At 39.6% G+C, this 129,524-nt stretch overlaps 4 protein-coding genes across 4 annotated transcripts; all 4 read right to left on the bottom strand.

Annotated features, from left to right (window-relative positions):
- Nucleotides 1–7,961: 7,961 nt before the first annotated feature.
- On the bottom strand, nucleotides 7,962–31,445 carry LOC118787782 (sodium-dependent noradrenaline transporter-like). The gene is made up of 15 exons (XM_036543461.1): nucleotides 31,356–31,445; nucleotides 30,208–30,716; nucleotides 28,905–29,036; nucleotides 28,097–28,334; nucleotides 18,209–18,347; nucleotides 17,459–17,593; nucleotides 16,926–17,029; nucleotides 15,140–15,264; nucleotides 14,494–14,606; nucleotides 13,852–13,980; nucleotides 12,638–12,737; nucleotides 11,312–11,412; nucleotides 9,060–9,227; nucleotides 8,247–8,318; nucleotides 7,962–8,032 (listed from the first exon to the last, which is right to left on the bottom strand). The coding sequence occupies exons 2-15, from the start codon at nucleotides 30,506–30,508 to the stop codon at nucleotides 8,009–8,011; spliced, it is 1,881 nt and encodes a 626-aa protein (XP_036399354.1). The 5' UTR covers nucleotides 30,509–30,716; nucleotides 31,356–31,445; the 3' UTR covers nucleotides 7,962–8,008.
- A 10,489-nt stretch (nucleotides 31,446–41,934) lies between these two features.
- lpcat2 (lysophosphatidylcholine acyltransferase 2) lies at nucleotides 41,935–52,770 on the bottom strand. The gene is made up of 14 exons (XM_036544051.1): nucleotides 52,560–52,770; nucleotides 51,995–52,137; nucleotides 50,401–50,618; nucleotides 49,930–50,042; nucleotides 48,059–48,119; nucleotides 47,296–47,354; nucleotides 46,939–46,973; nucleotides 46,128–46,182; nucleotides 45,656–45,738; nucleotides 45,345–45,470; nucleotides 44,344–44,497; nucleotides 43,911–44,009; nucleotides 43,482–43,623; nucleotides 41,935–43,139 (listed from the first exon to the last, which is right to left on the bottom strand). The coding sequence occupies exons 1-14, from the start codon at nucleotides 52,665–52,667 to the stop codon at nucleotides 42,961–42,963; spliced, it is 1,575 nt and encodes a 524-aa protein (XP_036399944.1). The 5' UTR covers nucleotides 52,668–52,770; the 3' UTR covers nucleotides 41,935–42,960.
- A 4,336-nt stretch (nucleotides 52,771–57,106) lies between these two features.
- Nucleotides 57,107–73,597, bottom strand: mmp2 (matrix metallopeptidase 2). The gene is made up of 13 exons (XM_036543736.1): nucleotides 73,237–73,597; nucleotides 71,737–71,963; nucleotides 70,693–70,841; nucleotides 69,776–69,904; nucleotides 68,557–68,730; nucleotides 65,199–65,372; nucleotides 63,640–63,813; nucleotides 63,159–63,314; nucleotides 62,926–63,052; nucleotides 60,248–60,384; nucleotides 59,444–59,603; nucleotides 57,887–57,996; nucleotides 57,107–57,219 (listed from the first exon to the last, which is right to left on the bottom strand). The coding sequence occupies exons 1-13, from the start codon at nucleotides 73,387–73,389 to the stop codon at nucleotides 57,116–57,118; spliced, it is 1,974 nt and encodes a 657-aa protein (XP_036399629.1). The 5' UTR covers nucleotides 73,390–73,597; the 3' UTR covers nucleotides 57,107–57,115.
- Nucleotides 73,598–121,444: 47,847 nt separating this feature from the next.
- irx6a (iroquois homeobox 6a) lies at nucleotides 121,445–125,552 on the bottom strand. Its single transcript, XM_036544583.1, has 6 exons — nucleotides 125,487–125,552; nucleotides 124,298–124,558; nucleotides 123,612–123,721; nucleotides 122,985–123,280; nucleotides 121,982–122,629; nucleotides 121,445–121,605 (listed from the first exon to the last, which is right to left on the bottom strand). The coding sequence occupies exons 1-6, from the start codon at nucleotides 125,550–125,552 to the stop codon at nucleotides 121,496–121,498; spliced, it is 1,491 nt and encodes a 496-aa protein (XP_036400476.1). The 3' UTR covers nucleotides 121,445–121,495.
- Between the last annotated feature and the right edge of the window lie 3,972 nt (nucleotides 125,553–129,524).

The following is a 129,524-nucleotide window of genomic DNA, read 5'->3' as shown; positions in this document are numbered from 1 at the left end:
GCCTCATTCATAAGCCTGAACTGGACCCAGAGAATGTTAATCATAATAATCATGAACATTCACTTTTCCTAAAATATATGACAGAATGACCTATACTTAGAACTGTATTTATGAAATATTTACTATATACAATATATCATGCCCTTGAATGCCTTATTGCCTTCATAAAATGGTTACTTCATTTTCAAAAAAATTGTAAGAACAAATTTTCATTTTTAAAAAGCTGTTTTAATAATTGCATTTGTTAGATGACCATGAGCAAAACAAAAATGAAATGGGAAATGGTTGCTATTCAGCAGAAAATACTACATGGTGGAGCTAAGCGGCTAGTGGTGGCTGTGTCCCAGGTGATCTACAGTAATTTTACTCCAACCCCATAAAACTAGCTAATAGCTATGCTTTTTATTTATATCTATTTGGACATTTCAAAATGTGTATTCAGTGTATTCAGACATTCAAAAGTGTACAAGAATTTCCATTTGGCTCACCTCTGTGCCGGTGGTGATATCGTATGTAACTAACTAGCTAACAAGCCATTTAGCTAATGGATTATGTACCTGGATTTGTTACATTAGCTTCTTTCTTAGCTTTTTCTTTGTTTACTTTGCAGATTCATTTAAAGCTGTGGCCCTGCTAAGCTGAATTTTTGCTATTGCTATCAGTTAGGGATGTGTTTTCTTTATGCTTTGCTTATGGGCATGATGATATTATGTGCATTAAGGTAAGAAGGTTTTAACCATGGCATACCATGATTATACCCATGGCTGGAACACTGAATTGATCAATCAGACATAAGGCCGAGAACTATCTGTTTTATATCGTTTTTGTAATATATGCAACTGATTACAGGTTGGCTAAACTCCAAATGTTCCAATGTTCCAAACATATGAAGCAGAACACTTTGTACGGAGTATATGGCACTGATAGACTTAATGAATGTGAACTTTAAACTACCAAATTCAAAGTGCTACTTTAAGTATGACAACACAGCATGTCCTTGTGGAGAATTACAAGTCTTATTAATGTTGTAATTACTGAGGATTTTGCACATTTTTCCCTCTAGCCAACAAATCCACAAAGACTTTTTTTTGTTATTGGTAGTGATCAAACTGCCTCAGCAATGAAATCAATCAGTTTTCCCATGCCTTATATTTTACCCTTGAGCTATTGCAACACATTTTCTTGATGAACGTTTTCTTGATGCACTTCCTTTTTGTTAGCGAGTAACCACCGCGTCTCCTGTGTTCATTAAACTATGTAACATCCAAAAACAATAAAGCTGCAGCAAGAAGGGTGTCAGCAGTTAGTCATTTGCATCTTTGATATAAGTGTGCTTGTAAATAAAGCAAATGTTTTTGCCTCAGAATGCTCTGACCGAAGACCAAAAGTGCATTAATAATTTCAGTCTGTTCTGAATTGTCCATTGTTGTTCTTATACTTGTTATTTTTCTCTGCACTTATCTCATTTAATTTCAGTTATCTGAAGTTTAAGTTACGTGTTGTGCAAGCAGTGCATTGTCCTCTGGTGTGATGACATAACTCATTTCCCTATTCTGGGCTGTTATTCTTGTTGTGAAAGATGGAAGGAACCTGTTCTCCCATGACTGATTTCCTTAGGTTTTACTTCAGTCAGTTTAACTGGGGGCAAAGTGTCTCCAGTGTGAGCTAGGCCTAAGAGACAAAACACAGCAAAGAAGCAGCTCCATTTTAAGTGGCCTGAGGAGGTATTGCTTAGTATCTCAGAGCCTGTACAGCAGGGGGCAGTGAAGAGTTTAAATATTAAATTATTATCTTCAGCTATGACTCACAAAGAGGATGTCTCAGGAGATTTGTGGAAAGATAATGTTACCTGCCACTACCATTGTGTTTCACTTCAAAAATGTTACTGTGACTGAAAAAATGAAGGTGAAGGGTTTGAATAAAAATGCACTACACTTTTGGATACGTCTCTGTGAATCAGTAAATGTCTGTATGAATACAGAAAGTGAAATGCAGAAATTAGTGCAAAAAATGTTTTTGCAAAACTATGTGGGTTGCAAAAATTATTACAAGTGCCATCAAACAGCAGACACCAAAACAGTTTTTTTTCTGCACTGGCTGATGTCTGCATATTAGAGCCTGCAATCAGTCCTTTTTATGGATGTGAACTGGATGGATGGGTTTACAGATGGCAACTGCAAACTGGCTGATGCTTACAATCAGAGTCCCTTTCTGTGTCTGTCATGGCCAGTTTCAGGACTGCACTACTCCTCTCTCGATCGCCTAACATCTACAAATTACAATCCAACAAATTCAAGTCTAGTATTCGAAAGGTAGTCCCTAACATAATTTTTGGTGTAGCATGGAGTTTTTGTAAAATACATGTGGCATATTTACTGACACAAAATGTAATATTCTTCTACCTTTGAGAGAAAAAGGCAAACACATGAACACAATGTTCTCTGCACAGAAACTCCCATTAATCTTATTCAGTAATGAATGTTTTTACTCTTTTCTTACAACAGTAAGGCTTTGATATTTTTCACTAGGGACACAAATTAACCACACACCCACCAACAATTACCTTAATTTATCTAAACCTTTAAAAAACCTTTAATCTGTCATGATATTTCATTTGAGTAAACCAATTCGATTGTTATCTATTTGAACAGCAATCACAGGAAATTCATATGGACACATATTTGACACAAATTCCAGCTAATTTTAAAATGAAAATATAGTTACTTTTTTTTTGGAGCTAGGTTTAGGTGTTTAGTGGAATAAACCATGTATTGATAGATGTATAGTGAAGTGCTTTTTTAGAACATTTTTTCCAAATGTATTCTCATTCTCATTCATTTAGAACCTGTCTGTGACCCCTTTAAAACCCATTTAATTTTGTGAGAGTCATAATCTTATAATTAATTAATGAATTGTTCTGAGGGCGTATGATTGTGAAGATACAATCTCCACTATGGATGTTTGTGTTCCCTCCTGTTTTTATTCAGATATGTGTGTCTGAATGTGCATTTGTGTTTGCGTCCTGTGTTTATATAAATACAAAACCTTGCAATAGAGAAGCTTTTTGTGGACCATTTCACCTCAAACAGTTAAAAGCATGAGAATGTGTGTGTAAGTCGTAGGCAATAGGCTAATTGATAAATTGCTTAATTGGATCGCTACACCCACCAGCTGATAAAAGGTGGGTTGTGAGGGGAAAAAGAAGGGTATATCTGGGGAGGGTTTGGGATTTCTGGGCTTTAGGTTTATTTATTTTATGTTCATTTATGTTTAAAATGTTAATCCTTGTTTTAACCAGTCTACGTTTTGCAATTATCTGTTTTACCAGGTCTCTTCACTTGCAATCAATGTTTATTTATTATAAACTTTTATTATCCTGTTTTTAAGCAATTTTTTAATGAAGGATGTATCTGCCAGCTTTCTCACAATGATGCTCTGATGTCAGATATGAAGATACAAAATGCCTGCATAATACTTTAAACCACCCACACTCATGTAGACAAAACAGACAGAACTGTTTATAGGAATAACAATGTAAGGCCCTATAGTTCAGCAGTGTTGTGTTAAACCTGATTTCACCACTGCGGTAGTAATGCAGCCTGACACTTTCTCATGAGATCAGGTTGAATGTTGCTGGTCTGACTTGTGGAGGCACCATTTGTCCATGATTACATACTGTGCTTTCTGCATGTGTAGGGTCCCCTCATTCCCAAGATTTATTTTCATTGTTAAGGGATAATATTTTATATAAAACCTATCCTCCTGATATTGTACCTCTTCTCTACTCTGTGGTGATGCCAAAATGCCTTTATTTTTCTTATTGACAGATTATGATAGTTTCCCTAAATTTGAAGCCTATGACCCCTTCCTGTGTGATATCTTGGGGGTTAAGACAACATCCAGATCTCCTTCTGGGAATTTACATAGGTTCCCCCAACACTGCCCACTCTTTGATCATTATTAACATGATCTTGTACCATATCATTCAATACGGAAATAATTTGTTCAACGTGCTGTACATATTTGGGAAACGCATCACATTGTGTATAATTTTTTTTTAATATATTTATGCTGTAATTAGAATGTTTATGAATCCAGCCAATTATATTTTTAACCGTAATTGGTGAAGTGTAGTGTTTGCTTTTAAATTCTAGGCACATATAATACAAAGTCAGAATTCATAATGTTCTTTTCAATAATGTTAGTGTAATATTGTCCATGAATAATCGCAAAGATGAAATTTTAAAAGGAAAACCGAGAAACTCAACTCTTGTGACATTCACATATTTCATCGAAAGACATATATATTATACACAGGACGATTATTATGCACCAAAAACTATGGCAGATTTTTTTTTTACTCTTGCGGAATAAGAATACTGTAGGGTAACAGCCATTATTAGCAGGGCAGTGAAGTGACACAGTAAGCACTGTTCAAATGCAGAATATGGAGGGAGACGCAGGAAACTCGTGCTGACTATAAACAACAACAGTACAAAAAGCTGCCATAAAGAGACTTTGGGGCATGGAGTGAGGAGAGATTAATCTAAATAAAGACTGAGAGACAGCAGAAAGCCAGGGGAATGAGAAGCCCTCACTCAGCAAAAAGACAAGAATAAAAATTAAAGGGGTGGTGTAGGATGGGGAACTGATTGATGAAATAAAGAAAACAACTTCTATGGCAACACAGAAATAATACAAGTGGGAGTTGTTGCCAGGACCTGTTCATGTCATACAGTGTGCCTTATCACACACAGCACATGCTCTAACAAAGCTGAGAAAGGCTTTAACAGACTATAGGAAAGTTGTTTTTCCAGTTGACTCATTGCCTGATTAAGCTAACCGACTCTAAGGCAAATCAATCTGTCTCACTCACTGTTTTTATTTATTTGTTCAGCAGATGCTCTTATACAGGGCAATTTAAACTGCTTACATTATAATGTTAACCATATATACAGCTGGATAATTACTGTAGCCACACTTGACTAGTCAAGGGTGTAACCTCTTGATTAAAAGTCTCTATCCTAAACCCTCATGTCACACTCACATCCCACATTAAAAATATACTTTCACCAGCTGGAATAAGGTTTTTTAATTGCCTGAATGGGTATGTGTTGGAAATAATTGTTTGATCTTTATAGGTCAAAGCCAGAGAATTAATGTCAAAGGCATTGTTAAAGCCAAATGAAACACAAACAAATGGAATCCCAAAAGCGCAAGCTAAACAAAGGCCCTGGAGATAAAAGCATGGAACTTACAGAGTAGCAAGCAAGAAAAGAGGGTGTTGGATTTTCCTTTCACAGAACAATAAAACTGCTTCCTCAACCACAGGACAGAGGTGATGTCTAACTTCTTAAAGTAGCTGTGTGTGTAAAAGCATGGGCTTTTTGAAGGCAGCAAAACGGATGCTGTCTGCAAGGAAAGCTGGAGCCATTCCTACAGATGTAAATTCTTCTTGCAACCAAACTGTCTTCTCTCTTAACATCTTGCTTTGCTCCTGCTGCCCTTTCTAAGGAGAAAAAGGGCAAGGATTTTCCATGAAGGAAACGGCAAAAATAAATCATTGTCTATATTCTCTGGTGTGTACAGGAAACTCTTTATTGTGATAATGTGCATATTTTGATTTCTTTATAGATAACTTTCACTCACGTTCAACAGGACTTTGTTTTGGACACAATATTATGTAAACATAGTTCAGTAATGCTGGGGTTATTTGTCTACATTCAGGTGGCCCCAGTTGCCCCAGATTACAATGAAGATACATTTTAAATATTTTGTCTTACCTACAAGAAACACCATGATATAACAGTTGACAGTTACATTTAAAATACTTTACATTCACGTTTTTGTCATAAACATTTTGATGAATATGAAGATTATATATAACAAAAGAATCTTATAACACACATGTATTTTCATATCTAGTATGTGTGGCTTTCTTCCTACCTGTTTTAAAAATAATAATAAATTAAAGTGACAAAAAGGAATTACATCTGTAAATGGGAACATATTTGGCACTTTTTCAGAAGATCTGCTTGGGTAAAGTTCTAAATAGCAAATGACAATCGTATAAAATACTTGTCTGATAAATATTAAATATACAAACACCATTATATTTTCAAATAATGTAACAGTCATTTTTGACTAAGGTGGTTTCACATCTTTTATATATAGTATGTGTGTGTATATATTTATATATTCACATGTACATACACACTTCTAGACCAATGACAACTGTCAGCAACATCACACATCCACACATATACACACTCATCATCTGGCTTTGGAAGCAAAGCGGGATTTTAAAACATAGAACACAGAAAAGGACAGTGTGTGGTACCACAGGAGTCAAATCTGCTTGTGTGTGATTCATAGTCTTTAAGTATTTTCATAGTTTTTGACAATGTGTTCATTTCTGGAATCTGCTGGATTTAAACCAAGCCATGCATTTATTTTACTGTGACTTCATGTGTCAAAGAAACTGAATCAAAAAAATAATTTTGCTCATACGAAACATTTCTTCATCAGAAAAGATTTATGAAGTAGTCCACTTTAGATTCTTCTAGTCAAACCAACATTTATAAATGTGTAATAACCAAGTTTATAAAAAATAACAATTGTTCATAAATTGGCATGCATTTTATGACCAGTAGATGTTGGCAAGAATAACTGTCAAAGAGAATACACACTTTGCATCCCACTGAGTTCTGTAAAGAAAACTTGACTCCTCTTGGTAAAAGCACAAATTACAAAGCTTTTGAAAACTATGTCAATACATTATTATCAATGTTTCCCTTTTCTTAAGTATGGGAGATCACTACTTTCAGTTTGAGTGTTTCATTTGAGGATACGAATGATATTTTTCTGCACCTCTAACCTTTAACTTCAAGCAATTAAGTCATACACTAAAGAAGCCAACATCAATTAAGATCACTTCAAAAGAGATTCTGAACCAGAGGTATTGCAATAACTGCAAAAAACATTGAATGGCCTGATGAAACATATATAGAGAGAGTGAACTAGATTTTTAGTGTCTCAGTTGATAAGGCACTGACACAGCTGAAGTGTTCTTCAAAATGGAGACCTACAAGAGACAATCGAAGAGGGGCTTTATATAGGGACTAACCATCGACCAGGGAAATGAAGAAGCTTCACACACATGCACTGATGCTTGGAATCCCTTTAAATGGGAAGTTTTTCTACTGCACAGAATGTACACCCAGGAAGTAACTTAATAGCCTACTGGGATATGCAAATCTACAGAAAATGGCTGCAGAGGCTTTGGTCCATGTTGGATTGTCCTAACCCAGATGCAAAGTGAACTGGAAATTTTTGCAATGTGAAGGGTCCCTCTCAGCCAGTCACTATATAAGCACAGCAAAGTATTGATACCAATGACATGATACTCCCTGCCAATCTCCCCCACCCATCTCCTGAGATCCTGTTCAACTAAATATTGGCTTGTTCCTAACAAATAAATAATAAATAAATGGGTTTAAGCACTGAGTAAAATAAATACCTCTTGAGAAATTTGTTATCCAAATGTTCTTTACATCAGTGATCACATTGAGACAAATCACAACACAACAAAAGGAAAAAAAGCTTAGATGTCTGCATTGAGGTCCTATCCACTGTCCAAGGCCTACAGTTATGATTTGGCATGCTTTACTTTTTTCCCCAAGCCAATTTACAAACAAAAACATGTCACAGTTAAAATTGCAAAAAAAGTAAAGACAGAATTGCAAAATAAAAAACGGCAGATTTCATTGTAGAGTGCCTCTGTGTGTAGTATTACGAGTTTCAAAAACAAAGAAAACATTTTAACGAATTCCACAAAAAAGCACCAATAAAGTTTAACTATTAAACACCAATGGAACAGCCCATCAGGCACATCTTTCAGAACATAGAATATTCCATTTTGCCCAGTCAAGCTTCTCCACGAAGAATCACCTTTCACTGGGAGCAATTTCTTCAATGTCCTGGCATGTCAGGTTGCAATAGGGCGGTGTCAAATGGCAAGCCAGTGCTTTAACTGAAATAAAACAGTTCATTCTCAAAGGTCTGTGACACTTAAAATTACAATCATTCTGTCTGTTACAACTACAATTCACTTTTTTCTGTTGACTGATATTCTGCATTATTGTCTTTGTTTTCCATCAAAATATGAACATTATTGATGAACTGATACAGATTGCTACTATAAAATGCACATTTCCACATATATCAATGAGCATAGTATGACCTACCTTGAACTGCCTGATATTTCCTTCAGCCACAAGGTGATGTTCATGTTCAGGTGTGATGCAGTAAGCTATCCTCTGAAATGTAATGCATTAGTATATACATTATACATCATTATATACATTTACTTTTTCCACAACAGTATGTAATTTCCCCAAGTTGTTTGTATGGTTTACCCCAATGAGTAACTAAGCACAACAGTAAAATCTGAATTCTAAATGTAAGTCTACTGTTGAATTGAAATTGGCTGCATATGAGTCTGTTCACTTAAGAGGAGCTAAAATGTGGCAAAACACTAAACTCTTTCTGAGCTGTCAGTCACCCACTGTGGTATCCGTAGTTAATTCAAACATGACTCGCCAGAGTCTGAATTCATTAACGTCCTCCATCCATAAATTTTTGCCGGCATGATCAGTTTTAATTACAACACAAGGAAAATAATGGCAATGGAAAACTTGAGCAAGTCTGAGCAAAGTGATTAGTATTAAATCTCACTGAGCACTAGGAAATAGAATATCATATTCTTTACAGCTAAAATAACTGCCAGATGTTTGATGATTGTAATCACCTGTATTTGAAAACCTCTGATGCAATGAAACCTCAAACTATGGCCTATTTATTGCAGCATCTCCTCAGAGGTTTGGATGACAAAATTCCAGCTCAAATTGCTCTCATATTAAGATTACTTCAGGGAACTGTCACACTAAAATGGATGTTTTCCCTTTAATACCCAAATCACTCTCCTTAAAAAAAAAAAACCTGCCAGTTATACGTTACATGCATATCCTTGTGAAAAATACAGTGTTCTCCCAACTGACCTCTTTGAATGTTCCCTTTACAGTAAGGAACTTGTAGATGGCATAGGCAGGAACAAAGAGCATTGATGACATTGCTATTCCCCAACCAACCACACTGGACCACTGAGGAAAGATGTAGCCATCGTACTTCAGACCAGAAGAGGTGACAATACTGGCGATCACCACAAACTGAAAAAAGAAAGATTTTTCATCAATATAAATTAGTCATATACTTCCACAATAAACAAATCAAGTCTAAATTAGACATACACTTCCAGAAATAAACAAATCAATCAGCTATAGTATAGTCTTACTCTGGGTAACTTTAGTAGTGACCTTTTTTTCAGAATGTTCATCCATGAGGCTACCTTTGTGAATATTTAATCTGACCTCTCAGATGATCTCCAGCCTGACCTCAGTGAAAAATCAACGGCTCTGGGACTCTATTTAAAGGTGCTAAAAGCTGGTGCTGTTACTGAATACAGGATGCAACACACAATATTGTTATTTTGGGATGGCATAAATGGAGAAAAGTGACAGTCATGTCAAAATTGTTATGGTCCACCTTGCTTTTCTTAGTGTTTGAGCTGAATGAGTGTGACAAGAGTGTGATCACTAGTTCTAGAGTGTGAGATGGCACAAAAGATCAGTGCAGAGGTATTTAAGTCAGTTATGTTACAGTTATGTACTTTTTACACAAACAGATTGCAAAGTATAACCAACAGGTAATACCAGAACAACACCAGGGGGAAATTATGAGATATATTAAATTATGAGATATATAAATAAATATTTATCAAATATACAGACAAGGCTTTGTGTTTAATGTTTCAGTTAATTTGCAGTTATGGAGATAACACATAATGGTAAACACACAATTTCAAATAGAGAACACCAACAACACAGAAAACTTAGGAATTAAACTTATGTTGTGTCAATTGTTTGATCTACAGTTTAGTTAGTCAATCACATCAATGTAGCCCTGCAACTGTGATACTCAAATAGCTAAGCCTGATGTGACATAGTGTGAGGTAGACCTGAAAATCCTCGGAGACATGACCATAAGTGACCCAAGGTGTGCTGGAATGAACCAGTAGCATAGAGGGAAAGGGCGTCTGTCACCTTCACAGCAAAAGCTAATGAACGAGCCATGGCGAATGGGTTTGGAGATCTGCCACAAGCAAGTGACAAATGTCCGCAACCATCTGTCACAGGAGATAGAGCTTTTTCACTGCATTCAGTCTCTGCCATGTTCTGATATGATGAACTCAGCTCATAAATTCTGTCTCTACGGTGCCACCTGTGGTCTGCTACATACCTTATGGCTGAGCATGTTAAGAGTTCATACCACAGTGGAACTGTACGCTGCTGAAAATTTGTCTGAAAATTCACTGTCACTGGGTTGATATTGCAACATAGTAATGGTCCTCTGGCACTCTGTATTGATCAGCTTACACATACTTTCCCTGTGCTACATACAGTAAATATAATTGTTTGATTGATTATTCAGGAATGGGGAATTGATGTGCTGTATTTGAAACCATATGGTTACAAAAATAAGTGCTTATTCATAATTGCTAAATAAATTATTATTACATTATTTTATTATATCAAACACAAAGCCAAACAGATACATTATTTATTTTCTGAGAACAGATGTATATATAATACTGTTACTATGATGATATATTGTGTGTAGAAGCCTCCCATAAACATTCAATAAGTCTTTATTATACACTGATGAGGCAGCAAGACTGGTTTCATTTCCATGGAAGATTTTGACCATCTCCTTAGAATTACTTTGCATGTCCTTATCACATATATTGTAAGCTATACTAAAACCATAGCAAAACACATTTTTTGCCTGTTTCACAAAATCATTCCAGAAAAACCCCACTCTTATCCTCCAGTCACTCACAGGAAAGTTGAAGGGGATGTAAGGAAAACAGCAAAATCGGTGCTACTATCTTTTTTTCACCTTTGCACTATTTTTTAGAGGTCAAAAATACCAAGTTTGCCCTAATCAGTTGTGATAACTGCAATGACTGTTCAGACCACAAAAATATGGTGCTGGGTGTTATTTTCAATGATTCATGTTTAGGGCTTGAATTATTTTTTACAAATGTGGTGGTTTCAAGTATCCAAATTATGAGAGATGCTGAACTGGTGCCAAGGCTTTGTGGGTAGGGTGTAGCAACCTGCATAGTTCATTAAAAGGACCAGAAGAAAGAATCCCCAATATCCCCCATCACCACTAACAAAACGATACTTACCAGCAAAAAGGCCGGACTGACAAACTTCCAGCACAGCCTCCAGTAGAGGCCTGGCTTGAAGCCCATCATGCGCTCAATATCCTCACTGAATCTGTCCACACCTGGAAACGAACATACGCACAAGCATGGAGACATCAGAGGCTCACAGACAAGACACTTCATATGCATTCATTCCAAATTCAAAGACTACAATACATATGACAAACACATTACACAGGACAAGCTACCATTTGCTTTATTTCACTTTGCAACAGGTGACCAAACTCTTCTGCAGTCTTCTCAACCTAACTTTCAGAAACTGTTGATATGAGCCTAAAGTAACAACATATGTGCTGTAACTGTAATGTAATACATGTGCCTCCAATGTTGAATGGATATTACATTTTGAAGTGTTCACTTAATTACACACCCTTTATTACTGTCTGTGTACCATTTAGTTGAAAAGAAAGTATAACTGTAATCACCATGCAAACCCAAACTGAACAATTACTATGTATTTGGTAATATAGCTTCTTTATCAGAGTTTCCACCAGGCCTGGAAAATTCAAGCACCCAGAATGCCCAGTCATTGTGCTATGAGCATGAAGTCTTTAAATAATCACTTTTCCACAGAAACGGTCTCGCTCCGCTTCACTTTGCACAACTTGAAACATAATTTGACGCGATGGTCATGACTGAGAAAAGAGCAGTTACTGTTTCCATCTGTAACTGATATTTCATTGCGGACTTTTAAACAACCACAGACATAAAGGGGCATGTGAGCCAATTCTCAATAAGGAAGCATCTTTCTGTGGCTTTCTCCCGTTGCTTGCCCACTGCTGTCTGGAAATGTAAGCCTACGGGAGATAAGGTAAAGGAGGAAGAGAGAGACACAAGCAGAGGAAAGTGCTGTATATAGTATCTGCCCCGGCGGAAATGGCAGCAGTAGCTGGAGGCTTTGGTGGTGCAGATGCTAGAGGCCATGTGGGTTCTGAAAGCCCAGAAGAGGGCAGGGGGGCGGGAGGACAAAGCGGGAGCTCCTCCAGACCTGGCACATAGCCTGCAGCCACAAAGCAGAGAGCCGCTCCTGTTGCATTAGCTGATGAACTCACTGAAAGGGTGATATCAGGGGGAACAAACAGGGATGGAACTGGGTATAACAGCACAGTGCAAGGGTTTCTGCATTGAGCGAAATCGTTTTCGAACCCCAGTCAGTCCGCAGGTGGATTATCATGGGGTTCAACAGCCAAACACAAAGGTCTGTAATCAGAAGGGTGGAATAACTGGGAATAAGAACAATTTCAGTCTGTGAATGAGTTAGTGTCAAGATATCTGAAATTAACTCACCATAGAACCAGGACACCCCTATAGCTTCTATCAACACCCCGAACAGAATGGAGGTTCCAGCAGCATAGGTGTCTAACAATGTCAGGACATAGATCCCTCCCTGCAAGCCAGAGAAAAGACAGAGTGCAGTTAAAACATCACACTACACAAACACTGCGTCCACTAGCGTAGAAGCCACTGACCTTAACTAAACATCTTAAAATTTTTAGAAAACCTGGAACACAGATCCAGTACAAAGCATTGTAAAAATATTTCATTTAAGATTTAACTTAATGTTATTTTGGTCTATGACAATGGAAAACATGCAGAAACATTGAAAATTGAGCATGAAAGAGCTTAAGTACACACAGCAGCGCATGGACCGCGCCACTCAAAGGATTCAGTGAGGCTGATAATGATGTTTCCAGAGCTGTCATCTACTGGGTGTCTCCAGCAAACAGTTCACAGTTTTTGTGAAAATGCTTTTGCCCTAAAGACCTGACCCTGGAGATCAACTTACCCAACCCTAATCCTTACCTAAAGCATTATTCAAAGATTAAACTGATCCAGCTGCAGGCGTCCTTCAAGACATGGATCCTTTGTGACTAAATGAATGGTTTCTCCTTTTTAAGTCTAACAAGACCTTCATATACTATGCTCTCTTAAATGTAACCAAAACTCTTCTTGTTCTTGGTAGCTATTGCTTGCAAACTCAAATATACTAAACTCTAGAAATATTTCTGTGTTACCAGCATATCTTGATCTGGCCTTTTATTTTGTACCACAGGGTGTCCTATAAGTGTTGTCTTAGTGAAAATGTGTCTTTAATCCAGCAAAATATATCTCCAACCCTTGTGGTAGATGCATAATTTGCAGTGGCTAGTGAGGAAGGAATTATACACAAATACTTCTACCTAGGACCAATGACAGACACCTTGAACATTGCCACAATTGCATATTTCTGTTCTTGTACAAAAACTCCTAGCTTCACTTATAATGAAAGACAAATACTTTGACAAATAAACAGCATCTATGGGCTGAATTTGCCAGCCCCCCATGTCTAGTTTTCATTGTATAGATAATTAATGCAAACCACTGGCTATTAAGCACATTCTGGAATCCATATGCACTTTCCTGCCAAATCTGCTATTTCTAAGTGCTTGATGAGGGAACTGGGGGATTTGCTTGAAATTTTGATTTGAGTGAAACAGGAATCTCATTCTGTGTCCACTTACATTGGTGATGCAAAACAAGGCAATTAAGAAGGTTCCAAATGCCGTGACGAATGTGAAGATCTTCCTGTTCCTCTTTAGGATTTGGAAATCATCAGTGAGACCAGTGATAACAGCCTCCATACCACCCATCTTCAAACAAACAAGTGAAAGGGAAGAGGCGAGGGGGAAGAGAGGAACAAAAGAGGAGAGAAGAATGGTGTAATGGAACAAGGAATTCTCAACAAATGCTCAATGCACTACATTTTTTGGAGAGCAAGTACTTTAATGGGAAATTTAACTGAAAAGGACATTTTACCACATTCAATAATCCTGAGATATCAAGTTGCACTAGCATATTCTATGGCTAATACACAAACACTATACAATTTCAATATATTCTATATTATATATGGTCTTTCCAGTCTTGCTAGTGGAAAAGAATAGTTTGGAGTACAATGGACTGAAAGTGTATTAAGAATGTAATTATTTTTTGTCTGATCTCATTACGCATACTTTTTTTTTAATGATGATTGTTTTTATTAAGAATCTATGAAGAATCCGAGCATTTTAACATTGTAGTGCAACAGCATTGCCTCGTGCATAAACTCATCCTGACATAGCAAGGTGAAAAATACAGGCAGTTAGTGGAGATGTGGCACTCACAGAACTGTCGATGCCCAGTGTTAGGAGCATGATGAAGAACACAATGGCCCAGAAGGTGGAGCCTGGGAGAGTGGAGATGGCCTCTGGGTAGATAATAAACACCAGTCCAGGCCCTAGATTCACACAGAAAAAGACACCATATAGTATGTGGTACATTGCCTCTCATGCAACATGTACAAGTATTGAGAGCACATAAGATGTCTCAGAATGAAACAGCACGGGGGTGAGCTTCATTTGCACAGAACCATATCCAGGAGAGGAAAGAAGGAAATTAGAGGAGAGTAGAGGAGGGGGAACTGTGAAAGGAGCGGAGAGGAGAGGAGGTGGAGGAGTAACACAGAGGAAGGAATTAGAGAGAGGTGTACATCAGCTATGTGTGAGGTAGTGAAAACAAAGCAAACAAAGCTTTAAAATAACATTCTTTTGTCCAGCAATATACTCTAAAGTACTTTCAGAAGCTATTATTGGTAAGCTTCATGACATGCATAATACATGAGAGGATACTGAGCCTTTATGTATAGTCATGAGTTTGACTTTTAGCCTGTTTTTAAACCCACAGTGTTTCCAAGTACTACACTATGCATCACTGCAGTAAATTCACCATTTTCCAGGGTAAATGGAAACTGGGACAGTGACTTCCACACACCTTCAGTGGCCACATCCTTAATGTCCACACCATGTTTGACGGCCATGTATCCCAGCACAGAGAAAATAGCAAACCCTGAGAAGAAACTGGTGACGCAGTTGATGGTGCTGGTCAGGATGGCATCCCTACAAAGAGACAAACATGAGCTCATACTTTCCAAACATCCCTAATGGTGGATGATCTAAAGGTAATTTAGGTCAGTTACACAAAACTTATGATGTTGCTAATGACATGATTACATTAACTTGTTTGACATGCTATAGTGGGTAGCATAACAGCCAAGGCAAATAGCTGACCTTTTCATCAGGGGGCTGAAAGTTAAATATTTAAGCCATCAATTTCAATAATTGTTCTCTTTGCTGTCTTCTCTAGCAAAGTATGGCTCCATTAAAAAAAAAAAAACAACAACACAAATTTATTTATTCAAACCATTTCCTTCAATTTGTAAGCCTTACTAAAATTCAAGACACAGTTTTCCCGGTTTTGTCATCTCCATAAACAGCAGATTTTTTTCTGAGAAGGAGTAAAGCAGTCTTCTTCCCCTTTTTGCCTCAGTTGACCCTCATGTCTTGTTCTAACTTTCACTGTGAATAACTACTTAGAGCCTTCTCACAGCAGTCACACGGTAAGAAACCTACAAGGGTGACGTTAAGTGCCCTCTCCTGGAATGCTGATGTACATATAATCCAAGCACCTAGCTATATCATGTCATCGTTTATCTGTTCTTTGCAGTCTATCGAAAAATAATAACTTATTCAGATTTTTTTCATTCACAAAAAAGTCTAAATTTACCATGGAAGTTGTTATCCAGCTTCTTTTATGAGCTTGGCCCAGTTTTAGACTCTTTGGTTGTGGCAAAAACTTTAGAGCTCAAATACAGTGGCGGTACTGAGGCCTGATTTCAGTTTGGGTAGTTTCCACAAGACAGTGACTTTCACTGATGTGTGAGTACATGTACTGCTGTCAAACACATGTAATAAAAACTTGTAAGAACTGCCGTGGACCATCTGGACCACCTCTTTCAGCTAGTATAACATACATATAGAAATGAGTTGTTTTTTACAAAGTAACTGTACATTAATGTTCTACTTGACTAAACATAGATATATATAAGATATAGATACCATAAACATGTATATAATAAATTATACATAATTCTAACTATGGCAGCAGTTATTTATTGGTTGTATTTCTTTCTCTGAGAAAGAGAGCCAGAGTCAGCAATCCCAAGATAAAAAAATGTGGGTTTACACGAACTGGGCACGAACAGGTTTTCAATAACTCCAGTGATTTAACCCATTTGTGTGAGTCAAAGCAATGTCCGTACTTCCATCAGAGAGCTTCTTGTCCCTGAGACAGCTTGCCGTTGCATTTGCCCGCCTCTGTTAATTGTCATGCAGAAGGCAGCATGTGTGAGGCGACACAGTGTATGGGAAGTGACTAACGCAGTTACCTGCACATCAGCTGACTATCAAACTCTTAATGCTAATGATAAAGATCACCCAGGGACAGCACACACAATATTGCTTTGTCTGATAGAAGGTTCTTGGAAAAAAGGGTGAGGTCTCTGCAGGTAGGAAACAGCCAATGGCAGTGATCCAGCCATCCTGCCAGTGCTAATCTCATTAGGTCATAGCTTGGAGGGGCACTATAGATACCCATCGTTTCCTGGGACTTTATCAGCTTAACGAAAAAAAGGGGACTACAAACTAAGCAGAAGAGGTTTTCCCCTATCTTTCCACCAGTTCTGACAAACTGAAATGGTTGGTGCAGTGTCCAGTCTTACCTGTAGCAGTTATTATCAAATTTATTATAGCTGGCAAATGCGATCAAAACCCCAAATCCTGCGCCGAGTGAGTAGAATATCTGAGTTGCCGCCTCAATCCATACCTGAACAAAAAACACCTATTAATGATATCTAACCCCAGCAAACAATGGCATCAAATCAGGTAACTGTTACTCTGAAGCATAATTCAAATCACAATCATTCATAAATATGTATTGACAGTACTTTTAATCCAATTTCAAAACAACTGGCGCACTTATTGCTCATCCACAGATTTTCCTCAATGTGTCAATTTGAATCTGAAAATGTGCCAACTTACATTGATCTTGACACTTTCAGGCATAATAATACCAGCTCTAGTGGTCATTACCATTAAGTTTGATGACGTGCGAGGCTCTTTGGCAAGATATGAAAAATGACTAGGTATAACTAGCTTGGATTTATTGAGCTGTAAGAAATCAGCCTAGTGGGAAATACAGGAAGAGGTACAGTATTCTAAAAGGTAAAGAGAGATATGTAAGGCGGTATCACACCGAGGGATTGTTGAGCTGTTTGAAGTCGATGTGTAGGTAGGCCCTGATACCGTCCATGGCACCTGGCAGAGTGATGCCATTGATGAGCAGCACAAACAGTACCAGGTAGGGCATGGTGGCTGTGATGTACACCACCTGGGCAAACACATCACAATGATGGCACATTACTGCTCAGACACAGGGCTTCACTTTCCCCCAAAAAACGCACAGCCACGTGCCTCATTGAGCTTATGGAAGGCTTTTCTGTAAGAGAGGATCCATTTTTGATCTTACAGCTAACATTAACAATGCATATCCAAGCGGAACTTGAAAAGAATTTGACATTTTCGGAAAAAGGTCAGTGTTAGAAAATGAACCCTAACCCTAACTCTAAGTGTTGAAATGGATGTACCATGCACATGCAAATCCAATGGCACTAACAAGTCAGATTCATAAACTCTTTATACATTTGACAAAACATTTTTTCTGTGTCTTGATGTTGTGCAAAAAAAATAATAATAATACACATATATCTTTCTCTGCATGAAGTACATGCTCTATTTCCATATAAAAGCTTTTGTGCCAGGGCTGCATGGGCCCCACCTCTTGTGTGGGCACTGTAATGAGGATGTGTGTGTGTGTGCACGTGTGTCTATGTGTGTGTGCGTGTATGGGATCAGGCGAATGATGCGGAGAAAAGCCACTCATAGGAGTGAGCTTCGATGTGGCCCACATCTGCACTGGTGCTAAGGCTGGCCATAGTGCCCTCACCTTCCCAGATGACTTGACTCCTTTCCACAGGCTGAAGTAGAGGATAAAGACCACCACCACCAGGCAGAGGGTGAGCTCCCAGCGCGGCAGACCCAGGTCCTGTATGCCTTTGCTCTCATGGAGGTGCAGAACACCGCGCCTACAGATGGGTTTTTCCCAATAGTACGAGAATAAAAGAACAGAGCAAGTTTAATGGTGAGAATAAGGCATCAACCAAATTCCGCTCAATCATCTTTTGCTAAAGAATAAAGAGATTAAGTGTCTTAAATGTCTGTATACATTTGATACACAGAACCTGACTTGTCACCCTGGTCTGGTCTGAAAATGCATACCATTAGTTAAAAAAAAATCAGTAAATAACAGAACACAGAAGCTCACCCTCAATAAAACTTGGCTAAAAATGACAGTTCACAAGAAGGTCTCTTATTTTGAGAAACAAATCCAAGAAGAATGCACAGATTTTACTGAGAAAAATACAGAATATGACTGCAATGTAAAACGCTAATGGTTTAGCAAGGTTGATCACGGTTTCAGTTAAGCAATTATTTGTTTTGAAGTACATACATTTGTAGTTTACAAAACTGTCCAACAAGACACAGTATGTACAGCACAACACAGGACCTCGTCCTTGATTGATTACATGAGCTAAGATTGCATTCAATAAGATTGAACAATAAGACAAGAACAAAATCAGACCTCTAACCAGACTTTAAATGGAACAAAACATTCTATATAATAATTAAGAAACTCTGGAAACTTAATGTATGCACTGAGCTTGAATTTGTGCCACTCTCGCAAACAGATGATTCTCTGAAAGACAGAGTCTCTGTCATGGCTTTCCACACCTCAGCTGCTCCTTGTGAAGTAAAGTTCATATGGAAACAGTCCACACACAGTCTTGGCGCTTGTAACTGCCTTGACACGTACGTGACTCAAAACAGTCTCACAAATTCAGCTGGGCAGATTTCATGAAAAAAAGCTTTGACATTTTGACAGGTAATTAAGGTGAATAAGTGTTTGGAGAATCAAATATTTCATTCAAACACAAATAGAAATGGAAAACAGTAAAAGAGTAATGATGTTTCTTAATTCCAATAAATATTATTTTTGCAGTGCTCTCGCACCTTGAGCCTCCCAGCTTGCAACACACTTTACATCTAGTTACATATGCTTCCATTCTGAGGTTATGCAGTTATACTTTCTGTCACAAACCAAATATTCATTATTTTTGTAAGTCAGCAACACAGGCCAAAGTACATTGATCAAAATAGGACTGACAAGATGCGTTTTTTCAGAAACAAGTTAGTAATTCAAAATAAACACTGTTCTGTTCTTCAGCATTACAAATACCAATCACTTCGCGTGAACATACAGACTAAAATGATAACTCTGAGGAAGGTTCTTTCGGACATTTCTGTTAGATGTTGCGGGTTATATAATGAACAGTAAATTGAATACACATGAAAGTCCTCAGTTTCTTTTAGCACAGATACAAGCTAGATAAATCCTGTGAAAGATATTTTCGTAGTATTTTCGAGACTGTACCATATCTGTTTCTTCGTCAACAATGATGCACAGATTGTCAGACTGGCACATCCAAGGGCTTTTTGAAGTTTCCCTGGCACTCACTGTACCGAGGGTGAAGCACATGTAAGCAGTGTAAGCACTTCTGGTGAACTGACATTACATAAGCTCATGCCAAAGTGATACAGATCATTTGAAACAGAGCTGGACAGTTTAAGGTGTCTTTCACTCATCCAAGGCAAACACTGAGTGGTGTTCTGTTTGAAGAATAATAGAAGAATAATAAACCAAAGAATAATAAACTGAGGCATGATCATGAAATAACCTTGACTCAAGCTTGATATTTCTTATCTATTTTAGCTATATTTTAGCAACTGCGGATCTCTTTGCACCAATTCTGAAATTACAATGCAGTGCTGCTTCTTAAATGTGTTGCTCAAAGTTAAGGACACAGCATACTGTAGTTATGGAGCAGTCATTCTTTTTCCCAAATGAATTTGCATATATGCATGTATTATGTCTCTTTCATTGATGACTCTGGGTAAGTTTATCTGCATCTGATACTTGGGACATGTAATGTCCCTGCCTTCAAGTACAAAAAATTACACTAAAACATCAAAAGAGGCAAGGGATTTGTAAGATTCATGGCAAGCTATAAAACATCTAAAACATGCATTTTATCCTGATAGTACATTCAATGAGAGGTCTAGAGGAAAAGAGATACAGGAGGGGGAATGCTGTTTCAGATGGAGAAAACAGATAGACACAAGTTCTCTAAATAACACTAGTGATAAAGCTTTGTGCTATGTGGTTTGTCTGATGTCTTGTTGTATATCACCACAGTCCACATCAAAGTTTGTTTCTGTACAGCATCTCTTGTTAGCGCGACCATCCACATGGAGAACACTTTCATCTGAACTTAAACTAAATTTGTTCCACTAGTTCTACAAGTTATCTGCTGCCATCACACAATCTCTTGTTCTGTTCTGCACTGTGCTACTAAATCATTTTTCCATGTACTGCAGTAAATGCCTCTTCAATCTAACCACAATGTGCTACTCCTTATCCCTGAGTGAGGAATTTAAACAAACCTCGCATTTTTAAAATTCTCACATAACAGTTTTCCACAGTTTTGCATCACCTGGCAACTGGAATCATGATGCTAAGAAAAGCAGCACTTGCTGACATTCATCCCTCAAAGCTCAGGACAAAGCAAGATTAAGACTGGGCTGGGCTATAATCTGCAAACATCCTGCCCAATCAGTGTCATAAAAAGTGAAGCTCAATTTTTGCATACCTTCATAATATAATACATGAAATAGTACGTGTGAGTCCCAGATCTCTGGAAAATGGACACAGCTGAATGCATGAACAGATTGGAGGTCCTCTGCTTCTCCCCACCACACTTTTCTTTCTGCCTCATTGACGACCAGGGTTTTACTGGAGGAGTGATCCTGGGGCGAGAATCAGTCTACCCACTGTGGTGTTTTGGCATTAACTTTGAGGAGGAAATTTAATGATGCACTACACGTTCTTCAATCCTAACACAATAAGTTTAGTTTCTGTGACCCCAAGCTCTTCATTATGTGTAAAAGAGTGCAAGCACTGTACCTGCAGCCACACACTTGCATAACCTGCAACAGACCTATAGCCATTCAGATGCACAGGATCTCTCTCAGATATATAAGTGTGCGGATGGACATGTTATTCACAGGTGATACTCTGATTAGCTCAGAAACTCAGCTGAAGCTGTTATATCCATGCAAGAAAAGTTTTCATTTAAACTTAAACTGAGTTTTAAAGCACACACACACTATTTGGTTCCCACTATTGCTGCTGACATCCAAGGTCACAGATGGGCATGAACTCTGAATACAAAATGCAAGAACAGGGGGGGGGGGGGGGGGGTGTCAATAGCCACTGATGCCCTTGCCTCTTTGAACTGCACATCAGCCTTCCAGAGACTGTTGGTGCTGCAGCACAGAACCTAGTTGGTTCCCCCATTCTCCATGTGATCCAGGGACAGGATACTCAGATTCGCTTTTCTCTGTGCAAATGCTCAGCACCTGGAAAGAACACTGGACTGCATGAACAGGAATCACAAAGACCACCTGCCCTGCAGCAGCCTTGAGGCATATTATCCGTTGAATTTTGGTGTTGGTGTAAAAGCAGGAAAGCAAGGTTTGATAGCATTCAATCGTGTTTTGATAGGGTGCATCCTCAAGTATTTTGTTCTCACGGTCCACTCAGAACCAAGCTGCTTTCTTTCTGAGTCGGTGCCCCAGTCATTTCCAGTACCACATTGCCTTGGACATATGAGCCAATCAAACATAGCTGAAGACTCTCAGCCTGCAGCATCAGGAATTTGAGGACACAGTGACAAACCGAAAGGTAGCACGCAAAACTGGAATGCATCTCCCTCAAAGGCAAAACAGAGAAATTGTCTGTGCTCTTCTGGTTTTAAGATGGGGTCTAACACCTGCCCTGTCAGGCATCTTGACCTGACTGTGGGGTTGTCTGGCTCTCTCCTCCAGCAGTTGTGCATGAGGCCAATAGCTACACCAGTCTGGACAGCCCAGTGGGGGCTCCCCTCAAGCCTTCAGTGCAGGCACTGGCACAGCAGATGTAACTAATGTCCAACAGTGGTGCACTCTCATTGATCATATCACTGACCTTGGACTCTGACAAGTATAAATGGTATCAGAGAACCCGCTAGAATATGAGTCTGGCAGTGGTTGCCAGTTCAACAGATTCATTGGCTGTACTGTTCCTAATATATCATAAACCATGACTGAAAGGATATACTGCAATTATCTCTTTTCAAGGTATGCATGCTAATACAATAACATATCTGCACAATTTTTTAAATTAATGTACACTATCAATTACAATTGTGTGAACTATAAATCTTCTTTAATCCAGCACTGCTGTTGATTTTTCTGAACCGCATGGATGCAATTTAACAGAAAGCTTTATTCATTTACATTTGTGCTAAGTACATAGTGAGATCATTGTAGGACTGACATAAATGTTCCTTAACTGCTGAGGTAATGCTAAATAATCTCTGCATTACACAAATGGAAGACTACATAAACAGTCATTTTAAAAAAGATTAATCAGGTCTCTCAGGCATTAATAAAACAGCAACACTCCTTTGCTGTTTCATAAGAGCCTCAAATGATTTCAGTGATCAACATCACAGAGTTGTTACAGCAAAGCTACTTCTGACGTAAACTGAAAGCTGGTAAATAGCAAAGAAAACACGAGACAAGACAAACGACTTCCCACGGGGAACATTTTTTCTCTTTCAGCTTCAGAGTTAAAAGCTAATATTTTTTGTGAGACTTGACACTATGGGCCACAACCACCCTGAGAACTCCAATCACGCTGCAGGGCCTGGCCCAAACAATGACTTTAGATCAGTCCCTGGGACATTTGGTGTTGCTGGAATCCAGTCTTGTTCTGCAGTTGGATGAGGCTGATGTCCCAGGATAATCCCTAATTAAATGACTGCATCGTCTGCCGCCTGTCATGATTTATGTCACAGTACCAATGTGCCTGATGCCCTGTACTGATCCAGGGTAAATCCCTGACCTTGTTTTTTGATTCCTTCAATCCCTTTTTCATCTGAAAGACTGAAGCACAAAGGCTTTAATGCCTTACAGTTTGTGTACATACTAATGCAGAAATTGCTTAATGGGACCATTCCTTAGTTCAGTCTCATGGTAGTTGTAATATCAAAGGAAAATCAATGCTTGATTCATATGTTGTACTCCACCCTAGGCAGCTCTGGCTTTCCAGACTAACTTTTCTATTACTGGTGCAGATAAAAAAGTCCAGATAAAAAAAAACAGAGGATGTTCTGCATTAACAGAGAAAACAAGGGCGAATTATAAGGAAAATTAGAGAAAAACAGATGGATATCAGTCAAATAGAGGCACTCATAAAATGAAATCCGGGTTGAGAGCAGAATGTTTAAAAGCTTTTTAGGCCATGCAATGGAGCAAACCAATTCAGCGTAATTCATTTACACATATTCTATACAGTACACACAGTAAAAGGGAAGCCCTACGAGTCATCACAGTATGGCAGAGTCAGGCTATATCTCACTGTTGCACTCAAGTAGAAGAAACACAGATATATCTTTAAAGCTGTATTAAGAGAAATATCTAAAGATACCCTTTAGCAATTAACGGAAATTTGCCAGAGTGATAATTTACCCTGAGCATTTAAATATAGCTTCCTATATTATACACACACACACACACACACATATATATATATATATATATATGTAATATATATACTCAATTTCAGTCTCAAAATAGTGCTCCAAAATACTCTTGCTGGAGCTTTTGCATGAAATGGAAATAAATTCCATTCACAGAGCTCAATTAATACATACATATGAAATCTAATGGCGTTTCTATTGCAATGGTACTAGTTGTTAAGGCTCAACACTGCAGATCAAGAATGCCATGATCTAGTACAGTAGCATATTATTTAGGACTTTGTTCATTTTAACACATCGGATTTCAGTAGAGGCCTCCTGAGTCACTTCCAGTCCATGGTCAGGGTGCCTTAACACAGCTACAGTATGACGCTAATGATTATACTTTGGGCTTCATTAGTATGCAGCACTTCTGAGGGCGACAAACTAGATTGCAGGGCAGCACTGATCAATGAGAGCAATAATAAACCCCTCTGTAGAAAGTCAGGGAGGAAATGAAGGCCTACCACATCCTCTTCAACAGCGAAGACAATCAAGGAAATTACACATCAAAGTGCTATTGTATGTGAACAAGACGGGACCACGGAGGACAGTCCATGCACAGCAAGGACAGGGACCTTTTGGGAATGAACGAGGCTATATCAGCTTAGTAAACATCTATAATGACAACTAAACAAAAGGTGTTTGTATTTAATTGCTGGACAACAGTGATATGTTTGATTCAAATGCAGCAAACTCTTTATCACTCCCAACTATACATCAACCTTTCAGCTTCTGGTACGGATAGCCCTCTGTTTATGAACACCTGTGATTATAGGTCAATGGCAATAAGAGAGCCCTTTCCTATATACACAACAGATTTTTGTGATAACAAATGGCACGAATAGGACCCCATGAGTGAGAAGCAGTGTACCTGGAGAGTTTTTCGGTACTTCTGTAAAAGCTACTCCTGAAATCAATGTATACTTTATGATAGGTAAGTCTGAAGTATTCCTTTAGCAGACATGACTTGCATTAACAGCTAGTACTGCCAGCTGTCAGCGGACAAGACTAAAAACGTTGTACAGTAATCACATTACATTCATGATACTATTATGGGAGACATATAACTTTAGTAAATGTACCTTGTGCTTCCTAAGAAACACAGATTCCATTTGATTTTTAAACTGCCCCTCCTTCAGTCCCTGCTGTGTATGTGTGTGTATTTAGGGGCATGGGGGAGGGCAGCTTCCTACAGAAAGACTGTATGTGGCAGACTGAATAAAGCACTAGTACACACACAATTGTGTCTTCTAGATAGAGTCAAATGTTTTTAGCTAAATACAGCCCTTTGCAATCACTGGCAGTACGCTCACCATTTACTGTATAAAAATACTATTGCAACAGGAAGGTGGCTAAACAAGAGGCTAAGTATAAAGCGCCTGTACACACAACTGAGTCTTCTAGATTGAGTCAAACGTAGAGGAAAGCTTAACAAACACCTTCTTCTTGCAAGAAGGTGGCTGAACAAGAGGCTAGGTTAACAAACTTGCTTTGTTTGCTATATAGCCCTTTATAGCTGATGTTCCGATCAGCTGATAGTTGCATAAGACACAAAAAAGCAATGCAGCTATATCTTGCCATCATTACACATGTAAACATATTTTTATGGTTCTAATGAGATTAATCAGATGGCCAGCAGCTGATACTGTCAAGTCTTTCCACTATGAAAGCTAGAATAACACTATCTTGACCTCAGTGTATTTTGCATTCTTCATTGGATGAGGGTTGACTATGTACCAGTATCCACCAGTATCTCATCTAAATAGGTGAGCTTCCTGCATGAACAAATTAATTTTACTAAATATTAGAAAAATATTAATATTATATAGCGCATTATATTTTTTCACTTATGCAATTTTGTTGTAAATTCTCTAGGAATACATACAAAATGGTTATGTTGCATATCCATGTAATGAGAAAGCACCCTAAAAATTTGCATTTAAAATAACAGAGAACTCGTTTTAATTTATGAAATTTTTCAATATATGAAATTTAGCTTTTCCTGAACACTTCCAACTTTAAAATAAGGAATACAGAAATGCCTGTGCTGGGATTTCATTTCTTTGAAGGTGAAGAAAAGTTTCTGGGATGGTTACTGGGTCTGAACACGTGATTCTTTTCTCATTAACCTATTGTACATATTGCATGTTGTTATTCCAGAATCAGACTTCTCTACCCACCTCAACCTAGATCTTGCTGCCCATCTCAACAGTGTCTTCCCTCACTGTGGCATCCCTGAGTAATCTGCCTGTTCTCCCATGACTTCCCCACTTGTAGCTTGCCAGACACTTCAAAGAACAGTCTTTTAAAAGATCCCATCTGAAAACTGTCACTGAATAACAAAGTATAATGATTACTCAGTGAGACACTGGGCCATTTGCTTTTGAGTGGCTGGAGAAAAACTTGTGAAGCCAGATGTGTGGGTGTGAGCAGCAGCAGGGTGTAGTGATAAAGTCGCCCTTCAGAATTCCCTGTGGGCCACACAGCAGTTGGCAGTTGTACCCATGGGCAAGGTGCTTCACCTGAAAGGCCTGTAAATATCCGGGTGTATAACTGGATAACATGTAAAAAACATATGCTATGGAAGTCACTCTGGATCCAATATCCAATATACTGTGCTAAGCAAATGCAATATATTGTGTGTGCAGCTGCCCACTTAACCTGACTGTGAGTAGAAAGATTTGTATCAATTGAATAGGAGTAACGTAATTACTCTCTAATTATAATAACAACAGCCATGTTAGTAACATCATATTTAGTCCTCTAGTGTTTGCTGTGAGTGAAAATGTTACACTGGACAGAACTGAGAAAAAAACTCCTTGCACTCTCCCATCTCCAGTATCTCTAAATGTGGAAGGTCAGGGGATTTGAGTAGAGCAGGGAGGTTCGCTCTTCGGGTAAGCGATAAGACAAGGGCAATGTCCCTGTCATTTTTGAACTTGCTCTGTAGAGAAGAACAACCTTTACATGGACATTGGAAGAATTAGCTTTCTCTGAAGTGCAAACAATGCTTTTTCATAAACTTAAAATGTTTTTTCCCCCTCACCCTTGCCTACTATAAAGCAAATGGTGAGAGTGGCTCTTTACAGAATTTAGGGACACAGCAAAAAAGTTTTGAATGATGGTGACCTACATCCATATACCTACAGCACTATTTGCCTGATGTCATGCTTGCTTGCTATTTCATCGTATTGTGCAGGTTTGATTGTCTGGTTCAGTTCCAACCATTTTTACAGTGAAAAAGAGAGACTTTTCATTGTAAATGCAGGAGCTGACCAGACAACAAAGCAGCTAACACCTCCGTGTCACATGACCTCTTGATGAGGTAGGAATAAGATCCAGCAATTCTTCAAATCAAGCCTGTCTCTGTGATTATATCCAAGTAGTGTCACAGTTTTGGAACTAATAGTGCAAATGGATTGAATACAGAGAGAAGAAGCTTATGTTCTGCACTGCAGACTCAGGGAATATCAGCATGTGTGTACTGATGGGTAAAGGTTTAGTCTTCCTGTACATCTCATAAGAAGTGCACACTTAAACACATCTATCACAGATTATATTGCTGGACTTTTCTCTGTTCTCATCATCCCAAAGCATATAATGTATTTGTTTTTCACCTCAAAATCTGTAATTCATTTTGTTCATGTTTGCAAAACTGCATAAGTAAGCAATACATTTTATTATGGATATATTGTGCTTCTGGTAACACTTTCTAACAATGTTATATTAAAAAGGTTTTACACTTTAAGAAAGAGTTATGTAACATTATGCCATTAAAAGTAAATTCCAAAATCATGAAAATAGTTCTCATTTATACTTCTGCTGATCGTAACAGGTAGACTTCATTTTGAAGCTTCCATGGCACTTAATATCTAAATAAATTCTTCCTTGCAAGGGTTTATAGACATTATAAAAATCCTTTGTAAATGATACCATAATCTACAAAGCTTTTTAATGAGACTGTGGATTCAGCATGGATTCAGCGTGGTTTATAATACATCTTTCTAGAAATCCCAGACTTTGTTTGATTTCTCCCAAATGCAGCCATGCAATTCAGGACAAGAGGCATGTACGGGGCCCATAGTACTCACTCATAAAACTCTGCTGCAGGTGTGATCTTATGCTTGGAATATGATGTTCCATTCATCACAAAGGACCCATTGAGGAGCTGGCGTTCAGTACAGTTGTTGCTGTTCCAGATATTCCCACACTTGAGCCAGGGCAGTTCACTTGTGAATGAGGAGAACAGGTAGTACAGAGACCAAGCTATGATGACATTGTAGTAGAAGCCCACATACAAAGCAATAAGGATCACGGTGTAGCCAACACCTGTAAGTAGAAGAGAATTTTAAAAAATATTAGATCCATAATTTGAAAAGATAAAAATAAAAACAAAAGAATGGTATGTATAATGCCATGTTACATGGAATAGCCATCTTTACTCATCTTTGCAAAATTTAAATTAGATACAAATTCCAATAGAGTAATAAATAATAATTCAACAAGACTATGCGTAAGTTTGTTAAAATGTATATAAAAGTGACCATCTGGATTGAGCTCCCATCTCTACATGGTTTACTTAGCTTGTCTAGTTGCTAGGTTATAGTAACAAAAAGATGTTTAAAAGTATGCGCACATTATTGCTGGTATTGAGAACTGGTGGTCATATCACATTCACCCGAAACTGAGCTCCAGCAAGTAGAAGATGTAAATTGTAATACTTGCTTTACAAAAGCCAAAACATTTATGGAAATATTGACTACAATGTTTTTGTCCTAAGTCTTTGTTTCTTCATCTATATTTTCTTAAAAATCATATTTTGCATTAGGACTGGAAATGTACAAACAGCCCCACATTCCATTTTGCATCTTTGTTACAGAGGACAGCTTACTTCCCTACCTTTAAACACAGGGCATATCTTCCAGACAGTGGCAGCCCCTTCTCTGTTGTACTGACCCAGGGCAAGCTCCATGTAAAACAGAGGCATCCCAGCAATGACGAGGAAAAGGGTGTAAGGAATCAGAAAGGCACCTGAAATGACAAGTAACAAGTTCAGTAAGAATAGCTGGATGGAAAAAACATGATCATGATATAGTGTGCAATTTCCACAGCTACACATGTCCCAGAGTGTTCCATTAACAATGGGAGGAAGTTATGTAATCTACATTTGGACTTTGAGATACTCATGAGGAAGTATGCAAACTACTGCTAAGCCTTTTTAAAAAGGCTAACTTGATGCCTGTTTGCAATTTTGTCTGTCCAAGAGCCATGTTTTGGCAAGTTTGTATATGCTTAATGTGAGTTTAATTAGATTTTGAGATTCCTCTCAGAATTGCAAATTGGTGCCAAACCTGTAACTGAAATGCTGTCAAAGGGTAACTGTCAATTTTTTTGTTTGACCTCAATATCATAGGCTTCAGGAGAATTCATGGCAAAGATATGCTGTCAGTCCTTACACCTGCATAACCTGTAACTTTTCTCCACTCCTCAATGATTATAACATTCCGTTATATATCTAAGACTATCCAGGCAGGGAATTCAATATTGCTGTGTTAAAGATTGGGAAGATGGCTCTAAATGTATAGACTAAAAATATTTTTAAATACAATTATTACACCCTAAATGTTGTTCACCCTTTTCTTTCTCTCAGTTAATGCAGCAGAGTAGTCAAGATCTGTCAAAGTAAACCATAACCCAATTTAAAACTGACGTGTGTGTGAATAAAATTTGAACCCAATCTCTAATCAGCAATTGGCTGAGGCAATGCGGACAACGTCTCTGCTGTAAAAACACTTAAAGAGTTGAATGACTAACTTTGTTGCAGTGGAGTTGTGGAATTAAAATGACCGTGTCTCAACCAGACATAAAACTGATTACGTTCATGTAATGGAGTCTTTCCCCATTCATATCCTACAAAGCCTCTTGTCGCTTCGTTAAGCTGTGCGCTATTTTGAGTTGATATGCTAGCTATTTCAATTTGAAATGAAATTTCAATCCTTTCTTTCTCAACTGCTGATAATTCTGTAAAACCGAGGTTGTTTTAATAAGTCATATGGTATATTAAGATGAAATATTCAAAAACGTTTTCCATACATCGATTACAAGGAACAAGTGCATATACAACAGACATACATTTGCAACATACATACACAGCACATGCAACATACAAATTCAACTCATGCATGACATGCTTTCAACATACCTCCTCCGTTTTTATAGCATAAATAAGGAAATCTCCATACGTTGGCCAAGTCCACCGCGAAACCAATGACCGAGAGGAGAAAGTCTATCTTCTTGCCCCAAGTCTCTCTGTCCTCGTCCTCAGCGGAGCCGGGTGGGCAGCCGTGGGTGTTCGAGGCGGGGATGATGGAGGAGTTGGTATATTGGACACCATTCCGGTCCTTGACCAGGATTAATTCCACTTCTTTCTTCTCCACATTGTTGTACGGTTTCAGGGGAGCAACAGATGACAGTTTATGGTCTGGCAGGACTTGGATGTTCATCTTCTTGGATATACGAAGCCTGCCAGCCTCGTGCGCTTACAGCCCAGGGGAGTGCGCAAAGATGATACTGGTGCCGCAGCTCCTGATGGTGGTAGTGATGATGACAATATTGATGATGATGATGATGATGATGATGGTGATGATGATGTAGAAACTCCGTTAAGGCAAAGCTTCTTGGGAGCTGAGTGATCTCCACATGTGTCATCAGCTATGAAAAAGTGTATTAAATTGGTACAGGCATGAAAAAAGTTCAGTGAAATTATTACAAGTAATTTCATTTGCTCCAATGTAACATCAGCGACTGTATTTAGCACTGCCTGCACATAATTTTACGGTGTGTCTCGTAACTTAAGGTAGCCTAGAGACGCAAGCAGCCTGCTACAAAAAATTCATACTGGTACACTCGTGTCACTTCACAACCCACATCACCACTTCATTAGCTACATGAATTTATTATGCGCGGGGCAATGTTATCTGCCTCGCTATATCCAGGCGCCGTACTCAAACACAATACGCCTTATCTTGTTTGGATTGCAATGCAGTATAAGTAAACGGAATTTTAATAGAAGTGAACAAGGCGGTTGACAGCAAAAACTAAATAAATAAATAAATAAATAAATAAAAATATTGAACGCATACGCACGTCGCATTGTTCACGTCTGACATTCCTATAAGCATTGCTGATGATACCCCGGTGTAAGATCTGTTGCGTTATACCTTTCGATTGGGTGGAATCGGGAGGAAATCACCAAGGTGGATCATGAAGTAACGAATACTTGACCAGCACTATTTTACAGCTAAAAGAGTTCAAATATCTAGTAAAGATAGAAACAAGAGTAATCCGTACTTGACAAACAGGAGGTAAGGCTCCATGGTCCTTTGCTTCTGTCGTCGAGATGAATCTGAGGAGTTGCAGCCCATTCTAGAGAAACTTTAAGACTCGCCTCCTCAGTAACTGGAGGCGATATAAATTCTGTGCTTTTAAATCGGGCTCCACACTCTCCACGTGATATTTTCTAAGGACAATTTTTTTTCCTTTGTTGAGACCCTCTCATACACACCGCCCACGGTTTCCAGCATACCACGCTGCATGTGATCAATGTTCAGTACGTAATTTACATGGACATGTTTTGACACCTCACACATGTCACCGGGTATAGAGATTGTTATTATTATGCCTTGGTGATGAGACATGTTTAAGTATGTAATTGTTCATTTGACATCTATTCTGATTGAGGTTTTTTTTCCCCCCTTCGGTGAAACTACACTGAGTCTTGAAAATGGGGGATGCTTTTAATACATTAATACTGTCGAGGTTAAAACATGTAGGAAACACATTGGGCTTGGTGCAATTGCAACGTAAACAAAAACAACGTATTTTAACTGGTACATTCGTTTTGCTATGTCTTAAGTTTTGTTTATATATAAATATGGAAGTAAAGCTTATGAATGTTATGCATATCTGTATAACCAGAGAAACAAACATTTTAAGAAATAATTTCATTCTTGACTAAATTCGTCTGTTTCTTCTCTCTTGTACTAAATATATTGAATTAGAGTTTTCTAAGAAGCAATAAAAGCATTGTGTTCCATGTGTAATCAAATTCTTCACAAGCTTTAGCCATAGGCAACCATTTCTATTAGATATAGTTGGTCAGCTCATCCTGTTAAAGTCAAAGATTGTCCCCTTAAAGCTCTCCAGTGCTTCTCTTATAAAACCTTAAAAGGAGTGTTTTTGAGGCATTTTGTTGATACTCTGTTAAAGACCAAATAATAGCAATTGTGAAGCTAGGAACCTGCCCTTACAGCGTGATTTTTTATTTATTAATATTTTTTTCCGTCAGGAATGGGTGCATTAATACCACAATTTGGTGACGTGAAATTAGAAATTTACCTGGACTACCGGTGCATCTGATGTTAATTGACTTTTGAAAATGAATGCATCTAGTTTTATTAGATTTACATTACATAGATTTACAGAAAAACACAACTGAATTAAACTTAATATTGCTATTTCTTAGCTAACACCCTAGGCCTACTTTACCTTTTTCCACTTTAATAATTGTTCTATATTTTTATTCTTGCGTTGAAGAATTGATTTCGTATTCGCAGCTGCGTTTGCGACATTACTGTGCAAATGCATACACCTAAAATATGGACATGGGTGCAATGCCCCGTTGAAATTTAGCACAGACATTAAAAATTGCAGCTTGTAGCGTTACTCGCGTCCCAGCGTTACATAAAGTATCATGAGGCAGCTACCCAGTTGAGTGATTCCTAGGGGAGGCACTTTATCTGCCAGTTAAAGTTATCAAGATTCCAAGCGCACTGCTGGTCAGTTGAGTTACAATAGCTAGTTGGCTTCAGAATGAGGTTCGTGCATGTACCGTTAACGCTACGGTATATGCTACCCCAAGAAAGTCCAGCCAGTTATAAACAAAGTAATGTGCTAATCGTTCGTCTTCGTGTAGCCACTGCTCACCCTAGTCACGTATTCCTAAACTTGTAGTTCTTGTCTGAATCTCTGAGCAAAACGCACCAAAACGGTTAGGGGATGAACATTAGGCTACAGCATTGCCTCAGAAATAAAGGAAGACCATTGTACATTGCAAGACAGATCCGTAATGAAAGTTTACATTTAAGTTTTGTTAAGTTTAAGTTCATTTACGTTACGGTTGTTGTAATCCTCGTAGATGGCCCCTTTAAGTAGTAAAACATATTACAAATGATGTAACGTTGCATAATTTGCTAAAGTTCTACTTGTAACATAGCAAGCCACGTTAATTTGAGTCATACTAAACAAAACCGTTCATGGTGAAGACTGAACTTGCAGAAAGGTAAAGTAAAGGTCGAACAAGTGACCTGGGGAGTGAGGGGCCTAGTTATCACAACCCACTTACTACCTCGGTCCTTACTATAGTACAACTAGCTTGCTGGCACATCACCATCATCTGTCTAATGAATAGGCAGATAATTTAGATCAGATGACCACACCTAACGTGAGGGATTTTTGAAGTTTCGGCAATGTTGGCTTCATACAGTATAACGTCGCTAATAATGTTAGTTTCCTGGGCTGGCAAATCCTGCTCCGAGGCACCTAATTTTATTAGCACAGCAAATACTACAACTGTAAAGTTGGATTTTTTAGAGTCATTTGTATGGTACGGTAATAATAATAATAATAATAATAATAACAATAATAATAATAATAATAATAATTCCTCTTAGTAATTTGCACTTTCAATTTAATCCATATCCCGTTTAGTAATTTGTATCGACAATTTCTTGTAACGCTTTGGACCTTTGTACCCTGTGATTTCGTATGAGAGGAATTCTGGGAAAGGCAGACAGTGTGAGACGGTGGGCAGTGTTCACACCATGCTAAAGGCACAAGTTCCCCGTAAGTGCTGATCTAGGCCCAGATTCCCCAAATACAATTGTAGCCTTAATTATTATTATCTACACTACAGAACTGGTCCTAGATCACAATTTACAGGCAACCTTTGCCTGGAGCTACTGCCCGCGTGTTGTTAAAACAGCGAAGCACGGACATTACATGCCCCAAACGATATTGAAAGTTAGTGATTTACTATGTTTAACACAATATCTTCCAGGCCTACATTAAAATAAATTTCAATTCAGTTCCCTTCGTTGCTTCGTTGTAAATTCAGGGTATAAATTAATATACTGTGGGTCACGAATGGGAAATTGAGGGAATGTAATGGAGGAAGCAGAGGGAAGCAGAAATAGCTCTATGTGGTACCCAGTATGGGAGTTTTCTATTTTAGCGGCAGGCATCTCTTTGCTTACGACACACACCAAAAGCAACATCATTTGGTGCATTCGAGATGTTAGCTAGGAGTGGCTGGGGTAAGTGCAGTGATAATTGTATAGCCGATTCTTAACTGATGTAGATCATAGTTTTTGGTCTAGAATTAGTTATAGATTGAGGGAAGCCCCTGTGTTGGATTGGAATGGTGCTTAGCAATGAACTTGTACATCAATCTGCACCACACCACAGAAACTGTTAATAACCAGGCACTTCACTTTAACTTATTCCTTATCGATCATGGAGTTGGTATTGTAAATGAGAAGAGTACAGCAGGGGCCATAATCCATGTCTGTAAGGAAAAAAAATGTTCCAATGGGCATTTGGACGTTGGGGTGCCTCTAGATCTGAATCACATCCCCACACAGTTGGACGAACAACCAGGTACACGTGATGCTCTTTGAGATACCTTTCCAGGCCTGTTCGCTTGACCCCCCCCACACACACACCTGCCCTCCCCCCACTATGTCAGCTCCTGCCAATGGACAGGCCAGACAGTGTCCAGCATGCAGTCACGCAGCTTGCCTTCCTCCCTGCCTCAGGGCCCGTGCCACAATCCTAGAGGATGATTTAAATGAGACATGACAACTACCTCGCAAGCACTTACCAGGGTCACTGGGATCAAAGGTCAGAACAGGCCTTGTGTGTGCTGCGTCCAATTTGCTCTCCATCTTACACTGGCTTAGTGCATCCATTTCACTTAAACCTCTTAAATACCAGGTCTGCACAGCTAAGGGTACACCCCCTTGTACCAAAGGAGGAATGTTAACTGCTTGGTAAGCTTGGGCTTTTCAGCCTATTTGTAAATTAGATCATTTTTTTAAAAGATCAGATATTCTTCTTGGTGTTCCTTTTTTGCAGGTCATTTTGTTTGTAATGGACCTTGTTACTCCACTGGATTCCCATTTGTGCAATAAACATTGTCCCATGGGTGAATATCTCTAACAGTCTGCACATTAACATGCATTCTTCTGAATCCACATTTAGATGAATTTAGTCATTATAAGTAAATAAAGCACTTTAGAGCAGGAAATACAGTCAGGTTTGCACATTCACATCCACTACATGGGACTTTCCTTTCAATTAACACAGTTTTTTCTTACATGCACTGTGTGCCAGATGAGCTCTGAAAGTTTTGAAGCTGTGTATCACTCCTTTTTTCTTTTTTTGCTGTGGGTCAAAAAATAAAGACTTAATTGTACAATCTGATGGTCCTCTCAGCTTGCAGTATCTTTTTCTTCCACACATACGTGAGAAATGCTGAGGTGACTATGTTATTTCTGTGGAGGCACAGAGATTGTGTTCTGTCTACCTTTAAGATACACAGTGTAAGCCAAGAATTGAACAGTGTACTTAAGCCATTGACGTAAATCATTTGAAGGTTTTCATTGATTACAGCCCATATGGGACATTCTACCTTTGTAGCCACATAGCCAAGAGGACATACCACCTGGAGTCATCCTTCCATCACACATGTTGACCTTCAGTTGCCTTCTTGGTACATTTTGACACCTAGTTTCCCAGGACTGAAGAACCTTCACATATTTTGGGATGATGTCAATGGCAATCTACAAGAGTTCTGCATTTAATAAACAGAAGAGAGACCATGTGTGTTTCACCACAGCATGTACATAAAGTAGCTAACTGAAAAAAAATATTGACACTGATAACTGAGGTCTATAAACCAGAAATGAAGGTCTCATTCGAGAGTTTTATCTGACCATGTGTCTGAATGATGCAGCCTCAATAAGCCTTGAGCATAGAGAAGACTGGAGAAGCAAAGCTGGGTGGGTCTGTGCAACTGGCCCCACAGGGTCATGAGGTCACTAAGGACGTGGGTGGCTGCACACATTCTGAACCACCATGTCTCATTAAAAGCTTTCAGAAAAATCATCAGGCCATGACATTTACTTAAGGAATTACTTTCCATGTTCTGCTGCTCAGATTCGGCATTACCTTTACCCTGTTTTTTGGGGTGGCAGTGTGGAGGAACAGCCATAGAACTGGGCGTGTGATGAGAGGTTTGCAGTTTTGGCTCAAAGATAGGGCACTGCTACTGTACACTAACACTATAAAATTTGCATAAATTAATGGTTTCAATAAATATCCAACTGTGTAAATGGATGTCTGCTGCATAAAGAAATAACGTAATGCCTTGTCAGTCTTTTCCATGTATTCCATGTATAGGACTTACACACATGCTTAAAAATCTTCCACTGTTTGGTTTGCCATCCTATGGCAAACTGTCTCATTATATGTTCTCTCTTAAAGAGGATATACAATGTGGCTCACCAGGGCAAAGCAGTTAGTCATGGTACAGTGGTATTTTTGTTCCCTCAGGGGTTTCTGAAGCCCTGCCTTCATGGTGGAATCAGTTCAGTTGGCAAAACATCATTATTAATTGATCTCTGCATCACAGACTGCCTGACTTCAGTCCATCCGCTCTCTTACATAAAGACAGGAAGAATGAGATCTGTTGTTAACTAATATTTCCTTTTGGAGAGGGGGGATGGTCGGGTGCAGAGGTTTAACTGTAGCTAGACTGAGAAATGGGGAGAAAAGGAAGTCAGCACAAGGTTGATTATCTGTTGGTGTGGAGTTTTACTCAGTTAGTATCCCCACTCAAAGGCACTTGTCATGCACTGGCTAATTTATGTATGTGAGAGAGAGGTAAGGAGGCATGGGGGGGGGGGGGGGGGGGGGGGACTTAAGACAACAATCCTCTTCTCTGATGTTATTGGTCTCCCATCTCTGCACAGCTGTTACACACCTGCTTTAGAATTTCCTCCCCAATTAATCGAACTGGTCCCTCTTACTCAGCTCATCAACACTGACCTAAACTCCCACTATCTCAAGTTTCTGTTCAACTGGAAGCAGATGCCTGGATGCAAGGAAAACATTCTGAGGATGATGTAGAACAGTTAGAATACAATGACTAAAGTTTCCTGAGACAGTTTTGTTCCCATTTTCCCATTTTTGCCTCAAATCTCAATGACCAGTGTACTAATACAGGATATCATTTAAAAAAATTCCAACAAACTGTTTTGCTTTGAAAATGTAGTATTTGTCACATAATGGTTTCAACTATGCACAGTAATGTAACAAATGACTGAGTGGTTCAGTTTACAGCTACATTTATTCATTTGACAAACACTGTTATCCAGTTACCCAACTTACAAAACGTGAATTCAATAGGGTTAGGCATGTTGCTCTATATATACTAAATCAGTAGTGCCGTATTTGCAATATTGAACTGTTGTGAGAAACAGAAATGTTGTCATAAGGTATACCAATACGCAGTACTGTCACCATTTTCAATTGCCAAAATTGGACTGGCACAAGCTTCCATAACTACAAAGTTTTCACCACCAAGGTGTTTTGCTATCAGGCCTCTAATGCTTATGCACACATATGTACACATACACACACAACTACAAGCATTTACTACAGTGTTGGGGGATGGGGGGTGGTCAGAGAATGGGGATTGTATGGTGTAGTTTGAATACATGAGTTTTCAGTGACTCCATTGTCCTCTGACTGTTGTGGGGAGCTCATTCGATCACTTTGGGGCCACAGCGGAGAAGGGATGTGGTAGTGATGAGGAGAAGAGAAAAGAAGGGGACCAAGGACAGATCTTTTGGGGACTCCTGAGGAAAGACTGTGAGCCTCTAAACTAGAATCTTGTCCTGTTACCTTTTCTGGAACATTCAGAAAGGTAAGATTACCCACTTGTGGGCAGTGCCTGAAATTCCCAGTTAAGTGGGACCTGATGGTCAACTGGATTGGATGCAGCAGACGGATCAAGGAGCCTTACAACAGATAACATAAAGGCAACTTTAGCAGAGCGGAGTGCCCATAATATGGAGAGAATAGCAGTTTATGTTGAGTGGCCTGCTTTGCATCAAGATTGGTCAGGATCAAGTAGGTCATGTTGAGCTTGGAAATGTAATGGGTGTTACAGCCCATTCCAGGGTTTGAGAATCAGGAGGAGAGAGACAGGTCTGTAATTTTGGACAAGAGAGGGGTCCAAGGTTAGTTTTTTAATTAGTGGTTTGACCTGTGTGTCTTTAAATATAGTGTAAATGCAAAGCAGAGATCAGAGTTTAACAAGGAGATAAATGGAAGGATAGCAGGTGTGGAGGCTGATAGTAGGGCAGGGAGGATGGGATCCAGAGGATACGTGGTTGGCCTGTTGGCTATTAAGAGCTGTGGAAGGTCAGCATTGGAACCAGCTGGGAATTCTGAGAGCCAGCACCATGGCAGTGGAACCAGCTGAGGCATGGCTAGGGGCCTGTGCTAGCCATTATTTGTGGAGAATTGTGGATGTCTGTCACTAAAGTCTCAAAGTTGGTTGTAAAATCATTGCCAGTGAAGGTAGAAGGAGATGGAACTAGGGAGGGTTGTATAGGGAGGAGGAGGAATGAATTAGCTTGAGTTTTGGTTTAAAAGTAGGAAGTTAAGCAGATGAGACAGGGAAAATGCTGAGAGAAGGCACTTATATGACTAAAGTGGTTGGTTTAATTTTTTCTCCCATTTCTGTTCTCTTGAGTGCAGTTTAGTCCTGTGAGCACGTAGCACCTGAGATAACTATAGATTAGGAAAGAATAGCTTTTAAGGCCTGGAGCTGAGTGGACATGGTAAGTCAAGAGTGTTGTGGTGCAACAGGTACTTGAGAGAATACTTCCACTGTTTGAGGGGAGGAAATCACCTTAGCTGCATAGGTTATGGGAGAGAAAGTATACATATATTGGTGGAAAGGCTCAGTTCTGCCATGAATAAGAGGTAAGTAGAGCCACCACCACTAGAGGGTCAGTGCATATGGGATAAGGAATGGACAACAGTAAGGATGGATGGTGTGGCTGTGTTATTTGGGGGTATGCAGGTCTTAGTGATTGCAAGGAATCGGAAAGATAAAGGGTATGAAGTGAAGTGAAGTCAAGCCCACAGACTTTTCAAGCCCATTTGAAAAATGCATTGACAATTTCATAGGTCTTCTTTGATAGTGAGGCTCCACCGCATGTCCAGGGCTGAATCAGTAGGATACATTCCATTCTAATGAAAGAGTATAATCCATATTGAGCTGTCACATCAATACAGTGTCTAAAAAAAGCAATATATGTATGCATCTGTTAGGTCCCAATGCAGAATGACACAGCATGGGTTTAAGGTGATCATATAAATTGTGGCATGTCAAATGGCAATTTCGTTTGGTGCTGCTGACCTTTATATGTGAGTCGCCAACGACCCCCCTTATCTTTTTTAACAGAGTCTGTCCAACAGAAGGCCATGGGCTTCTTATTGTTTCGTTGTGTGAAATAAAACCAGATTAGTTGCACTGATTGTGTGCAATTTGACTAGACAGGATTTCCCCAGGCTGTCCTGAAATGGATACAGCAATAGTGAGACCGTTGCAGAAGGAAAGAAAATGCACAGCGAAAACAGACTTAATTGATTTCCTTTAACCTTATCAATTCTGATTAAAATTAAATGGGTTCATTTCCTTTGAAAAGGTTAAAACCAACTGAAGGTGCAAATCGTGGTTGGTTATTGCAGTCTTTTTAGCACCTATTTCCACTCCATCATTTGTTTATTGCTAATGTGTGAGAGGATAATGTCTAATCATGTAAGAGAATGTATCTAGTACGGGAGATATACACATAGATGCTATGATATTAGTACCAGCTATAATGCAGACCAGGCATTCATTTTATTGTGAATTATTATTCCACTGCTATAATTGAATCTGAAGGACAGTACAATTCAATTATTTAAATCAACAAGAAATTGAACCTGAAGGAAAATTGGATTTGGTATCAGAAATTTTCTGATTCTTTTCAGATTAGAAAATAAAACTTATAGCTCATATTAGTGAACCAGTGAATGTTTTCTACATGAGAGGGTAGCATTAGAAAAATACTTTATGATAGGATAGGACTCTTGGTGTGCTATTTATTTTATTTAACCCTTATTTCAGCCTTTATTTATTTAGGAGATATGACTCAGTGGCCAGATTGTGATCCAGCCACTGGGATTCCCACTTCTATTTTTTTATTATTATAGTTTCTTTAATGGCCATTACTAAAGATGAATTTAACATTGAATCTGACAGATTGAACCTCCCAAAGCACAGTGCTCCCATCATTGTACCAAGGCAATGATTTTCACTTGGTTTCGTGTTTTACGTGGGAGGAGTGCCCCCTACTGACCTACCAACACCACTTCAGCAATAGCCACATTCCTCAGGTCTCCATTCCAAGTGATAATCAGGCCCAGCCCCACCATATAGTTCAGCCCTGTGACTTAAATCCATGTAGACAGCTTTAAGCATTTAACATGTGAAGGTGGCAGGGTGGTGCAGCTGCCATGTGCACACTTGGAGAAACACAGAAATTGGCAGATTTCACAATGATTCTTTCAGGGGTTGATTTTTTTGTAAATCCCAGTCTCCATGGTGAACAGGAATTCATGCACGTTTCCTCCTAAAAGGCACCATACTTTCTGCACCTCCAACTCCCATCTGTCATTACATAATAAAGTAAAGATGAAGGTCAATAAAAAACATAGACATATGTCCAAAATATTTCTTATTGTTGCTGTCCAATATTACTAATGATCTCTTTCTGTTTAACTCAGATTAAATCTATATTAATAATTGTATAATTGTAGATTAATTACATATGTATGTATGTCTGTATCTTTCTCTCCCTCTGTGTCTGCGACATGATTAATTACAGACAGACAGACAGACAGACACACACACACACACACACACACATATACGTATGTGTGTGTATGTGCGTATAATTAATCATGCTAACGAAACAACAAAACCAGAAATGAAAAGAACACATTGCACATCGTAACACAATGCATTTCATAGACAGCCCCATCTGTGCTCTCTTTGCCCTAGTGTGACAACAATCACGTAACTCACATACTTTTCTGTCTTTCTCCAAGATTTTGGCTCCCGGACAGTGTTAACATGCTAAGATAATGGGATACCTGGGGTAGGTCCCATGTAAAAGAGATTGGAATGGCAGCTTTGGTCTTGCAATCTGTGCTACAGTTAAGCGCACTCAAGATATGAAAAGTGTGAAATGGAACAGCACTCTCTCACAAAGCAGCTGCTGCTGAAATCAGTCCTGTGGAACACTACTGCCCTCTGTTGGCTGTACAGAGAACAAGGTGACTGACTTTCCAATGCTTTGCTATCCCTTGTATTTGTATGTTCTAACAAGAAATACAAAAATACAAGATTTTGATAGCACTGTATCAATTATTGAAACCCATATAGATGTAGTAGATATTATAAATATAATGTTGTATGTATCCTCTGTATAAAATGTTGTTTATAAAAGCAGCTGCTGGATATGTTTTTAAATAAATGCCTTTCATTTTCACATATATCCTTAGACATAACACTCCATATTTTTCCACATACACACTTTTCTAAAACCTGAACCTATTACAACAGATATCCATGGCATGGTCCATAAAATAGAAAAAACACATGGATTAAGAATTTTATTGAAAAGGTTTTATTGAAAACAAGTTAAACAAAATTAAACATTAAATACAAATACAAATATGTCTGGTTTGCTTTTGACAAAAAATGCTTCATACAAGAAAGCTTTTGTTTGCGACAGAGAGGTAGGCTGCTGCTTTGCATTTAAGCCCCAGCACTGAAACTGCTTTTTTTCTGCAGAGCTGCATGTATGAATAATCATCCTTTTGCCTGTAACAGCTTGACTTTGTCCCTGAAAGCTGTGTTTCTCACCCTGCAGTCAAAAGCAATAGCACCTTATAATTATGTTGAGAATGGCAAAGAAATAAGTTTTGCTAACAATGTAGCTGTTTTCAAGTCATCTGTGAGACCTGTGAGTTTAAAGTAATTATTCTGAATTATTCTGTGAAGAGATTCCATCCACTTTTGGGCTTCAGATGGGAATCTGCACAAACATGAACTAACCTGTCTTGTTCACAGACACACAGAATTCCCCTTTATACCACTATGCACTTTGGTAATGTTTCATGAGTGGTTCAGAAGATCCCTTCTACTGAATGGCATTCAGGTCATTAAAACTTTGGGACAGCAAAGATAAAACGATGATGATCCTAAGAAGCTAACCCATGTGAGTTGCTCTAGATAAGAGAGTCTGCTAAATGACAATAATGAAATGTAATAATATAAATCACCTTGGGAAACATTGCTTAAGAATTTCCTCCAAGTCTTTGGAAGGGGAGTTTTCACACATTATGGTTCCACGTGAAATATGATATGATGACCTGGTGGTATATCTCTAATCAGACTGCCAGGGGACATCCTTGTGAATGCTGCACAGTTTCTAAAGATATTTAGCATTCCCATAAGGACATTGAGACTTCAGAAAGTTGAATTACGTAATTTGGATTTTAGGTTCTCTACTGACCCATAACAGAACAGCAACAATAGACCAAAATAAGCTATGTCTCCAGTTCGGCACTTTAAAGAGGACAGACAATTAGATAGCAACAGACCTCATCAAAGAAGGGGACACTGCGAAGCAGGCAAGTCACTTTCAAACACCACCACTCAAGTCAAAGGTGGGCACTGTTTCAGTTTTCAAGTCACTGTGCTGTAGACTCAGTCGTCTTTCTTGTCAGAGGTGCTGTCTTCCTGGGCACCATCTGGGCTGATGCGATTGGTGGAGAGGATGCGCTCTGGCCCATCATTTTGCAGGGCCTGGTAGCGTTGCAGCTCCAGATAGGTGGTGAACAGCTTGGCATACTCTGGGTGACTCTGGGCAAAGGCCTGGAATTCCTCTGTTTAAAGGAATGGAGAGAGGACATCTTCAATGGACACAGTGGAGTTTATCAATGCAGAGTAATCAAATGACACCTGTTTCTTGTTTGGGCTTTTCAAAATACTTTTTTCCCCTTTGTGCATGGAATATCCAATTGGGCACTGCAGTGACCATTTTACTTATACAAAATGCAGCATGGGACAAAGTGAATGGAATTCTCCAATACGCTCGCACGACACTGCACAGAGCTGAGGGCCTGTGTGGATTTCTGATGAAGCTGAAAATCTCACCGTAAAACAGACATGCCTCACTGAGCTAGTGCGCTCAGTGTGTCTGTATCTGGCAGCGCAGTGGGACTCACCATAGGTGATGTGGCCTGATCTATCTGTGTCAATCTCATTGAAGAGCTTGGAGACGTCCAGGTCAGCCACACCCAAGGAGGAGCGCAACAGGGAGGAGAACTCCTCCTGCGTGATGTGCTGGTCATCATCCGTGTCGAATAGCTGACAAGAGACCAGAGATGTGCTCTGTAATGCTGTCTATTAAACAGATGGCCCAATACAGGGAGGCTTATGCATTTTACACTTTTGTATTATAGATTTTTCCTTCGTCATGCTCAACAGTCCAGCATCAGTATCCTCCCTGAGAACCAAACTAACAACCCTTTGGTTACATGCCTCAACCACAATGCAAAACTGTCACCCTCTCACCTGCAGAGAACACATCTCCCACAGCACACACCACCACCACAGGCCTAAAAGCACATGCCTGAACAGGTACTTTTACACACCTGAAATGCCATTCGGATGGTTTCTTCAGTGTTTGCAGGGCGACAGAGGACAGTGACACCTATGACATATTCTCTGAAGTCAATAGTACCGTCTCCATTCTGGAAAGACAAATAGATAAACAGATAGAGAGAGAGAAAGAGAACAAACTTCCTTTCAAAATGGCTTATTATGATTCAGCACTCTTCAATGTAAACAGATCCTGAGTTTTTGTGCCCAATGGTCTATTGATATATGTGACCTTATTAAATTTCCTTGAATGAATCCTTTATGGGAAGATTGTATGGCAGGATTAGAACACCATGAAACACACAAATTCATGATTCAGTGGGCACTGTGAACACTGAATAAACTGCATAAAGATATTAGACTCTAGGTCTTGCATTGCCTTCTCTTAGAGCCAGCATAGAGCTGGGCAGTTAAACATGCACTCACCCGATCGAACAGAGAGAACAGCTCTTGCAAAGGTGGACTGACGGGCAGCTTCAGGAAGCGGGCGAACTCCTCGATTCCAATCCGTCCACCTTTACAGGAATTCGCAATGGCAGCAAAGTCCTCAAGTTCCTTTTTTACATTGTCCCATTTCAGACTGCAACAAAAATAGCAGAATGGCATGCAAAATAACCACAACTCACTGCGCGCATGAACATTATTGGTAATACCTGTAGGAAATGTAAAAAATCTCATTTATTTGCGACTTTTGTGTCCATGAATATTGATACTGAACAATCTCTGAATACCGCTCATTCCAGTACAACATTTGGCAGTAATGTTATCTTCTATCTAAACAGTAAACCATTAACTAAAGAGATAAAAGACACATTGCTAGCTTTTTGTTCCCTGTTGTACACTTAGAAGACTGTACATGTAGTTTCTGAAAACATGACAGAATATTCTTTATCTGTCTGCCTATCTATAATGTATTCATTCATATATTAATATCAATGATTTTATAATACGATATGATTGTGGTATATGGTCACGCTTGTTAAGTACAGGATGGCAACATCAGACTTGAAGCTTTCCTGAGCTTCTTCATCCTGTTCAGTTTATATCTATTTATTGTGCCTAAAGAGCTAATGCCAGCTTTTGGACAAATTTCCATGTAAATATGAGGTTGCACATAACAATAGCTTTGGTAAATTCAACTGGATGCTCAACAGATTCCCTGTGCAAAATCCCATTGCAGAATCAGGGCATTCAACCCAGTTACACACATGCATATGAGAACTGCACACATATCCACAGCAAAGACTCATGCTATGTTGTTATTCCTGTAAAACAGTTCTTAATTGTGAATTCCACTGATTATAATTGCCTACTAACTCCAACACACAATGCACGGCAGTATATTAGTAAATCTGACCCTGCGGCTCATTTTAGCAGGTTTGTCCCTGTGTCAGCCTGAGTGTGGGCACACAGATGGTCAGTCTTACTTCAGCTTTCTGCTTATCTTGGTGAACTCCACCAGGCCAGCCTCCATGGGCAGGGTCAGCTCCCCGGCTGTGATCATCAGACGACAGTCTTCATAGGTATGGTCTGTCACAGGCACAGCCAAGGCCCTGAGAACCCCAGAACAACACACAAAAATACACACACGCAAGCACAAATACACATACACACATATACACACTCACTGAATGATCTTTTGTTGAGAACCGCACCTATCAAAAAGCATTTTACGCAATATTTATTTAAATATATGTTAATATGGAAAAGTTGTGTATAAAACACTGAGTGGTCTTACTTGGCCATGGCGCTGCGCACAGCATTTGCAAACAGTGAAGGGCAGGCCTTCTCCTCCTCGTTGGGAATCTGGGGTGGAAGAAACTGCAGGGAGAGAACAGTGATCCCCACTATTCTGGTTCATGGCACTAACTTTGTCTATGACTCATCTTGCAGCATCATTTCTGCTCCTCTTCCCAACCTCTCTGAGTTTTAAATCATTCCTTGTCACTAGCACATTTCTCATGGAATTCCAACCAATGGGGATCTATCTTAACACCCCAACACATTATATAAGAAGGCATTCCATATGTACCACAACTCATATCTCAAAGAATTACAGGTGAATATGTGTATAAAAGGTGAATATGTGTCTATGGAATTTAAGGAAACAGCTACAACTGATTAATTTTCCTGGGGGAAAAAATCAGAACACAGTAAAAATTACTCCTTCTGCACAGCCTCTGTGTTAGAAACTGGGGCTGACTTCTTACCTCTATCTCTACATTGGTGTACAGCTGACACAGGGTCAGGAAAAGCAGCGTCTTCCTATGAGAAGACAGGACAAAAGGGTCACCAGCAGTCAACACCACATCAGAGCACCGTACATAAATAGTGTAGAGGCCATTCCTTTGTTTTCGCTTTGACTTAGATAATCGCTGTCTACTCTCTAGAGACCTAAATAAAAAGGAGGGGATAGGAAGGGGAAACAAAACATCTAATTTATTACCTAATGAACCAGCTATGCTGCAAAAATCATCTGAAACTATATACATAGTTCCCTGCATGTGTATACTAGGCAAATGATGCAACTTTTATTTTTTCATTTTGATTATTCTATCATTCCTATTTTACAGCAAGGTTATTTTTTTCTCAAATAGGAACTAAAACTGAGAGTCTCATAGTAAATCTATGCCTCTGTATTCAATCAGAATTAAAGCTAAAACCATGATGCTGATTTATAAACTTATAATATATAATGTGCAGCTGTATGTCTGGAGATCTCCAATGACATTCTGCTGTAATGAAAGACAAAATTTCACTGAATTTCACCTCTTTAGGTGATAAGTCTAATTACAACCATTGCAAATGTTCACTAACAGGACTTTCTTATAAATATTATTTCATTATTTAGCAGGTACCTGTTATTAAGACATTAAATTTGTCTATGTACAAGACAAAAAAATTCTTAAATTTTGAAAGGACATTCAATAAGGACAAAGCAGCACAACAGTTATATTGCTCCTTTTAGGATCAAAGAATGGCCTCAGCAGATCTCCCTTGGATGTAAAGGAATGAACTTACGCTTTTGGTCCCTGCCATGTCCAAGTCACTGTGTCCTAAAGAATAACAAAAGACAAACTTTATCAACCAAAACCCTCTGGGTCAACTATGACCTTACCAGGGACTTAAAGCCTCAAGTGTAGACCACAAGACCACCGAACCCGATTACTCATAGAAGCACAGTTCATAATCTGCTTGAAGTATTAACCCCTTCCCCTAAGGCTGTTAAAATTGGCTCTCAGTGAAACCAGTCTCCAAGCTTATTGTAATATACCACATACAGGGGGTTATACAAACACTACATTTCTTAGATATTTACGCTGTGCTGCAGGTTCATTTGCTCTGTGCTAAGATGAGTATGTGTGGACTGATACAGACCAGTTTGTTAGGGTATCGCAGGAGAACAGGCTGCACTGGGACTCCAGGAATGAAGGCACCTACAGGGTGTCAGATGCACAGTTATTCCGAACTGTTCTCATGCTACAGACTGAGGCACTTCACAATGAAACGCTGAGAGAACTCAGTTAATCTGCTCTGACACTGCATGCAGTTAGAACTCATCTGCTTCGTAAGCTCATCACACACAGAAAGCGCTGCATCAAAACAACTGAATGACAGCGTTGTTTTAACCACCTGGCTGCTGCTTTGTATGACGTTATTCCCTGCAGATGAATCATGGGTAACAGACAGCGAGTGAGCTGACGGTTTCTAGTTGAATGGTTTTCCTACTTCAAAATAGAACGTGTAAAAAGGTCAAGTTCCAGGAAACCAGAATGACGCTATGGTCTAGTTTTTTTTTTTTTTGCATGTTTGGACTACAATGGAATTCGTAAGTAATAAAAAGCAGCGTATGGCGGTTATGCATAGTTATTCACAGTTATTCTCAGCAACCCTCCTCCTGTGTTTCCCTATTTTGACATTTGCATCATGCAAATATCACTGTTATTGATGAAAATCTGCTTCTGTAAGCAGACTACATGGCGCAGAACTTCCATCAAAACAAATAACAGAAAGAGACAGGCAAAAATGTTAAACACTGTCTAAAAAGGGAAGCTTGCTTTTGCACTGTCGGCAAAATGTCGCTTCCTTTGGGTGGTAATGTGCCCCTGCTTCGTAGTCAAAAATGAAGCCTCAGTCCTACCTTGTTTGAAAGTAATCAGACAAGAACGATTTGTGCAGGTTCCCTCTGGGAAAATTAGAACCTTAAAAACAAACAGACAAAAAAACATATAAGAATATCAACGTCAGGACTGAGGACAAACAGTGCTTAAAGTAGCTGTAAAAAGTATGCTAAACGCTAACTGCCAATACACTGTGTATGGTGGGGAGCAACCTTTGGGCTTGGACCACTCCTAACATTCTTCTTGAGTTCTTGTTCTCTTCTCTGTGCGTAATAGATTACATTAAATATAAACTTTTCCATTATATATTTTCTTTGCTATAATAAGGCGTGACAAACAGTAAAATGACAGCTTTTCAACGCAACACTAGAATACACTTCAGTAGTGAAAAAGATGAAAGTAGATGAATATTGATTGTAAAATAACTCCACAGTGGCAACAACCCACCTACAGTATGTAACAAGAGCAGAGATAAAACCTTTACTTTTGAAGTGGGGGGAAAAGTTGCCTCTGTTGTGCGAGTCATGACATGAAACTAGGAGTGACAAGACACATGTAAATCAAGCCACTAAAAAGCAGAAAGATGTCTGACAGTAGGTCCTCTGGGTGATTCTCCTGCAGTTAATGGCATGATAAAACTCCTGCAGTTAACTGCATGATAAAAAGTCTGCCATTCAGTTTTTACTTTCCCTTTGTGATAGGTTTACTGATATTCGTGTTTAAAGGAATCCACAGAACAAGGTTTGAGCTATAAATAATACAGATCTCCAATTTGAGATTTTTTTTCCTGTATAACTCCTATTTTGCAGAACCATAGAAAACTATACATATATATTATATGACCGAAAACTACAAAAACAATTTTGTACTTAGCCTCAAACAGAACTGACCATGTAACCATATATAAACTTTGTTCTTTTCTGCACTGCTATTGCCTTTGCAGCTTATCTTAAATCTAACCCACCCTTGCAGGCCTCTGGTTAATAGATAATGAAGTTTTTAACAGAAGAGCATGCAGTCACAAGAAAACTAAGTCCTTGTTTCTATATATTAATTTTAGATAGTTTTACTTCAGTTGAAAATATTTCTAAATCAGAATGTTTCTAAATATTCAGAAAACTGATTAACAACCTTAATAAACAACATATTAATTTTAAAAGATCATAAAACATGATGGAATTACTACACCTGTAATAATGGGTACTAAAGTCTAAATTCCATCCGTAGGCTACATATGCAGTTCTCCTCATGCATGTGTATAACATGGTGTTATTCAGTAATACTGATGTTTGCTATTCTGTTGAATTTGCTAAAGCCAATACTGTACACAAGCCTCATATTTGTGTGAAACATTCATTATCTTTGAAAAGAACTCACTAAGGCATGTATTTAGGGTCAATATATGGTTGTACAAACTGAGCAGTGTGAAGAAGATTATCAAAGCTTCAGTTTGGAAGTCTAATGTTGCCGTTTTGTACTTTCCTCTGACTCTCCAATTTTATCAAATATAAATTGACATATGATATTAATTGCAAAAATTTTACTTGTATGAGAGGTATCTGGAGCTGCTAAAAATTTACTCTGGGTAAGCTAGTAACCATATCCATAGCACAGTGGTAACAGCAACAGGATATATTGCTATAATTTGTTACCATAATTCATTTAAAACAAATTCTCTCTTGGGTTTGTGTTACCATTTCAGAAATATTCTGTATGTACATGTAAGCTGTGACAATGGTAGTCATTGAAACTATAAACATGGAAATAGAGATTCTGCCAAATGAATAAATGTTATGTTATGTAAAGTAGGAAGTTTGCACTCAGTAGTTCATGAAAAGTTCAACGGCCTGAATCAGCTGTCTTATAATTAAGGAAGCTGTGCCATCCAGACCTGTGGCCAGCGACCTCCAGAAGTGGCTCGGCTCTCAATCTCCAGAATGGTGTTCTTGCGGGAGTCTGGATCCAGCCGCGAAACCAGCACAGGCTGTAGACACCGCAGAAACCCTGCAGAGGGAAGAGAAGATACAAACAAGATAAAAACAGAGGTACCACTAGTACAGGTGCAAGTATCTCCTTCTAACCCAAAATACAGTATCACCATACTAGCAAAGCACAATATTCTAGATGTCAGTGTTTGGCTGAATGTAGAAACTTTGCATTCTTCCTTGCACACTATGGGACTTCAGCAAAAATGTGATGGTGTGCAGGTGTTTAGAATGAAGCTGGTCTTCACCTGCTCTCCCTCTGTCCACCCATGACCCCAGGCAACCCCACTAGGCCTCCAGGCATCAGGGGGCATTTAGAACTCATAACCCCCCCACATCTGTTTGTCCATATTATAGGGCTTGGGATTGAAACTCACTGCCAAACATGGGCGTGGCCATGTTTTCTGTTCGAGACACAGTTGAAGGTAGCCCGGCCACAATGCACACAATGGCATCGAAGTAGCTGGAGTGCGGCGCCACGGCCAAAATGGGGGCCTCTACACTGCGCGCCCTCTGGCCCTTCACCACCACCCGGAACCCCAGGAAAAAGAAGAAGAGGCGCCCCAAATGAGCCATAACTGCCTGGCACAGGAAGCTGAAATGAGAAGCCAAGAGCCTCTTACTGAGCTGTGGAGAACGAGACAGTCAGACAAACAGACAGATAGTGCATCTCCACTCAGTGGAGTGCACTCAGAACACAAACAATGTCCCTGCTTAACAAGTCTCCCAAACCCAAGTACACATGTTACAATTCTTATACAGTCATGACTGTTGCATTGTGTGTTGATGACAAGCTTGTCTAGTGCATATGGTTTTGGTCAGTCCACAAGACAGCTGGGGACTGTTGTGTTCAAACTGTTGTGAATGTTCTGGTCTTGAACAAATGTTCTCTGCCATACTGGGGAGTGTTTTGCAATGGGTCAACTAACTTTACGTAACTGTATTGGGTACTGAATGCATCCCTTCTTTTGGGGCTACTAACATGTTAAAACATACTACAACAGCCAAAACATACTGTGATGCATGAAAAAAACAAAGAGTTTGCTTACCCAACACTATAGGAAGGTAGCTAGCTGGCTAATGTGCTAGATAGTGATCTAATTATAATCAGCTATATAATAGCTAACCATAGTTACGTTAGATAACAATCCTTAAATTATGTAATGAACAAGATAACTGATTCAAAGAAGTCACATGGTTATTGTTATGTGTGATTCAGGTGTTCTTGTTAGTATCACATATAGCACAACTATAAAACAATGCCTGATATAATGGAACATCAGCTTGGGTCAGTGTGTTCCTGTCAAAATGATGTTGAGAACTTGATGCAGAAATGCTTAGCCTGTGAACAAACCTCTTCACTGCAATGGAATGCATGTCCATTCTTTCTTACCCATTGAATATAGTCCATTGTTGTGACAGGCTTGTAAGCCTTTCACCTAAGGAACTACATACTGTATATTGCCACTGCATATTGTCTTCCACACCACACCATGTGCACTACACAGTCATGGAATGGAAACATTAAGAAACAATTGTGGCTATCATAAATGAATTACTGCAAGCTTTCATTTGGAGGCAACACATAAAGACACTGCAAACGTGTGGTTTTATTGCACAAGCAGGCTGCGCTTGTCTTTATCATCTACTTCATCAAAACCTTATCTCTGCCTCTGTTCCGCTATTAACATATACAAGTTTCTATTTAAGGATGTTGGCCTAATCATGCAGCTGATGAGACAAGTCTTGTTCAGTTATTAGTTTCAAAGGAAGTCTGACAGTAACACATAAAAAATCGAGTGCCTATAGTGTAGGGAACAAACACAATGTCCCACTGAAAATATTAAGCAATGACACTCAGTTCCAGTGATATCAGCACCACACTGCAGAACATTAAAGGTAGCTAGCCCTCTCCTTAGGCTGATGTCACAGTCTGTAACAGAAACAGCCAAAGTAGTGCTGGGGGTTTACCGTCTCCAGCCAGCCATGGGATTGATGGCTCCTTTGAGAGGGTGCAGGAATGTGGCGATGGCAGCGATGGGCCACATTAGCAGGAGGAGGAGCAGCAGGCAGACGGAGCGGAGAGGCACGAGGAGGGCTCCCAGGAGTGCACACTATAGGGACACACGCTGACCGCTGTCACCCGGCTTACACTGTACCACTCACACTGTGAAAGGGCTCAAAGGAGCTCAGTAGGCTCACTACAGAGCACTGTCTGTCCCACAGTTTTCAAATAGTTTACACCTTCTGCTTTTCAACTGACCACGCACTGCAATCATATACACAGTAAGTGATGATAAGCATCCCAAATCAATGCCTAAGTATGTCAATGCTTATATTTATGATTTTGCTACACAGTCCTTCCCTTCTAGCATAAATATAAAGCTTTCTACTGTATTGTCACACGTTAACTTGTCGTGTCAACAGGGGTCTGCTGCCTATGAACAGTAGTGGGTAAACAATGTCGTCCATGATTTATACACAAAATGGCATTATCAATGCGTTCTAAATCTACAAGAACACGTTCAGTACTTACTTTGATTTTATCGGCCTTTGTCAGTTTTACCTCGTGAACAAACGGATTATGTATCTCCGGAAGAAGCAGAGACTGCTGCCTCGGCAGCGCAAACACTCTTTGCTGCATCCTCGCTGCTTGTTCCCGGCTGCGTTTTAGTCATCTATTCCGTAGCTGGCTACCACTTTCTCAATCGAACCTTGAGCAAGTGGCTGACTTCCTCGATACACATCCGCCGCGCCCACAGCTCATTGCAAGCCGCAGCAGGTTTTTCTCCGCACTACACCACCGAGAAAAAGGGAGATCCGTTCTGTACTCGGGTCTGTTTTAGCCTCCACCCTCAGCGCATAAATCCACATAATCCTCTTTTGTGCTGTAGCGGCATTACCATAGAGCAGGTGACTGTATGCTATGTACTTCATAGGTTCACGAAAATTCATTTGGATTCCAGGAAACTGATCATTATCTTCATAAAATTATTATTATTATTATTATTATTATTATTACACATCAGACACGTTTCCAGCGTGGCTAAGGGGATGACAACAGACAGCAGGAGACTTGTGCAATAAACGCTGTTTGAATACTTTTAAAGATCGTTTTGTTTCCCCTTCCCCATCTGTCACATCAAAGCAAAATGTATGTGAGAACCCAATGAATGTAAAGAATTTAGCCACTCGAATTACAATACAGATTGATCATTTTTAGCTGGCTGGACATATACTTAGGAACAGGCACGGAGGGACCAATCTATAACTTCTCACTTGGTGAGTGCCACCAGTCGGCAAACCAGCAGTTGAGAAACATTGGCGAACTAGATTTGGAAAGAATTTGATGGCATGGACTACACATGTATGCTTTTGTGATGCAACTGAACTATGTGGCACACAGTGTTGTCACATGCACATTTTTAGAAATGACATTAGTACACTGTGTGGTCTTTAAGTAAGTATGTGATGTTAGAGTAAATGCAACATTTATCTTTGAGATAAGACGGATGGAGGGAGAGGGAATTGGCCCTCTTTAGGCCACAACAGGCTACAGGTGAGCCAGATCAGCTCAGATGGGCTATGCCAGTGGGTCCTGAATGGATATAGTCAAGCTGTAAGAACTGTCTCCTGCCACATGCAGAATCTTCACTGAGCAGGGACTGGATGCTCCTTTGATCTTCTACATGATGTAAACATTGTAGCAGGTGAGGTAGAGGCACTGCTTTTACCATTCACTGTCCAAACATGAAGGGAAAAACATGAAAACTAAGTCAGCTGAAGAAATTTTGCAGGCCACGGACATTTGAATACAAATAGGAGCAGATGATTTGGCTCAGATGTTAAATTTCAAAGCCACATCAGTTCAAAATACTGTATATTTTAAATTGCTCCCTTAAACTGATTCCATCTGAGCGTGAAAAGAGCTCTAGCACCTCTTGCCTCCCTAATATTTCCATTAATATGCTTGTGTAGTTTGTTGACTGTGAAGGATGGATGAAACTTGTATTGTGAATTAACCTCCCTTCTGGAGTGTCTGTTTTGTTCTCCCTGCAGAGACTCAGCAGATTCAGGCAAGTAAACATTGGTCCTTTGGACCCTACCATGAGTTATACTGTGAAAAAATTATAATTAATTGCTAAGATTCACCAGTCATGACAAGTTGGGCCTTTAGTATGTAGAGGGCTCATCTGAGTAGAATTATAGCCCCAAGGATTCCTGGTGCAGATGGTGCAACCGTAGTGCTTAAAAACAATGACGATGTACATGGATCACTGGAATGTTTGTGACTTGTGAGAGGACGGCTTTGCCCAGGTCATCTGGATTCTGACAGTTGGACAGTTATATACAGTATTTGGTGATTGGAGTAAGAGTAAACTACCTTTCCAGGACAAGAGGAATTAAACAGGCACAGTTACATAGCCCTGTGAGCTTTCTTTGGCACTGACAAGTTCATGAAAGATGCAAAGGTTGAGGCTTCAGACCCAGAACTATCTTGCAGATGGTCATGGCAATTCATAAACCACAAATTTAACAGCCTCTCTGATGTGATTGAGACATGACAGAGATCAAACAAAGGGCAATGAATGACTCTTCCAGTGGGGATACTATCGGTTGAACCCCCCATTTTATGTCTGACTATATATTCACCTGAACAGCAAGTTGGGAGCAGATAGGCTTAGTATACAATAGAAAATGCATCCCTCAAACTCTTTATGTAATCAGAATCATCTGTCATCAGAACAAAGCAAACAAACAATGCAGAGGGTGTTGCATAAAAGCAAGGTTAATGTGTACAATTGATGAGGGTGAAAAGCTGTGAATGAAAAAAAGGCACAAATAAAAATATTTTGAAAAATATTTGAATGAACATATTAATTCTATCATCGTTTCATAGTGTTTGGTGTACGGTAAATCCTTATATTACATTTTCATAATTTACCAGATGCTCTTGTCCAGAGTAACTTACTAAATGCATCTAATAAAGTGACATGGAAAAGACGTACAAACAAGACAACACTAACCACACATCAACAAGCATCAGTGCCAGAAATAGTACTGACATCATGCATGCCTAAATCAACATGTAAGTGCAACAAAATATACAGGACAGACATACTATACCATATACATAACTACAATACTAACACATACCCTGAAGTAAACTTTCACATACAGAACTACACGTAAAGCATGGAGGTGGGTCTTACGTTTGTGATAGAATATGGCCAACATCTTCACTGTTCTGACCACAACAGGAAGCTTGTTCTACCAAATAGAGGCCAAGACAGACAGAGGACGTGACTGGGCCAGCTTCCTGAAGAGGCTGAGTGCCATGGCCTGGTCGGAGTGTAGGTTCTGACGAATGATGGAAGATAAGGCGGAGGCATTCCCAGCACTGCTTAGTGGGTCAGTGCCAGCTTTTTGAAATGGATACAAGCCAGTAGCTAGTTGAGGGAGATTAGGATGGGTGAGTCAGGGCAGAATTCAGTGACATTGTGGGCCAACTGAGCAGCAGCATTCTGAAGGAGCCTTCACTTATGCAGGGAAGGCATGAAGGAGTAGTATTGCTGTAGGGGAGTTGCAGCAGTGTAGACAGAACCAGGATTTGGACCAGGTGTTGGGTTGAGTAGGTGGCAAGAAAGCAGCAGTAGTAAGTAAAATATATTTTTTGGGAAAACAAAACTGGCATTGTATACGTGTCGTAAGACTTACCAACATATAGAAAAGTTATTAATGCATTAGGTCAATGACAGTGATAATATTAAAATGTCAGTACGCTTTATAACCATTGAACAAAAACCTCAAAGGGAGATGAAACCTTGTTGGAAACAAAATCATGAGGAAAAGAGGAATGAATAAATCATTATGAGGATCTTAACACTAGGAATGCAATAGAATGTCTAAGGGTTTTGATCTAATAATGGGGATCTGTTTTGTTAAACTGTGCTCCTTTTGGCAGCTGTTAAATAGAGTGTTTAAAAGTTTAAAAAATCCTGTCGGCAAACACAAGTAATTGCAATATTGAGCCTATAGATGTCAGCATTTCTTCAAAAATATTTATAAATGTATACAGAAAGACATACACAATAATGAACAGGGACATATGGCAGAATACTAAATACAAATAAAAAGAAACATATGAATGCTTATTTACATTCCTACCTATGTTGGAATGCATAAAATTATTAACTCACGATAGGCAAAGTTTCTATAGCAGTTCTAAGATTGGCACTTAGATTTCTACTGCAGTCCAAGTTCAGACATTTTTCCACATGCAGCATTTATAAGCCATATCTAAAATGCTTTGTTCATTAAAATGGTTGAATATACAATTGTGTTCACTTATTTTATTTTATTTTTTCAAACAAAGTATAGTGACAAAGTGCACAAAGCAAATGACAAATCTACTTATGATCATATAAAAAAGTATCAAACAATAAAAACCGTAATACAAACGATTATTAAACAAAACTTTCATGATACGTTCTTGTCATTGCTCCTTCATGTAACATACTACATACAACCTTAAGGCAACCCGTGCCGTGAGCCTTTCAGAACTATTAGTGACAAGAATAACACAGATACAATATCAAGCTGACTTGACAGTTACTTGTTCCCATGGTTTCTTCGGAGCATGTTTATAAATGAACACAAAGTGCTAATAAACTGTCCTAATGACTCAAATGTAAAAAAAAAAAACAACAGACTACACTACATGGCCACTGGGGTCTGTGCGTAGCGTGGACATTCCTGATGCCAGTAAAATGTAGGGCATTTACACCATGTAGTGAACTGAATTCTGGCATTTTAAGGACAGTTTTAAAACAGTTGCGTGATACAAAATATTTTTTATCTTTTATCCAGTTGCCGATGCTCAGCTTGTGAACAAACCCCAGGCTGAACCTTGGAGCAGCTATCTGTAGGGGGGCGAAGAGCGGGTTACTCTCATTTGATGGGGAGATCCAGTTGGTGGGAAGGAATTAGCATGTGTCTTTATTGGTCCAGATCGACAATTGTGGTGACAGCAGGCAGGTCACCAAGGAGATGGTCGGCTGGCAGCTGGCACCCTACTCTTGATGCTGCAGCTCAGCAGCCGAGCCAGTCAGTCTTCACATCCCCTACTTTGACGATCTTCAAGCTCGAATCATCCAGTTTCAGATAGTAGCCCTCTTTGAAGAAGTAGCTGAAACCTACAACCATGAAGAACACAAATTAAACCAAAATGGTCTCTGGAAACAGTACAGACAGGTGCTAGGCCAACTTGCTTCACAGACACATGATTGTCAAGCAAATTCTCCCTGCTTTGCCATTATGGCACCTCAATTTACCCTAGCTGATGTTCCCTAGCTTTGTGATGATAATAAGAGAACACTATCAGGACTAATGCAGCGAGTTTGAAGGGGGACTGCAGTGCCTTTTTAAAAGAGTCTTCGATCACACACGGCTAGCGCAGCAGCTCCTACCAAGCTTGCTGCTTAATTAGCAAGCAGACAGAGAGATCTTTGTAAGGGAACACAGACGCACTCTATGAAATGTTTTCTCAGGATGTTAAAAAGCCATATGTTATGTGTGCATATGAGCACAGGGGCAGGGAGGGTGAAGGAGACGCTGTCCACAAACTCCAGTAAAGCTTGGCCGCTCATACCTAGCCCCACTTCTCTGTTTTCTCAATGGTGTCACTTTGTTTTCGCTTAGAAGGAGCACAGGGAAATGACTTCAAAGTCGGAGATAAAGTGTCTTTGAAGCTATTGTTTTCTTTAGTGGCGAAGTGCCAGAAACAAAGAGAAACTACCTGGCTTCCATCTGTGTATATCCAGTCAGACACAACTATCCACCCAGCCAAGCATTTCTGCTTACCGTTCCCATTCAGACTAAAGGCGGCGTCCACTTTGTCTGGAATGCCACTCCAGGAATCTGCAATCAGCTTGGGGAAGCCAGGGTCCATCTTTTTCTTTGCTTCGTTGTACCTGGAAATGACATTCAGCACACGCTATCACATGTAATACTGCACCACAATATACCTTACTGTATAGTACAGTACTGCCTGAGAATCTCGGGGCATGCAAGACACAAACATTTCAGACCATGTGAAGAGTGTTCTCATGTTAAAGGGCTAGAAAACAGCATAGTTGTCTCTGAAGGTCTAGCCTCACTTATCAGTCATGTTACGCCTGCTTTGTTCAGCTAGACTTGCATACTGTGTATCCAGTGACAGCTGTGCACTAACCTGAGATAAGCATGCACAGAGCATAGGGAATAACATTTTTTTTACACAATCATCTATGTGTAATGAAAAATGGCTATTGTGTCATTTGAGCTGGCAAAAACACCCATCACTTCTGACTGCTCTGCCTTTGTGCATATTATCTCTTGAGGACACAGCTGTCACCAGCTGTTATCAGACCTAGAGCAACGCTGGTGATCAAGGCTCCTTCAGTTCTGAACTAATTAATCTTACAATGAGGACCACTAGTTAATAACAGACTTTACACATGACTACAGGGAAAGAGCAATGTCACTATTACCCCTTTTCCACCAAGGTAGTTTGAGGGCCGGTTCGGAGCTGGTGCCTAATCTTGAACCAGTTTTTTGCATTTTGACAGCCAAAGAACCGGCTCTCGGCCAGGAAAACTGGTTCGAAAGTGGCACCAACACTTTGCTGGTCTAGAACCGTACATCGGGGCTGGGGGTGGGACTATTGTGACCAACAAGACCAACTAAAACTTTGTGACTGCCATTTTTTAAAAAACCAGAGCTAGTGTAGCATCTAGTCTGCCTAAAAAGAAGAAAAGTTTTATTTTTCAAATGTTTCACCTTGTTGCCAGCCAGCTATGCATCTCCTAGCTGTTTAGGGAGCTACTAATTTCTCAAATCAATGTTACAAACATGACATTGATGGCTAGCTAGCTAGCTGTTGGTCAGCTAACATTACCCAAGCAAGCATAGCTACTAATTTCTCACATCAGTGTTACGTTCAACGTTCGTAAGTAATAAGTAATAAGTAGCTATGCTTGCTTGGGTAATGCACAAATACATTGGACCAGTCGTGTTTGGATGCCAATGTAGGCGCGCAAAGCCAGGAGCAACACTTGTAAAGAGAAATGTAGTCCACCATTGTTGTTGTTGTGCTTGGCGCTAGCGGGAAAGTGGAGGCGTATACAGACATATACAGTGACGTAATGATGTGGCTCTATAGTGGCTCTGTAGCCCGTAGAAAAGCCAAATGGTTCTTAGAAGGTTCGCAAGTTGAACCAACTCCGAACCGGCACTAGCACCAGCCCAGAACTAGCACCTAGTTGGTGTTAGTGGAAACATCTTCTGCTGATGAAAAACAACAGCTAAGGGATATCTGAGGGATCAGTGTAGATGGAGTCTGTGTAGGTGGACTGTAATAAAAAGACTCATAATCTTCACCTCCAGAATTTGTCTCCAGCGAATAAATAGGTTTTCTTGCTCTTGCTAAAGGAGAAAGCAGCATCAATGCGCTGCAGGTCAGCAGGGAGACCCATCGAGGAGATCCTCTTAGGATAGCCTCTTTCCAGAGTGCTAGCTGAATAAATCCACATCTCGTTCCCTGGGGAGCAACACAGAACAGGGTATGACCCCTGGTGAACCTAGCTGCATGCAGTCAAGCAAAAGCATACACTCAGCGTGGTACATAACCCTGGAAGCCAACACACCATTTGAATGTAACCCTTACTACCAGCCAAAAAATATTTCTGAGTAAGTGTACTTTGCAAGAGCTCTGATAAAAAGAGTCCAAGTGGTTCATTTCTGAAAAAATTAAACCCTGAGGATGTACCAATCTTCTACTATACCTTGTAAAGCCTGGCCAAAGTCAAGTCAATAAAACTGTTATTAAAACTTAAGCTAGAGAACTGCGTACTCATCCAACAGTCCAAAAACCAAAAGTGTGCAGCAAAAAAAATTATCCTCTAATTTTTAGATTTTTCCAGATGAAATGACTATGTAGGGTATATATAATTTTTAAAAGATTTTTCTTAGGATAAATATTCTGATGTTGTAAAATTAAATTCCTCTTATGAAACAGTTTATACATGGCTCCCATTTGCCTCCAAACAAAAAGATTTTTTTACACAAATTTTACAAGAAAAGTAGGAGCCAAGTCAATGACTTGTCTGTTGAGTGTGAATGTGGGCTAGCTGTGGTAACAGGAGATTTTTTTGGGGATCCTTTCCCCCTGCACAGACACAGTACCAGAAAAGAACACAGTCTTCTCTTCCAGTGGGTTCTCATAGGCGGCGTCAATCTTCTCTGGGAGCTCACTCCAGAAAGTGGCTACCAGCATGGGCCCGTTCGGCTTTGCCCTGAAGTTGGCGGATCTAAACAGGAATCTGTGAGAAAGAAAGAAGCGACAGGGAAATCACGGCAGGCCCAGACCCATCTGACTCACGGGAACATCTGGTTGCCATTAAAGCTGGGGTGCGGCCGCCAGCAGAGCAAGCTTACACTCGCCCTGGGTTCCTAACACACACATTTCCCTACTTCTTTCCACTGACCTATTTTGCAAAGGCCTAAAATAGTATAAAAATAGAAGAAGGGAAAAAAAAAAACATGTGACTTCTAACATATGTCAGAACAAAGCAGCAAAACAGAGACAATTTCACATGAAAAAGATCTATACAACCACAGAATCACTGAATGACATAACCACATGGAAGTTCAAATTCATATGCGGTGAAACCAGCATAGTTGAGATCTATAGTTGAAGCCTATAAGCTCCTGTTCAGTCTCAGTATACCACAGAAGAAGTGAGGTCGTCAGTCTCTGCAGGCAATCACTTTGGTTAAAAGGAGAGCGGACACATGCAACTGGAAATAAACCTGCACCCTAAGGGAGGATGTAAGAGGCTGAAAGGTGATCAGGGAGCAGGGAGTCAGGCTTCTCGTCATCTCCAAGTAAGCCCATAGGAGCTTCCTGCAGTCACTGAGGCTCCCTCACCAATCCTGATTTTTTTTAGCTGGAGAAAATGCTTAACGTTAGAATGGCAGACAGTGGAATGCAGTGCCAATGTCTGTCACTGTTTAGCATAAACATGGAAACTACATGCTGCACTGGTTCACACAAACTGAACCAGTGCAGCCACTATTCCAGTGCAAATATACCTAATGTTTCCTAAGCTTGTCTGTGTAACTTTCACACTCTAAATATCATAGAGCTCAAACTTCAAATTCCAAAATCCAAAAATTGTGTTTTCGATGTGTATTTAAGACCATACTTCCAAAATTTCAAGTTGTCACTAACAGGAGGGGGGGAAAGGGTGAGAACTAAACAACGTTTGGAATGTTCAAGCAGTTATTATCACATTTGGCTCCTGAGAATAACATAACAACTTGTAATTAACCCATATTCTGAACATATTTATAACTTTTGGTTAACTGATGAAATGGCCCCAACAGAGCTCCAAATCCAACAGTCTCAGGTCTAGAGAGACATAGGCCAGTACTCCTAATTCCTGCCCTAACAAGCCTGCAGTCTTGTGCTGTCCTGCTGATGTGAGGTGACAGTGTTTCCCATCACTGACGTGTTGAAGACCATAAAACACAGTCGGCTTCATTCACGTAACCCTTAATGAAAACAAAATCTTATTTTTATAAGTAGTATTTATGGGTGGTATCACCAAACTCTGGGGTCTACAGCCAACTGCAGTGTGGGAAAGAGCAGGCTAGCAGTATGACTGCAGTCTTTTGATTACTGAGCTGTGTGTGCTGTTTGCTTTGGACATCAAACCAACTAGGAACCACAGAGAAATGTTCTGCTTGCCTCTGAAATAGAGGGGTGATGAGGAGGCAACATGCAAAGACACATAATAAATCACAAATAATAATAGCATAATAATACAACAAACAAATCAGACATGAGACATTGATTTATGCTGTTTTTGTACCTTACACAAGTCCATTTGCATAGAGTGCTCCTTCTTGATGGTACTTCAATGCTGCAATTATGTATGAATGTGTTTGTGTGTGTGTGTTACCGTACATTAACTGGAATATGAGGACATTTGGCTGAGCTGTTTCCCAAAGACTTCCTCCTAAACCATGTTCAACTGCTGTGGTGCAATATGAAATTCTTCTGACAATATTGTGGCATAAGAATACAATGACTCAAAGACACTTAATACTGAATCATCGTTGTTGAATTTTGTGGTAGGAGTTCATTGTCAAAGAACCAAACCTTTTCCCAATTCTTACTCTATCAGAATGGATTGGCATAATGCAGCATATTCATACCTACAATAAAAAAGCCCATTTGGACCCTGTGAATGGGCGCATTGAAATCAACAGTAATTTTGGTTAATGCTAGTTGGTAAGGACTTAGAGCCAAAATGGGTGCCGGTTTGCTAATAATTACTGGGGGGTGAGCCCATTAGATCAGGGTTGGGCTACAGTGTAAAACTGCACCTACAAAACAAAATGGAGAAATAAATTAAGCTTGAGCATGAATGTAGCCTTCCTTGAAAGAAACCATTGTTTGTGGTGACAGACGTTTGTTTTGGAGACTGGAACAGAATTTGTGAAATATTCATCATGTCACTGAGGTTAACCTCTTCAGACATTAAAATAAGTATTTGGGTTATTTTTTCATGCAGTTTATTTTCATTGTGTTTTCCAAGTGCAGTTTTTTTTTTACTACAGCTAAAATTTGAATGGTAAGATGATATTGGAGGCCTCTGAATTCACAGAGACAAAATCATCTATAACTTTAAAAGTAACAGTAAGTCATTGTAGTAATGAACATTCCCAGACCTCCTATGTAACATATTTCCTTTTCACCCTTAAACGACCTCAGTTAGTGCTTCAGCAGCAGTTAGCTAAACAACCGCCTTCCCATCACACCATGGTAAAATGAACGGTGATATTTTCAAGTTTTACCTGTCTTTGAAGAAGAACGTCTCTCCTCTGATCTGAGCTACTGCATCAAAGGTAATATCCTCACTGCAAAGATCCATGGGAGTGACGGGACCCTGGGTGGGAGGCAGGGGCTTGTCTGTTGGGATTCCTGATAGAGAGAGAAATGGGCTCATGGACTGATCCCTGCATACTTTTGCACTGACCTTCACGAGATGAAACAACCCAGCATGTCAGCTGGTCTGACCCATGCTTACCGTAGAGGTCCTGAATGCCTCGAATGTCATCATCAGACAGACGGAAGTTCTTTGTGTAGGTGTAAATGGGTGCCATCAGGGCTCCGGGATCCTGGGAGTGCTCCAACCCAAGAGCATGGCCAAACTCATGGGCAGCCACCAGGAACAGACTGTAGCCTGGAATCAGACACAGACAAACTCTGAGACACAGCAACCTGTAAAACACAATCTCACAGATTAGATGCTATACGTGTGTGTGTTGATGTGGAAAGAAAAATACAGAAAGAGAGGGAGAGAAGGTGGAGCGTGGTCATAAAGTGTACTTGGTTAAAAAACGTTGGGACTGAGAATACTGTAAGACTCAGTTTAGGACTGTGAAAAGCCTACTGTAGATTGCTCATATTGCTCACATCCTAATAATCACTCCTACCTGAGTACATTTTCAGCTAAGTGTGAGTGCCAGCATGGTTTAAGCGAGTTCTGCTGAGACTGGTGTATTTACCTTGGTCCGGACAGAAGCCCCATTTGCGGTCATCATCATAGCTTCTAGTGGTAGCACACCACATTTTCCCGTCACTGCGTCCAGAAGAAGTGCAGGCATCGTAACTGTCACCCAGGAAGGTGAAGGGGAAAACGCAGGGTGCTCCTTCTGAGTTACCCCCAACCGTCGACATGGCTATGGGGAGGACGAATGCATGAAACACAGGCACAAAAAAAAGAACAGCACATCAGACCTAAATCGAGCAGACTGAATCTCCCTGTTTGTACTGTCTGCTAGCTCAAGCCTCAGTCTGTACAGGAAAGCAGACACTTTCCCTTTGATCAGCAACTGCAGTCAAGGGCGTCCACACACACCACAGCAGGAGAACAGATTTGTCAGCAGAGCAGGTTAGAGTCCTGGGCTGTGGGTACAGAACAGCACATTTGGGCTGTTAGTCAGGGGAAAGGCCAGGGTGGAGGCGGGGGGCATTTCACTCTCTTTATTGTTTGTTTCTGTGTGCTTTCAGCACCGGGGGCGTTTCTGCTCCCCAGCTGTGCTCCTGCATGCAGGGAGGAATGCCTCAACAACAGGAAATGCTCTGGTGTAAGCTGTAAGACTTCAGCAGAGAAGGCAGCCAGAATATTTAGGGAAGTTCCACTGGACCTACAATACCGGTGGCGAAATAATGGAGGAATCAGAGTCAAAGGCTCAAGGAGGGTGTGGGGAATAAGACTACATAACAATGGTAGTGGCATCACTCCTTCATCTGCTAAGGGGAAGTTAAAAGTCGGTGTCCTGTATAAAAACAAAATGACTTTACACCCACATAAATCTACATGGCAAATGGCTTTTGACTCCTGTAGAGGTATAGTCAAATTGAACATGTTTTCAGAGTTGGGGGGGGGGTTACAGGAAGCGTTTATTTGGAATGGAGCCTGAGCAGAATGCTGGCCTGTTAGTTTCCAGCCAAACGGAGTGCGCGTCTCGCAGGAAGCCCGAGCCCTTGAGTGACCAGCCAGGCAACGGGCTGCCTTGCATTGCAATTAGCCCCATTCAGTGTGCATTCATCACTCCTCCATGCGTCACTCGTGGCTCTTGCGCAGCATGACTGCATTCCCAGCCGATTCAAAACAGATGACAACTCCAGTTCCCCTGCTCCGAAACCCCATATCCGTGCGGCCATGAAGCGGCCATACCTACACAGCGGAAAATAACCCAGGCCAGTGCATAGTAAACATTTTATAGCCACCCACAGCTGAAGTGATCTGGGACCAAATTGCAGCTGAGAGCTTGTGTGCTGTCAGGGAAAATCCTGCACTCAGACAGAAACAACTCCTATCAAGGTCATTTAAAGGAAACAGTTTCTATGTTAGGAAACAGTTGATATGTTAAAACTGGACTTTTGTAAAAACAGAACTGTTAGAGTTCAGCACTGTGCTACAGGTATGTGTCTTTATTTAAGAGCACATCTCAAAAAGAACGGAGTTGAACTGACAGTCTGACAACCAGACAAGCAGACAACCAGAACTGACAATATTGCCAGGGAGGGAGCACGGATTTGTGGTCATCTGAAGACTCACCGGTTTCGGGACAGAAGCCGTAGGTCTTGTCACGGTCATAGTCCTCGGTGGTGGCGCACCAGCGGTACCCATCGTCCCGGCCCTCAGTCGTGCAGCTGTCATACTTGGTCCCCTGGAAGGTGAAGGGGAACTTACAGGGTGCCCCTTCAGCGTTTCCACCGAGAGTGAACAGCACTGTAATGCAAACACAAACACAGACACACACACCACATTGTAGTTCATATCCAAAACAAGAGAAACAGACAAAAAGAACTTATGGGCGTCACTAAGTCATTCACTTCATCCCTGTTCAAAGAAAACTTTGGTGTGTGCCTGTATACGCCAGAATGTCTAGTCTTCAAATGACCTGGAGCAGGGTTCAACCTTTTTGCTTTTTGAAGGTTAATGAATCGTAATCAATATTTCATTAAAGGTTGCACCATAGTTCTTCATGTGCAATCTTCTGTATGCGAGGCATAAACAAGGGAAAATGGTTTCACTTTACCTTCATTAACAGAAGTATTCCACTGAATACTATGCTTTTAATGTGTCGATATTTCAGTTTGTTTCTGATTATAAATATTCATTATGGGATATGACCAGAGCATTCATTGATAGCACACATCAGTTTGGGCAACACAGTAAACTTTTTTAAACAAATGGAACATCCTTGAAACAGAAGTACAGAAGAGGGAAGTCAGAGCTGACAGTCTCCTGTTTAATAGTCTCTGTGTGTACCTCTGAAGTCATAAACATGCATAGAAAAGCATGACCTCAAGCAAGGAGTGAATCGCAAAAGCACCTTTCCAGGCATGAAAGTGCAATCAGACTGTTCCCCCTTTGCTTGCTGCATATCAGAGTTCCCAAGGTAGCAATGAAAAACAAACTAATTCATGTTCAGGCTAGATTTTTAGATGGTCCTAAAGAAGGCGTGTTATTCTAATGTTTACAGAAATACTGCCTTTTGGCAATGAAATGTTTGTGACAGAAAGAGGCAGTTTTCCGCTTTTGTGAAATAGAAAGCTCTAGTATTGACCAAACGTGCGAGAGACATCTGTTTCTGACACACAGAAGGCAGTTCTGAATGTTATCCATAGAAAAGGCTTAGTACATTTCACTATTATAAACACCATTTCTATGTCTACAAGAGTCTAAAAAGGGATACTTCCCTCTGTCTTGAGGGATAACACTACATCCTCTCTCCACTGTAATGTCCCTGTAATTAAATTCATAAAAGGGACCATATTTTAAGTCCACATTCTCAGCAACAATTATCAAATCCACTTCTGACTAGTCAGAAATCCAGTCCTGGGTTTTCTGACTGTACTGCTTGAGAGGTTTGAATACAGCATTTAGACATTTCATGGCATTGCTTCCGCTCTACTCTCCCTACCTGTCTAATTGGTCAGCTCCTTTTTACCTTGAGTTTTCTTTTAACTAGCCAAAAATCATTTTCTATCTCATTGGAGTTTGCTTTTTAGACTGCTATCCAAGGTTTTTTGGTAGAGAAGACATTCTCAGTGTGAGAAGAGACACCTGTTTATTACAAATATGTTAGGTCATGTAACAAATGGGGAGTCCATCTTCCTTTAACATGCAAAATAATCTAAAAATAGCACACAAATAGTGACACATAAAAGGTATGGAACTATGTAAATGTGTGTAAAAGTATGTAAGAAAAAGCAACATCGTGAAAGAATAAAAAAGATCACAATTGCTACACTTGCAAGAGAAAGTTTTGGCAATGATAGAGGGACTATGCTTGTTTGCAGCAGTGCAGTTTCACTACAGATGTTGCAGCAGTGCAATCCTTGCCGGCTGAGCACTGGACAGTGTCTGTCTTGCATGCATCAGGTCATATACACCACATAAAAAACTGAAGACAATCCAGTAGAAGCTGTCCACACAACATAAACTATAAACAAAAAAAAACATTTTATTTGGAATGCATATAATGTAAGCACCATGGACAGCTACTAAACAAACAGACTAATGGAGTCTCAGGTTGCCTGCATACCTTCTTTATAGTGATTATAAATCTGTGGGCTAGATGTCTTTGAAGCCATATGGTTTTCTTTCATGCACATAGACATCTTGTCTGGTGTTGCTAATCTTTTGTTTGGCATCTCGACTTTTACTTCTGCCCCAAAGATGCCAGAAACTGATGCAATTGTGTCCTGGAAGTTGAGGCATTTTGTTTTCCCGACATTGCACACACTGATTGTCTTGGCTTTGACAAACAATGGGGGCCCGGAATCATGCTTTCTGCTGTGCCCTTTTGGCTCATCATGCCAAACCTAATGCAAATCATTGCTATGTTAGCCTCTAACGATGCATTTCGTATCAACAGTTTCCCATCAGTGCCATCAGGTTTTAGTGGTGATGTTTTACTGGTTCGCACACATATTCTGAACTACCAGAACAAAAGTCTATTGTGTGACATTGTGTGTTAAGTCTACAGCTACTGGCATCTTGCAAACATGTCAGAACATGTCAGAACATGTTGTGAACTTGTTTGGTAAAATCTACACACTATATTTACTAAAAGTGGAATAATAACCAGAATTAGAAATAACTGTCCAAATTCTCAGCACAGATATTTAGGTCAGGATGAGAAAGGCACGAGCCGTGCAACAAGTTACTTTGAGTATAATGTTTTACTCTTTCTTTACATGAACACTATCTCTCTACCATCTCTTTCCATGCTGTGCATTCCACTTAATACTGTCTCTGTAAAGCCTACACAGAGTTCTCAAATACATTTCTATAGCTGGACATTGTAGAGGAGCAGCTGTTGGGCAGCAGTGCTCTACTATTATAATCCATGGATTCTGGGAAAAATTTTTCTGGGTTGTGCTAAACTTCTATGACTTTCTGGAAGGCTAGTAAAGGACTTGCAATCGTAAAGTCTGGACAATATCAACATGAAGGAGAGCCTTCACCCATCCTCTAGAAACTGAATACTTGTTAATTGTTAGTCTTAACTGTTGTTACAATGTTAAATGTTCCAGGGCCCTTTTTCTTCAATAAATTTTAAACCTACCAATAGCAATTCACATTTCATTAGCTGTATCCAAATCTGTTAATTGTTAGTTGTGTACCTGTGTCATTGTAATTATCTGTTAGCATGTGAAGCCCATCATTGGTTAATTAACTACTTTTGTGTAATCAGAAGCACATTAAATACAGGTGTGGGGGTACTACTAGGCTCTCTTGTGTGAGTGGGTTTTGGTGTTTGTGCCTGGGCCGAGGCTGGGTTTCTCTGCTTTGCATTTTAAAAATTATTTGATTTTTTGTTTGTTCTTCTGTTCTGTTCTGCAATACTACTACTAATAATAAACATCTTGGTCAAGCATAGTCTGGATGAGGGCGCACTCACATTCATGGGGACAGAAGCCATACTTCCCGTCTTCATCAAAGTTGTAGGTGGTGGAGCACCAGAGGAAGCCATCATCCCGGCCTTGGGGTGTGCAGCTGGTGTACTCCTTCCCCATAAAGAGGAAAGGGAACTTACAGAACTCCCCCTCTGCATTCCCAAACTTCACCTTCACCACTGAGGGACAAAAAGAATTATGTACCACATTCATTCGACCCGAGTCCTCAATACAGTAACCATAACCTATTGTTTCTGAAAAGTCTGAATTTTACCCAGCTCAGAACTGAGCAAATATTAACGTTGAAATATTTTAAGAGACATTTCACTGACTACACTGTCCTCTCTGAAGCAGGATTTTGACACTTTACATTTGTGCTTCTAGATACGTCAGACAGAGTAATGACAATGACAGTAAATGGCCTGTGTCACATTCTTGACCAGCCTCTCCTTTTCACATTATTCGTAAACAACGACACATGGGAATGAAGCCACTCTTTCATCATTCTTGGACAATGTGCTTGTGTAAACCCGCAGCAACCCAGAAAGCAATAGTGGTGACTCTGCCAAAATGGAAGTCTTTTCATCAGACTTTGGAATTGCTCCCTGGCCTCTACCTTTGGAAGCTGGCAGCAGAAAGTTATCCTGAAATCCTTCTAAAACACCATTTTAAGAGCAGCTAGTAAGGGAACTAACATTACTTTCCAAATCAATGACAAATGAACAAAATTACAAATCACTTTCATCATTATTTTATGGCAGATGCTGTGCTGATTTACTTTTTTTCTGTGTATGGGTTATGGTGCACAAATGTAATTGCAATCCATCTGGCTAGCAAATTAACTTTTGCTGTTAGTGTATGTACACATTTCTCTTTTGTAAAACTGATTAGCTATCTATTTGTAAATTAGTATTGTGCTATTTTCTGCCTCATAAAACAGATTTGTTTAACTAGCTAGCCATCATATCCAGCTGTATTTGCAAGCATGAAGTCTGTGGGGAGAAACTTGAGTATTGAGTCAAGCGTATTGAATTCAGAAAAAGTAAGTAAAGTCTCCATGCTTCCTAATTTCTGTGTTTCTTTTCATCTTGCTTTGACAGGATGCTAGCTTGTTAGATAACAAACATTACCAAGTTGTTTCTGGGCAACAGAGAACTGTGCGAGCACCTATTCTCAAATGTTTATTTTATGTATTATCAATACATTATCAGTACATGACAATACCTTGGCCATCTCCCAAAGTCCACTGCTCGTCATCATCAAAGTGCGAGTCACCCCCAATTCCAGGGCCTGGGGCAAAGGCGTGGGCCAGGAGACCATCTTTTCCATCAAACGGGTACCCATCGCCATGCTCTGAGGACCAAAACAAAGGATAAGCCACACTCAATTGATTTTTACAACAGGTTCACAACCAAACCAAGAATAATTTAACTGACACTCACACCAATGGCGTACTTAGCTGTGCCATTTATGACCACCACCGTGGTTGTTATGGATGTAATTGGTAGAAAGTAATTCAAGTATGATTATAATTCAAAATACAAATTTACTGTGAGGTACCTTCCAGAGCATAAGCGCGACATGGGGTTCTAACAATACAGCAGGACTCGACAATCATATAATACTTGTTGTTTACAATGAGCAAGTTTGTCGTGCATCTTTGCTTTTGTCCATGTCTATACAAATCTCTGCTGACTAAGTCTAGTCGATCTAGGACAGGGTGTGCTGATGTCAGACAAGGCATAGAACTTTGTTCCTCTACGGTACTGTATGTGTCTGATCTGTCTGACAGTTGCTTTCGCTGGTGCAGTTTTGAGTTTATCTGCCAAGACCACAATCCACATCAATCTACAAACTAGTTACGACTTAAACACAGGTTTTCTATATGAGATATGGAATAACCGCCACCCATGCATACAGTTCTTGGCTCCTTCTGACAACCTTTCAGGTTGACAATCATCTTTTTCTACCCACTTTCATATCTGGGAAGCTGTCGTATCTAACTGAGCTTCAGAATATCAACTGAATTCTGAACCAACAACAATAGCAGATGCTTAGTCTCCTTTCAACCACAGTAAAATTCAAGCTGTGTGGTTTCATTGGGTATGTTCATGGGAAAAGCCAATGACATATGATAGTACCATTGCGCCCAAAATTGATCATGATGTCAGCCTCTCCGTCCATTATGCGGGTGAACTTGAGTGGGGTGACGTCGCTCCACACTTTGAAAGCCCGGAAAAATGCATCGTTTATGGTTTCCTCGTCCAGATCTGGAGTGTACCCTAGAATCCTGCAAAGAGGAATGCAGAGAAGGTGTAAAAGCCAACCTGCAACCATCTAATTTCCAGTCTAACTCACTAACCACTATGGGATACTGCTGGCCACAGTTCAACTACTTTCCCCTTGCTGCGCTGGCAGAAAATGGAATTCTGAACCATAAACTATCCTGGTGAGTAGCTCAGAAAATATTTTCTGCCAGCAAGTCTCTAGTAACATTAAGACCAAAGAGTGTAACTCGTACCCCAACTCTAACACTACTCCCAGAAGTGATTACATATTTTATGCTAAACAAACATCATTCTGACAATGTCCATGATGCTCTTTTTGTCACCAGAAAGGATAAAGCATCTCATGCTGTTTTAGGAACCTGACTGTTTGGCAGTACCAAGGACACGTTTATGTTAAAATTTCTGGTAGCAATGGTTGTGCACGAAATATTCCCATGCAAAGAAAGTGAGGTTGAGCCTTGGAGCTCTGTTATTGGTACTGATTGTAACACTGTGATTTGAAGATTAGTCGGGTGAGATTAGCTGCCTTGATGTTTCCTGAGAGGGGAGGCAGTGTGGAATAGTAGTAAGGGACCTGATCTTATAGCCAGAGTGTTGCAGGTTGGAATCCTGATTTGATTACTGATAAACCTACACTGTTTCCTTAGCTTACCAACGCCGAGAGTTAATATAGATGAGGAGTCCACCAGATTAACACAGGGACTAATATGAGGATGACATATATGTTATTATTGTATTGTATTATTGTATTGTACTGTAGGATACTAAGATTGAAGAATGTTAAGTCTCTACCTGCATAATAATCTTCATACAAAATGTGCGTACACCTATCTCCAAACCTGTACATTATTCTGCAAATTAACAAAAGACCACAAAGCCAACATTTTGCCTCCAAACCTGTATGTTATTCCATTCTTTCCCCACTTGGGCTTTCTGGGGAAGAAGTTGAAGTTAGCCACATCTGGTACCCCACAGCGAGGCTTCTTCATGATTTCCACAGTCTTCTGATCAATCTCTCCAGTTTCTTGAAGGGAAAAGAACTTCTGCATCTTCTTCAGAGTGTCCTTAAGCACCATGAGGTTACATCTGTCTTTTGGGCATCCATAGAACTTGTTCAGGTAATGCTATGAAAAGACAAGTTGGTTTACAGATGTTATGAATGTATGTACACCAATCAACAGAAGCACACTATAAACAAACATGCAGGTTAAATGACCAGGAATGTCCACACCTACTAACAAACTTGGCTTGCCTCTACAACTCAAGTGTTAATTCCTTAATTGTATCTCTCTGTGTGTAAACTGCATACCATAATTAGACAGCTATGAGACTTCAGATCATACTCTATTCCTCTAGAATTTTTTTTTGTTTGTTTGGGGTGACAAATGCAAGGAGTAGGGTGGGTGGGTGGTGTGTGTTGGCAAATCTGCAAAAGATGCAAATCAAACATTTTGAAGCAAGACTAGGTCACGTGTTTGCCAATCACAAAGTGACAAACTGAAAATAAAGGTTTCAATCTAGGAACATTCTATTAACAATTTGGCACCACTGATTGTTCTAAACTTCTTTTTCCTCGCTCTATGGCTTGAGGGAATCTTTACAGAACATAACCAACCTGCACGCTCTCATTTGCACTTTCACTCTCAGTGACCACAGCGGAGCTAATTCTGCCTTGCAATAATGGTGCGTTTTGTCATCCCCATTCCCCAACAACAAAACTAACCCCATTCATCTCTGAAAAGAGCTAACTAGATAGCTTGCAAATGGCACAAATTCAGCAAGTTTGACATCAAGCAAAATACGTTAACTGAAAAGGAGAAACTTCACATAACCCAACGCCATCGTGCTATGTTGTCGGCCACAGACTGAACGGCGAGATGGTCGGTGGTTTCCATCCACCCCCGTTGGCAACGCCCCTTGCCCTAATCATGCCAATAGCTGAAGTCTGCACAGATTACCCGATAATGCATACCAAAGACCAAAAGTATACATAATGTCTACAGTACAGTTTTTTTTTTGTTTTTTTTTTTTACAGTTTTTACAAAACATATTTAGTTAAACAAAAAACAAGGACATAGTTAAAAAAGATTTCTTCTCTCACTTCAAGGAGTGATAAGTTTATTTTATATATTGATAATAACGTATATTTAGTACAAATATGGTCAATTGTGTGGTACACGGGGCAGCTGGGGATATTTTTCATACGCTGAACAGATAATTAATTGAATAATAAATGTCCATATAAAAGCTGCTCTATTCAAGCGATACAAATAATATACAGCTTCTCAACACAGTTTGTACCACACAAAGTTCCCGCTACGCTTTCAGTACTGACCATCTAAATTTTCAAGAGTCATTATAAAACAGCGAGCCATTTTGGAAAAAAAAGCAACTTACCAGGGCCACTTCTTTGTCTGTCCGTGGGCTAGTATCCCCAGGGAACTTGATTATTGGCGATGGTGCCGCTAAAGTTTGCTGAAAAGCGACGAACTGCACAAAAAACACTTTCAGAAGAAGGTGTCTGGAGGTGAAGAAAGTCTCCCACATCATCTTTTCCCGGCTAAGTGAGTCTCAGTAGATAGCTCGGCCGTTGTGCTCCGTGAGCTTAGGTCAGTAGTCACAAAGCCAATACTTTTATTTTCCTATGAACACATCCTGCCTTCGTGCGATAGACCCAGTTCTGCTTGCTCCAGCAGTTTTTTCGATGCTGGTGAAAGAAACTGAGCACAGACTGCGCAGTCTCCAGATTCTAGAAATATTTGGGGATGAAATTGGAGACGCAGCCACCACGGACGGACGTCAGTGCGTTCACCACTGCAGTTACTGTATTTCTGAACATTTATATCCGGCAGGAGGCAACAAGTTGTAATCTTAAACCTGCAGACCGAAAACCTCTGTTAAAACTTACTGGTTTGTATTGGAACCTCATTCAACAAAATAATATGTTAGTTGTATATATACTTCACTTTACAGATTCACGTTACAGATTGTTTGTAAACAGCGTAGACAGTGTATCCCACTATACCATAAAAAGTAATCGAGTTTACCGAACGTAATTAAGACAAGGTTTGCTGGCATACACTCAATCGTTGTGATACTAGCGGTATCTTTGTATAAACAAGTCCAAACCGATGTTTATTTTCTTTTCAACTATGACTGATGTGCCTCATTAAGATCTGCAGCCATGTGTTCACAGCACCAGACACTGTAAACTGGCCAGACCCTCACCATACTTATGACTGAAATAATCATTAACCATTTTGTTAGCATTCGGTATGCTTTTTTATCATTAAAAAAAAAAAACTTGCTGATTGTTTTGACCATTCAGATTCTAGCAGTAAACAAACTAAGGTAAAGGTAAGGACTAAAGGTAGCTACACCTACATGAGGTTACCTCACAATGTAAACGAATTTAATGCACACAGCATCGCAATGTGCAGTGAGTCTTGTGTTTATGAAAAACGTAACCATGGTTTGACAAAAAATGTCAAGATTTGACTTCAACAGCAATGGACCGGATTTGTCAAAAAATAATATTATCTATTTTTTTTTTTATTGAAAATGATCTCGATATTATTATTATTTTTTACTTTGCAGATTTCCCCCTTGCTCATGTTAGAGCTGAGTTAGGACAAAGCCCTGGTGACAGATACTGAACTCTCGGTGGAATCCACCAGTACATATTGCTCAAGGGTAAACGTTAAGTTCAGAACATTAAAAACTGAATCAGTTCAAAATGATTGGTTACTACTGGACATGCCAAATGAATATCCCTGTGAATGCCAGCTAACCCCGAGTCTTGTAAGTCATTGCAAAATAAACTAAAATATAATTAGCCAAAGTCTGTGTACAAAATGATGTAAGCCTCATCTCAAACCAAACTTTATAAAAATCATCTGAACGCAAGATCTTTCGGTATTCAAGGACGAAACGATGTCTATCACAGATATTCAATTCTCTTATGTCAATTTAGAGGCAATCTATTTATGAAGTGAAATGTCGCCATCTGGTGGACTTATTGAGAAACTACAAAAGAATCATTGCAAGTACGAGACAAGAACCGCAGTACTTCTACTTAAAATAATTCTTAAAATAATTCTACTAAATAATAAAAACACTGGTAGCACAGTCAGCCCACATTGTTGTAAAACTGAAAGACTAACAGCGTGGTAATTTTTATATGAACATAGAGACGTGCAGAAAGCATTAAAATAATTATTATCACAGTGATTTTTGTTTTCCGTAGTGTTATTTGTTCTAATAACAAGAGAAATAACTAATCTACAGTACAACCTATAGTGAGTCATTGGCAATGAATATGAGCCATGTGACATCGCGCTCTTTAATTTATTTTGTCTTCATATAGAGGGAATCATATATCATATAGAGGGCAAATATCTAGTGGCTCCAAAGTGATGGGTAGTCATGGTGCCACATTATTTTGCATTATATCAATTAACATGTAGTGTAAATATGCAACAAACATGTGCCGTGTTTGGATAAAGAGTCATTTTAAAGGTAAATACAACATTTATGTATGAACTTGGCCAATATAAATAAATCTACAGTATTAAGACAATACAGTATTATGAAGCATCAATCCTGCTTGACATGACCAATATGACCACAGATCACAGATGGAAAAAGTTATTCTAAGTGATATGTTGAAATTAAAAAAAAATATATATATATATATTATTTTGTGATTTGTGTATTGAGAGCAGAGGAAGATTGTCTACATTGTCTGTAATGCTGCCCTCTCCTGGTACAGAAATGATTGCATCCTTGTGAATGATCATTCACAGAGCAGAGAGGAAGAGGGCCTGCAGTTCAGCATACTGCAAACTCTTTTTCTCTCATGTGGGATTAATCTTAACAGTTTAATGATGTGGACTGTTTGTGAGAAAAATCCAGAGGATATAGCAGAAGACCTGACAGATGAATAGCTTTCAAATGGGTTTTTCTTGTATGTCACAAAGATCTAGTTTCCACTTTGAGATAGGGAAGGGTTATTATTATTATTTTTTTTTTTACAACAGACTGTTACTTCAGAGTGAATGTAAAATCAATTTGCTCACAATATACTGGCCTTGTCACTTTGGAGCTATGCTTTATTTCATACTGTAGTCTGATACATGTGGCTGTTTCCCCCACCTGACACACCACAATCTCTCATTCTCCCGCAGAGCAGTGAAGCTGGTAATTAAATGTGCATCCTCTCTCAATTCAAATAGAAAACATGGAAATGTGCAAAACTGATTCCCACTAAGTGAGTGTTTGTGTACATAAGGATGTAAATTTGCCTAGAAACAGACATAAGGAGATTGAAATGGTAGACTTTGATTTGCATGTAAATTGTTTCTCTTATTTTGTCTTTGTCAAATGCCAGGATTCCTTCAGACAAGGCTGAGTTGTGTGCTTTTCTCTCTCCATGTCTGCTTGCATGTGGGTCTGTGCATCACTTAAAGTTTCTAAAAGCATAACTTCAGCGCTTCCTCTGTCTTCGATAGATATGACTCCAGGTATGACTGATCACTCCAGTTTTTAAAGTTATTGAAAACAGGACCGTGATGCAGTTCCTTATCAATGAAATGGCAGAAGAGTGCTGTGTTCTTCTGAATGTATTGATCTGTATTGATCCTATGCACCTATTCTCATCCACGTTCATGCTGGCCCTGTAAAGAGAGGCCAGCTCAGAGGAAATTCTGTGAGCTGCATATCCTGGCAAGGAGTTTGAGAGAGAGAGAGAGAGAGAGAGAGAGAGAGGAAGAGAAGGAAACAGAAAGAGAGAGACAGAGAGAGGATTTAACTAGAGCAGTGCAATTATGCACCATACCAAAAAAAAGAACAGCTGTTAAATAAATGAAGCTTACATTATCCTTGCCAATACAATGTTAAACAAAGAAGTTAATTTTGCTAAATACTTTGTTACTATTAGACACAATGTATGTTATACCACCAGAAGTAAACACAAAGATGAATCATTGAAGACAAATCCATTATGGTATTCATGCTATATTTATGGGTGCGTTAAGAATTGGAGCCAGACTTTTACTCTGCAGAGTAATTATTGTTACGGTTCTGCGTTGTGTTGCAGCGTCTCTTATGATGTGACCGGTGAGGTGGGAGAAGATAAGCAGTGTTGGATTCATAAGCACAAAGTTTTGACTGACATTTGTATATGAACCGGGCCCAGAACAAGATCAGCAGAATTATTTTTCTGTAGTGCTTTTTTTTTTAGCGCTTCTCTTTTAACGGTGCTTGTAAACACAGATGAAATAACCAGTTCTATTATACACCATGAATAGATTAATGTCTCCAGTGGCTGTCTTCCCTCTCAATAATAGGTCAACAGCTGTATTTAAAAAATTAATCACATTTTTGGCAGCCGCAGAGGTTGGCTGTAGCACTCTCGAAATGCAATTGGGTATTCTATTCAGCTGAAAGCCTTAGAGGGAATGAATAGAATCTCTTTTGATGAGAACAGAATGCAAATGATTAGAGTATCTTTGTAGGACATGGAGCTCAGCAGCCACTGACGCGCACCACTCTGTGGCAGCGCTGAGGAAACGCAGATAGAAATGACCAGCACCGCCCAGCGCTTTCTCCTTCAAGGCGTCTTTCCCAACTGCATTCAGATTGGCATCTCACTCCTATTGAACAAAGTGACAATAACAAAGAAAGATTTAGATTAGAGATCAGAGGGTTTAATCTAGGGTGGCAGATTTCCCGTTCCAGAAAATGACAGAACGGTGCAGATACAAGAAACTTGCTCTGTGCAGAGAAATAAAAGACCATTATAAACTGTATTTTAATCTAAAGGCCTCTGGGGTTTTAGCCTAGCATCTTTGCATGTACACACTTTTTGTAAATGGAATATTTATGCTTTTTCAAGCAGAGGACAAATTATAACATTGGGAGTTTGAGAAGATCTTGAACAGTGAGGTATCTTGTTTATGAAATATGTATGTATGTGGTAGATTGCTTTTATTTATTATTAAATATTCAAACAGAATTTTAGGGTATCTTATAATTCTCATGTGACAACATCTTAACAGAAACAATTTTGAATGTTGATGTTTTTTTCAATGGGTCGCTATCCATGAATGTCCATCACACAAATAGTTGTGATTTCCCATATAAAATGCTTGGATTTAGTTGTACAACAGATGGAAAGTATCTTCCGATCGGTGGTCACTTAAACAGTACAATCTGGCAATGTATCTGCAGTGATTGGGGATTAGAGCAATGCTTCCTTTCAGGATAAACACATAATAGTGATATAAGATCGGATGCCTGATTTAGTTTGAATAGTTCAGGAAACAAAGAAATCCAATATAGTATATGAACAATATTAGATAATCAAACATGATTTAATAATGTGGTGCTGATAAATGTTCCAGTTTAAATGTTGGCATGTAAGAGTGAAATTAATCAACATACTAAATATGGTCCTTAGTTTTAAATTATAATTTGTGAAGTAAGCATGTGTGTTTGTGTAAATTATGTATTAGTCAGAATCTGTGAAGGGAAATTCTTAGCTCTGTCACTTTCAATCTACCAAGGAGAAGGAGGATTTCTCGGTTTGGTCCCTGAGAACGTAAATCCCCAAATGGATATGATAGGCTGACACTGTCCTCAGGAGAGTAGAAGCTGTATCACTGCTCCCATATTGCTTACATGCCTGCCACTAATTCAGTCAATGAATATGCTGTCTTAATAGTATGTTGTCTGTCCTTAGCTCTGAGATGAATTGGATAGAATTGGTCAAAACACTTAGTCAGTGTGAGTAAGTGTCCTGGGGACCCTGCTTGGCTGTTGCTCAGCTAGAATGTGATTTTTTCTGTCAGAGTTGGGGAGCAGAGCTTTGCTGTCCTTGATTTGGGGATACTGTAATGCACTCAGGTAAAGCGTGCTTAATCTGCTCTGGACATGCGCACAGTGTGGGCTGAATTTGATCTGATTTAGTGTATATCTCCTGCACATCCACTTTACATCAAATAGCAAATTTCAACAGCTGGATTCAATATGAGTTATGAATTTTTTAACTCAAATCTCCTCACATCCGAAGTGGTTCAAACAAATCCCTAAAGTCACCTTATTAAACCTGCTTCCCTGAAAAAAATAATACTTTTAATCCTGACTATGGCACCATCATGTTTTTTTTTCAGCAAATTCCATACAAAGACCTATTTCCGTTTCTGAGTCAGGCAGGAACAGTATACTACCCCCGGACATAACAATATATGATTCAATACGGCCCCTACATTTTGTGGAGCCCGACACCCTTGCCTTTTTCATTTGAGGGAGTTATGTTTCAGTAACTTTTCAGACTAACCCAGATATAACCTAGAAGAAAACCCAGTGCTTAATCACAGTGCCTGCATTATCCACTGAGAACATACCACTGTTACTCTACATTAGCGTGTTTCCAGATTAATCTCACAATCACACAACTCAAAGGAGTGGCCTCATTTCAAGAGAATGAAATAGTATGCGGTGTTTGATGGCAGCTGCAGTGTATTGTATATTGGAGAGGCACAGTGCCTCTGGGGTGCGCAATGTATAGGTCAGTGTTCAGCTGAAGTCGCCAGTCCAGGTTGTCTCCTTTCGTTCCTGTGTCCTGTGATCTGAGAATGTAGTTCAGAAAAGGACTCTCAAGGTCCTGTCTCTCCTAAGGATTGGACAGCATAGACTTTTTTCAAGAGAAACATGTTTTCAGGATATTAAAAAAGACCTTTGCCAGGAAATGGAGGTCCAAAGGCCTTTGGGGGGACAGCGGGAGTGCCATGATAGATTGCCGTCTCACTTTCCAGGTAATAATAGGGCCCCAGTAAGCATTTCCGATTGGCAGGTTTGTAATGTTGTAATGAAAGCAATACACCAGGTAGCATTAGTAGACAATTGTGAAGAGCATATAATCGCCTTTTTTTGGCATTTTATTTGTTTAAAATTCTATGACGTGAGTATTTTCAACTGGGTGAAATAAATAAATACAGCTTGTCAATCACACGGTGCACAAAATGCGCTGTCTGCTGTGAAGGGATGTGACAGCACATGACCTAGTGGCAGGCCTGACCCACACCATTAATATGCAAACAGAAGCGACGGCTTAAGTTTAATTTATGTGCTTCTCAGAAGAATTATTATTATTCCTTGGATATGCCAGCAACATTTGGCCGACTAAGAAATTAACTTTGTCTCATTCCTAAGTACAGTAATACATCAAGCTATAATCTCTGCAATAGATGAATCATGTTCCATATAATACAAGACGAATATATTCATATTTCATATTTTTTCTAATTTTTCCTGTCTGACCATCTTTGCATTAAGTCTTGCTAAGATTAATCCTATGATCCTATTGGAGTGGGAGGCAGGTGTTGTCTGTTACACAAGTATAAGTAAATAAAAGCATGTATCAAAATATAATCCCACACATAATTTGTTATATCTAACAAATATATGACGGACACCTGTTTCCCCAGCATGTCAGGCTTGCTGGTATTATTGTGAAAATGTTGCCTTGTGTGTATGTGCATGGGAAGGGGGTGGGCTCTTTGGGACTGGGGGGATCCCATAAATTGCACAGGTATTGCGATTCGAATGTCACTGACGTATGAAATTGCTTTATGTGTGTCCTCAGCTGTGAGTGCTAAATCGTTTAAGAAGTGGTCACGATCCAAAATGCAGCTGCTGACCCACATTGAGACCCCGATAACAAGGATCCAATGATTATTTTTCCAGGAAAGGACTCTGTTTGACCCACTTATAGTGTTTAACAGGACAGGGCAGGTGCTGTTTGGGTGTGGAGCAGATTGCCCTCTGGAAGGCCTGGGTTTCCCTGTGTCCTCCTCTGTTCTGCCCTAGATCTGATGCCCTTTCTCATATTTCTCTTCTTATAAGTATTATGTATTTGTGTTTCTCAAGACACACGCTCCTGTTAGACTGGACACAGTGCGTAGTGACATACAACACACTGTCAATGACCCAGTTGTCTGATAGAACAAATACTTTTCTTTGGACTCTGCCTTTTATGACAATAACAACACAAATCAACATACTGATTATATTTCCAGCACAGTGGTGAAAATATTAATACAAGATACATAATTTATTAGGTACTATGATCTGTATTTTATTCTTACCATTTCTCCAGAAATGTCGTAGACTGATGGGAGATGGGTCACATGCTAATGCATGATTTTTCTGCCCTTCATCAGAATTATTGAGGATGATATAGTACTGCTTGCCTGATGTTAGAGGTTGGAAGTAAGACAGGCATTGATTTCGATTTATATTTTGGTGTATAATCTATTGTGTGAGACCCTTAATTATACAGCAAGCATGTCCTTCAATGTAACCACCCAGACTATTTGTCTGTTTATATCTGTGGTATAGAAATGGTATAGTATGTTTTTTTTTTTTTTAGCAAAATCATTGTGAACACCAGTTTAGAGGCCATAAAATAACTTACAGCCGATATCAGTGTTTTTTACTTTATAGTAATTTTATTTGCCATTTTCCTTTTGTTGCATTTCTGTATACACTATAGTTTTGATCAGTGAAATTCAGCATTAACATCTATGGTATCTCAGCTTACGTCATCCTTGTAAGTGTCTTGTAAATACAGGTAAATATGAAATTGCAGTTTGTCAGAGTTATTAATTTGTCTTTGATCAGGGCAGATTTAATTTATGTGGGAACATCTTATGTTTTCTGCTTGGTGGCTGGATTTTCTGTCTGCAACGACTATGCTTCCTCATTCCATAACAGTCGAGTGGGGCTGTGGCAGCAATTTGAACAGCTACAATGAACTCTTTGTCACTATGAGGCATGTTGATTAGAGCAGCCGAGCTGGAAAAATGAAAATGAATTCTTCAGGCTTGGCAGAGGTGTCATCTCAGATTGTCGCGGGTCAGCCTCTTGGCAGATAGTGTATGCAAAGCAATTCATCTGTGCTATTATCCCAATAATGATATATTTCAGGGATTATAAATTGGGATGTTTCTTCTGACAGCACCTGAAATGTTATTTAGGAAATGATTCAGATCACTTTGCCCTTTAATCCTCAAGACATGGGCACCGCCACCTGCATGCAATCTTTTTCTAATGGTGAGCAGCACTTTGTAATGTGTAATCACCTGGAGGACTATTGCAGACAGAATGTGCAGACTCCCAATCACATTCCTCAACCTTTAGCAGAAGAGGTGAGTCAGAAAAAAAGCATAAAAATAATCATACTTTTTGTGATATTTTTAAGAATAGTGTTTATCCTATTCTGTAGCACATTGGTGGTGAAAACTCACCATCTACACTGAAATACTGATGGTGATTCAGAAACTGTTATTGCCCTGTGTGCTTATCTTTGATTAGCCCACAGTTCTTGTAGTTAACTACATACCTGTTCACTGTTATTTGCAATGTGGTTTCCATTAAAAATATGCAGCATTTTGAAATTTATTTTCAGGTATTACATATTCAAAATAAGATGTTTGAGATATTTTATTAGTATATGTTTTTTACTATGTAATTGAAGTATAAATACTATCATAGAAGACATAAGTCGATGCATCAAAACTCCACACTAATTGGAGGAGGTGCCAACATTCTTACGCAACAAGTCAAGGATATTGCTTCAAGGTGGCTGGCGCAGCATGCATTTGAAGTTAGAGAGCTGTAATCACCATCCTGTCCAAGCACTGAGACATGGTGTCAATTCAGCAAAGGCCCTTTGACATTAGCCGTCTCGAAAACAGTGGCTACATTTGTGTGTGCATGCACGCACTTCGGTGTCTTAATTGATGATTAGTGGACATGTAGCGGAAAGAGCTAGCTGGGAAATCTGATAAGGGGACCTGGTGGGACCGGCCCACTTTGAAGTCCTAGATCCGGAGGCGCGGTTGCGGTTTTACTCTGCATGGGGGAATGGTCCTGCGCCCTGCGTCTTCCTTTCCCCACAGACCCTGCCACACTCACGTAAGGCTGTCCAATACTATCGACCCTGAAGTATCCACAAAGCCATGGTTATGTTTATGGAGGATAAATATACAATTTTTTTTCCTGAAAATGTGTTCAGTCTTTCTCTATGTATATCATTTTGGCTTTCCTAATGTTGGAAAGAGCGGCATGTGTTTTCATGGTAAAAAAAAGGCAACGGCACGGCATGTCTGGGCGGTTTCCTCTTGATTTTTTTTTTGAACATGGGAGGATTGCCTGAACCCTTCCTCGGCGATAAAGCACCCCTCTCACTTCACCCCTCACGGTCTGCTCTTAATTAGGCCCCACTTATTGGAATCATATGCTGACAGGGCTGACAGTGTGCTCTCCCTCACACGAAAGGTGTCGAGGAAATCGCTGGGCTCTCAGCCGGACGGCAATTTCTGCCGACGACCTCCGCTCCTTAATTTCTGCACGCGTGCCTCAGCGTCTGCCTGGTGAGAGCGGAAATAACAGTGCATCGCTATCAAAAAGCCCCACGTCCAGCTAGGGCCCACATCAACGCAGCTCTATATCCCAGACGGGGCTGGGAGCAGGCAGCAGAGGTCACCGTTTGGGAGCAGGCAGGAACCAGAAGCGATCTTTCCGATGATTGCGTGTCATTTCGGCGCCTTTGCCATTTTGTCATTTGGTCGGCAGAGATCACGCCTTTCACCTTTGTAGGCGTAAAGAGCTTGCACTTTAACCCGCTTTAAACAAGCAAACATGACAAGATGACACTCCAGAGATAGCTGCAGAGGTGGAGTACCTGGTGAATCATTTTAATATATTCAAAGAAAGCCTTGAGCAAAAATGTATTTAAATTGGCTCTTGATGTAGCAGAGACATTCCTGCAGGGATTTGTACCTTCTAAGCAGGATATCTGGGCACCTCAGTGAATTAAGCTAATCGTGGAATAATAACTGTCATTTGAAACTCCTTCAAGTCATTTCTGAATAATGAACAATTTCTTTTTTTATATAACAAATGCAACACTGATAGTATTGTTTTTATACCAGACCAATAATATGCTTTTGTTTTTTGGGAAAAGCCTTGTGTAACTCAGGAAGTACAGGTATGTCCAGGTGTTGTGTGTTGATGGAGAGAGTCTAGGCTAGGTGTGTGTGATAACGATGTGTGTGCCGCATGTGTCCTGGGAGCGGATGAGACGTTTCTGGTCTCACAACCTCTCTTCCCTGTCAGTAATCGCCCCGGAGCCCTGTAATCCTCTGAGCATGCAGATGTCGTCGGGGGAATATTACTGTTTATAATATTAATCTGCTCTTCAATTCCTTTCTGTTCCCAAGATGAGGCTTCTTCTAGCTGCATGTTCCTTGGGGAATTAGATGTACTACAAGGGATTCATTGAGAGGTAGATTTCTCCCACTCAAGGATCAGTCTTTCGTTAGGTCATATCGGTGCTTTGAAAACCATGTGCACACCCTGTCCATATTTTCATAAACACCAAACATGAAAGAGCTGTATACGGATGATGATCGTAAGCATCTGGGAAAAATCATGGCCTATAAAAAGTCACGTCAGATGCTTCAAACTAGAGGACAGTTAAAGCAGTTTTAAATCCCCGTGTCCCATAATCATGCTTCCCAGCATGCACTGCAGACCCAAAGCATGGAAGGTGGGATGTTTTTGCCAGAAGTTTGCAAATCAAAAGTACAAAGTCACTTGGATTTTAAGATGGAATGACTTCGACACACTGATCCAAAGTATGGTTTAATTCTGTTCATTATTCTTTAGAGAAGAGGATGTCAACCTGAAAGATGCATACAGAACAGAGATGAAAGAATTCAAGTCCTCTACATTACTTGACTGGCTTCCACTGTTTATGTGTAATTGTTTTTTTCACATTGATAGGCTTTGCATGTACTTGCATGAGATATTTGTGATGTTGTTGGAATTGGATGCAGTCTGCAGCGCGTCTCTGGGTAGACGCAATCAGGGAGAGAGATGGTAAAGGTATGTAGGCATCACTGAACTGTGAAATCTATCGGCAGGGCTTGACAGCAGGATGAAGGACATGTGTAAAACACCTGACTGATCTCGGCGGAGAATAAGCTAAAAATGATGCACATGTCCTAATCAATTACACCCCCTCATCGCCCCCAAACTGCCCAAATAAAAAGGTAGGGAACATGCTGATGCTTATTTTGAAATTGTTTGATATTTATTCAACTCACCCCCTCGATTTTCAAAATGGAAACAACAGGACTGACTATGTGTAATAGAGATTTGTTTTCTTAAATTGATGTGTACAGTCCCAGAGATAATTAAGACAAGATGGATTTTTTTTTCCCAATGTCACAATCAAACATCATGTTAGGGAGGTGTATCAAAGGGCAGCACACATTTCATCAATTATTTTATTTATGGTCTTATTTTTAAATATTTCATTTTTGTCCTTTTTGGGGAATCTCGTGAATAATGCATGAATACCACTGCATATGATACTTTAATAATGTAACATCAGCTATGGCAAAGAATTCAGTCATGTGAGGTGAAATCCAAAGAGGTCAATATGGCACACATATCTGCATTACTTACATTTTTACTGGAAAACTAAATGAAAAATACTGCTGAGTAATTACAATATTACAATGTCATGTATTTATTTAGCTAAATGACTTTAAAATATCATTTAAAGGTGTTGTGTTGTCCCAATATGGATGCAAGAGAGCCCAGCGCAGTAAGTCTACCTGTTTAGATGTTGGTCCCTACAAACATTTTAAGAACAAAAAATGATTGAGCAGGCAATCAATAACTGGCATTCATTTTCCTGCAGCTAACACATGGTTACCATATACTGTTAACAAATTTCTGATTAGCTTGCTCTCCATCGGCGTAACTAGGTGACTAGTTAACCAACTAGTTATCAAAGCTAACTTCTTATTATTATAACTTATCTATCTGATTAGTAGCTGGCCAGCTAACTCATTGTTATATCACTAGGTAGCTGGATAAATATCTAAAAGCTAGCTTGCAAGTCATTTTAACCAGATAATTAAAATACCACTTGGCAACTAGATAGCTGGATGATGAATTAGTGCATACCATACATTATAAATTTAATTTGATTCCAGAAAAAAAATAACATTCCACATAATGCTATTTGCATATAGGCAAATGACAATCCTCTATGGTTTTGTTTTGGATTTCTGTATGTGTGTAGGCCATTGACCAGATCAGATTGTGACCAACCCCCCTGCCCCCCCCCCCCCCCCCCCCCCCCAATAACTGGGACACACTGTTGGGTGGCAGTTCGGTGGGTGGCATACTTCTGAGCTAGGGGAGTTCACAAATGACAGTGGAGGGAGTGGTTTGTGCTGGCGTCTCAGTTATGACCTTGACCAAGATAATCCATTTTATGACAGTGAGTCTAGGGCGTTCATTTGGAATGAAGGCCTGGAACTGTACTGTTTCAGTCTCCTGTTCTTGTAAAGGTTGAAGTACATATGGGAAATATATTTAAATATAGCTCCTATTTCATGTCATAATAGCTATCAGTATAAATGCAGACCACTCTCTGTGTATTCAGGGTATAATTACCCTATTTTCAAGATAAATTCAGTGCATGGTTTCATATCCATCATGCCTGTCACCTCTAACATGGAAACAAGGGCACTAAATTGAACCCTTTTTGCGCCTATGCGTGCCTGTACAGTCATTAATTCTGAGGAGTCAATTCATTGTTTCATATGACACAAGTAAGCTGGTAATGAATGATCAAATAATGCTCACGAGGAAGGGTTGCTCTGAGCAGCGCTTGTTTGTGTCTTCTCAAGGCTATTGGACAGTATGCTGTGTGACAGTATGACAGCCTTTCCCTCTTTTCTGCTCCAGAAAGGAGTCTCTCCCTCCTCAATTCTGCGAGGTTGTAGTACATGTGGAGAAAATGCGCTCCACGAGTGTAGGAAATATGTCATTGACAATATTTGTTTCCTATCTGGCCAAGTTACAAACAACAAACAACCGCTAACAAAGGAACGCAGTGATGCACACCCATGCTTACAGCATGTATACACTTGGAAATGATTTGAAAACAGTCGTTTGCTCCTCAGAATATGCTGACAGAAGGGCTCTTATCCTTGTTCTACCCTTGTTTCACTGCAATAAACATGCCTGCTCAGAGAAGACCTGGAAAAGATTTAGTCAATGCTCAGTAGATAATAATTTTGTATGTGTCATTTCCATGGACATTGGATTATGGATGTCATTCTAGTTCTAAACCTGCAGAAATGATTTGGCCTGATTTGGGGAAAAAAAGCACTGTGCTTTATTTGGAAGCAACAAGCTCTATTTTTAAGCAACACGTCTTGAAATTTCTTTTTAAATGGATTGTGTGAAGTTATGTGACTTTCAGTATTGTGTGCTGTACTATGCTGTACTACTGGGAATCAATGAAGGAGGTAACATAATAATTATAATAACATAGTATAGATGCAAAGGTGTAATGACCTGGTCTCCTCCATAATACCAAGGCTGTTGCAGAGTCATAGGTATCAAAATGAAAAATACAGCTTTCAGCCTACTTTTTATTTTATTTATTATGAAAGAGATCAAATTTGACAAATAGTATAAAAATGAAAATATGAATCGTGTATTTATTTACTCATTCATTCATGTTTTCATGTATTTATTTATTTATGTATTTCTGCCTTCACTATGATAATGAGGTAAACTGGTTATACACACCATTGGTTAGTTGTAGACTCAACAGTAAGCTCAATTACTCTTGAACTTGCTCTGAAGCAACAAATAATAAACTAAGCCTCATCTTCTGTATTGCTAGACAGTTGTTGAGATGGATGGGGCTGAAGTAAAATACACCAGCCACAATGATAGCAAAAAAAAGGTTTACAAGTAGTTTATCTTTTCCAAGCCTCACACAATAAACCAATCTCTACTAGCCAATAGCATGGCTGGACATGACTCATTCATTGAAACATGTTCTGTCAGAGATTGTTTATCTATTCTAAATAAACTATTCCAAAGCCTTTGCTAAAGAAGGTGCAATTCACTGCGGTTTCTGGGCAACATAATCGAAGGTTCTGGCAGACTTGCTAAATTCACGGTCTCTGCTGCTGCAGAGAAAATGAATAGGCTAAGTCAGGGGTTGGCAACCTGCAGGTCTGAAGCTGCATGTGGCTCTTTGGCTGCCTCCCTGTGGCTCTGAGGCAAGGACTGCTCAGTCTTCCTAAATTTTCTGTTATCAGACTTTTAAAATAAACTCTAAACACACACTTGAACAACCAAATTAACACAAGAACAAAACAGAAAACAATCAAAGCTAGTGAGTTTTTAGTTTAAATGTGTTAGCACGCACATACCCTCTTTTCCATCCCACAGGTCAGAGTAGCTTATTTGCAAATGATGGAGCTCAAACTGATCCCCAACAGTGAAACATGGCACAAAAATGCCACACATTAGCCATCATTAACTAGTACACCTAGCTAAACTTAGCCAGCTTAGTAACATTGACAACATTTCCTGGTAACATTGTATTGTAGAATTACCTAGATTGGAACTACATAATGACCATCATCTTGTTTCCTTTTTTGGGTTTCTTAAAGGTGAAATGGTCTATAGGTCTATTGCGGCTCTCAGAATATTGTGTTATCATAACATTTTGAAAAAAAGTCTCTTCCTGTTATTTGGGTTGTTGACTCCCAGGCAAAGTCAAGGCATGCTGGCTAACTAGCTATGGATACAGAAGGACAGAAGGAACTTACAGTTATTAAGTTGGTCTGCCATATCCCATTAAATTTGAGAAAGCGGGTTCAGAACATTCATAGAAACTACAAGGAAAAGAGTCAATCACCATTTTGGTTGACTATGTCTAGAACGCATAGCTGTTTGCATTTGACTAATAGTGCATTAGAATCAGTTTGGGGTGGGCCACCACATTAACATGTTGGGCACAGCAATACAGAAATTAAGAAAAGTAGAAATACATGAATAACATATATTAATTTATTCATTTATTTCTCAATATTTAATATTTAATTAAGTCAGGTTCCATCATCTATACATGCTCTCACGTACACCAATGAAAACTCAGTAGGGTACACATGTGTGAGTATTTCATGTATGTTTCATGTGTGTGTCCTTTTCCTAGCCTTGGCATATTCATAAAGGGTCTCCAAAATCACAAATAGACCTCTTCTCAGTGATTGCATCCATCCTTTTCAGACCTGAAATGATTTGTTTCCTAAGATTTGGGCCTGCTGGGTCTTGTCTCTGTGACTAATGCCTGAGTCTGTTTTCATTTTGTCCTGATCTCTATTAATCCTCACACACAGTTCAAACTTTGTTGGAAAATCCCTACATATTCCACTGTTTTGCTCGTTCACATTGTATAATCAGCCCTATTACATCTACCTGGCTCTGCAACCATCTTACTTTGGTCTGCTTTGTGTTGCTTTACCATATGGAGACGGAGATAAGATGCAAGTTGGTATTGGTGTCTCTTCTCTAAGCAATGCTCCGGGCATCTGTGGAGCTAGTGCTATGCACTACAGAATACAGACTTGCACTGAAAGAGCTGTTGTCCGCATTTCTGTTGTTGCCTATTGATTGGTGATTTCTATCTTACTGGTGTAGAATCTGTTAGTGTACTCTGCAGCATATGTATAGGACAATGCTAAATTTGTGTACTTTTCCTCTGAAATCTGCAAACATAATATAGGCATATTAATGGCTGTGTGGATGTCAGGGGCCTGTCTATTAAAAAGAAAGTAAAAATGAAATAGATTCTGTGGGAAGTAACAAAGTACAGCACCTTTCAGTTGCAGCCTGTGGAGTGTGGTGTCAAGGCCAGAGTGAGAGTGATGAAGATTACACTATCTGAAGTCAGTGAAGTCAGTTTGAGTCATTAAACTTCAGTTTCAGAATGCATAGTGATAGTGAAATAAGAAAGGGGAAGTGAGTACATATGGTTTAGAGTATCCATTTTGCCATCTATTTCTTTACCAATGCTGACCTTTGTAATCCTCCTTTTAAAATCCCACGTGAAAAGTTGCACTTACACAAGAACACTAAAGCTTAACGTACATTAACAAACTTCAAAAATGAAAACTCTGTATAGGACATAGGAGAATATCCAGTATTAGCCGATTCAGACAAGTAAGTCCGTTTAATGTAAATATCTAATGGTGGACGTGGAGGTTGCTGTTGATGTGGGAATAGGGGTGCCCATCTTTGGCTTGGAGTCCAGTGAAGGGATCTTAACTGGCCATGGTGTCAAGGTTGTTGACCCATCATTATACATCATGAAGCAGGAAAAAGGGAGAAGATGGGGTGATGGAGGGATGAGAGGGATGGGATGAACAGGTGACATGGAATTTAAACCATTTTACCTGATTTTGTGTGGAGATTGTCTGAAAATACCCCTCCTGAGCTTTCATTTGGAACTTGTGTATTCTTAATTATAACTATTTTAGTGAAGAAATAATAATGTAGTTTGTGCAGTTTCAAGACTGGAGTTTGCCAACATATTTCTGAAGCATTCCCTGGTGGCCAAAGGTGACCCACCTTTGTTTTCTGCCCTTCTGTTGGCTTTGAAAGGACCCTTACACTGTCTTCATGTAAAATACTGACTGAAAGAAAATTTAATTGCACATAATCAAGTGCTCTACAGTTACTTAGTGCTGGGGCTTTCTTTATATGTACTGTAACAATAAACAACAGGGAAGTTATTTTGGAAATGTAGTAATTAAGCAGTTTCAAAATGAATACAACCCCCTTGTAAGCCATCACATGGCAATGTCATTTGCATGCCTTTGAATAGCTAATCTCTGAGGGGCTTTTCTTTAGATCAGATTCTCTACACCATGCAGTCTTTGTTTTAAACACAGCATACAAACAAACAGTGGGAAAAGCATCTCTGGTGAAAAAAAATGTTTTTTTTTCCTCTCTCCCTCCCTTTGAATGACCTACAGCAGACAAGTATGGCTACAAAGGACATGACTCACTGAGAGCGGCAAAACCGGACTTTCTTAATGCAAGAACAAAAAAATGAAAAAAAAAGGAAACAGAGTCTGGACTCAAGTGCAGTTCTTTTCTTTGGTCTTAATTAGAGGTGCTATCCATCATGGCTGAAACTTTCTATTCATTTTGGTGATTGGGGACATGACAAATGAACGTGGGGATAAATGAAGTGTCAGAGGAGGGTGGGAGATGGATGTTCTCTTTGCAGGATGAGTGTAATAAGTGGAGTTAACGCTGGCAGGTGGCCAAACGCTGAGCTCCGAACACCAGGGATCACCCTTAGGCCCTTACTGCTGAGCATCGCCCTCTGGGAGATCTCTCATAACCCCCATTTATTAGTAAACGAACACTTTGTCAGTAATACCCCCCGCCCCCCCCTCCCCCAAAAACATACATGGCCTGCTAAAATGTTAGCCATTTGTGGGGGAAACGTATCTGATAGCAGCTGTCTTTAATAAAAGGATCACACACCATGAATATAAAAATGCTTGTCAGTCAACTTTTTCATACAGTGAATTTTTTTATCCTTTATTTTGGAAGTAATAAAAGCAAGCTCTTTTAAAACTGCAAGAGGAGTTGATGTAATTTAATACCTGATACTTTGTACAAGACATTGGCTGTCATTTTAGCATATGCACCAGATATAATTTTGCACAGCCAGTTTTTTGGTAATGTTTGTGGACTAATACATCCCTTGAAAAGTTAATAAAGTGCTAGAAAATAAATACAGACTAGGAAAGTACAGACTGTCCTTCAGACTAGTCTCCATACCTTTCAGGTTTTCACTGGTTGAATTTACTATCTCTGTTTAAATGATGATAGTGCATACTTTATAGAATGTTAGTGTGACAGCATAGTGCTGCACCACTGCAATAATAAAACACAACTGGCAGTGTAATGTTCTTTGTTGCAAAGTAAGTAAATTCTACTGTCTGCATAAATCTGCAGACTGAAAATGGGCATTGGTTTACCCATCTATTTTTATTGTTTCAATTAAATGAATTTGTCTGACTATGAAAGACAATATTTGAAGGCAGTTTTGGACAATTTTGTTGTCTAAAAAAAAAAAAAAGATCTCAGAGCAATCTGTCCCAAAACTGAAGTCAAGATACTGGAAACGTATAAACAAAGCTGCCATCTTAAAATGGAAATGCACAGCTGTCAGGCAGTTCTCAGTGCTTGAAATAATCCAATTTTTGGAAATAGGAATTTGTCAATGATGCCATTTCAATTTTCCAGAATTACCATGATTAATCTGCATAAACAAACGGTCATAGAGCCCTGCTCCATCAAGCTTCAAATATTTTGGAATAAGAAAATGATAAGTACAGAGCACAGTTCCTCTCAGTCCAATGGATCAAAAACAAGCTAAAAGATCATTTTTCATTCAGAGATGGTTTCTCACTTTGAAGGCAGTGGCAGATAGATAAAGCCCCGCTCATGCATGCGTTAAAATTCATCTTGTAAGCCACCTTGTGTTGCCGCAGCCAAGATAATGGAATTGCATTTTGAAATAACTTGCCGATTACACCTCCTTGCTTGGCATAGAAAGAGGAGAGCGTTTGGCCTAAGGCACTTCGGTGCAGTGGAGAGATCCCCGCATCTTGTTGAAAGTGTTGAAATTTGTGCGAGCACAGACGTATTTTGTTTTCCTTTGAGGGGAAAAAAAAGAGTGATTAAATTATCAGAAACAAAGCTTCCTGCACACACACCCCTCCACTCCCTGAAGCCCAGCGCCTCCTCAAAGTGATTATCAAAGATAGATCTCATCTCTCCACACTTTCAGCTTAAATATCCAACACCCAGCTTATTAACATGAAAGAGCGGAGTGCCTCCGTTTGTAGCAACGTAACAGTGCTGAATATCGCTGCTTAATTTAAATCTGACACTTGAATTCCTCCTAGTCCTGGGGCATGAATGATTTAAATGAATAACATTTTGCCCAGGAGTATAGCCCTCCACTGTCTGCATTTTAACACATTGAAGTTTTTGAGATAGTCAGTTTTTTTCCAGAAGAACCAAATTGTGAAGACATCTGTTATGTTATTAATTTCACATAAGTCTTAAGCTCCTTGAGGCCTGAAATGAGGCTTCATTCAAGCCGAATTAATGAAACATGATTGTAAGTCCCTCTCATGGAAGGGCTGTCATACAGTATTGAGTTGCTTATAATCACTCTGTAATCTTAGTGTCTGCCATGGGAGAGTGGGTTTAAAATCCCTCCATAAAACAATATCTTAAAAAGAATCTTCACTGTACCCTGCAGGATTAAAGGGCCATAAATCTTCCGTGAAACAGATCATTGGTTTTCACTAAAAGAGACAAAATTGCTGTGAAATGCTATTTCTCTTTTAATTGTGTGGATCACGGCGCTTGGTGTTTGCTCAGAGCAAAGGCCTATTCGGTGTGTGCTTCTATTTTTCTGCAACGGTAAGTGACGGAGCAGAGCTCTGTTGTCGTGGTAGTAGTTTCCTTGGCGCTGCTGATGCCATTGGGACTGGAACAACAGCAGGCTCTGTCAAGTGACGTCACGTTAATTCCGCCGTGGGAGATGTGCACCGTGAAGAAGAGATAAAATGCTTCAGTCTCAGGTGTATTCATCTCTGTAGTCTCACCTCTCAGAACACAGACACAGACAAATCCGCTGATTGTGTAGGAAGGTGTACCTGGTTTGTGGCGCTGCGGAGGGACAGAGACCTCCCAGTCCAATCCCATAATGAGAAATGCACAATGTTGGCGATTATTAAAACTCTGTTAATCATTTTCAGCGTCTAACAGGGTTTCCACACATCGTGTTCAGTCATTGTTGCTGTCCACAAGCATATAACACACTTATTACAGACATCAATCCAGGGAACATCCAGATTTATCACAGGTCTCAGTGCTGCCTTTCTCTGCCTAATTATTTTTATGCAAAACAACGAAGTGACACACAAACACACTTGAAAATTGGGATAAATCTCATTGTTTTGCTTCATGCCTTCCGTAATTAAAATTCACGAGGAGCCAGGCTTCTTTGTTCCCCTTGCATTGTTAGCACGTTCCTCAGAAGTGAGCAGAAGTACAAATAATGTAGTGCAAACATTTCCTACAGCGGAGTGCGCGCTTCTCCTGAGGTTTACCCTACTTTATTCTCAGACTGACAGAAATAGGTTGTCTCACATACACACAGCATCGCTTCATTAAAGTAGCCCGTCCTAAAAACAAACAAACACACAAAACAAAACCAGAGGAGGAAAAAAAATGTCACATCCCCAGCACTCCGTAATTTTGGACTCAAGGGGTTAATTGTCTCCCGTTGCTTCAAAGGCAAAGTTTGATGTGCGTTTTGAGAACTGTCTTTAGCCTCGCTGGAGAGGGGCACTTGAGATTTCACTCCCGGCATAACAGCGCTGACGCCTCCTCAGGTAATCCTGCCTCTCAAAGGCATTATTGAATTCTCTTGTTTTTCTTTCTCTCTTTGTCAGCCTGGGGAGTGGGGAAGGAGTCTGACTTCTTAAGGGTCTGTTGCGGCTGGTTGATTTTCATTCACCTCTGCGAATCCATGTCAAAATAAACCCGGACCTTCTAAGGCGCCACACTTTGAAGTGGGGGAGAGCCTCAAATCCAAGCTCTCCGCCACATTCATGGGCCTCAAAAAAATTAGCTTGGTTCTGCCTCTTTGATGTCTCCCCCTCCGCTTGCCGCTTTAAAAGTTAAATCAGGTGAAATGCAGTCCGACTCCCAGATTAAGACAGTGATTGTATCGGATGGCGGCGCATATGCGCTGAGATTTCTACAAACCTCTGCGGTTTCCGCAGGTAGACCGTGAACGAACTTCATGTGGTAAGGTTCTGTACTTTATCATTTGAAGGTCACATGAGCATTTTACCTAGTTCTGAAATGGCACTTTTAGAAAAGCAATGCACCCTTGTTGTAGGTAAATATCTGATGAAGTGATTATATGTAGTCTTTATGTAGATTATATGTATGGAAAGAACTTTCCTGGGGTGTAGGGAAATGGATGAGGTTATCAGAGTGGCAGTCCATGGCAGTGCTGGGAAATTAGCATAGCCTCTCATAAAGACTGGCAGAGTCAAAGCAACAGTGTTTACCAAACAAAATTGGTAATACACTCACCCAGTAGTAATCTAGCTTGTTGAATACATTTGATTAAGTAAGAAGCGGGCAGAAAGGTAACTGACTAAACCTCACACCTAGAGCTAGACCTAGACCCCATCATTTTGTGAGAACAGCTCAAGCCTCGAACCCAGAAGAAACATTTCAGATCCTTTCAGAACTTCTGTGGTAGGGGTCACAATCTTCATAAATGGAGCTGGTCTTCATCATTCAACAAGCATACTGAGGAAATAGACTGTTATTTTTGTTATGTCCATGTGTGAAAATTAGTGTTGAGAAAATGAACCACTGACAATGACCAATCAGTAATAATCCCGTCCCTGTTCAAAACCACTGGTAAAGACTTAAAAAAGTGTGTTGTGAGAAATAGCAGAATTTCCATGACCACAAAATTACGCAAAAACTATCAAATATTTTACTGTATTGCACCATTTTGAAATATTGTAGTTGAATAAAAAATGCAGAATTAAAACAAAAAGTTGTCACACAGCTGTCCATGTGTTGTTAAAACAGGAAGCCACTAAAACAAGTCACTAGAGATGAGCAGATGATCAGAGAAGCTGACTGATTTTTTGTACATGGGCACTGTTCATGTTTGTAATATTTCACCACCTGCAGAGAACCCCATGTCTGGGGTTTATTTCCAAGATAAACTGCCCAGAATATCCATCAAAAAGACAGCAAATCTCTGCTCAAGAATGCCAAAACTGTTATGTCAGGAGGTTTACAGATGAATTACTGCCATTGGCTGCCCTTTAAAGCGGTGTCACGTTCATTCCGTGACAGCTCCTAAAATCTCTGAGACATTTTGCATGAAATATGAACATCAGCAGTTTCATTGAGGAGACATGTTAGTCTCTGCATGAATAAAGTACAGAAAACGGTTTGAGTTATTTTGTTGACCGCACTCCTCTGTGGGTGATCTTCTCTGCTTGAATGTTCCTTTTGTCTTCCCCGCCTTGAGGGGAGTGTCGGCGACGATTGCCCAGTTCTCCTCTCCCTTCTGGCATTTGACAACAATCAGGGAACTTGTCGGGCAGGGGTAGGGTTTCAGTTGATAGCCAGCCTAAATTGTTGCCTTTTAGCAGGGAGAGCATTGATATCTGTGGTAACCGTGGGCTACGGGCTGCCTGGCTTTGGGCTCAGATCTTATCCTCCTCAGAGAGAGGCGGGGTTCAAGGTCTGGGTGCGTCCAGTTCATGTGTCAGGAGATAAAGGAGAAAGATTAATGGTGTTTCTGAAAGGGGCACTGCGCTAATCATTCCACCCTCCCCGTCGGGGAGGTGTGCTTCAACTCGCTGAGGGTCACGTGAGATGAAAGCAAGTAATTTAAATCTCTTAATTGATTCTGAACCTTGCTAGAAGGGGATTCGGACTTACAAATGAACATGCCACTGAATTAGCGGCCTTAAAAATAAAGACACCTTCTGCCACCTCCCAGCCACATCATTCAGAATAAAACCATGTAGAAACTGATTCTGATGGCTTTTAAAAGACATTGGATGAGTTTCTCTCAACCTAGACACGGCCACTGCTTCCAGCATTAAAAAGCTGTTAGTGAGAAAGAATGTAAAAACAGAGGGGTCAGCACTATGTTATTTTGGTGATCAACAATGATGTGTTTGCATGCTGTTCAGGATTGTTAGAGCAGTCTGAAACTATGTTGTGATGAAGCATTTAAATTTAAAATTCCTCTATTGCTGCTCCATTGCATTTAGAAAGAGCATTTCAAGAGCAAGATGCTTCACTTATACATTTTCTCTCATTTTATTGTTGTAATTTAATAGTCAATCAAGAAAATTTGCTAAAAATCAAGGAAGTGAAGAAAGTGTGCTGCTATCATTTAGCTATGAGAAAGGAATGGCCCACACCTCTGTTTCTCTGTTTTAGGTGTTCCACAGCTGCCAGATTAAAAGATTGTTTACTTAATTAAGTCTGAGCATTGTGTCCATAAAAAATAGAACATTTTTCTGCAAGATGATTTGATCAAGATGCATGTGTGGTCAGAGAAAGGATCCAGATCCAGATGAAATTTCAGCATATATGCCTACAACAGAATCAGTTTTTGTATTCACGTACTGGTGTAATTTCCCCTTATTTTACTTTATTTTCCAGTGCATTACCTCAGTTGTCCTGCATGTGTACATGCCAATCCATTCCACCCTTTCTTATGAATTGTGAAGTGGTGGCACATTCTTACATGCTGTCTCGTACTAAATGATTCCTAGCATAACCTTACACACACCAATCACTATGTGTTTCTAATATGGAGACATACATGGCATCACCAGTGTGATGCCAGTCATGGCAACCACATGTGAGTCATGTGTAATTGTGAAACATGCAGACACCAAACATGAACCGGTGTAGGTAGATATGACAGCCTGTGGCCTGTGGTCTATATCAGTAATATGTATAGCTGTCGGTGACCTTATGTTGCAAGACCATAGCCTTCAGTTTGAGTTAATTATGTATTTGTATCAGCAGCTACAGCTTTGGGTAGAAGCAAAACATTTCTTACACTGACTGGACAAAAGTTATGGCTAACTGCAAAGAGGGCTTTGGGAAATACGGAGGGAACACAGCCACAGAGTATTCTGAAGAAGGTGACTGGCCCTGTGAGATATTCTAGCATAATTGCCTCCTTAGCAGGCTGTTGTAGGATTTTTGGAACAAGTGGCAGAATTTAAAATCACTACTGAAGATTACAGCAATGCGGCCATCCTCTCCTCGGACTGGTTGGGGGACCTAATGCCATCCTGAAATCGTCAATTATACAGCAGTGTTTGCCAGGCTGGACATCCCCAGTTAAGCTTTCAGTCAGCATAACCTTGGGACATTGCTGCTGTATTCTCTGCAAAATGATTTCAGCATATGGCTTAATCCCATGTATGAAGCAATTATTCTCTATAAGTTACCAAAAACACAAAATAGGTCTGCCATTAAGATGACTGAAGTTACACTAAACAATTTAGGTCACAACACTTCACACAGAGTGAAGCGGAACATTTCTAATGCAGGGCTACCAAATGTTTCCTAAATTTTTTGTATAACTTGGCCTTCTCAACTTAACATATAAGGAGAATATGGTCTTTCAAACTTCATGTGTCAGTTGTTACGTATCTAACATATCCTTCCAAACAATGTACCTTTTTAATTCTGAATCTTACAAATGTATCGTATTTCAAACTTTAGCTGATGATATTACCATAGGCAAATGGAACAGGGGGGAAGTAAGGCATTGTATTTACTTTTGTGTCCTTTCTGATTTACTATTTGAATAATGTTGTTTGTTATTCTCGGGATATAACTGAAACATTCAGAATAAGAATGCAAATTAAAGTTTGTACTTGGTTTGCCCTTTGGTATATAACTTGCCTTTTGTATGTTCCTGTTAAGGTTTATAGATTCACTTCATTACAATGAACTAGAAGTGGTTTTTGAGACAAGCATGAGAGAATAGCACAAGACAGCTGACAGAACACTGATGTACATAGCAAGACTATTCTGCAGTTAACCCACTGTGTACACAGATCTAAAGTACTCTGACCCTATGAAGTCCTTTGGTGACCTGACTTTTGTCATCTATGGATGACTGCCACTTTGGACTGTCCTTACTATTTAGTGTTGACTTCTTTGAAAAGATGGTATGAACCTAACTGGTAAATTAAGATACATTAACATTTGAATGGAAAAATTTCTTCACCTTATTTATCCATATTCTGTACTCCTCATATTTAATCTCTGGTTACAGTTGTCTGGAGCCCTGTTACATAAATTATGATAAAAAAGGAAAAATAAATATACTCTCTTTGTATTAATGATTTTTTTTATTTTTGTTAATGTATGGATGAAAAAACATGCATCTTGGGAAATTTGTCTTGGCAAAACAGATTGGGTACACTCAACATTTGTGATCCAATATTAAGCAGCCAAGAAAAGTTAAAGAGCAGTTGGGCATGGGGTCAGGGTTGCCACCCACCTCCAGCACATGGCTCTTACCTGCCTCCTCAGAATCGGGGGGCACCAGTGGTGTAAGAGGACAGAGGCCCCAGTGATGAAGTACACCCTGGGAGTGCAGGGGGAGGCCAGGCGTGAGAGGCCTGACTCAACTGTATGTCAGCTCACCTTACCGCACACGCTGAATATTCATCAAAGTGGCTCCCTCTGGTGCTCATGTGTTTGTTTCCTGTGTGTGAGGACAGAAAATACAAAGAAAAATCTGCCTCTCCTTTCTTTTCTCTTCTTTATTTGGCTTCAGAAGTTCTTTTCCTTTTTTTTTTCCACGTACGTTGCCGTAGCTATAAGGCTCGACCGTGTAAACATGTTGACAAATGCTCCTTTGTAAACTTTGTTACCAGCGACATTTATTCAATAACAAAGCAGTTACTTGAGATGCCTTCCTGGGCTTGTTTTACATTGGAAATAGTAATCAGTTGTCAGCTTGCCATCAGCTACTGGTGAGTGGGCCACCCATGATGGGAGCCTCATGAAGGAACGTATTTATAATTGCCACAGAGCAAGGTTCCCTAAAAGCATTTTATCCCCTTAATGAAGTTTTCTGGCATCATCAACCAGAGAGGTAGCCAAAAGGTTCGATATTCTTTACTGAAATGTTAATAGGATTTGTCTTGGCACCCTGCAAAAACTGCATTGGCAAGCAGAATAACCTTAAGCATGAAACCTGATGGTGAATTTATTTAATTCATTTTTTACTGTGGGAGGTACAAATGTAATTGCTGGTATTGATGTTGCTTTCTCCGCAGACAACCATCAAAAAAACTTGATTAATTCATCTTCCTTGATTGTATATGCAGTGAACTTTGACCTGAGCATTTACTCCAAATTCTTCTCAACAACCCCCACATAGCACCAATTTCAGAAAACATGGAATATAACTGCTTCATCATGTACAATACAGGCTCACACACTGAGAAATGACAGTACATAGAGCAATAACGCAGTAACCATGTCTCCTATGTAACTAAGCCTAACCATGACCTTGTTTTTCTGTCTCATTTAAACGCACTGTCCTTGTACGTTAATTCTCTGATGACTGTAACTGCACTAAATGCATTAGTCTCATTGTATTTCCAAGCAGCCATGTGGAACGACCTCTGTCTCTCCAGGGGTCAGGTGTGGACAGAGTGTCGAGATTTTGTGACAGTGTGAAGTCAGTGACTTCATTTGATCTCTCTCCTGGGTTGAGCCCCATCGGTAAGGGAACTCAAGCATCTGTGTACGGATCTCTCTTTCATTTGACTCATTGAGGGGCTCCAACCTGCAAGAATGGAAACATTTGATCCCCTTGAATCCAAATGGCTTTCTCTTTGATTCCCTCTTAACTCTGCTTCCTTTACACTTTGTTTGGGACCCAGCGTCATATTTCCTTTATGAGCTGAAAGTGTGTGTGTGTGCGTGTGTGTGTGAAAGAGAGAGAGAGAGAGAGAGAGAGAGAGAGAGAGAGAGAGAGAGCAAGGATTGAGGAGAGAGAGAGACTAGTCAGAATGGGACAATGACGGGAGATTATTCATCTAAACTGGTTTAATGTACTTTGGTTTGCTTTAATGTACTTTCAAGTACTTTGTTTTGCATCATTTATTCATATTATATATTTTGTCTGTGGCTGGTCATCAAAATGAACAATTCAAATTTTTAGGAGAGGGAAACATGCTCTGTTTTATATAAAAGAAATAGTCATTTTCAGAGTGTATGAATAGATCAGGACAAACAACTGTTGTAACCTCTTAACTGTATGCATAGCCCTATGGTATTAATAGAACATGTTATTGGGTTTCAGTGCTTCCTACAAAGCTGATATGGCTACATAACTGGAATAAATTGTTCCTCTGCCCATCTGGCTGAGTAATGGCCCTCAGCTATGTGCAGAACATTTCAGGAAGCACATTCTCACAGGTGGAAAAAGCAGTGAATTATGGGAGGATAGTCAGTAGACATTTGCTGTGATGTGAGGGCTTGCAGCTGTTCCTCCAAGTGCTACTCCTGTGCTGAGGGGATAGAACTGAACTTGACCCAATCTGCCGGGGAAGTGAACAACAGCCGACACCTGCACACGGGGGCAGGTGTGAAGGCAGAGCACCTATGCTCTGAACACAATGCTGACAGTCAGTCCCGCTGGTGATGGAGGCACTCCGCCAGCCAGGACGGGGGGATGACGTGGCGGGCCAGCTGCAGAGGGCTCCGAGTCCTCCGAGCCGGTAGCAGGTCATCTGTTTACTCTGACATCCCCCGCTGGCCAGGCTAACCGAGTGTCTTGTCTTTATAAATCTACTCCTACGAGATAAGTACCTTATTATTGTGCTGTGAGGTCAGTTAGCGGTGCACGTCTGGGTGTTTCAGACTGTCAAGGGGATGAAGCTAAATAATATGAATAGGTTTCTCGTCGACTTCAGAGTCTGAGAAATGATAGGTTTGTGAAAAGGCTGATTATTCCCTGGCGTAATGAGCAAAGAGCAACCATAAATTTCACTGTCCCTCAGGCTGGGGCAACTGTCAGGATTACGGTGTCTTTATCCTTAACAGTCTCTTTAACTGCTGAGTGTATTTAAGGAAATTACAGCCTCTGCTCAAGATACTCCAAGGCTTTTGTCCAGTAATTGAATCCCCCTTTTCTCGCTGTTTTCCTTGGTATCTGTGGATCTCCTGCTGCCCGCTTTGTTTTTGTAAAAACATCAACATTGAAAGCATATAAACTTATTGTACCTGTATGGAAATGATATAGTTTGTGAGATTTAAGGCAGTCATTACAGTTACCTTTTTTAAAATGAGTAGGAACACAGATATATCATTACTGGCACTGGCATCTTAGATCATAATTTATTTGTTAGATATAGTGGTCATGGACAGCAATTTTCTGTACATCATTAGGAGAGACAGTTTTTAGGAAGTAGGAATGCATTTCCGTTGCAAACTCTAACCCTGTGATCCCAAGAATTAGAATGCAAGAGAAAACAGAGAATCGTGTTGTAAAAACACAGGATGTTTTATTGCTTTGAGGAAAGACCACGGTTTCACTTTCTCAGGTAAGACAGAAGGGAGATAATTCTTGCAGTTGCCCCCCCCCCTCCTTCATCGCTCAGCACACACTTATCCAAGGGAAATAAAAGGACGTGTTTGATTGTGCCAGTCACAGATGCCTGCCCACCGGTCCGCCTGCTTAAACCCTCAGCTTCCTTTTTATGCCCCAACAGGGACGAAACAGCCCCATAGGTGTCCTCATTAACAAGAAATGTGTGTCATCAAGGCCACTCGAACGCCATGAATATTTCAGGCGGTTCCTGTGGCAGGGCTGCGGCGGCCTCCTGTTTCTCTCCAAAGTCGTTTGGATCGGTTTGCTGCCAGGACCGGGCCCAGAGCTATCTGTTTCACAAGCAGAGATCAAAGCCCTGGTGTTGGCAAGTCGGCATGGGCCCCGCACGGCTGTACTCGAGCAGCTGTAGGACAGGAACCGGCGCGTTCGCCTTATTGACAAGGCTCTGAAAGATTTATGGGCCGCTTGTGTCATTAACTCCTGAATGATTGATGCCTGGGTTAGCGTTTCAGGGGCAAAAGGCATAGGAATGGAACAAGAAACACTTTGAGTTTGAAAAAATAAAAGAAACGGTGCAGATGTTTCCTGCGTACGGTTACTGGGACAACGGCGATGGCTTTACTGACTTTCTGCAAGCTTGTGCGGTCAGACGCGGCTGCGCGCAGACCCTGGGCTGAATGGGGGGTGAAGGATGGGGGGCAGAGGGGGCGGGGGAAGTCTCTGTTTCCACAGACACTGGGCTTGGTGCACTGAGCGGCGGCGTGCTGGGTGGGCGTTAGCGACACCGCCCAGCTGCCAGTCCACCCCAGCACGAGACAGAAGGGCGCACCTCCCGCAGTGGGACAGCACAGACTCAAAGATTCAGTTTCATCGGGTTACAGCCAAGGGAGGGCCGTCCCTAGCCCTGCTTCACACTCCTCTCCTGAAGTGCATTTGGCAGCAGTGTCTGCTACAAAACACGCTTGTGTCCTGCGTGAAACGCTCCCATTGCACTCTCATGTTCTTCAACCTAAGACTATCTGCACACCACTGGCAAGGTGTCTAGTCTCAGAGCCAGCTGGTTTATCTCTTGTCCTGATAAATGTAGGAGATATGAGAAAAGACTTTGTTTGTTTGTGTGGCAAAGGGGTTGGAGTGTTGCATGGTGTATCGGATAAAGCGCCGAACCCATGGATTCAAGTACCTGTTGGACACTGCCATAGTGGTATGAGCAAGGTACTTCACTTTAATTACCTAGAACCTTTTCAGTGGCAATGTAAGAGGTGCTTAGCTTCATCCATTTGATTCTGTGGTTTTCTAGTGATACTCATTTTGTGTTTTTTTTCCCAGAAACATCTTTAAATGGGGAAGCTCCATCAGGCTTTAGCTGGTAAAGAGTTCCAGGGGTTTAATCTTTCAGCCATCGCCATTCAGGGGAGCTCTTCACTTATTCCTCACATTTTCCCTCTTACCCAAATGTGCGAACAGATTACTCTGTGATCCATATATCTGTATAGTAAAATTTCATTTCAGCAATAATTTTTTAACCATACTTTATGTTAAGAGGCTATTTGTGTTGATAAAAACACAATATACATTGCTACCTATTCATAAAGTATTAATTATTATAATTTTAATAATAATTTATGAGGCCCTTATCAAGATACCAACCATATTTGAACTTGTAAAGAGTTTTTTGGGGATTCCTGTGTGTGCCAAAATTATTGCTCACTGGTGATTAAGAAAATGTGCATCCCATTTTCATTAGCTGAGGAGAGTTGTCAGGCCATTGTCACATCACTGAAGGGCGTTGTCACATCACGGATCAAAATGACAAAACTTTCAAGATTATTGTTAGCATATGATTTTTTTCTTTTACTCATGGGTATGAATGTCTGGCCAGTTGATCCAATTTATTTCCTGTTTCAATGAATACCCCAGGGATGGCTTTCAGAGTACCAGCGTGTCCTGAGACAGACATGCCAGTGTGCGAACCCGTCTGTGTGTGTCTACACAGTAATTAGTCTTGGGAATATCATGAGCTCTTGTTTTGAAAAAGAGCAAAGGTAACAGATGGACACTGGGGAGGAGGGGGGGCAGGGTAAAACAAAGGAAAAAACAGACAAAAAGAAAGAACAAACAACAACTGCAAAAAACACCAGACAGTCAGATCTGCCTGTAATCCTCCATAATGCTGTGGGTACCATCACATTAGGTCCAGCATGAAACTCTGACACTGTTATCAAGCGGCCATCGCACTGAAATGTGTGCTCTTTTCTAGAGAAAGGCCATAATCTGCCATAAAGCCATTTAGGCAGAGTGACCTATAAAGACTTGGCTTTGCTGGCATTCATTGGCTGTAAACCCCACCCTGCAAATACCACACCAAAGAAGCTTAGAAAAGAAAAATGAAAGAAATGGATTACTTTGTCTCCTATCCTTATATCTTATGTTGTTTTGCTTTTGTATGCTTTTTGATATGATTTACTGTAATTGCTATTTTTGCGCTCAGTTATTTGAACTTATTTTTGTTGTCTTAGTGGAAATCTTCCCTGATAAATCATTTTTACGGAGGCCATCTGACAAAGCATTTGTTTCGAAAATTTAAGCATATTTGCATCATTTTCTTTTTAACTGTGTGTTTTTGTTTTATTATTTTACATAGATGTTTCAGATGGGTAGGAATTCAAGATCTTTGTGTGCACCAATCTATGTTCTGAAAATTATAGATTTACAAATTCTTATTAAATGTTTAAATTGGTTTTGCTATTATGCTTTGGCTATATCCATCTTGGAGGTGTAAAACAAATAGATATGGAAATAATAAGATCAGTTAAAACAGAATGTATAAACTTACATGATATTTGTTTTTCCTATCTCAGCTCTAAAAAAATATATTCCTTAAACAACATTGCTTGGAAGTTTCACAGAGCATTCATTTATGTGAATTGACAGAATTCATATGCAAAGTGGTCCTAGTTAATTGTGCTTTAGGGTTATTCTATGAATGCCTGCAAAATCAGCCAAATTTTTTTTACTCCTCCGGCTTTTGGAAAAGTATACCCAACCTGCAGCTGAATGATTCCCTTTGAACTGTTGCAGTATTTCATTATTACAGCTCTCATGATAACTATGCCCTAAACTAGGTAATGTTAAGGCTTGAATTAACAGCAGAATGTGATTTACTCGCTAGCCTAGGGTTTGAATATGCTGTGTGGAATTCTCATATAACATTACTGTACTGACATTGTAATTTGGGCACTATTGGCCTATATTTACTTCTTTTATCTACTATAAAATAAATAAAAAGTAACCTTTTACCTGACCCAATCTGTACATGACACTCTCTTAAAAATATATTGATTTAACCATTCCTATCCAACCACGCCACTTTGTTGCAAATGACATAAACTGTCACGGTAGGTCGGCCTTCTGGTGGAGTCTCTGAGGGCAGTATTTCCTACAAAGAAAAGCCATGTGAATAGTAAATTGTGAAGCACTTCAAAAAATGTTTGTCATGATCACATGCATTGTACCGCAGTACAGATTTGTTGAAGGAGACACCATGTCTTATGGTACAAATGTAACAACATGCAGCACTTTTGTGATTGGCTTCAGTTCACAATTTACTTTACCTACAGTTACAATTTGCTTTACCTCAGTGACTCCATTAATCTGTCTGTTAATGGCACACTGATGGTCCAATCTGGGAAAAAAATTAAAACATAAACATATCATCTTCACTTTTGGAATGTGTCATGTTTAGTTTTTCTTTGAATTACAGGGGGTGGCAGACATCATCTTATATAAATGTCTTCAAAAGGCAACGAGTCAATCCCGTCACAGAGACAAAAACAGTAATTACTGCACGGACCATGGCGGCCTTTTGTTTTGCACGCGTGGCTTTCAAAGCCATTAGGAGGAAATGTTACATCCCATTCTGTGCTCCTGTATCATCATTCTGTATGGAGGCGGAGGGGGAGACGTGCTTTTGTAGCTGCTGGTATTCCGCTGCTCTCGGGAGCCCTGTCCCCCTCCCTCTGCATGACTGTTTGTATGTGCGTGCGACGTTAGTGCGACGTGCGGCCAGTTATTGATGAATCCTTTCTCTCGCACCGCCACTGTCTCACTTCCACCCCTCTCCAGTTTACTTCATTTTTGTGACGTGTATTGATGCTGATGTCAGTGCGTGCATATTGGAGGATGGTGTCAGGCCAGATTTGCCAGACCAGAAGTATGGATTACTTTATGTCTCCTGAGCTGCAGAACCACCCCCCGAAGCCTCAAGACTGACTGTTTAATCTGTCCTGTCCGTCCCTTGGGTGCAGAAAAGCCAGATACATATAACAATCAAGTTAGTGCCTTTGCTAAAGTATGTCTGATCCCCCACTCCCTTTTCTTATGCTGTTCAAAGGGGATTGGATCGGGAAGATTGGGGGATCTTCTCATTGAATATGGCTGAAATATTTATAGGTTCGAGTTGACTGGCTAAACTGAATATCTATGCTGATCTCACTTATACGTTTAAATTGTGCTTAGAAAAATATGTTTCTTAGGTTATAACCTTTTATGTTTTTATGTACCAGTGTGACTTTCTATACATATATATATATATATATATATATATATATATATATTCATATATATATATATATATATATATATATATATATATATATATATATATATATATATATATATATATGTATACACACACACACACACACACACACACACACAGATGAGCCAAAACATTATGCCAACTCACGGGTGAACCGAATAACATTGATCATCTCCAAACAAGGGCACATGTCAAGGTCTGGGTAGATTAGATGGTGAACAATCAGTTCTCGTAGTCAACGTGCTGGGGCCAAATTGTTATGGCCAGACGACTGGGTCAGAGCATCTCTGAAACGACAAGACTTGTGGGGTGCTCCTGGTCAGCAGTGGTGAGTGCCTACCGGAGTGCCTACCGGAGTGCCTAGAGGAGGGACAAACCACAAACTGGCGAGAGGGTGTTGAGCGCCCAAGGCTCATCAATGCGCGAGGGCAATGAAGGCTATCCTGTCTGGTCCGAACCGACAGAAGGTCTACTGTGTATTTATTTTTTAATTTTTAATTTTTTTTTTTTTCATGGTAGTACTTGCCAATGCAGCTGGCTCAATTATTCAAATGATAATTGACCCCCACCTGTAGGGAACTCTGACTCTGTAGTCAATCAGTTTCATTTTCTGTTAAAATATGTCAGAATGCAGCATTATGTAATGTCATTTACATTACAAATCATTTGTGAATGTCAAGTAGCATGGGTGAACTGCTGGAGAAGAAAAGAATGGCTGAAATATCAGCTCATTTACTGTTTCCACTCTATTTAATAATTTAATCGTTGTTAATGTGTTAATTGAACGCACCAAATGTTTCATTTCTGTGATCTCTTCATTCCCTTGCACCATTTTTTTCCAGTTTTACCTTCAAATAATATGTATTTAATAATTCTGCATATTACAAAATTTACAACTAGTGAATTACAGCTAATGAATGAACTGCCACCATAACGGCATCAAAATTGCCAAAGCAGAAATGTTTACAGTCAAGGCAAAAGCAGGAACTTCTCTTCAAACCGTACACTGGAGGCTGCAGACACAGCACACATGAACAATATCTTCTGCTATGGCATGCTCAGGTAGTTCACAATAATTAAGAAGAAAAAAGTCTACTCTGTGTCCCAAATAAATAAATAACAAATAAATATTTGTTATTTGCAATGCTCACAACACACACACACACACACACACACATGCACACACACGCACACGCACAAACACAAATGCATAGCAACATTAATCATGCTACAGAAAAGACAGTAATATTGCAGTCACTTAATAGCTCTTCCAATTTGTGCTGTGCTGAAAACATGGATAGCAAATTCTTTTTCTGCTGAACTAAATGCTGGAGTTAATTTGTCTGTAAATGAGCAGTGTTTTGAAATGTCTGTCCTGTTTCAGCTGTGAACTTATTCATTAAGGGCTCATTTGCAAAGGTTTCCAAAGGCAAAGTAGCAAGCCACACTCAGTGTGCCTGTTTGTTTAAAGTCAGCGAAAGCGCTATAATTAGCCCTATTTCATTACGGAATCGGCTGCTGTGAAGAATTTCAAACACACTCCTGCCTCTGGTCATTAGTCACAAGGCAAAAAATGGAACACTTTCAACAATGAAGGGTTCATATTTCAAGCACATAGCTGCTAAAAGGGTATGCTCAGAAAATCAATTTTATGAAAGTCCGTTCAGCACTAAAGGGACTTTGGCGCAACTGAGCAATTTCAGAAGTAGGTCTACAGGCTGCAATAGCTCTGATTCATCTTTGGTTACAGGTTACTTCAGTACGGTTGTCCAGGCCCAGGTCAGAGGTCATGCTGAACTCTCAGGTTTAAATCCAGGTCTATTTCGGCACATCTCATTTATGTGTCCTTGGTTTACTTTGTGTACTTTGGTGCATAAGGGATTTGCGCTAGCAACCTATGGAAATTGACTCTCCTTAAGTAAGAGCCATAAATGGCAAGAGCTCTCTGTATGTCTGAAACAGCTTGCCTAACAGAAAACAGATTGTCTGTGTCTGTGCTAAACTCCAAACTCATGGAAAGCCGTGATCTGAAATGCTGACCACTGATAGAAATCTAAGTATTGAAAATGTACAGAGATAATGTGCTGTGGATAAACACAAGCAAAAATATATTCTAGTTTGGGTGCCAAATTCATGTCACCCTCTGAACAGGACCTTATTATCCTTGCTACAGGATGAGGTTGTGCATGCACTAGTGTGTGTGTGTGTGTGTGTGCTCTCAGGCTGAGGGTGAATGCGTGTTTGAATGGATTCCTTTGCTCTGTGTGGGTCTGCATCACTAGCACTTGCTAAGAAATGTGTAAAACAGCTGAAAAACGCATGACTCCAATTGTTCTGTTCCCCCCCACTGATGTGCGAGGTGGAAAAGTTGGGCATGTTTTTTTTGTGTACCACTGGGGAATTAAATAGCTTTCCCACCTCAGTTTCTGATTTTATTCACAGCCTCTAGCCCCAGTACTGTATCCATCATCATTTATAACACAGCACTGACTGGATAATGACAGAAATAACACTGAAATCTACTGCATAAAATAGCCATACAACACATGTGCACCTGAATGAGACTGACTCTTAACAGAAATACGTTTCAGCAACATAGTGCTTTGACCAGACAGCCAATATGCCGCATCATGTTGCTCTGTAGTTTTCATGGAATGAAATAATTGTTTTCACATGTGCAATGTGCAAAGATACTGATCTTAGAAACAATGGATGAAGCTGAAAATGCCCTTTTCCCATTATTCTGCATATTGTTTGTGATGTTAATGATGCTTTGTAAAGTTTTGGTCTGTGTTGATTTGAACTGGAAATGAGGTGCCAATCTGTTTGATCATCTAAGCAAAGCTATATACAAAGCAGTATGGCCAAGTGGGAGGGAGCAGGGCTTGTCGCCCAAAGATTGTAAGATTGATTCCACAATGAGCCACTGAGGCTGTACCCTTGACCAAGGTATTTAGCCCAGACAGCCTTAGTAAATATCCAGCTGCATGAATAATATGTAATGACTGCAGGCTATGTAAGTCATTTTTGATAAGAGCGTTTGCTAAGCTAATGTAATAAAGGATCTTCTGCTAAGCATTGCTGGGCATTAACTCTGTCACAACAGAAGAACACAGAAATTCAGACAGATGGCAGTATTTAGTCTGAAAATACAATTTAGTATAAAGTTTAGTCTTAATCCATGTGTCCTCAATAAACCATGAAAGCAACAAGTCATAGTTTCACTCCTTTATGCTATCCCAGTTTTTCAATATGAACAAGAATGCCTCGGGTCCACCCGCATGATTACACTTAAGAATCTGTTGCATTTTCTATAGTTGGTTGTGGATATACAAATGCTTTTGCTCCAGTGAACTTCAGAATTGAGAATAAACAGTGATAAATAAAGGCCTCATGCGACACTGTGAACTTTGGCTCATATTCATTGGAACCAATGGGGTTTTAATTCCTGGTCTGCCGGGGGTGCATTGTTTTTCTCTTGTGGCTGTGGGTTTATTCCTTGCCGTCTGAAGGGATGCTGTGTGTCCAGGCCCACTTCAGCCAGACTCCAGCTCCACCTGACTCTAATTATGTGTTGTCATTCCTTGTGCAAGCGTGCCAGACCTGTCACCCGGGGTCCCATGTCGCATGTGGAGAGAACGGTCTCTAGAGGTCACTGCTGTTCCACATGTGACAGATTCAGCTGGGCCCTGAATCCTAGGCTCAGACCCAACCATTCAGAAGATAGGAAAGGGGAAAAAAAACGTCAAGCGTTTCTCCTTAACTCGCTGTCAGGGAGGAAAGAAGAAAAACAAAAACACCTCCATGACCTTGTCACCCAAATCCAGGGAAACGACAGAGGAGAGTGACCGAATGCATCTAAATGTGTTTGTGCACATGTTCAGACACCAAGGAAATACATCCAAGTCTTTATACACTCAGTGAAAAATTCAGTACAATACAATACAATAGACTGATGCTTATCAGTTTGCTTCAGAAAACGATGCTTGTATTTCATTGTGAAACCCCTTACACAGCTCATTTAAGTTTTACAAGGCATAACAACAGTGTTTTTTTTTTCCACAAATTGGCCTCAAGTCACAATTCAAGGATGTGTTTAGACAATGAAATATCTTGGAAAAACCTAATATACTCAGTATCATACTTAAATTTATGTGATTTATGGTAAAATCCTGATGAGGATTTATTTTAGAGCAACAGGAATCTTGTCCACTTCTGTGTGTTTTATGTACTGAAGTTCACAAAGAGTTGAATTGCCACACGCACTCTGCGCGTCACCCAGTTCCCACTAATTCCATTAAATTTGGATATTCTTAGAAACACTTACAGTCAGTGAAAAGATGGCAGCTACTGTTCCCTGTGCTTTGTTTGTGTTGTGGTTGTGGTGGAGCCGGAGTTGAGCCCGATGCCTTCAGTGAGTCAGTCGTGAATGCATGGAACAGTGCTGCCAAGTTTAAAATTAGTAACAAATTTAATATGTTCTGCTCTGCCATCCGTTGCCGCAAAGATTGCAGAAATGCGGCACTAGTTTGTCATGGGGTCTCTCTGGAAAACCGCAGCAAGTCAGTATTTAGAGGCTAAATTGAAAGACAGGAATAAGAGGGGAGTAAAATGTGGAGCAGATGCCTACAGGCTCCAGGAGAGTGAGGGGGCTTTCAGCGGACCACCAACATGAGGATGGGTTCTGATGTGACGTGCTTCTCCTGGGGGCAGAACAACACCCTCTTTCACTGCTTCAGGTTTGCTTTTAATAGCTGCAAGCCCTGCCCAAACTATGAGAATGACCTAAATGACAGACCCACACTCTTGTTAATGGCATAACAGCTGGGAATAAGATTTATAGCTTTCATTTTAAGGATGGCTTTACCCATAACTCCTAATAAAGGGAAAAATGTGTGTTTGCAATAGTGTACCCCTCCCACCGATGTCTTACAGTCTGTTAAAGCATTGAGAAGAACATATTGGTGTCATAAATCTACATTGCAAACTAGACAGCATAACACACGTTGTGGAATTAGAGCAACTCAAGCTGAAATGAACGAGAGAAATTAGGTAGAATTCTCTTTGACATTAAGGCAGTAATTTATTAGTAATACTGTTGAATTTCCAGTTGCATCGATATTGTTTTAAGTTTTATTAATAATGTTTTGTTTGAAGGCTCTTCATTTTTCCATGATTCTCCTGCTTCACTCATCTGTCAGGAGGATGCAGTCTGTATATGTGTGCTTGTGTGTGTGTGTGTGTGTGTGTGTGTGTTCACACGTGTGTGCTTGGTTCTGTGTGTGCATGTGAGTGTCTATATGCATGTGTGTGTGAGTTCATGCATGGGTGCTTACTGAGATGTGCTGTCATCTGTACACATGAAAAATACATCAATAGAAAAGAATGGAATAGAATAGAATTTACCTTCTTGCTAGGGATCCTCATTGTGCTCATAGACACCCTCTAATTGCAATAAGCCTTTTCCCACATTTTTTACTTTAAATTCACACAACATAACATGAAACCGTTTCTGAAAAAATGCTGTACCTATTTTTTTACATTCACATCAAGGCAGAACTGTGTTATAAAGACCTTTCATAACAGAGGGGAAAATGTGCTCCAATTACGGATTCCTTATGAACATGTCATGAGAGCAGATTCAAATTGAGTTTACATCAGCACATAAATATTTGTCTGCCCCCCTTTGAAATTGGAAAGATTTGGGTTCCAGTGGATTTTCCACATAAAAGTGCTAAATCAAAACACTAAGGTTTGAAAGTTGAATTAATCATAGTCAAAATAAGAGGACAAATACAGGGTGCAATTATATTCCCCTGTTATTGAACACAGACGGGGCAGTTATTGTTTGCTCCACTGACAAATCCCACATGTGAGTAATAGCATCTTTATGACATGGTGTTGAAGAGTGAACTCTGACAATGTGTGGTCTCTGTGTCGCCCTGAAGGCCTTTTGCCTGCTGTTTACCTCGTTCCTTAAGAATGTGAACATGTTGCGACTGCTGCTCTTTGGTAACTCTCATGCAGAAGTAGACATTATAAATGCTACCTGATGACTGTCAGGCAACAACTGCTGCACAGCCCAAAGATTTAATTTTAATTTTAATTTTAAAAACGAAGCAAATGGTGTGTCAAGTATCAAGTGCAGTCATCTGAAATGATGCATATATGATCAGGAAAAAAATAAAGTGATCCAAACCTTTCAGTCTTAAGGTCACTGTCAAATAAAATATTATTGAAACTAGAATATGTTTACAGATTTTGTTTTGCAGGTCATTTCCCATGGCAGGGTCATATGAAATGGCAAGTAGAGAAATGATCACAGAACATTTTCAGAATGTGTCTGTATTTTTTGCACACATGACCATACTGTATAATACCTTATAAAGTATGCAAACTGCACCTAAGATGTACTTCCATTTTTATATAGTATTTATTATTTTATTGATGTCTCTTTAGGATTGATTGAGATTTTAATTACTTAAAGAATTACTTAAAGAATCAATTTAAACTAACTAAACAAATAAACTAACAAACTAGTTTCTAATCCAGCAAAATATTCCCAGAGTTCAAGGCTTCAAGTAGAGAGATTTGGATGTGAGGATGCCAGGAACATATTTCTACAAATTCATGCTGTGACTCATCAGCATTTGTCAATAAATTCATTGTATTATACGTTTCCTTAAAACTATAAGATCTGGCTGCATGCCACCATTCTGGTTTGGTTATTCAATGTCAATAAATGGTGCTTGAGCACACATGAGTGTGCCCGTGGGCAATGGCATGATGTCCCCTCATTCTGGGGTTATATGGTCATCCCGATCTACCAGTCTGTCCTCTGCTCTTGCAAACTCTTAAAACTCCACCTAAAGCTCACATTTAAAAAGGGCTGCTATATAAATGCTCAAACACAAACAATGGAAGCATATACTTTGGCCTTATTGTGTTCACAGGTGACTGAACACAATTGTATTCCCACTGCTTGTACAAGGTGTGCTCAGTGAAGGCTTGATTCATTTGAAATCTTTGTTTTATTTTTTCATAATAGCCTCCTTGTACTGCGTGTGCATAAATAGCAGGCTGTGCTTATCTTAAATTAATAAATTTTGACTGACATTGTCAATATTAGCTCTGGTTCATATGGATCTATGAAGTGTGAAAGTTGCTTAGTGCATAAAAATGGCCCTCATGTTGTACACTAAAGGGAGAAAAGTCAATGGCAATGCAGTTATGGAAAAGAAACAATATTTTCTAATCTCATTCACAGGGAGGAACTGTGGAGAACTGCACTGTCATCCTTCCTGTTCTTGCCAGCCTTATCAGAGCAGTATTGAGTGTCTGTTTCTTAAATGTTCAATTCAAGGGTGAGAGAGCTTTATCCTGAAGGATGACAGCAAGGAATGGGGCTTAAACTGTACAGATTGCAGTTAGACTATATGCACTGTTTAAAAACGAATCAAAAAATTTAACAGCTGGCATAAAATTAACAAATTGCTAGCTGAATGTGGAAGAAAATCATAAAGGATGGGAAGATTAAATAAGAGATGAGGGGATCATAGAATGTTTTGGCCATGCCTGTTCCAGGTCACAGACAAAAACACATCATGTGACCTCACAAACAAAAGAGAAGCAACACAAGTGACAATTATTCAACAGAGTAAACCATTCAGTCACTTTAAAGATTAAATAAATATATATCAAGGTAATTGTGACTAATTTAGCCTTTGCCATAATCTGGAGGTTTATTTTTATGTAAATGTGGGCACTAACACTACAGAGATTGTATTGTATTGTATTGAAACAGAGATTCAGTAAATTATTACAACAATTGCCACTAGTACCAGTGATCTTGATCACTGTACTTCATTCTTATATCTAGTTCATTCTTAGTACGTCATAAAAGCAGAATGCATGGTGCTATTACTGTTATTACTATTGCTAATAGTAATGATAATAATAATGCGCGCCAGTCATCCTGGCTGAATGGGCTATCGGGTTTGTATAAGTGATGATGAAGTCAGACTTATTAGGTGTCATTACAGAGTGGTCCTGGACACAATAGCATCATTCTTCCTAGGGGGCGGGTGTCACAGCTGACAGTAGCACAGAACAGAAGAGGACAATAGAAAGGGCAGATCACAGGCTCACAGTCCTAAACGCAGTAAGACAGGAGAAAACCTGAGTAGCTGCATTTTCAGATGAAAGTGCTGGTGCACTGCAGCAGGCCTCCTTGTGGCTGGGTTTAAACTACCTCTTTCACCTCATGGTCATACTGCCAGGGTTCAGGAGGGACACTCCGTGCTGAGGGTCACGAGATGGGTGAAGGTGGTCGAGGACGGCCCTTTAGAATGTATGGGGATGGCACACACTGACTAGGAGCGGCACAGGTCACGGAAAGGGCAGAGGAAGTTCCAGGGGTCATAACACAACATCCAGTTGGGCACACAAAGGCAGCTTTTCATCAAGGCCTCGGCTGGTTTTCGGAGGCCGTAATTATCTTTGACAAAATTCATTAGCAGAGAACTTGTAGAGACATGGGCAACTAGAAATTCCATGGAGGGAGACATGGCCAGGAACAATGTCCTACACACATTTGATTGCGCCCTTTGACAAAATGTAATGAAGTGTGTACGTTGTCCCCCTCAACAACATTTGAACTTTCAGCCATCAGCGTGAGGAATTTGTTTTCGTAATGTCCTCGCTCAGCGTGGGACACATCAGATGCCACCTCATTTTGGCTCATTTGTTGGGCCTCAAGCTCATTTCTGTGTGTGTTGTTGTTATTATGGCTTTTGTTAGTATTAACTGGTTACTGCCACAATGTCAATGCAATCTACTTACTTGAGGCTGCAAATACGGTTATCAAAGTAAATTTATGGATGTCCTGTAAAAGCTTGATAACCCACATCTTTTGTTTTGTTGACTTGACTTTGATATCATAGGGCATGTGAGAATCACCCTGAGTTTTCATTCCATTGCTGACCTTTAGAGGACGCCATTGAAAATATGGTTTCTTCACATGATTTCGTCAAACTGCACTGTGATTTGGCCTCAACTTTACATAATTACATTAAATAAGAGTTACATTTTTGGTATATAGCTTCTTATTTGACAGAAACATGAATGATACTGCAATGTACAAAAAATATAACAACTGTTTACAATGATGTATCTGTTTAAATTGGTTGACAATGTTAATCTCAATAGAGGCCTTGGTTTTATAGAAGCTGAACTTAAGCTTCCATCAAATCAGGACTGTATGGTCTGTGTTTATTCAGAACAAACATCAGTGTTTATTTCCACACATTCTGCAATACAATCAACTCCCTGTAACTACTGTACATTTCACGTAATTGCATATACCAGGTAAGTGCATGATGCCACAACAGTCTTGGGAATATGCATTTATTGTGTTGACTAATGATCTCAGTGCAACAAGAGATATATTGACTTCAGTATTTCTAAACTGCTAGCACTTGTTACCAATTTATTAAGACTGTCTGAATGCAGACTCAACAGATGAAATTACCAAAACCACACTTATTTTAATATTCCAGTAATTAAATGCACATCTAAAAAACATGGAATAATTCTCTTTTTCATACACAGTGTGCTATATCGCTAAAAGATCCAAAATCATCAGGCTTACGGTTTCATCCAAGGTTCTTATGATGTGACTGCAGTTATTGAAAATGTTTATTAATACAAAATGTTTACCAAAATATTTATATTTTCCTTTGTGATTTCTGTTGTTAAAAAGCATCATAAATAGCACAATGACTGCACAAAAATCTCCTTGTTTACAGACACGTGCTTTCTTTAATTACAATTGAAATATTCATATTCATTGTACACGTAATGCACCCTTGTTGTGACTGAGATAAAATCAATCACACTTTTGTATAGCAAATGCAAATGTGATGCAGTGCTCCACAATGGCAGAAGATCCATCGAAGTTAGCTGCATTTCTGTACAAATTTCGCTGTCCCACAGGCTTTATCCTATTTGGGTTTTAAATGTGCAGAGCAGCAGGCAGAGTTTAGCAACCTGGCTGGAGAAAGCAGCAGGAAGTTGAACTGCACACTCATGGACCTGTGTTCTTTCTAATCTAGTCACCAGTGATAACCATATTACACCATCAGCAGCCAAGCCCTATCAGGTTAACACCAGATAACTCCAAGAACATTGAAAACACTGCAGGACACATGCAATATCCCATCCATACTCAGATACAGTAAATATGAATTATGCTTTTTATTGATACTGTAAAAACACATACAAGGTACACATGTATTGGTTTTAGAGGCAGTCTTGATGAGATTACACTGCTTCAGTAATACAATACATGGTTGGTTCAATGGATATCATACCATATTAATATTGAAGCTAGCCCTTGGTTTAGCAATCTAGATGTCATACCTGAATGAGCTGGTATTAAAGTTGATTTCTAATTGGGCTCTTATCTGCCTAAGAGTGGTGTTGAAAGATGGGCAGCACTCCATTCCAGTATTCTGGGGCCCCCAGGTATCGTGTTCCCACAGTAATCCTATTCCATATGCATCATTACCTTCAATAATGTCTGGCAGCTTTTCTTTACACCCACCATTTTAATTAACCCTCCTTTAAATATTTAATAGTCACAATGAACATCTTCATGTATAGATGAGGGGCTATGATGCCAACAGGACATACTCATCATTTATGGTAAGCACCAGTCACTAGACCAGACAAAGAATGTATACACAGTATGTTCATATTCAAATTAACGGCTGCCGATCTACACTGATTTTATCCTGTAGACTTCTTCCCTGTAGATTTCTTATCCTTATTTTTCATTTTTCAATCTGAACACAATGTACTTTGTCCTAATCTTTGGGTAAAGATTACAAGCTTCTTCCACGGTATGTTTTCTTATGTTCAGCAATGGTCGAACATAACTGCCAGTGTAGGAAACTAAAGACTGGTAGTTAAAGGGAAAGCGGTTAAATGTAGAGTGGTGATTTGAGCCTAGTCTTGCCATTTTTTTTTTTAGTTCACTCAAGCCTCTCAGATAGTGCAAACCCCTTTTCCTTACAAATTAATTACTTGTTCAAAGTGAACCCAGTTTTCACTACATATTTTAGTAAAAAATTTGTGTTACTCGCAGTCATGTCCAGCCATGATTGCTAACATAAACAGTGTTCATAAATGATTCCTAAAGATTATATTTAGAAAGATTTGCAAAATATGTATGTATGTTCTTGTATGACAGATTGCATATAATTGCAGATCTTGATGGATAATCCTGAATCACTGTCAGTTGACCTTTAGACATAATACAAAAAAATCATCAACAACCAGAGGAAGCACCTTAATTGTGTTTTCTCTCAATATTTAAGCTTCTCCTCCTCTTTGAAAGCAATTCTCTACAAACAACAAAACACATACATAATGTACACAGGCTCTGGGGAATTATTCTTGTCAATTATGTACATTTCTTATTGTAGTCTGTTGAGGGTGTCAGCATGAGGTCAAACTGGCCTGGTTGGTGATCATTAAACCTGGAATCCCAACACTGGATGGTTGTGGAATAATGTTAAGTTAAATAACTTGATATGTAAAGCAATCCTAGTTTATTTCACAATAGATGAGGAGACTCCAAGGTGAAGTCAGTTACAACTAGAGAGAAATTAATAAAGTATAGAATTTTCCTCTACATTTGACAGAAGGTCGAACTTCTGGAAAAAAGACAGCAGTGTCACTTTATAATATTTGATACCGTTGTTCCCGCGACTTCACTTAACTATATGTAGTAATTGATGTAATACAAATGTGTCAAAGGCAAGGCGAAAAACACATTGCTTCAACCCATCCAAATGGACTTTTCAACTCTAAACTTGATTTGTACAGTATGTTTATATCGTAGTTACTCAGTGAGTGCAGATACAGTAGGCCTAATTCTTTTTAAAAGAATTTGAGATTAAAAGTGGCGTGATTTAATCTTCCGCAATATTTATACTCTGGCAAAAAATAAAAACAAGTACATAAAGTACCATTCTGATTATATTTCGGTTACTGTCACTTATATTTTACTATGACATTCGTGGTGCAATTTTAAGTTGTTTCTATATAAAGCAATTTGCATGATATATTTGTCTGCACGAGCCCTCGACGAGCCAACAATCCGACTTGCCCAGAACGCCGCTAAATAGACATAATGCTCTATTACAAGCTGTAATCCCAAAAATCCGACCTGTAATAATGTTTATCTCTCGGTAGTTTAATTTATTTGACTTTAAGCCTTGGCTCATTTTGAGAGCGCCGTTTTTAGTACAGAAGATCGCCTTTAAAGGGACAATGTTTACTTTATGAAACCCCGAGCAGAATTTGCGTGAATGTTTTAAGTAGTTGGCATTTGGGCCTACTGTACTGAATAAACAAAGCAAAAAGTTAAGAATAATTTCAGCAACAAATTACATAAATATATAAGACTCAGGCATAGATTTTAACACTGGTATTGAACTAAACATATATGTCTTGTGTTCAAAACATTAAATGCACGATACCGGAGAATTGTCTCTTGTTTTGCTCTCACATTGTCTACGTATGTATTTATTTATCGAGATCACACATCGACTTGTTTAAATCCAGACATGAAAACCCTTTTTTGTTTTAAAATAGGTTACATTTTTCTCAGATAGTGAGATCAGACATGGAGTTCTATTGCTTATGTTTCCCATGTTTACTTTCACACATAATTATGTGAAGAAAAAATATTCACCAGCAACAATTCAATGTCCATTTATTGTCAAGCGTGTTCCCCTCGCTTTCACTGAGTAGACGACATGGGCATAAAAGTACCTCTAGAAGTCTGATTATGACAATAAGGATCTTCTCGAGAACCTGAAAAAGGGTCATCTCTGTGCTGTAATCCCTACAATAAATAGTCTATACAGATTATGAGAAATGTGACAGATTGACAAAGTCAATGACCGATCGACCACAGAACAGTTAAAACAAACGCGACCACGATGAACCATGAGAAAAGATTCTTATTGTTTTGATCTCTAAGTGACCTCCCAGTTACCACAATTAAAATTAAATTATTGCAGCGGCTCTTCCACCCCGGGGACAAAGATGCATTCATTTCTTATTCCTGCCTCGTAGTTACTCTGAACACTAACAAAGTGTTTGATGCCACTTCCAATTACGTAAAGACAATGAGGAGACGCGATCCCCTTTCTTATCTGCCTTGTAAAGTTCATTCATGCCCTTGACTGAATTATGACCTACTAACAATGCTCTACTTGTGTGCGTCGAGTCAAAAAGATAAACTTTGATCAAGTGCAAAGGTTCAGATATTTCTTTTTTTTTACACGCGGTGTGAAGATTCGAATATTAAACCAGAAATCATGACACAGAAACGCAGATCTTGAAAAATTATTATAAAATATTACATACATGACAAAATGATATATTCAAAATGTTTCTGAAATAACACAATGCATTTCATATAGACACGCAACGTATTCAATGATCCCGTTCCATATTCTACAATAAGCTAAACATAGTCTCCTACAATTAACTGGAAAATATTAATATGAAAATATTTAACTTTAGCAAATGAACTCAGGTTTGGAAGCTATACAACAAAACATAGGACATGTGGCTTACGAAATGTAAAATAAATAAACGGATAATCAAACAATAAATAGATAAATAAGATTGCTACACTACGATTGCCCAGTGCATACGTATGAAATCTATCCCAGTTCGCATAGCATTGCATTTTTAATCTTGCATACAGTCATCAACACTATCAAAACAATGTTGTGCAAAAACGATGGATGCATCCACAGTTTCATGGGAGCGTCTGATCTGTGTGCGATTAAACATCGCTTAGTTCACAGATGACAGTTTAGAGCTTCGTTTGTCTGTATCCCAGGTCCTTAGTGCATAATTAAAGTTATATAAATGTCTCACTGTTTATTGGCTGTGCCCCGGCCAACCTAATAAAAAGAAAATGAGAGACACATTATTCAGCGACTGCGGTTAAACAAGTGTCCAGGCCAAGAGAGAAAGACAGAGAGAGATGAAAAATGTAATTACAGAAATTACTGAATTGTATCTGTGTGTGATCGGAAATTACGAATTTCCAAGACAGCGGCGCCTTCGTTTTTACACAAACAATTCATACATCATTTTGACGAGCTGTAAGACAATGAAATGTAGGGAAGGTAGGCATGGCTGAACACATGCGAAGAGTATATCCAATCAGTAAAGTTTAAGGTTTGATCCTTTTAATCTGTCAGGGACTATATTGCCCATATGGGTACTATATAGGTACTAAATAGTCATTACAATTGTTACATGACATAATGAGTGTATTTTAGTGACTAGATAATCATACTTAAATAACCTGTAAATAATTTTAGATTTTTGAATTTTACCTGACGATGGATGCATTCTGTTGTAAACTTTTGTCAATCCATTTGTCAATCATATACTACAGACCTTAGTTTCATCAAATATTGCAACAACAACAACAACAAAAAAAACATTCCAACGTAAATGCAACAGTTTTATGTACATTTCGAGTGAGTGTGTGTGTGTGTGTGTGTGTGTGTGAGAGAGAGAGAGAGAGAGAGAGATAAATAGAAATTAAAAGTTTTCTTTAAAGAGTGGTTTCTCTTACTCAGAGCAATCAGGTAGATATGATTAGATTTCTATAAATGGAATATTTATTTGATGGTATGTCAATGTAATTAAAAACACTTGAGAAATATGTATGCATGTGCAAGTGTGTGTTTTTGTGTGCATTTGTGTTGGAGTGTGTGCATGCTTGTGCACACATGCATGTGTCCGTGGTTGTGTATGCACATTCGCATGTGTTTGCATGTGAGAGAGAGGACCATGGCTCACCTGTTTCACCTCTTCATGCCAGGTCTGAAGGAAGCAAGCTTCTCCTCCTGCAGCGTTAGACATGTGTCACTAAGCTCAGAAACCTCAGCTTCGGACTTCCTGCCATCAGAAAACCCTAGAAATACATATGTTGTTAATTTTTTATGTACTGTATATATCTATTTTTTTAATTTTTAACAGAGTAAGCTATAAATACAAAGACACATATTAGATATGGATATTTCTTGGACTTTAGCATTCACCTTTAGTTCATTTTCATTCTGTTGAATAGAGTGGCACTCTAAAAGACACAAACTCTCTCTAATAGTTTAGACAAAATAGAGTCCATCAACTCAGTCACACATTAAAAGTGACTTAGATATAACATATATAGTGGAATTAATGGGATGTTTCAGTGAAGTCAGTTCAAAATGATAAACTACAGGTGCTGCTGGTAGGTCCCACTGTGGAACGTATGTGTGTGTGTCGACATGTCTGAGCTCTTTCTGTACCTTCGATGGAAGAAAACTGGCACGCGTCAGAGAGCACAGGGTAGGACGCACAGTGCAGTTGCAGGGACTTATGGGCAAAGCTGGAAGCACTGTAGACTTTGCTGTGTGATTGCTGGCCTGCTTGGAAGGAGGCTTCCATGTCAGAGAGTGTCACAGAGTCCTGGAGTCCCCTAGGCTCTCCACACTGTCCACTGCTAGCCATGGGGAGTTTCACTGCCTGCAGCTGGCAGTCCGCGCCCATATTTCCAGTCCTTAATTCCCTGTTGTGGTGGGCACCTAGTGCCATACCCGTGGCTGCAGTGCGTGCCAGTGACCAGATTCGGGGTTTTTCCGACACCTCAAAGTGCGACAGAGCCACGCCGCCCGTCGGGACTGTTGTTGACGGTTTGGTTGCCGCGGGCTCGAGGAACTCCGAGGGCAGCGGCGCCACAGTCTTGTTATTGCATGCGAACGCGTGAAAGCTGTTGGGAAGAGGCAGGGCGCCGTTGCAGTCTCTCTTTGGGAGCTCCCCGGCCACGGCTTGTGAGAGGCCCAGCTCCATTTGAGGGACCTTTTCACTGTCGCTGTCTGCTTTGTCATGATCTTCTTCATCCATGTCATCCAGGTCACTAAGCCGAAGGTCCTTTTCCACCTTACAGTCTTTGGAATCTGTGTTGGAATGGGAACACAAGAAAACATTCCAGTTTCACTTGACTGAAAAATAGGGGTGCGAGGAGGAATCTGATGTGACATTTATTCTACCAGAATGATTTGCAGAACACCTGCAGAACTGTAAATTATCTTCAGGTGCAGTCAAAATCCCACTCACATTCCTCTAAAGTAGTGCTTTTAAGACAAGTTACAACTATATTTGCTGATGCACTCTTGTGCTTACTACAAATTTAAGCCTGGCTGTGTATAAATGAAAAATTCAGCTTCATTACCATGATGATCTTTGTGCTTAGTTGTGTGATTTCTTTATTCTGAAAGATGTGTGGGTAAGCGATGTGAGGAGGATCATTACCTTTGCTGACACAGTCCTGGTCACTTTTGTCAATGTCGTCCTTCCTCTCATCGCCAGCTTTGTTCTTTGGTGACCAGGTCATCTTGTTCTCTTTCTTTAGCCTTCTCCTTGCGTTGGCGAACCAGGTGGACACTTGGGTGAGGGTCATTTTGGTGATGATGGCCAACATGATCTTCTCTCCTTTTGTGGGGTATGGGTTTTTCCGATGCTCATAAAGCCATGTCTTTAGGGTACTCGTAGTCTCCCGGGTGGCATTTTTTCGCCTGGCTGACCCATTAAAATCCATAGTTCCATACCTGGCAAGACAAATTTTCCGTCAGCAGAAGACATTAGAAATGACCCACCAGGACACACTGCTCACACTGAGTGTATACTGAAAGGCAGAATAACTACTCTGTCAATTATTTTAACCAATCTGTCAATTATTTTATCTCTGTAGTGCAAATGACACCACTAATCAATTTAGTGCACGAATTTGACACCAAAACATTTTATGTTTATATTATCTATGCAAAAAATATTCTACCTTCAGGTGAACTGTTTCATTTAGTTTGTGAGGTACAGGCTAGCAGCTATATTATCATCATTACAAAATATTATTATAACAAAGAGTTCCAAAGTGTGCACCTGTCATATTGATACTGTCCGATAGAGTGTTCATAGGGATAGTAGGCAGCAGGTTGCGTGAGTCCGGTGTGCAAACCGCCACTGCCATCTTTGATATCGTACTGTGGGTTCTAAAACAACAATGACATCAGTCAGGTCAGACAGGAAAACAAAGGCGAGAAAGTTAGTCAAATCCATTATCAGCCGTCTTTAATGTGTAAAACTGAGATGTGCAAACGTTTCATTGTCGCCTGTGTCTCCTTTCAACAGGGTTGATTTAAACTTTGTAACTTTTGAACGAACAAAGTAACACACGTGTCCTTCTTTACATGTTTTATTGCATTCAAACATTTTTTTTCACTCCACCGAAACCGTACTTTATATTTTAACGTTGGTCTCAGTAGACTCGGCAATTTAAAAAATCTATCTATCTATCTATCTATCTATCTATCTATCTATCTATCTATCTATTTTCCACCTTCAATATATTTTTGATTTTGACCAACCATACTTTATACTTTTTAAAAGAATGTAAATAATAAAAATTCATCCTTTCTAAAAGCACGAACTGAATATAGAGAGATCTGGGCTGTCCTACATAAAGTTCAATCGTGTCCAAGGACAGTTATAAGTATTGATGAACATCAAGTTAGCAATCGATCGATTGAGCAGAGTCTTTGGTTCACAAGATGGATCTACACACATACCAGCGTCGAATAGAGCGCAGACGGGTCGGTGCTGTAGGGGAAGTAATTGGCGTAGTTCTGGCTGGCAGCGGCCGCAGCTGCATAGGGTGAACCGTACATCCCGAGAGCAGCGTTAAGCTCTGTCCGAGTGCTCGCCAGAAGACGATTCTCGTATGATGGGCAGCAAAGTGCAGCTGCAGTCTGGGAGCCGCTGGACCCATCAGACGCCGACCTGGAAATCGAATCGCAGCAAGTCGTACTGGGGTTTGCCGACACGAATAACTGCATGAAGAGAATTTTGGATAGACATGTCATTCGTGTAGGCTGTAGCAGCTACCGTCTCCATATATTGTCTTTTCAAACACATTTTGAGACAGGACATGAAGGTAAGCAGAACACTGTCTACAGATACACACACACGCAGAGTAACACGGCCTATTTATCAATATGCTCGAATGCAAATGTAAGTCTTTTAGAAATAGTTGGCTAGCGTATGTGACAATTCGAAAATCTAATAAATAATCAATAATGAAATGTATGTATTTATTCATTCAAATAAAAGCATGCATGGATTTTCTAGGTACACCGCTTCCCTGCTAAAGCAGAATAATAGGAGTCAATAAGGCAGTGGCATTGGGATATATGGACACACGACTTACTGTAAACTTTGATAGAAAAAGTTCTCAGACATACAGTGCGCTGAACTTTGTTGTAGAATGTTTGCCGGTAGTTCTTATTGGTGTTTCATTTATTAGACATGCGATTGCCAAAAATAAACGTAGCTCTGAACATGCAGCACTCATGCTGTAAAATTATGCACTCTCTCCGGTTATAGAAGATCACTTCATATGATTACGAAGCACTTAATGTCAATGAAACATAATTTCCGAACAAAAACTAAACGCAGGTATGGTGGTGTGCAGTCATATACTTACACTGGAATAACAATTTACATGTTAATTTTATTTTATAACGCGATAGGTAAGCTCGTTCACATTTCATCTGAATAATCGACAGATGGCTGAAAATGCGCAGTTTTATCTCGATATTTTCTTTAAATAAACAAATAAATGAGGAAGTTAATTTGCGCTTTAAATTTGGATCCATTATATTATGCATATTGTTTGAAATAAAAATTCTGATGTAACCCAAAAATAAACAGTCTTTTTGAGCAACCTGGTACATGTGAACACGTTTTTTTTTTACTTACCTGTGAAGTTGCGTTATAAGGATATCCAAACTGCGAGAAAGACATAGCTGCTTCTTGTCTTACCATCTGAAATATTCTTCCCCGGTCGATTGTAACCAAATCTACTTCAAATGCACCTTCTTACACACATTTCCACGTACGGCCTTTTGCTCAATAATAGATGATTGCACTTAAGAAGGAGATGTGAAGCTGTTTACAGCAGTAGATGCATTTTAGTGTAATCCCCGAAAGAAAACGAAATCAAAAATAAAATAAAACTACATTAAGGGCAAAAAAATATTATTGTGCTATAACTGAAGAGGGCTTAAAGCATAATCTAAGGCTTGCAAGATATGGACTCTGCTTGTGCTATTATTTGTGCCTCTATAGTTCTTTAGCACTCATCCATGCAAGGTTATCAATGTGACGTCATTGTAATCCCGTAACGGCAGGACAGCATGGGTAGAATAATGTCTTTGCCAATCACAGCTAACATCACGTTGCCTTAAAGGTGTGCATTCCACACTCGTGTCGCGTTGGTGATGCATTTCGTTGCAGCTAAAAAGAAACGTTGGAGAAAAGGATTTCAATGAGGTATTAACAATACTGAATAAAAAAGCTGTGTGTGTGTGTGTGTGTGTGTGTGTGTGTGTGTGAGAGAGAGAGAGAGAGAGAGAGAGAGAGAGAGAGAGAGATTGTCAATGTCTGTGTATGTCTTTCACTTTGTGGATATGGGTGTATGTTTTATTACATATATAGATGCCTTAGTAGATATGACAATACCCATATACCTTTCAGCTGTATAATTCAACATATTTATGCAACAATTACACCTTTTATAGACGGTAACTAAGTCTCTAGATGAAGCATTATATACCTGTATAATGCTAATAATATGCTGCTCAGAGTCCTTATGCCACTTCATACCCTCATACTTCCGTTTTTATGCACGAAAACGCATGCACACATAGTTTGAAAACGAATTGTTACTTGGAGACATAAATCAAGGGAACGGGAACGCAAATTACCTATTTTCACGGAATCATAATGGAAAAAGAAAATTAGTTTATTAAAGTCCACATGAGCTCCCCATTATATTTCTGGTGACCCTCACGTTCCCGATGCCGTTCGTCCGGGCCAGAGGTTCAGCCCCGTATTAATGACGATGATGTTGCCATTTTTCTCCATTAGAATCAGAAATAACCCCAGCAGGAAAGGGTGTAAAAGGTTTGGCAGGTCAATAGACGAGTGATTGATGTCTGCCTCGAGACCAGCGTGGCCATGACAAGTAATGCGTAATTGCGCCAATTAGCAAATTGATATGGCCTTGTTTAACCAGAGAGCTACACAGTGTGAATTTGCCTTTGAGGTGAAATTGGAAGAAAAGAGTGAAAAATATAGCTGGAAGCAGTCCGCTCAACTCTAATTATGTATCAGAGGAAGGAGGCGATGAAAGTTGTGTTTTAATTAAAATGATGCACAGTTCAAAGAAGAGATGGAAGAAAACGCTCTCTTTCAGTAAGTCGAAATATAGAGAAATGAATCTTTAACTTTATTAAATATTCTGTCAGTCTAATTACGTTTTCAAATCCACCCACTCTCTTTTTCACACACACACACACACACACACACACACACACACACACACACACACACACACACACACACGCGCGCGCGCGCACACACACACACACACACGAAAGCCAGATTAGCAAAACTATTGCGTTGGGTGGTAGAATATTCCTTTGAACACAGATACCCTTAACGTAAAAGACAATGTGTGTCAAAACAAGGGAGACAGTGTTAACAATTCAAAGGCTATCATGTCATGGAACACAGGGGTTTGAAACTACCACAGTATCCAGGTCGCCAGGCGTCGTATTTGGAGAGGCTTCATCTCGTCTTGGCTGGATTTTTGCATTACTGAGGATAACATGAGCCGAATATTTCACTACCCCCAACCTTGATGAAATTTCTGATAAGCCCTCTGAGATACATATGCCATTGCAGGCTTTTTCTTTGAGTGGCGCCAGAGAGCTGCGAGAAAACAAAAGACAAAATCCCATTTTAAGATAAACTATGGAGATTAAAAACGTATATCGTACAATGGAAACCTTGTTACTCATTAAAACTTAATGGAAATGTCAGTCATGCCCATAGCACCCTGGTCTAGGGTCTCTGTGTTCCAGCTGTACGCTGACACGTAGGATATTCGACGTCTGGAATTTGGTACTAGATACCCAATCGGTCACTGTAGTACAAGACTGGTGGTAATCACTATCGACGATAAACTATTTTTCAACCAAGTTGAGAACTCTCTGAGAACTGATGAACAGGCAACTGAATATCAACTCTGAAATCATTCCTCTATTCCAACACAGCCATCTCAACAAAATAAATACTTATCCCCGTCACAATTATGGTTTATAGCTAACACAGAGAAGACAATGTGCGCATAGGGTAAGTGGTTTTGCTTTGGCTTTGACCACGTGTGAAAGTGATGAACTAATACTGATACTAATTTTAAGGAATTTCAATGTTTATAACAAATTTCTACAGCATTGATTTAAGACGAGTTTATGATTGTCATATCTCATTGTGGAAAATGACCAAGAGATTTGTGTATTCTTCAACTCCAACATTTGATTTCTTCCCCTGTGTCGGAATTAATTTCATATCAGCATCAGTATTGTTCAGTGTCTGATTACTTGATTGCTTTGTCTCCTCGACAGACATCTGTATTACTTCTCATTTTTCTAGCGTTAACGCCCAGATTAATACTCGCCTTTTTAATATATCTAATAACACCAAAGATTTCCCCTTTTGATAACTCAGAATTCTCTTGCAGCTTCAGAGTAGAACCAGAATTGTTTTAGGCTATGTGCATGATGATTCTGACCAAATGTGATTATAATTTACTCATGAATTCCATCAATAATAGATTTCAATAATAAATTTCAACAACAATACTACTACTACTACTTCTACAACTACTACTACTAATAATAATAATGATAATTTATTCACATATATTTCCACACACTGCAGTTTGACATAACAAATCCCTGCATAATGTATTTCATGCAGAATCATGTCTCTAAAATTAAACATTAGCATGAATGTGGTGTAACTGAGCGCCATTTGTTTAAATCTCACCATGGAATATTTATATTTTCCAGAATATATCATTCAACTGTGGCTTAAATATATTAATCTATTTTATATTTTCTGTGTGTTTCAGGAATAATACTGGTCTGTTTTTAACATTATGGAAATTTTAGAGTGTATGGCAGATGTACAGGAGAACCATCAGTGTTCAAGAGAAGCAAATCAATAGGGTGCACAGATAGTTGCCAATGTGACATTTTAAGTATGATATTATCGTACTCTACTGTTCTTTTTTTTTCACAAGGGAAGGCACGAGTGCTTGGGATAGACTCATGCATTATTTATTTGCAGCAGTCAGCTTGGATCTATCAGAATAAACCCCACATTAACGCTAATGGTAATGACAATGGCCACTGATTTGTTTTCTTTCTGAAAAAAGGATAGGCTTTGAGTCTTTAGAGTATTTAAAGTAACATTTTATACCCAATGTGTTATCACCTTCATTATGTGAAAAGCTACTTATTGCATGCAAAAAATGACTTCATCTGCTTGACAATACAATTTACACTGTATATGATTTACCAACCTGATCAGTTATTCAAGAATCCAGTGAAGTATTTATGTAAACTTTTTAAAATGTAAACTCAATTATATAAAATCAATTTTTGAGGGAGTTTATTTGTTGTTTTCTCATGCTCTAAAATACATTTATTACGTAAGTATAAAGATGTTGCAGACATTTTCCTATGCAGACTGTCGTCTCATATTCTGAAATATGAAGGCTAGAGACTACAGAGGGCGTGCATGCTATGTATTGAGTGTGGTGAAGTGTTGAGCAGGGGTGTGTGTAGCTTCCCTCTGATATTAATAAAAGGCCTGCTGCTGAAGGGAGCAGAGGCATGCTTGGGGAAGTCCTTCTGTGGAATTCTACTGGATGTGGTCATGCAGAAC

Source organism: Megalops cyprinoides, chromosome 13 (assembly GCF_013368585.1).
Source record: "Megalops cyprinoides isolate fMegCyp1 chromosome 13, fMegCyp1.pri, whole genome shotgun sequence".
Taxonomy (NCBI): domain Eukaryota; kingdom Metazoa; phylum Chordata; class Actinopteri; order Elopiformes; family Megalopidae; genus Megalops; species Megalops cyprinoides.
Note: the sequence above shows the minus strand (reverse complement) of the source record. Positions and strands in the feature narration are given on the sequence as shown.

What these genes read in the sequence shown, in the direction of transcription:
- LOC118787782 (XM_036543461.1), bottom strand. Translation starts at nt 30,508, where the DNA reads ATGAACATCCAAGTCCTGCCAGACCATAAACTGTCATCTGTTGCTCCC. An exon ending in ATGCTATAAAAACGGAGGAG is followed by an intron (nt 29,037 to 30,207) that starts GTATGTTGAAAG and finishes TTGTCATTTCAG; the next exon opens with GTGCCTTTCTGATTCCTTAC. An exon ending in TAAGGATGTGGCCACTGAAG is followed by an intron (nt 14,607 to 15,139) that starts GTGTGTGGAAGT and finishes GTGTGAATCTAG; the next exon opens with GGCCTGGACTGGTGTTTATT.
- lpcat2 (XM_036544051.1), bottom strand. Translation starts at nt 52,667, where the DNA reads ATGCAGCAAAGAGTGTTTGCGCTGCCGAGGCAGCAGTCTCTGCTTCTT. An exon ending in ACACCAATGTAGAGATAGAG is followed by an intron (nt 45,739 to 46,127) that starts GTAAGAAGTCAG and finishes CTCTCCCTGCAG; the next exon opens with TTTCTTCCACCCCAGATTCC. An exon ending in GTGCGCAGCGCCATGGCCAA is followed by an intron (nt 45,471 to 45,655) that starts GTAAGACCACTC and finishes TGGGGTTCTCAG; the next exon opens with GGCCTTGGCTGTGCCTGTGA.
- mmp2 (XM_036543736.1), bottom strand. Translation starts at nt 73,389, where the DNA reads ATGATGTGGGAGACTTTCTTCACCTCCAGACACCTTCTTCTGAAAGTG. An exon ending in GATCAATTTTGGGCGCAATG is followed by an intron (nt 69,905 to 70,692) that starts GTACTATCATAT and finishes TTTGGTCCTCAG; the next exon opens with AGCATGGCGATGGGTACCCG. An exon ending in GGGCTTCTGTCCGGACCAAG is followed by an intron (nt 63,315 to 63,639) that starts GTAAATACACCA and finishes GTCTGATTCCAG; the next exon opens with GCTACAGTCTGTTCCTGGTG.
- irx6a (XM_036544583.1), bottom strand. Translation starts at nt 125,552, where the DNA reads ATGGTAAGACAAGAAGCAGCTATGTCTTTCTCGCAGTTTGGATATCCT. An exon ending in GGACAGTATCAATATGACAG is followed by an intron (nt 123,281 to 123,611) that starts GTGCACACTTTG and finishes TTGTCTTGCCAG; the next exon opens with GTATGGAACTATGGATTTTA. An exon ending in CCAGGACTGTGTCAGCAAAG is followed by an intron (nt 122,630 to 122,984) that starts GTAATGATCCTC and finishes ATTCCAACACAG; the next exon opens with ATTCCAAAGACTGTAAGGTG.